This window comes from Peromyscus maniculatus, chromosome 3 (genome assembly GCF_049852395.1).
Source record: "Peromyscus maniculatus bairdii isolate BWxNUB_F1_BW_parent chromosome 3, HU_Pman_BW_mat_3.1, whole genome shotgun sequence".
Taxonomy (NCBI): Eukaryota; Metazoa; Chordata; class Mammalia; order Rodentia; family Cricetidae; genus Peromyscus; species Peromyscus maniculatus.
The window spans coordinates 146,572,948-146,701,215 of NC_134854.1; the positions used below are offsets into that span (position 1 = coordinate 146,572,948).

At 44.3% G+C, this 128,268-nt stretch overlaps 3 protein-coding genes and 3 long non-coding RNA genes across 17 annotated transcripts; 2 read left to right on the forward strand and 4 right to left on the reverse strand.

The window, feature by feature from the left end:
* The first annotated feature begins 14,780 nt into the window (after window positions 1-14,780).
* Window positions 14,781-40,737, forward strand: LOC102910086 (scavenger receptor cysteine-rich type 1 protein M130-like). 3 transcript variants are annotated; one of them, XM_076567928.1, is made up of 18 exons: window positions 14,781-14,960; window positions 15,995-16,078; window positions 17,032-17,352; window positions 19,106-19,429; window positions 21,563-21,883; window positions 22,619-22,939; window positions 25,760-26,074; window positions 26,174-26,488; window positions 27,124-27,219; window positions 27,303-27,617; window positions 30,585-30,905; window positions 33,775-34,086; window positions 34,444-34,473; window positions 34,747-34,776; window positions 34,952-35,059; window positions 36,531-36,620; window positions 37,636-37,772; window positions 40,527-40,737. In XM_076567928.1, the coding sequence occupies exons 1-17, from the start codon at window positions 14,930-14,932 to the stop codon at window positions 37,761-37,763; spliced, it is 3,462 nt and encodes a 1,153-aa protein (XP_076424043.1). In that variant the 5' UTR covers window positions 14,781-14,929; the 3' UTR covers window positions 37,764-37,772; window positions 40,527-40,737. The 3 variants fall into 3 exon arrangements, with proteins under 3 accessions (XP_076424043.1, XP_076424045.1, XP_076424044.1); XM_076567930.1 differs by having other exon boundaries at window positions 37,719-37,772; XM_076567929.1 differs by lacking the exon at window positions 34,747-34,776.
* On the reverse strand, window positions 27,611-35,059 carry LOC143272521 (uncharacterized). The gene is made up of 4 exons (XR_013050160.1): window positions 34,923-35,059; window positions 31,246-32,498; window positions 28,847-30,959; window positions 27,611-27,792 (listed from the first exon to the last, which is right to left on the reverse strand). It is a non-coding gene; the product is annotated as an uncharacterized LOC143272521 (long non-coding RNA).
* A 14,868-nt stretch (window positions 40,738-55,605) lies between the features above and the next one.
* Window positions 55,606-63,272, reverse strand: LOC102919334 (uncharacterized). Its single transcript, XM_006992044.4, has 3 exons — window positions 63,079-63,272; window positions 62,621-62,710; window positions 55,606-55,872 (listed from the first exon to the last, which is right to left on the reverse strand). Exons 1-3 carry the CDS (start codon window positions 63,212-63,214, stop codon window positions 55,742-55,744), a joined length of 357 nt encoding a protein of 118 aa, XP_006992106.1. The 5' UTR covers window positions 63,215-63,272; the 3' UTR covers window positions 55,606-55,741.
* A 5,761-nt stretch (window positions 63,273-69,033) lies between these two features.
* Window positions 69,034-71,748, reverse strand: LOC143272518 (uncharacterized). Its single transcript, XR_013050156.1, has 2 exons — window positions 71,472-71,748; window positions 69,034-69,273 (listed from the first exon to the last, which is right to left on the reverse strand). It is a non-coding gene; the product is annotated as an uncharacterized LOC143272518 (long non-coding RNA).
* Window positions 71,749-78,045: 6,297 nt separating this feature from the next.
* On the forward strand, window positions 78,046-81,950 carry LOC121828113 (uncharacterized). The gene is made up of 2 exons (XR_006070586.2): window positions 78,046-79,264; window positions 81,706-81,950. It is a non-coding gene; the product is annotated as an uncharacterized LOC121828113 (long non-coding RNA).
* A 9,997-nt stretch (window positions 81,951-91,947) lies between these two features.
* On the reverse strand, window positions 91,948-111,814 carry Pex5 (peroxisomal biogenesis factor 5). 10 transcript variants are annotated; one of them, XM_076567938.1, is made up of 17 exons: window positions 111,724-111,814; window positions 110,966-111,128; window positions 110,667-110,702; window positions 110,253-110,385; window positions 109,942-110,073; window positions 102,296-102,401; window positions 101,753-101,843; window positions 101,245-101,355; window positions 100,914-101,009; window positions 100,259-100,378; window positions 95,461-95,604; window positions 95,238-95,308; window positions 94,337-94,549; window positions 93,846-94,011; window positions 93,412-93,569; window positions 93,210-93,271; window positions 91,948-92,173 (listed from the first exon to the last, which is right to left on the reverse strand). In XM_076567938.1, exons 2-17 carry the CDS (start codon window positions 111,110-111,112, stop codon window positions 92,094-92,096), a joined length of 1,866 nt encoding a protein of 621 aa, XP_076424053.1. In that variant the 5' UTR covers window positions 111,113-111,128; window positions 111,724-111,814; the 3' UTR covers window positions 91,948-92,093. The 10 variants fall into 10 exon arrangements, with proteins under 10 accessions (XP_076424053.1, XP_076424054.1, XP_076424052.1 ...); XM_076567939.1 differs by lacking the exon at window positions 111,724-111,814 and adding an exon at window positions 111,480-111,635 and having other exon boundaries at window positions 100,259-100,354; XM_076567937.1 differs by lacking the exon at window positions 111,724-111,814 and adding an exon at window positions 111,480-111,634.
* Window positions 111,815-128,268: the final 16,454 nt, after the last annotated feature.

Consider the following 128,268-nt stretch of genomic DNA (forward strand, 5'->3'; position numbering starts at 1 on the left):
GTGGGGGCGGAAGGTAGTGGGTGCGGGAGGTAGTGGGTGCAGGAGATAGTAGATGCGTGATGTAGTGGGTGCAGGAGGTAGTGGGTGCAGGAGATAGTGGGTGCGGGAGGTAGTGGGTGCGGGAAGGTACTGGATGTGGGAGGTAGTGGGTGCGGGAGGTATTGGGTGCGGGAGGTAGAGGGTGCGGGAGGTAGTGGGTGCGGGAGGTAGTGGGTGCAGGAGGTAGTGGATGCAGGAGGTACAGGGTGCGGGATGTAGTGGGTGCAGGAGGTACTGGGTGCGGGAGTTAGAGGGTGCAGGAGTAGTGGGTCGGGAGGTAGTGCGTGCAGGAGGTAGTGGGTGCGGGAGGTAGTGGGTGCGGGAGGTAGAGGGTGCAGGGGTAGTGGGTGCGGGAGGTAGTGGGTGCAGGAGGTAGTGGGTGCGGGAGGTAGTGGGTGCAGGAGGTAGTGGGTGTGTGAGGTAGAGGGTGCGGGTGATACTGGGTGCGGGAGGTAGTGGGTGCAGGAAGTACTGGGTGCGGGAGGTAGTGGGTGAGGGAGGTACAGGGTTCGGGAAGTACTGGGTGCGGGAGGAAGTGTGTGCGTGAGGTAGTGGGTGCGGGAGGTACTGAGTGCGGGAGGTAGTGGGTGCGGGAGGTAGTGGGTGCGGGAGGTAGTGGGTGCGGGAGGTACAGGGTGCGGGAGGTAGTGGGTGCGGGAGGTAGTGGGTGCGGGACGTAGAGGGTGCGGGAGGTAGTGGGTGCGGGAGGTAGTGGGTGCGGGAGGTAGTGGGTGCGGGACGTAGAGGGTGCGGGAGGTAGTGGGTGCAGGAGGTACTGGGTGCGGGAGTTAGAGGGTGCAGGAGTAGTGGGTCGGGAGGTAGTGCGTGCAGGAGGTAGTGGGTGCGGGAGGTAGTGGGTGCGGGAGGTAGAGGGTGCGGGAGGTAGTGGGTGCAGGAGGTAGTGGGTGTGTGAGGTAGAGGGTGCGGGTGATACTGGGTGCGGGAGGTAGTGGGTGCAGGAAGTACTGGGTGCGGGAGGTAGTGGGTGCGGGAGGTATTGGGTGCGGGAGGTAGAGGGTGCGGGAGGTAGTGGGTGCGGGAGGTAGTGGGTGCAGGAGGTAAAGGGTGCGGGATGTAGTGGGTGCAGGAGGTACTGGGTGCGGGAGTTAGAGGGTGCAGGAGTAGTGGGTCGGGAGGTAGTGCGTGCAGGAGGTAGTGGGTGCGGGAGGTACTGGGTGCGGGAGGTAGAGGGTGCGGGAGGAGGTGGGTGCAGGAAGTACTGGGTGCGGGAGGTAGTGGGTGCGAGAGGTAGTGGGTGCGGGAGGTAGTGGGTGCGGGAGGTAGAGGGTGCGGGAGGTAGTGGATGCATGAGGTACAGGGTGCGGGATGTAGTGGGTGCAGGAGGTACTGGGTGCGGGAGGTAGAGGGTGTAGGGGTAGTGGGTCGGGAGGTCGTGAGTGCAGGAGGTAGTGGGTGCGGGAGGTAGTGGGTTCGGGAGGTAGAGCGTGCAGGAGTAGTGGGTGCGGGAGGTAGTGGGTGCGGGAGGTAGTGGGTGCGGGAGGTAGTGGGTGCAGGAGGTAGTGGGTGTGTGAGGTAGAAGGTGCGGGAGGTACTGGGTGCGGGAGGTAGTGGGTGCAGGAAGTACTGGGTGCGGGAGGTAGTGGGTGCGGGAGGTAGAGTTTGCGGAAGGTAGTGGGTGCAGGAAGTACTGGGTGCAGGAGGTAGTGGGTGTGGTAGGTAGTGGGTGCGGGAGGTACTGGGTGCGGGAGGTACTGGGTGCGGGAGGTAGTGGATGCGGGAGGTAGTGGGTGCGGTAGGTAGAGGGTGCGAGAGGTAGTGGGTGCAGGAGATAGTAGATGCGTGATGTAGAGGGTGCAGGAGGTAGTGGGTGCAGGAGGTAGTGGGTGCGGGAGGTAGTGGGTGCGGGAAGGTACTGGATGTGGGAGGTAGTGGGTGCGGGAGGTATTGGGTGCGGGAGGTAGAGGGTGCGGGAGGTAGTGGGTGCGGGAGGTAGTGGGTGCAGGAGGTAGTGGATGCAGGAGGTACAGGGTGCGGGATGTAGTGGGTGCAGGAGGTACTGGGTGCGGGAGTTAGAGGGTGCAGGAGTAGTGGGTGCGGGAGGTATTGGGTGCGGGAGGTAGTGGGTGCGAGAGGTAGAGGGTGCAGGGGTAGTGGGTGCGGGAGGTAGTGGGTGCAGGAGGTAGTGGGTGCAGGAGATAGTGGGTGCGGGAGGTAGTGGGTGCGGGAGGTACTGGATGTGGGAGGTAGTGGATGCGGGAGGTAGTGGGTGCGGGAGGAGGTGGGTGCAGGAAGTACTGGGTGCGGGAGGTAGTGGGTGCGGGAGGTAGTGGGTGCGGGAGGTAGTGGGTGCAGGAGGTAGTGGGTGCAGGAGGTAGTGGGTGCAGGAGGTAGTGGGTGCAGGAGGTAGTGGGTGCGGGAGGTACTGGATGCAGGAGGTACAGGGTGCGGGAAGTACTCGGTGCGGGAGGTAGTGGGTGCGTGAGGTACAGGGTGCGGGAGGTAGTGGGTGCAGGAAGTAGTGGGTGCAGGAGGTACAGGGTGCGGGAGGTACTGGGTGCGGGAGGTACTGAGTGCGGAAGGTAGAGGGTGCGGGAGGTAGAGGGTGCGGGAGGTAGTGTATGCATGAGGTACAGGGTGCGGGATGTAGTGGGTGCAGGAGGTACTGGATGCGGGAGGTAGAAGGTGCAGGGGTAGTGGGTCGGGAGGTCGTGGGTGCAGGAGGTAGTGGGTGCGGGAGGTAGTGCGTTCGGGAGGTAGAGGGTGCAGGGGTAGTGGGTGCAGGAAGTAGTGTGTGCGGGAGGTACTGGTTGCGGGAGGTAGAGGGTGCGGGAGGTAGTGGGTGCAGGAGGTACAGTGTGCGGGAGGTACTGGGTGCAGGAGGTACTGGGTGCGGGAGGTAGAGGGTGCAGGGGTAGTTCGTGCGGGAGGTAGTGGGTGCGGGAGGTAGTGGGTGCGGGAGGGAGTGGGTGCGGGAGGGAGTGGGTGCGGGAGGTACTGGGTGCGGGATGTACTGGGTGCGGGAGGTACAGGGTGCGGGAGGTAGAGGGTGCGGGATGTAGTGGGTGCAGGAATTAGTCGGTGCAGGGGTAGTGGGTGCAGGAGGTAGAGGGTGCAGGAGGTAGTGGGTGCAGGAGATAGTGGGTGCAGGATGTTGTGGGTGCGGGAGGTAGTGGGTGCGGGAGGTAGTGGGTGCGGGAGGTAGTGGGTGCGGGAGGTACAGGGTGCGGGAGGTAGAGGTTGCGGAATGTAGTGGGTGCAGGAATTAGTGGGTGCAGGAGGTAGAGGGTGCAGGGGTAGTGGGTGCAGGAGGTAGAGGGTGCAGGAGGTAGTGTGTGCAGGAAGTAGTGGGTGCAGGAGGTACAGGGTGCGGGAGGTAGTGGGTGCGGGAGGTACTGAGTGCGGGAGGTAGAGGGTGCAGGGGTAGTGGGTCGGGAGGGAGTGGGTGCAGGAGTTAGTGGGTGCGGGAGGTAGAGGGTGCAGGGGTAGTGGGTGCGGGAGGTAGTGGGTGCAGGAGGTAGTGGGTGCGGGAGGTAGTGGGTGCGGGAGGTAGTGGGTGCGGGAGGTAGAGGGTGCGGGAGGTAGTATATGCAGGAGGTAGTGGGTGCGGGAGGTACTGGGTGCGGGAGGTAGAGGGTGCGGGAGTTAGTGGATGCGGGAGGTACTGGGTGCGGGAGGTACTTGGTGCGGGAGGTAGTGGTGCAGGAGGTACTGGGTGCAGTGGTGCTGCTGTGGCTTCAGCTGGGAGGCTCATCCCCTGCTGCCTGACCTCCACAGGCAGGAGGCTGGGCATCCTACTGTCAGGCTCTCCCTTGATTATGGCTGCTTTCCCACAGCCTCCTTGGGCAGCCACGGTCACCTTGCTCCTACCTTTAAATGCTGCCCCTTGCAGAAGTTGACTTTTTCTTAAAATTTAAAGAAAAAGTCTTATGCTTTGTAATAGGTTTTCTGTATCCTGGTAATAGGTGTCTCCACTGACACAGTAAGCCAGATCAAGCCGAACTGAAAGAGTAGAACAGGTTTATGTGAACAAAGCAACTCCCAGGTGGGTTTTCCAGTTCCAGAGATTAGGGCCAGAGAAGCCACACTCCGGAAACTAAAGCAGGGAGATTACATAGCCTGTAGCCGGGGTTGGTGATGTGTCCACCACAAGCTGGGTTTGTGATATGGTCAAAAGCTGGAATGCTTAGGTGGGGACTTGGGCAGCTGGCAACAGGGGAGGAAGTTGCCATAGTCACTAGGGATGTGCAGCTGGGCTCTTTGGTGCCTTTTCCTTGTTGGAGATTCTCTGAGAGGGCGGGTTTGGAGAGAGAGAGAGAGAGAGAGAGAGAGAGAGAGAGAGAGAGAGAGAGAGAGAAATGGGGCTTTCCACATCATGCAGGGGCGAGCTGGAGGTTCCAACTGAACACTTTGCAATTTTTAGAACTGTTTTCCAGACTTAATTGCTTTTAAGGAGTAAGATGATCTCTGAAATGTCTCTTCCCCTCCTGCATTCTCTGTCCACACTGGTAATCTGCCTTCTTGAACAATTACAGCACCATCACGCTTTACTAAACCAAGATATGTGCCGTCTACTATGACGCTGCATTATTACTGCAGCTGGGTTGTCTGTCCACATCTCATTTCTGTTTTTAAAACTCAAAGCTACCCTCTATGATAGGCTCTAAATGGGTCCCTTGTCTAGTCAGCTCACTGTGTCCACATGCTTCCGCCATTCTGTAATTCTTTCCCTATTTACTGGATCTCCTTTTTCGATGACATGTTTTTATATCCAGCTCTTTTCTTCTTTTGATTTAAATCTTCAGTTCCTAAACTAAAAATAGATTTAGCTGGGCCATGAGCATATACTTGTAATCCCAGTGCTCAGGGAGCTGGGACAAGAGGGTGGGTGAGTTTGAGACCAGGCTGGGCTGCATAGCAAGAACCTGCCACAAATAAACAAACTGAAAATTGAATGTTTGCTGTGTGCAGGTTGGACCATGGAGTAACCTCATCGTTAAAGTCAACATGTAGCTCCGAAAACTCTTTGGAAACGTGTTGAAAGTCCATCACTTTAGAGGAGTCTCATGATAATTTGTAATGTCCGTAGTTTAAACATATCTGAGTTGTTTATTGTTGTTGTTGTTGTTTATTACTGTTATTATATCATTTATTTGTTCCTGGAATTGTTTAAAATGGGGTTCTATACCATTACTGAACTAGAATTTGTTTTGAATTCTGAGGAATATAGCAATATATTATGATATTATTTATGATCATCCAAGTTCCAAATAAGACATTCAACCCTTTGGTGGCAGAGGTCCTACATTTTACATTTCTCACAGTTGCTGGCATGAATTAACTAAACCATATTAACTAATCTGAAGAATGAATAGATTAATACATCCGTAAAGAAAATTTTGTTGTCTTCATACATATTTGGACATTATTTTAGAGCAAGATATATATATATATATATATATATATATATATGTGTGTGTGTGTGTGTGTGTGTGTGTGTGTGTGTGTGTGTATAATCTTTAAAATGAAAAATTGGAAATTAACATATTTCTTTTATTAATTAAAAATTTATTTAGAACTTAGTATTAATTATCAGCCTAAAAACTTATTGCTGTACTGAATGAGTGTTAGTTTTATATAAATTTTATTTTGATAACTTTATAAAACTTTTGGGGTTTATTTGTCTTTACATCCTGTGTGGTTCTCCTTAGGGACTTTCATGGTAAAGTCTTACCTTCCTCCATACCTATATCCTTTTTAAAAATTACATGCCTTTTTGCCTAACTTCTGAGGGTTTCATGGATTTTTAACTATTTATTTAATAAATAAATATCTGTCAAATTATTAATATATATTGAACTTACACGTTAGTATTTGTGAACTATTTATATTTTGGTTTCAGAATTGGTATATTAGATTTTTCCTGTAATATTTTATAATTCAGATAGTTTTATATTTATATCAAATTGCCATGTCAGCATAAACACATAAAAAGTAATATTTGAATTATATTTAAAACAACATATCAATTACATTTTAAGTATACTTAAATATTAATATAATTTAATGTTTTAAATAAATAAATTCAGTTTTAAGTGAGTTTTGATACTTGAAAGTAATTCCACTTAAAATGATTAATAGTATGTTTTCATAGAGATAAAATAATATGTTCATGCTATAACCCCAGCATTCTGGATTTGGAGGCAGGAGGATCAGGAATTCAAGGTCATCCACCCTTGACTCTATAGACCGTCCAAGGCCAGCCTGGACTATATGCCCCATCTCAAAGAAAACACAAAAGCAAGGCTGGGGTGGTGGCTCAGCACATAAGAGTGCTTACTGCACAAGCGTGTGGACCTGAGTTCACATCCCCAGCACCCACTACATGGCCACTGCACCCATGAGCTCCCTGCAGCTATGGCAACCTGCAGAAGGTCAGTCAACAAGATCAATCAACATTCCAACAGACAGCACTTATTAGACTCAGTGGGTTACAGAGAGAGAAAGAGACAGAGATAGAGCGAGAGACAGAGAGAGTGGGAGAGAAGAGAGGAAGGAAGGAAGGGAGAAAAGGAGGAGGATGTGAAGAGGGAGGGGCTCTGTTGGGGGTTCTTCGCAGCATTGGTAGGGGGAGTTAGGAGTGGATATGATCCAGATACATTGTTTACATTTGTCAAAGGATAAATAAAGAGAAATTTTAAGAAACAATGATTCTCCTTGTCTTAAATTTCTAATTTGGAAGAAGCTAACGGTTAACATTGCTGTAAGACACATCCCACTTCCGAGAAACACCGACGACTTTCAGTTTACTCAAAGCTTCCTCTTTGCTCAGATTCTCACTGTCTCTAATCCTGGAAACTGCAGGGATTAGTTAAGAGTTCAACAACTTGCCCTCTACACCATTCCTGTTAGAATAGTTCTGAAGCCAGCAAAGAGGAGTCACATCTAAAACAAATATTGATGGGTTAGAAAACGAGAAATAGTCATTTCTCATCAAGACTGCAGTATAATTGGAGTTAGTAAGAATGACAAACTGCTGAACAGTGATGGGGAAGTTGTGTGATGGAGAGCTCTGCTCCTCTCTTTCTTGGGCAGTGATCAATACTGGGCAAAACAACACAAATAAGCAGATAGAAACCACACTAAATAATGAACCGGGTCCCTGCCTGTGCCTTCAGCCTACAATTCTGCTCTCATCTCCATTGTCACTACTATGTCATTTACACATAGTTCTTGGGAAGTGTATTTAAAAATCAATAGCAGAACTCTTCTTACCAAATTCACAAATCCTAAAGATTTTTCTGTCTTGATTTTACTCAATATATCAAAATCATCCAACACATTGACTATTGTCTTTCTTTTGTTTCTGTTTACTTTCTTGAATTTGGGGCTGGATCCTTCTGGATCTTATATATCTGGCTATTCTCTCCCAGAAGAGTGTCTGTAAACTCCAGTGATGCCCTATAGGCTCTTGGGGATATGGTCATGGATGCCTACAGTATGCTTACACTAAATATGTCTCCATCCTGACAGGCAGACTTATGGCTCTCTGAACCCTAGCCAGGTCTATGTCACACAGGAAACTCCTTTGAACTGGGAAGTGTCTCTGTGATGACTAGCAACCCTTTCTAAGAAAACCCTGAGGAGGAGGAGGGCTGAGTTCAAAAGTCCAGGTATGCTGATCAAGCTTGACACAAAGGAAGGCAGCATAGTAAAATATGCAAAATGCCAGAAGCAGAGTATTAGTTACATATTGTAGAGAGACAAGGCAGGTGCCTCCACAGTAGGGGAATTGCTGGGACACTCTCACTCAACAGATGGGCGGGAGCAAAAGAGAGAAACTTGCTTTTTGATTCCTGTAAGATGACTCAGACTTCCAACTCTCACATGACCAATTTTCTCATTTTGTTTTTTGAGATGGGGTCTCTCTATGTAACTTCAACCCATCCCAGAACTCACTAATTAGACCAGGCTGGCCTTGAACTCACAGAGATTTTCTGGCCTCTGCCTCCTGAGTGCTGAGATTAACGGCGTACACCACCACACCCGGCTAATACATACCCAATTTAAACTCCATTTCTTTTTCATTTCCAGTTTGCCCCCACTCTAAGGTCCCTTATCATAGTTAAAAACAACTCAGTTGTTCATTCTAAATTCTTGACTTCTCTTCATCTCTAATGATGAATGACCATTAATTGGTGCCTTTTATACTATCAAGATATATTTTAAATTATCTACATATTCTGTTTTTATATTTCAAGTACATATAATTGAATCAGTTATAATTTGGGGGTGCAACATATTGGTCATTATTGACACATGCATATATTTTATTTATTTAATAATTCATTTCATATAACAAACATTGGTGAAGCTATCTTTTAAGTGTATCCCCTCATCTCTACCACATTTCATTTGTCACTAAACTCTATATATGAGTGGCTAATTGGTGGTAATATGTCTACATTTGAACATTTGCACTTTCCCACACTGCAGCCACAGTCACTATTGAAAGAACTTTGAGCATATCATATCATGTTTATTTTCAGTATCTTCATTGTCACCCTATGTTCTTAATTTATTCATTTTTATTTTATGTGCATTGGTGTTTTGCCATGGGTGTCAGATCCCCTGGAACTGGAATTACAGACAGTTATGAGCTGCCATGTGGGTGCTGGAAATCGAACTCGGGTCCTCTGGAAGAGCAGTTAGTGCTATTAACCACTGAACCATCTTTCCAGCTCTATATTTTATTTTTTTCATCTGCAAATAATTGTTGGAAAGTGAGGTCTCCTATCTTGAAGCAGGCATTGATAATGGAGAGATAATCAAGCCAGCAAATGAAATCCAAGCAAATCATATGGTAGAACAATTCCTGGAACTGGTACTTGACAAAGACTTTGTCATGAGGCACATGGACAAAGCAGAAGTCTAATTACTAGAATCAGGCAAAAACCATCAATGAGTTCGGGAATCAAGCCAATTCTCTTTCAGGAAGCAGACGATAACCAACAATTTATATGTAAGAAGCATATGTTACATAGGTGAACATCCACACTTACAGATTCTAGGTAAATAGCTGAATGTGCAAATGCACAGCCTAAATTTATCAAAATGCTAGAATAGGGAAATAACCTGAGATAAAAAGTCAATATTGAATTAACTATGGCTGAAGACATTGCTGAGGGGTGTTTTCCATGAGGAAATTAGATACAGGGATGAAAAAAATTTCAAAAATGATCAAGAAATAAGAGTTGACAAAGTTTCTTCCTTTTCTCACATGGTCTTCATTTACCATGGTCTCCTATTCCTTGATCCAGCTAGGATCTCCCGTTCTCTTTCCCTTGACCCTCGCCGTTCATTGCTCCCACTCATGTCCAGGCTGTTCATGTAGATCTCATCCATTTCTCCGTGTCTTTCTTGGGGTCCCGTTTTCCAGGTAGCCTCACTGGTGATGTGAGTAGCAGTCCAGTCATCCTTGTTCCACATCTAGCATCCTCCTATGAGTGAGTACATACCATATCTGTCTTTCTGAATCTGGGTTACCTCACTCAGGATGATTTTTTTCTAGATCCATCCATTTGCCTGCAAACCTCATGATGTCATTGTTTTTCTCTGCTGAGTAGTATTCCATTGTGTATATGTGCCACAATTTATTTATCCATTCTTCAGTTGAAGGGTATCTAGGTTGTTTCCAGGTTTTGGCTATTACAAACAATGCTGATATGAACATAGCTGAGCAAAGGAAGAAACAAAGTGCTAAAGAGGCCCACAGAAATCCACAAAGATACCCCCACAAAAGACTGCTGGCAATGGTGGAGAGATAGCCAGGACTGACCTACTCTGGTGATGGGATGGCCAAACACCCTAATAGTTGTGCCAGAAACCCCATCCAAGGACTGAGGAATCTGGATGCAGACATCCACAGCTAGGCCCTGGGTGGAGCGCTGGGACTCTAATTAGCAAGAAAGAGGAGGGTTTATATGAGCGAGAATTGTTGAAACCAAGGTTGGACAAAGCACAGGGACAAATAGCCAAACGAATGGAAACACATGAACTATGAACCAAAGGCTGAGGGGCCCCCAACTGGATCAGGCCCTCTGAATAGGTGAGACAGTCGATTGGCTTGATCTGTTTGGGAAGCATCTAGGCAGTGGTACCAGGTCCTGGGCTCGTTGCATGAGTTAGCTGTTTGAAACCTGGGACTTATGCAGGGACGCTTGGCTCAATCTGGGAGGAGAGGACTGGACCTGCCTGAACTGAGTCTATCAGGTCGATCCCAGTCCTGGGGGAGGCCTTGATCTGAAGGAGGTGGGAATGGGGGTAGGCTGGGGGGAAGGGGAGGGGGACAGGAAGGGAGAGAACAAGGGAATCTGTGGCTATTATGTAGAACTGAATAGTTTTGTAAAATTAAATTAAATTAAATTTAAAAAAAAAGTTGACAAAGTTGAAACAATGACACTCTAACATTCTACCACACAGGATAACCAGGTCTACACAACCATTCTCCCTGGACTGCAACAGAACAGAACAATAGAGAGCTCGAGGGACTGTTCATCTAGAATTGACAGAGCCTGAAAGAGAAAAGAGAAGAGAGAAATCACTGAGCTGGAGAGGGAACAATCCCATCACTCGAGAACCTGAGGTACAGGCACCCCGAGTCTGTTTGACTTTTAAAAATTATATCAGCCTCTATTAAATTTCTCTGATGAATTTCTGACTTGCTTGTGATTTCTTGAAGCTCACTGAGCTTTGCATAAGCAGTTAGTTTTGAATTGTCAGGCTGATCATTTATCCTCAAAGCTTTTGTGTTGGTCACTGTCATCTTATTCTGTTTTCTTAGGGACATTCTGGGTTTTGGTTTTTGTTTTTTGGTTTTGGGGTTCTTGGGTTTTGTTTTGTTTTTTGATGTTCTTGATCTTTGTGGTCATACAAGGACATTTGAACATGAAATGTGTAAGTATATATTCCATTCTGCACAACTTGGCTTTTTCTGTAACCATGCATCTACAGAAAGCCTGTCTCAAAACCAAAGCAGACTGTGACCACTACATTCAGCAGAGCACTATGGCAGGCCGTAGCTCAGGACATTCCAGCTGACATATTTGTATAGAGTTACTGGGAGCCTCACCTGCATTCTTTATTTGTAATTGACCCCTGGTAGGCCTACCCATATTTGCAATATTTTCTGACAAATCAGAACAAGTCAGCTAAGAAGTACTTCAGAATGCTGAGAGAGCCACTATAGAAATGATGGATTGAGGGACATCTCTAGATAGCTACACATGGCTTGTGGAATGATTCAAACAGAATCATTCATCTTGCTAGCTGAAGGAGCATCAAAGCTTACATCCAAAGTTAAGAGATATTTATGGTGGTGGCTTGCCTCTGTTTAGATTCAGGGCAGATTTCTGTTGATCTAGGAGACGCCAGAGCACTCCTACCCTGCCATTCTGCTGAAGTCACTCTTCTCTGATTATTTCTTTCTTCCTTTTCCTTGAATTTAAATTTTTTTGACTTTTTTCATATATTTACAAATGGCATATGTACATGGGCTCATGTGTGTGTAGGTGTACATGTACATGGGTTCCTAGTCATGTGGACACCTGAGACTGATGCTGGGTGTCTTCCTCAATCACTCTCCACCTTGGGGCAGTCTCTTGACCTCGCTGCTTTGACTAGTCTGGATAACAGTTTACCTGGGGGTTTCACTGTGTCTGCTTACTGTGCTGTGATGACAGGTAGGGAGTTAATGTGTCAAGAAAAAGAAAACCTTACCAAACATTCAGTGAAATTTATCCTCTGCTGACTCAACTTCAACAATACTAGTTCAAATGGATAAAGTTTGTTACATGGTTTGGCCAGTGTTCAAGGCAAGTGAGACACTTTGGTTTGGCCATTTGAGGCCAACTTTGACAGTGGTAATAATGAGAAAAAGCCTTACTAGGCATGCATTGAGTGTTCAGAACCTGTTTCTCAACCAAGTACCTCACTATGTCAGCCGTAGACCCAAGGATAAGTGAACTACCTCTGAATTTGAAAGGCTCTGTTGGAAGATATTGACAAGAATCTCTGTGGTTTGACTTATGTCTTACAGCTGTTCCTGTGTTTTTTCAGATTAACATATAGACAGTATGAGGTATCCTAGATAACACAAGCCCATCTTTCCATGGCTAGTATAGAAGCAAGGATCCATTGTTACCCTTTACCATTTGGACTAGTTGTATGCTTGTTACTTTAAAAATAACACATTATTAAGCCTTTGAACACTGCCTGAATCGGCCACTGGGTGCTAGTGAGTAGTTGTGATTTCAGTGGAACAAAGGTTTCTGTACTTATGATAATGCTGCTAAATTCTAGGGCTGTGGAAAACTCTACTGATATGACTAAATACTATTCATTGGCCCAGAATCCTTGGGTTGACATAAATTGACAAGTCCCTGGTGGATTGCCAACTGTGAGAAATCCTGATATGAACAGTGTGAAACGGGGTATGGTTTCAGCAGAATAGACAAGCAGAGGAGGCAATAATGAAAGCTATATAAACTGCTTGTGGACATGTAGCTTGGGCCATTCTTTGGAGGTGAATGTACTCATTATAAGGAGGTGGTGTGTTTGACCAAGGTGAGTGCATGGCTGTGGAGATCATGGCAGAAAGCTGAAAGGAAACTAGGTCAGTATGAGACCAAAAAAGATTGCTTCTCTCAGGAGTCAAGGTACTGACTGATTTGAGGAGGGGATCCTCATGGACACCCATAATCTCCATTAATTTTATTAAATTCTATCAGATTTCCCTCTGAATATAGCAACATAAGGTATGTTTTATCAGTGAATAAGAAGAATGCCCAGGAAATTAAATAAATAGGATTGCAAAATGTAGTAGAATTCTAATATCAAAGGAAGGGGGGATGTTTTGTATCCAACATGTATGTTAGGAGAGAGTGTCTGTGGGTGACAGCTTTAGTGTCTGAGTAAAGTCATCTCTGACATGGAAGGAGAAGTGTTTTCAAGGATAATGCCTTTGGCTAGGGTAATGTTACATAAGGAATTATCATCACCCAGTAGTGACATCTGATACCACTGTGATGCCATCCAGAATATGGGATTAGGTTATCACTTACAAGGGGGAACCAACTTAAATTGATATGGGGCTCTAAATCATAAGCCAACAAAAGCCTCAAACCAGTTGTAATTGTCACCAGAATGGGGTATAGGTATAACTGAATGTTTGGAATAGTTTGTATTCAAATTGGATGCACATCAATGTTCTGGAGAGCAATCTGTGGTCAATCGGTCTCAGAGGAGTGTGGCCTCTGTGTGGTCATCAGCTCTTTGGGATCAGATATAAGATTGAAAATGTGTCAAGAGCATGGTAAGGCCTAAGACAAATGGAAAGTGTTCTAGAGACTTATTTGTTATACTGATATTTGAAAAGGAGTGGGAAGAGATGGATCCAACTCACCACTATGTAGAAACTATCATGAGATATGAAAGTTCCAGCCTGGGCTAGTCTTAGTAAAATGTGTGAGTTGGGTTACTTCCAATGCCTTAGCTCAGCAGGGAATGGATGTCATGGCAAGGCTTCTTTTTTTTTGGATTTAGTATGTGTGGAGATTTGTATGGTTATCATTCATGTTTGTAAGTCTTTAACATGAGACTTCTAGAAGATTTTACCATGAAGGCAGCTTTTAGGCAGTGGCTCAGTGATTTACAGTAATGGAGAAGTTAGGATAGACCTAACATCTATAACTGACCAGCGTCTCCAGTGCCAATAATGACGGTCTTGAGGGTTGCAAAGCATGCAACTTCTTTGGTCTTGTCCTTTACTGGGGACATTTTGGGGGAAAGTTAGAAGTCAACAGCTTCTACTAATTTAAATTTGTCAACAAAATTAATGAATGTAAAGCTGGGCATGGTGGCATGAGCCTGCAATCCCAGCACTGGAGAAGCTGAGGCAGGAATACTGCCTCAAGTTTAAGGTCAGCCTGGGATACCTAGTGAGTCCCAGGCCAGTCTGAGTGCTGCACTGCAAGTCCTTGACTCTTTCTTTACAGAGCCATTGCTATTCATGACCAATCTATTGGTGTGGAAGTGCAAAGGCCGCCTGTTGTACTACATTCTCATGATCACCCAACAGACATGTTCTGTTCTGGAAATAACGTCAAAAGTGCAAATATGACAAAACACCATGATTTGTGTGTTTTCGTGTTTTCACATAGTTAACTATGTCACCATTACTATTTCTTGTATGTGTTTAATATATTAGTCAAAAACAAAATTTAAGGACTGGAGAAATAGATCAAGAGTAGACACTTGTCTAGTATCTGCAAAGCTCCATGTTAGAACCCCAGAATTGAAAAAAGGTAATAAAATAAACTTCAAAAATTATAAGTAGGGTCTGGAAAGATGGCTTAATGCTAAGAATACTTCTAAGAATACTTGCTGCTCTTATAGAGGACTAAGTTCTGTTTCCAGTACCCACATGGTAGTTTCTATAACTCCAGGTCTAGGGGCTCCAAAGTCCTCTCCCAGACCAGACTTTGTGGGTACCTGTACACATGTGGTACATATATATATAAGCAGGTAAACATATATAGCATAAGTAAGAATTAATTGATCAATTAGTTAAAATATTCAGTCAACGAGAGTATGAATAAATACACTCCTTAGTTTTTGTAAATCTATGGAAAGTGTTAAAATTTCCTTTGGTTGTTTTACGTCCCAAAGTGGGAGGGGGAAGAGGGCGAAGGCAAAAAGGACTTCTCCTTTGGGCTTGACTCCTCCCTCATTCTGGAGCCTTTCTGTTCTTAAGAACAAGATGATTATTTTCATCCGTGGTCACTCACGTTCTACGGAGAACACTTCTATGCAATAGCACAAGGAGACAAAAGAGCCATCGAAATCATTAAGCTTTGGAAGAGGCAAACTCAGAATGGTTCTTCTTAAAGATGCTGGATCTCCTGGTAAATGTATCTCATTTATATTTATTCTTAAGTGGAGTTTAGAGATGTTCTGACAGCCAGTGAATGTGATTGGCACCGGACAGCAAGGGAATATAAAGGGGCATCCTATGGAAGTGCTTCTCAGCCATAGATCCCAAACTGAAATAGTAAAGATGGAAGCGTTGTTTTTACTGATTTCATAAAATTGATGAGGTGAAAAGTCAAGTCAGGGCCTGAAGTAAGCAGAACTACCCTGAGTATAAAAACAGGAGTTGTCCGGAGAGAGAAAGTGTGGGAATCGATAATGATTAGAACTTGATTTCTGACTTTGGAGAACTTTGCAAGTTTAGAGAACCAACTCAGTGCAAAATTCTGCTTCTTGATGTGCATGGGCCAGCTAAAATCATTCCTCAGTTTTATATGAGTGCTGAAGTGTGGTCACTATGGAGCAGAGAGCTGCAACAGGACTAAGCATGTTTGATGCTATGTGTGGAGAAGAGAGGTTAACTTTTGGGTATTTGGGATGCAAAGTAGACTGTCACACTGTTGAGAATGCTATTTAGCAAATACTGTTGGTGGAACAGTCATGACATTAGAAATATCATCCGTTCTCTCAGGAAACTTACTGTCTAACTGTGTGGACCAGGTAGACACGGAGGTGGAGGTGTGAATCATTGATGCTGAGAAGGTAGAGGGACAGAAGTTCAGAACCCTGTCCTGCGATGTACAGAGAGCATGTTCCACATCCAGTTTCATGGATGCCTCTTTTAGCCATGCAGCTTTAAGATCTGCCTTTAAAATTTGCTTCTACACCCACTGCTCTCGCAAATCCCCACTCCTGGGCTGCACATTAGCAAATGTATTTTCAAAGCTGTTCCACTGACACTGTGTTCTGGGTCTCTATCTTTCCTGTTTGCCTTCCATTTGGAAGAAAGGGTTTTTGGATATTTTTTAATATTATTATTGGTTTGGTCTTTGTCAGACCCCAAAGCAGGAACTTCTTCTTCTCCAAAGTCTCTCATTAGTAAGCTTCAGCTCTGTGCTTTGTCTCACAGGTTATAGAGGACTTGTCCACTTAGGTTGCTTCATCATGGCCACAGTTTCCCTTCTCGGCGCCTCTCCTGTCACCGAATCTCCTGGTGAGTAGTTCATCAAGTTTACTCATGGCCTTCGCCCACTCTCGTGTGAATCGTCACACAAAAATCACAATTCCCTGTGTGTTTTTAGCATCTAAAAACCCATGCTCCACAGAGTTGAAGAGCAAGATATTAAAAGCACACAATAATATCCCAGGCAGGAGACACTGAATTCTTAGCATGGTCTTCCTGCACACAGAACAGTCCCTATTACCAAAACGATTGAAAGCAGTGTGTGGCTGATGAAAATGGAAGAGGAAAAGAAAGCGCAGAGTTATTGGGACAAAAAGGAATTCTGGAAACACGTTAATAAATCCAAAACCTAAATTTTACATTTAAAAAATGTATTGCAGGAAGCCAGGCTGGTAGGACCACTGGGTTCCTCAGTTGAACCAAAATAACAGAAGAAAAATCTGAGAAAAGGAGGGAGGGAAAGGTTCATTTTGTCACAGAATATAAAAGGGAAACTATTCTCTCGATTTCTGTTTTAAAGGACTGGTTTTAGTTGATTTCAGCTGCTCTGCAAAATTTTACATAAACGTGTGAAATGGATATTTCGTTCCCTTTGGCTTGTCTTTCCATCCCCACATCGTCACCATCAACTTCATTTCTATTGTGTTTACGATAGGCAGAAACAAATGCAGCTCATCCTGTAACCCTGTGCATCTTGTTTGAGAAGGCAGACATCGCCACTGTTAAGGGGACCCAGACGTACAATTAAAATCCCATATGTTACTGTGCTGTTAGCTCTCCCAGTTTTGCCATTGTCCTGACTGAAGCCTGTGGTACTAATAATTCTATCGGGATACTATGAGATAGCATTCTCCTCTTGTACCACAGTGGGGTCAGGACGGGTCTCAACTCCGACGCTAAGTCACGCGTAAGTAAGCTAAACACAGATCCTGCTCTCTGAGCTCCTGTTGAGCATCGTTTGCCGTGTTCAACTGTTACTGCAGGAGGCATGAAAAAGGAACTGAGACTAACCGGTGGGGAAAACAACTGCAGCGGCAGAGTGGAACTGAAGATCCAGGAGAAGTGGGGAACAGTGTGCGGGAACGGCTGGAGCACGAAGGAGGTGTCCGTGGTTTGCCGGCAGCTGGGATGCCCAACTTTTATCCAAGCCCTTGGATGGGCTAACTCCAGTGCAGGCTCTGGACACATCTGGATGGATAAGGTTTCCTGTACAGGGAATGAGTCAGCTCTTTGGGACTGCAGACATGAGGGCTGGGGAAAACATAACTGTACCCATGAGCAAGATGTTGGAGTGACCTGCTCAGGTAAGGCTTACCTACGCCAAAGCAAACGCCAAGCACATATTTCTGACTCAAGTCACAGTGTCTCTTGGGGAAAAAAAAATGCTGAGTTGAATTCTAACACAATCATTCACTGATGCTGTGATTTCATGCAAATTATTTTAATCTTTCTAAGCTTCTGATAACTCAATAATAAGGCACTTGCAGAGCTCATTGACACTGATATATAGCAAGTGCTGAAAAGGTCAGTTTCTTCACGGACCCCCATATTTCATTACCATGTTGACTCAGCCATCTTCATCTCTTCCTCCACCTCCTCATTTATTTAATTACTCATCTTTATGATGGGAAACGAAAGTAGCATTTACAACAAATTACAAAACCCTAAGAAATCTTCCGAGGCTCTTACCTGTATAGAGAGCTGATATTCAGCTATGGCTTCAATGTAGCACCCTCTGCTCTCCTTTCTTACATAAGGAAGAGTGACCTTAAACTTGCTTTTCAAAGTTTATAAGCTTAAAGGTGCAACCAGAACCTAGTAAGAGAAAAGGAACCAAGAGCCGCTCAAAGAGCCGCTCAAGGACCCGCTATTTGTGAGATCCTTCACCCTGACTCCTGCTTTAGTCTGCAGAGTCCACCTCTTGGGCGATGGTGGAACACTAGTCAACAGAAAACTGGTGCCAGGCCACCCCCCAGCCTCTGGGCTACTCACATCTTGGCTTCACAGTCTTTCTAGGTGATCGGTGTTATGTCCAGCTACTGAGTCTCAGGTCACTGATCCATGATGGGCTAATGATGATAACATGTAGTGTTTAAATGTGCAAGAACTGAAGAACATGGCATGTGATGTGCTTATGTATACTTTGATTGTGACTTCTTATTCTTATTAATTATTATTATTAATTGCCCACAGTGAGAACAAGCCTTGATAAGTTGAGGTCTTTGGTTGGAGCTTATAGCTCATAAAATTTAATTTCTTGTTCAAGAAAGTGCTTCTAAACATTCTGTTCAACTGCACCTTCTCCAGTGTCTCCAGAGTTCAACCAAAGTCTCCCTTCTTTATGTATTTTACACCTTATAGAAACTCATAGCATGACAAACACATTTCATTGCAAAAAAACAAAAACAAAACCTCTTTATGCTGAAAATGATACTAAATGTCTTGGGGAGAACACAAACTTTAATTCAGAAAATGGGAATTAATTATTTTTCCATAATTTTTAAGAACTTGATAACACGTAATGTTTTGCAAACTGTTGTGTTTATTTAGGCATTTTAATCTTCCTTTTCGTATTTTTCAATTTCAAATTCAGCATCAATTGTTCATTCTCAGAACTCTTTTACTATGGAGAGGTTAAGATATGGAATCTCCGTGTTCAGTAAATGATCATTTTCTCATTTTCAACAACTGGATTAGAAGGCCAATTTCCTTTTTTCTGCTTGTGTGTGTGTGTGTGTGTGTGTGTGTGTGTGTGTGTGTGTGTGTGTGTGTGTGTTTGTCTGTGTGTGTGTAAATAATGAATCATATTGATCTTTTCTGTACCAAAGAGTATTTTGATCTCTACCACAATTTCCTTGGAAAGTAGATGTAGAGGAAAATCCTTATTGTTCATTGGATTTTAGCAGGTCAAAATTCTCCAGTATGTGGAAATGGGAAGTACCTAAAAGCCAAACACTATTTTTTAAGAATTGCATCAAATTTGAAGTATCCAGGAAACCCTAAAAGATGAATTGCTTATGAATGGACTTCACTTCCTAACCCCGGTCTTTTCTCTAGACGGATCCAATTTGGAGATGAAACTGGTGAACAACAGGGCCCAGCGATGTCTAGGAAGGGTAGAGGTGAAGTTCCAGGGAAAGTGGGGAACAGTGTGTGACGACAACTTCAGCAAAGACCATGCCTCTGTGATCTGCAAACAGCTCGGATGTGGAAGTGCCATTAGTTTCTCTGGCTCAGATAAATTTGGAGCTGGTTTTGGACCAATCTGGCTTGACGATCTGGCGTGCAGTGGGAATGAGTCGGCTCTCTGGGACTGCAAACATGGAGCGTGGGGAAAGCATAACTGTGACCATGCTGAGGATGTTGGAGTGATCTGCTTAGGTAAGGACAACTCCAGCCTTTCTGTTCTCTGTGACAGACAGAAGGAAAAGGTACTGGGATTGTGAGCCCGAGTCCTTGAGAACATAATAAAGTCCAGTCAGCCTCCATAACCTCATGACTGTCTCATTTGGGGTCCCAGCTCTAACACTGGTGGGTTCAGTAACTGAAATCAGAAAACGGAAGTAATTGTAGGGGGCCAGAGAGGCGCTGAAGAGATGGCTTGGTGATTAAGAGAGTCCTTACTGCTCCTGCAATGAACTGGGGTACAGTTCTCAGCATCCATATGGTGACTCACAACTGCCTGTCACTCTAGTCCACAAGGTACGGTCCCTTTCCCTGGTCTCCAAGGGTACTGCACACACATGGTGCATATACATATGTCCAGGCATACACATATACATCTAAAAATTTCAAAATAAATAAACAAGCAATTAAAATAGTTACAGGAAAATAATAAATAATGAAATTTAGTCTCATTATAAGGAGAGTGTTTAGGAAAATCTTGATGGGGTTGAAGACAAGGTGAAAGAGGACAGGGGTCTAAGGAGCCAGCAGTGGATTTTGTGAATCTTTGTACATGGGAATATTATATGCTGAGCACATTTTCCCTCATAATCTCTTATCTTTTCCTTGTCTTTCTCCCTCCTGTTAGTACTCTGTCCTTTTAGACTGTTTAGTTCTACTTTCTTGTCATTTATAGATAAGTAGGTAGAAGATAGGTAGATGATAGATAGATAGATAGATAGATAGATAGATAGATAGATAGATAGATAGATAGATAGATAATAGATAGACAGATAGATGATAGATAAATAATAGATAGATAGATAGATAGATAGATAGATAGATAGATAGATAGATAGATAGATAACAGATGATAGCTAGATGGTAGAGAGAGAAATAATATAAATATAGAAATATCACAAATACATCATTTTATACATCTATGTAAAAATCTATGAACCACAACTGAAATAACATTCACTATTTGTCTTTCTAGATTGGTTTAAAACAAACCACCCTCCTCCTCATCTTCTGTCATCAACTTTTTAGCCACCTTTCAATCTGCTCCTTCCCAAACCATTAGCTCAAATCCATAGAATTCAATAATAAAAACATAAGTGCCAATACATCAATACCTCACAAAGGCTTGGGCTATCTCAAGTAAGTACAGCCTCTGCCTGGTGATGGTAATACTCCACATAGAGACCCAGGCTGTCGGCTGTGTTTACCATAGGATAGTCTTTAGAATTAAGGATGGTTCTTTAAGGGGTATTGATTGTTGGAAATGAGAGGAGCAGCTCAGGCCCTTCCCACTCCACTCTGCACTTAAACTTAGAAATATCCGATTAGTTACTTTTCTACTGCTGTGGTGAAACATCATGATCAAGGCAACTTAGAGAAGGGATGGTTTATTTGGGCTTAAGGGTCCAGAGGGCTAGGAGTCTGTCACCATCACAGTGGGGAAACATGACAAGGGGCGGACCTGGAGGCTGGAACAGCAAGCTCAGCACTCATACCTTAAAATGCAAGCATAAAGCAGAGGGAGACTGCAGAGTGTGTTGCTTTCAAAACCCCAAAACCTTCCCCCAGTGGTGCACTTCCTCCAGAAAGGCCACACCTCCTAAGCCTCCCAAACAGTGCCACTGACTTGGGACCAAGTGCTCAAACATCTGAGCTGGGGGGAAACAGTCTCATTCAGACCGCCACAGGTACTCACAAAAGAGCCAGGTGCACAGCACAAGCAGGCTAATGTAGATGTAGACAGACTGTGTGGATAACAGTGAAAGCAGATGCCGAATATTTATACAAACTGGAGTACAAGGTGAAAAACCTGAACACAGGCAGATGTATTTTAACAAGACAGAGTAAACAATTCTACCATCAGGTGTGGTGACCAAATGGGTAAAAACTGCCTCGGAACAGATCTCTGAGACGCTTCCCGAAGTAAGTACTGTGTGCTAAAGTCCTTACCCCATCCATGCACTTCTTCTATCTGCAGTGACTCACAATGGTGCTATGGAGTGGCTGCCTCTGTCCATGTCTGCCCCTTTCTCTAACTCAGCTAGAGCTCTTTCTAGTCACATTACCCTTACCTCCCTTCCACTAACTTGTTGTCTGTTGTTATTGTAGAGGGAGCAGACCTGAGCCTGAGAGTGGAGGATGGAATGTCCAAATGCTCAGGAAGATTGGAAGTGAAATTCCAAGGAGAATGGGGGACCGTGTGTGATGATAGTTGGGATAGTCAAGATGCTTCTGTGGTGTGTAAGCAACTGGGATGTCCAACTGCTATCACTGCCATTGGTCGAGTTAATGCCAGTGAAGGTACTGGACCTATTTGGCTTGACAGTATTTCCTGCAAAGGAGATGAATCAGCTCTTTGGGAGTGTAAACATCAGGAATGGGGAAAGCATTACTGTCAACACAGAGAAGACGCTGGTGTGACTTGCTCTGGTAAGTTAGAACAAAAAGCAAATCAAAGAGGGAAGAGCCTGCATTCATTAGAAATAGGAATAAGTGTGAGTTGTGAGTAGTGAACATAATTAATTCAGTGTTGGGAATTGTTCCACAGCTGTGAAGACTCTGACACATTCTTCATAGGAGGGATGCTTGCCTCGATTCTCTGTATTACTATGAGTAATTAATACACATAGAACCACACCTTAAATTCTAAATCTATGTGGAGCACAAAGAGTGAGCATTTTAAATGACTATGATGAGCATGTGTGTGTGTGTGTGTGTGTGTGTGTGTGTGTGTGTTTAGCATTTTTAGTCTTTAGAACTACGTACCATTTATAATAGAATTCACAGTTTACATTTGTTTATTAAAGCTTCAAGAAATAGGTAGGCCAAAATTGAGTATGACGGTACACGCCTATAATCCTAACCACTCAGGAGAGAGGCTAGGGCAGAGGATGGCAAATTCAAATACCTTTCGGGCAACTTAATGAGACTCCATCTCAAAACTTAAACCAAAAGTATAAAAGAGCATCAGGCATACAGTCCTCATCTAGTTTATGTAAGGACCAAAGTTTAATCCTCAGTAATGCCAAGAAATAAACAAGCAAACAATAGGAGGTAGGTAAGCCATAGTTTCTAGTGTCTTGGTATCTGGGAAGGAGAGGATGGTGTTTCAGGACATAGTGTCTCCCCAGGTTCCTTCAGCCTGTGCTCATATTTCTTCTGCAGATGGGTCAGATCTGGAACTGAGACTTGTAGGTGGAGGCAGTCGCTGTGCTGGGATTGTGGAGGTAGAGATTCAGAAACTGGTAGGAAAGATGTGTAGCCGAGCCTGGACAATGAGAGATGCTGATGTGGTCTGTAGACATCTTGGATGTGGATCTGCACTACAGATACAGTCTATAATCTACTCCAAAAGTAAGGCGACAGATATGTGGCTCTTCCCTGGCACTTGTAGTGGAAATGAAACCTCTTTTTGGCAATGCAAAAACTGGCAGTGGGGCGGCCTTTCCTGCGACCACTTCGAAGAAGCCCAAGTTACCTGCTCAGGTAAGACTTTCAATTCCTCTGTTAAGAAGCAGCTTAATTCCAAAGATGCTACAGCTATCGTGTCCATGACTTACTTTGTTTGTTTGTTTTGTGTTTGTTTTTTCGAGACAGGGTTTCTGTGTGTAGTCCTGGCTGTCCTGGAACTAGCTCTATAGATCAGGTTGGCCTCAAACTCCCAGAGATCCACCAGCGTCTGCCTCCCATGTGCTGGGATTAAAGGCATGAGTTATGGCTTACTTTTTATGCTTTTTTTCAACCTTATGAATCAAGATGTGCAGGTGCATTGCTTGTACTAATCACAGAATTGGGATTTATTTTAAAAATAAACATGACTGCACTATTTTTCTGAAAGGAGTAATGTATTTGACACACACTGTTACGTGTCTGCATTATGCATATGGGATGTACTGACAGACTATGAATTATCCTTCAACTGAAAATGTAGTGGGGGGATCTGGGGGGAAGGCTTAGTAGGTAAAGCACTTACCACACACTCATAAGGACCCAAGTTCAGATTGACAGCACACATAAAAAGCTGGATGCCACAGTGCACACTTGTAACCTCAGCACTTGAGGCTCATAGCAAACTCTTCTCAAAGTTAGCCAGAGAAGGCTCCCCAAACTTGACAGGCTTCTAGTCTAGCTGCCTCAATCTGCTGTCAAAAGGTACATATACAAATGCTGACGGGCCCTGACGTGGCCTCTGCCTGCCTGTCCATTGTTGCTCTCTGACTTAAGGCTGAATGAAACCTTGAGGCCGATGAAAGCAGAAGATTGGAGGCCGCTTTGCGGGCAGGCTTGCTGCTTCTGTTCTGGAGGACCAATTTCATATTCCACTTTGGCCGCATTTTATGACCACCTCAGCTGAGGGACAAGACACTCAGGTGTTTCAAATGGCAGTTATTTATCCTTCTTTGTGTATATTTACCATATACTTTGTTACTGCACAAAAGGAGGAAGTCCTAACTAGTTCTTACACTTGTTCTTCATTTTTTTTTGAGAAAGCATAAATGCTGATTTAGTTATTTGGCAGATGAAAACTTAACTTTTTAATCAAAAGAACCAAATCCATGCACAAAGTATTATTTAATGACTCTTACTGAAAAATCAATGCAGTCATGTGTTTGTCAGGAAGACAAAAAAAAAAGCTAGAATTCCAATATTTTGACCATCGATACAGAATAAGTGATCTAAAGGAAACAACTGTGATGTGGATGAATGCATGTTAACAGAATCACAAACTCAACGTTGAATAAAATGGAGTCCTCCAGGTAACTTGTTTGGGTGCAAGAGTTTCCCTTTGGACTTAGATTCAAATGTTTTAGAATTGGGGAATGGAAAGGTTGTGTACAGAAAGGATTTGTCACAAGCCAATAACACGTTTTCATCAAGAAAGAAAACACTTTGGGTTTGGTTTTGCTTTTCTCTGGTCGTGTTTTATTTCATTTGAAATGGCTACACATGAATAATCCAGAAGCTACAAGAAACCTAGTTTGGCTTGATCTCAGACTGTCCTGACTTAAAGATTAAAGGCTGCCCAAGAGGACCAGGTACAATTATAGCTGGTGATGTCTTCTCAACTCAACAAGAAGTTACAGACTTTCCAACTCAAAAATCAATGATTACAAGGATGACCCTAGCAATAGTGAAGAGGGTAACTGAACTGGCTTACACCAGTGATCAGATTGGAGAACATCCTAACTGTCATCATAGAGCCTTCATCCAGTAACTGATGGAAGCAGATGCAGAGATCCACAGCCAAGCACCAGGTCGAGCTCTAGGAGTCCAGTCGAAAAGAGAGAAGAGGGATTCTATGAGCAAGAGGCATCAAGATCATGATGGGGAAACTTACAGAGAAAACCAAACCAAACTAGTGAGAACTTGTGACCTTTAGACCAACAGCTGGGGAGCCTCCATGGGACTGGACTAGGCCCTCTGCATAAGCGAGACAATTGTGTAGCTTGATCTGCTTAAGAGGTCCCCTGGCAGTAGGATCAGGATCCATCCCTGGTGCATGAGTTGGCTTTTTAGAGCCCACTACCTGTTGGAGGAACACCTTGCACAGCCTTGATGCAAGAGGAGAGGCTTGGACCTGCCTCACCTGAATGCACCAGGCACTACTGACTACCCGTGGGTGGCCTTACCTTGTCTGAGGAGGGAATGGAGGGTGGGTTGAGGGAGGGGAGGCTGGGTTCCTGATCTGAGTTCCATTTCTTGGTACTTGGCATCTCTTTTGTTAACATTTTAAAGCCCAGCTACACTAGGTGACATACAGATTTGTTTTCTTTCTTGGTCCTGGAAGCACAGGTCTGGGAGCGTCACGTGGCGCTGCCCTACCTGCTGGCCAGGGATGAGACAGTGTTGTGTAGTGAGAGGCAGAGCAGACAGTCTGTCTATGAAGTGTGTGATAAAGTCCTGTCAGAAAGGAGTAAGAAGAGGACAGGAAAGTCACAGACAGCAAGAGCAGTGGGTTCTCTTAAACGTTTGGTGTTCGTTCAGTGTTCAAAATGAAACTATGTCAAAAATCCGGGCGGGCTGACCGACAGCCAGGGAACAAACTGCGTGTTATGAATAAATGCAAGTGACGTACTAGAAGAAAAGAACAGTTCTGATCTTAGTTTTCCTCCAAAACCAAAGCTCTAGAATTTTCTTAGGAGGACAGGTGAGAAATGTGAGATCCTTGATTTGCTATGCTCAGTCTAGACAGAAAATCCAGGAGCTGTGGTGTGGAAAATCGCTGGGAACATGCCAGGCACCTAGTCCCACCTTGAGTGAAAATGTGGAGATTGTGCCACTCACAGAAACACTACTATTTTTCAGGTCACAGGGAACCCAGACTGGTTGGAGGGGAAATTCCGTGCTCCGGTCGTGTGGAAGTGAAACACGGCGATGTGTGGGGCTCTGTCTGCGATTTTGACTTGTCTCTGGAAGCTGCCAGTGTGGTGTGCAGGGAATTACAGTGTGGAACAGTCGTCTCCATCCTAGGGGGGGCACATTTTGGAGAAGGAAGTGGACAGATCTGGACTGAAGAATTCCAGTGTAGTGGGGATGAGTCTCATCTTTCACTGTGCTCAGTGGCACCCCCTCTAGAAGGAACTTGCAGCCACAGCAGGGATGTCAGCCTTGTCTGCTCACGTAAGTTACAGAAACATGTCTTCAATTTACTCCTGTGTTATGAAGAAGAGAAGTTTAGGAAGTCACAAATGTCTTTTCCAAACCCCCGTCTCCTTTCAGGATACACAGAAATCCGCCTGGCAGATGGCAAGTCCTCTTGTGAGGGTAGAGTAGAGATCAAGGTGCTCGGAGCCTGGGGACCCCTCTGCAACTCTCACTGGGACCTCGAGGATGCCCATGTCTTATGTCAGCAGCTCAAATGTGGAGTTGCTCTTTCTACTCCAGGAGGAGCACATTTTGGGAAAGGAACTGGTCAGGTCTGGAGGCACCAGTTCCACTGCACTGGGACTGAGCAGCATATAGGAGATTGCCCCGTGACTGCTCTGGGTGCACCAACCTGTTCTGAAGGACAAGTGGCTTCTGTAATATGCTCAGGTGAGAGAATGAAGGGCAGAGCCAATGATGAGCCTCTCCACAGTGATGTGCTTTAGAGCCAGATGGGCCAGAGGGGGGTGAAGCAAAAGAAAAGAAAACAGTCTATCTGGGGGTTCATAGGACATGTGCTAGAATAGTAACTTTATTTGTCTTATTAGAAAATAAGCGAACTTGATTTTCATCAACCCCATTGCTGTCCAGGGCTTACATCAGTGGTTCTCAACCTTCCTAATGCTGCAACCTTTTAATGCAGTTCCTCAGATTATGGTCACCCCCAACCATAGCATTATTTCTTTGCTACTTCATAGCTATAACTTTGCTAATGTTACAAATCATAACGTAAATACCTGATGTGCAGGATATCTGATATGTGACCCCTGTAAAAGGGTTATTCGGTCCCCCAGAGGGGTCACAACCCACAGGTTGAGAAGCACTGGCTTCCTGTCTCTTAAGCTTTCTCAAAGCACCTACTTCACTTCCAGGTGGCCCATCCATCTCCCCTTTTCTCTGTGGCCATCCTCCTTCCTCTTTCTAAAGCTATGTTTGTCCTCAAACCATCTGTAGGACTCTCCATGTGACCCTCATTCATCACCATGACCTTTTGCCTTACATGCCTGAAAATTTTGGTGTTTCAGGAAACCAGTCCCAGATTCTGCAGCCATGTAGTTCATCGTCTTCAGTCCAGACAACAAGCTCTACCATTCCAAATGAAAGTGATGTTCCCTGCATAGGTAAGAATTTGTGGCCGATCTATGAAAATGATCTGAATCCTTTACAAAATGAGCTTTACTGTTGTCTTCTTTTCTCTTTCCAGCAAGCGGTCAACTTCGTTTAGTAGGTGGAGGCGGTCGCTGTGCTGGGAGAGTAGAGGTCTATCATGATGGCTCCTGGGGCACCATCTGTGATGACAGTTGGGATCTGATTGATGCCAGTGTGGTGTGCAAGCAGCTGGACTGTGGTGTGGCTATTAATGCCACAGGTTCTGCCTACTTTAAGGAAGGAACAGGGAATATCTGGCTAGATGAGATCAACTGCAGTGGCAAAGAATCTCACATTTGGCAATGCCGCTCACATGGCTGGGGGCGCCATAACTGCAGGCACAAGGAGGATGCTGGTGTCATCTGCTCGGGTAAGTTCTGCACGTAGCTCCAGGTCACAACTGCATTTTAAATGACTAAGGAGCAAATGGTAGTGAAGATCAACCTGAAATATGTCCTCAATAGTCTGTTCAGTTATTTCCCAAGTCAAGAGCCCTAAAGCATTTGCTTGATGTGTTGTTACAACCTCATGTGTCAACTAGTATCCTGTAAAGAGTGAAATACAGAAACGAGTCTGAGTATCACAAAAATGCTAGCAGTGAAATGCTTTTATAAATACATGTGGTATCAATGACTCACTTGATAGTTACAATATTAATAAGGCAGACTAGAAAGAACAGAAAGAACACTAATATAATATTTTCAAAGAAAAGAGATAATTACCATATTTAAATAAATCTTAAAAGCAGATAAATGAATTTTATTTGCTAACAGGGCAAATATTACCCTAAAGAACTCTCACTTTGTACACATAACAAGCTTCAGAGACTTTCACGAACCAGAAAAATGCCCCCAGTTGCAGTGTGTTGAGGAAGACAGTAAAGTAATAAAATGAAACAATTCTACATCAGAAGCAACTGATCCCTATTTAATGACAGAAACCTGCTAGAGGGCATCTGTTGCAAAGTAGTGTGTCAAAAAGGAAATATTTCCTCTTAAGATAAAGTACACAAAATGTTGGTTTTATCACCTGCATCCATTAAATGTTCAGTATCAAAGACATTGCCTCAAGCCCCATACCAACACTAAGAGTTTGAGATGATGCATGCGCCTAAGACCTGACTTGAACACAGAATGGAACATATAAGCACTGAGACTTCACAGCATATTCCTAAAATACATAGTTTATGTGTCAATTAAAAACAAACAAGAATTGAATAAGACTTCTCAGGTTAAAATTACAGTCATTTAGGGAGAAAAAAAATCCGAATTCTCTCATTGAAAAGAGCTCAAAGGAGGCTTTGAGTCTCACAAGCATCTCAGAGCTCTGGTAGTCTTCAAAAGAGAACTCTAAGTACAAAACTCCAGATTAAAAAGCCAGATGGTATATAGGAACTAATACTTTATTTTACTAAGTGTAGCTGAAGTTATCCTGTTCCTGCCTGGCTCCTGCAGCCCTCAGACCCAAGCAAACACACAGAGGTTTATATTATTTACAAACTGTATGGCCTAACGGCTCAAGCTTCTTGCTAGCTGTTCTTATATCTTAAATTAACCCATTTCTATTCATCTATAAATTGCCATGTGGCTTGTAGCTTACTGGTATCTTGAAATGTTGCTTCTCATCACGGCGGCTGGCAGCGTCTCTCTGCCTCAGCCTTCCACTTCCCAGGCTTCTCCTCTCTCTTTGTCCTGCCTGTACTTCCTGCCTGGCTACTGGCCAACCAGTGTTTTATTTATCAATCAATCATCCACAGCACTTCCCCTTTTTCTTCTTTTTTTCAAAAAGGAAGGTTTTAACTTTAACATAGTAAAATTACATATAACAAAACAATTATCAAGCAAGAATTACAGTTACAATATCTAGTCTATATATAATATCTAGTCTATTTGTATTTGGCAAAATTAAAGAGGATATCCTATCTATTCTTTATTTGTGAGTCTAACGTTTCATATCTAACTTATCTTTTATCATAACTAAGGAAATTATAACTATCTAATCTTCAACTACATCAAAGACCTCAGAAGGATATTATCTGAGAAATGGGAGAAGGACTCAAGCAACTTATGGAAGTCTTGTCAGCTGGCAGCCTGGACAGTCATCCAAAGTACTTCTGTAAAGTTGGGGCATCTGTCTTCCACCCACAGGCCTAGAGTCTCTCAGTCACTTCTCTCTGTGTCCTGTAGAATGTCTGGCAGTTTCCTCTGCAAAGCAGGAATCTGAAGGACCATTTTGCCAAGCAAAGTTCAGTGATCACCTTCCTATGGGTCCTGCATGTCCAGTCAATACATTTTTTTCAAGCAGTGCAGGCAAGAACAGTTTCTTGCCCAAATAGCTATTTTTGCCAAGAATAAGATAAAGTCCATATGGAGTGTCATCGATGCCTAAACTTCTATCTGAAGTAAATCGGTGCTGCCAGGAGCAGACATGTCTCACTGTCCAGAAATTCTAAATTTTTAAAACATTTTAAATGCCATATTCTGTAGGTCTTTGAAGTGTTTGAAGATTACCTACCTATCTGAAATACATCTACGTATACCTAGAAAACTTAACTAACATGCTACAAGTTAGACTATCATAGTAGACTAATTATTAATCTGTATTCCTTAATTATCCATTACATTCTAAATGAGTTACTTAAACATGATACCTCAAATGAGAGTAGAAATATATATACAGTACAACACAATTAACTTCAAGTTTGTATCAGTAAACTCAAATCTACAGCAATGTAAACCATTTCAAACAAGTTGTTGCTCTTTAAAAGTAGGTTCAACAATCTACCCTTTTATCCTGTCATATCTATACTATCCCCTTTTCTTCTTTAGAAAGAGATTGCATTTATAAAAATATTGGGTTTTTCTCTGTCCCACACCAAAGGGCTCTTCTGATAAGGGACTGAAGAATCTCTCAGCCTTTTTTATTTTTTTACTTACAAACTGTATAGCCTAATGGCTCAGGCTTCTTGCTAGCTGTTCTTATATCTTAAATTAACCCATTTCTATTCATCTATAAGTTGCCAAGTGGCTCATGGCTTACCGGTATCTTAACATGTTGCTTCTCATCACAGCGGCTGGCCATGTCTCTCTGCCTCAGCCTTCCACTTCCCAGAACTCTCTTCTCTCTTTGTCCTGTCTATACTTCCTGCCTGGCTACTGGCCAACCAGCGTTTTATTTATCAATCAATCACAGCAACTAAGATCTACTGCTTTATCCAGAGGCTACTAATGAATTACTGGAGTTGACACATTATATCTGATACAGCTTTTCTTTCATCAGAAAAAGAGGTATTTTCTTCAGAGAAGTTGTGAAACCATCAAATCTTCTTTTCCCCCAGAGTTCATGTCTCTGAGGCTGGCCAATGAAGTTCCTAGCGAGACCTGCGCAGGTCACCTGGAAGTCTTTTACAATGGTACATGGGGAAGTGTCAGCAACAGCAATATGTCTCCAAGCACTGTCGGAGTGGTGTGCCGTCAGCTGGGCTGTGCAGACAAGGGGACCATGAAACCCACATCTTCAGACAAGACACCATCCAAGCTCATGTGGACAGATAATGTGCAGTGTCCGGAAGGAGTTGACACCTTGTGGCAGTGCCCCTCATCTCCGTGGAAACAGAGACAGGCCAGCCCTTCTGAGGAGTCCTGGATCATCTGTGACAGTGAGTATCCATTGTCAACAGGAAGTTTCCATTCTGCTACTCCACTGTCAGCTTCTGAGAAAACATGAAATTTGATATCCCTGTTCACACCCTGGATTGACTTTTTAAGTCTCATTAAATAAGAATGGCTAACTTCCAGACAGTAGTTAGGATTGGAATAGTTGGTTTTATGTGACTGTTACATTGTACATGTATATATAGACACACATACAAGATCAGTAAACATTATTCCAGACGTTATCAGTAATCATTATTCCAGACATTCACATTTCTGCATTTGAAAGTTCTATTTGAATGCTTTCTCTTTAAAAGAAAAAAAAAAAACACCCTCGGCAAGTACCTCAGAAAGTCTTGGGTCTTTTCCTAGAGCAGTGACCCACATCTTCATTCCTGAAAGTCTGTGCCCTGTGTCATCCTGCCTGGATCAGGCTGCTTTAGTTTCCCATTGACTTTAATCACAGGACATGGCAGCACCAAGAGATGCCCAAACGGGTCTCCTGCACTCCAGACATAACCTTTTTCAGTACCTGCCAGCACTGTGAAAACTAGCTAGAGGGTATGGAGCGTTTAGATCAATACCAGCTTGATTTCTCCATGTCCGTGACTTAAGTATGTAACATCTTCAGCAATAGGGTCCCACCATGAAATTCTGGAGAGTAACCAAGAGTAATGTCAATAATCTATAATGTAGGAGATCTATAGGACCCCACTGGCCAACCAATCAAAAAGAGATAACTCATTCTTGGTACTGGGGTTTTACTTGTTAGCTTGTGGTCTCTAGAAGGGGCATTAGCTCCTCATTATAGTGTGACTCCGCTTACACTCATTATATATGTATGTGTGTGTGTGTGTGTGTGTGTGTGTGTGTGTGTGTGTGTGTTTTTTTTTTTTTTTTTTTTTTTTTTTTTTTTTTTTTTTTTTTTTTGAAAGATTTTATTTTTTATTATGTATACAGCATATATGACAGCAGGCCAGAAGAGGGCACCAGATCTCATTACAGATGGTTGTGAGCCACCATGTGGTTGCTGGGAATTGAACTCAGGACCTCTGGAAGAGCAGTCAGTGTTCTTAGCCTCTGAGCCATCTCTCCAGCCCCGTGTGTGTGTTTTAGAAAGCTTCCACAACTTTTCCAAAAGGATGTTAGTATCAGTTATGCTTCCCCACTCTTCCTCTACCCTGCCCTCCCATCTGCCCCCACATTTAACCATTCTTTTTCCATATCCCTTTTCTCCTTCTGTATCACTGCATTCTACCTCCCCTCCCATGAAATATCTTCCCCTCCCCCATAGTCCCATTCTAGTTTCCTGACCTCCATGAGTGTTTCAAATGAAACACACATGTCTAAAGATTCAAAGCTAGCATCCACATATGAGACCAAACATGTGGCATTTGTCTGTCTGGGTCTGGCTTACCTCACACAGGATGATTGTTTCCAGCTTCATCAATTTACCTGAAAATTCCATTTTTTCATAACAGCTGAAGAATGTTCCCTTGTGTAAATGTACCACATTTTCAGTTTCCATTCATCAGTTGGTGGGCATATAGGTTGTTTCCATTTCCTAGTTATTGTGACTAGAGTAGCACTAAGTATCTCTGTAATAAGATATAGGGGTCCTGAGGGTATATGACCAAAAGCGGAATAGTTATATCATCTGGTAGATCTATTTCCAGCTTTTTGAGGAACTGCCACACTGATTTCCTCAGTGACTGCTCAGTGTGCTCCCCCACCAGCAGTGAGTAAATGTCCCCTTTCCCCAAATCCACACCAGCATTTTTGTCATTTGTTTTGTTTTTTATTTTAGCTCTTCTGACTAGGGTAAGATGAAATATTAATGTAGTCTTTATTTACATTTTTCTGATAGCTCAGAGTGTTAAATACTTCTCAGCTATTTGCATTTCATCTTTTGAGAACCTTCTGTTTGGTTCCTTGCCCTGTTTTTCAAGTAGCTTGTTTTCTTGACATTTAGTTTCCTGAGTTCTTTCTGTATTCTAGATACCAGTCCCCTGTCAGAACTTATAGCTAGAAAAGATTGCTTCCTATGTTGTAGGCTGCATTTTCACCATAATAATGGTGTCCTTTGCTGTGCAGAAGCTTTCTGCTTCATGTGGTCGCATTTGCCAAGCATTTGATGGGATATATCCAGTTTGATGAAAGGACATATACTTTTATTTAAAAAGTTATGAGCATATAATTTTTAATTCATAGTTTTATATGTTTTATTAATTCTTTGAAAGTTTCATACATGTGTACAATACATTTTTTATCGTATTCACCCCTCTACTCCTCCTCCAACTCCTCTCAGATTCAACATTCTAGCTCTCCTTCTGACTTCCTGCCCTTATTCTTTCTTTCTTTTTTTCTATAACCCTTGAGTCCAATCTGCTGCCCATATACTCATGGGTATAGGACCATCTACTGAAGCGTCGTCAACCTACCAGGAATCACATCCATTAAGAAAACTGACTCACCAGCCTCCAAGAGCAACCAAGTGTCACTAGTTCCTCAGTTGGAGGAACTATTCCCTCCCTTCTCCATGCTAGAATGTTGATCGGCTTGATCTTCTGCAGACAGCCACAGCTGCTGTGAATGCAATGGTCCTCCCATGTCCATAAAATATTGCTTTGCCTCAGTCTTTCCCAAACTCTGGTCCTTACAATCTTTCCGACTCTTCTCCCAAGGATGGTCCCTGAGCCTTAAAAGTGAGGAGTGTAATATAGATGTTTCATTTATGACTGTTAGTCTCTGAACTTTTGACAGTATACATTAAATAGTTTTTAAAGCAATCAAATCTCTGTTCTCCTATAGCCTTTTAGATGCTTTCATCTTTTCAGGAATAGCCCAGATGTCTCTGATTTTTTTTTTTTTCAGACAAAATAAGACTACAGGGAGGACATACAGACTGTTCTGGACGTGTGGAGATCTGGCACAAAGGTTCCTGGGGGACAGTGTGTGATGACTCCTGGGATCTTAATGATGCTCAGGTTGTATGTCAGCAGTTGGACTGTGGTCAAGCTGTGGAGGCACTAAAAGAAGCAGCATTTGGTCCAGGAACTGGGCCGATATGGCTCAATGAAGTGAAGTGCAGAGGCAATGAGTCTTCCCTGTGGGATTGTCCTGCCAGACCATGGAGTCACAGTGACTGTGGGCACAAGGAAGACGCTTCTGTGAAGTGCCTCCTAGGTGAGTGTCAACAACCTGGATTGAGCAGGACTCTTTGGTTGCCAAGACGATCCAGGCATTAAAATACGATGCATTCATGCTTGATCTGGCAACACAGGGGTCTGATAGGTAGACAATCACAGTGTTTCTATTTAGAGGAAAGTTGAAAACATTTACTGTTACACAGTGGCCATCACACAGAACAGACATACAACCAATATATCTTTGTGCAAGAGACAAGGGACTGGGACCCCAAGCTTTGGTTTAGAAAATGCAGTTCACTTGCTTAAGAGGCAGTGAAGGCTCATACAAGAAAATATTGATGTTTGCTTTATCTGTGGCCCCCAGAATTGAGTCTCTTTCTCTTTTCTCCTGCAGAAACGCCTTCAAAATCAAAGCATGGCACAGGTATATCATGGAATTTATAAGCATGGGTCGGTATTATTTAGAATCCCTCTTGTTTAGAAGACCTTGGGTCAGAAGGAGTTCTGAGGGCTGGAGTTTTACTTCAGGGCTCCTGTATGTGACCAACGAAAGAGAAAGCGACTGAGAGACCCAAGCTTTAGACTGGAAAATGCAGTTCACTTGCTTAAGAGGCAGTGAAGGCTCATACAAGGAAATATTGATGTTCGCTTTATCTGTGGCCCCCAGAATTGAGTCTCTTTCTCTTTTCTCCTGCAGAAACGCCTTCAAAATCAAAGCATGGCACAGGTATATCATGGAATTTATAAGCATGGGTCGGTATTATTTAGAATCCCTCTTGTTTAGAAGACCTTGGGTCAGAAGGAGTTCTGAGGGCTGGAGTTTTGCTCCAGGACTCCTGTATGTGACCAACGAAAGAGCAGCTGAGGACTTACCGTCTTTCATAATATTTCCCTTTGCTCAGGCCACCCGGTCCTCACTGCGCTCTTGATCTGTGGGGCCGTTCTGCTGATCCTTCTCATCGCATTCCTCATGTGGGCTCTGAAGCGAAGACAGACACAGCGGCTTACAGGTCTGAGCCAAATTATGACCTCTCTAACTTATCCAAAGAATTAAGGAGTTCTTGGGCTGATTATCACTAAATAAACAAATTACTCAAGTGTCAAGTGACCATAAAGCAGGGAGTTATAAGAGGCTTGAAGAGTTCCTCAGAATATAAGGAACAGAATTTCCTCAGAAGAAAAAAAAAAAAAGCTCTGTCTACCATAATGTGTTCTACGTTCGGTATATTTAATTGGAGTAGTTCATTAATGGAACTGGTAGTTTAGAATTAATATACAATTTATGAAGGTTTGTTCATATTTGATTTTCTCTAATCATAATAACCTTAATGTAAAATTGCATTATTCTTTTAAGCAATGTGCTAGGATCTAAAAGTGAAGAAAAGGATAATAAAATAACGTTTTCGTTTAATGGACTTCAGGTTTAGTAGACTATAGATATATGGCAGTGTAGCATTTTATTAATACCAATGAGAAACAAGGTGACACAGAGAAGAGAGAGATTATCTGAAATTAAAAAAGGAGGGTGGAAGGCTTCTAAGAAGGCTTTGAGAGGGTTTTAATGATGGTGCAGATAACTGGGCAAGACACATTCCAGGAAGAGGGCGCGCGCAAGTGCAGGGAAGTATAAAGGACTACACAGCTGTCGTCCAGTGAAGTGAGGATCGAAGAGAGAAGCAGCTTGCCAGGCTAGTGTAGAGGGAAGGAGCAACTTTTGAAAGCCTTGCATCTGAGGCTACAAGGATGCCTGGTCATTAGCCTAGCATGGGAGGGAAGGGAAGTGGTCAAGCTGTGCTTGAGAAGGACCTTTCAGCAAGAGCCTGCATGAGGTATGTTACAGCTGCATAGTTTGGTCCCCTGTGGGACTCCTGACAGCAGGAACAGGGGCTGTCTCTGACTCTTTTGCTGACTTTTGGGACCCTACTTCTCCTTCTGGCTTGACTTTCCCATTCTTAATATATGAGGAGGTGCTTGGCCTTACTGAAACTTGATAGGCCATGTTTTGTTGATACTCGTGGGACACCAGCCCTTTCCTGGATGGAGACAAAGGCAAAGGTGGTGATTGGGGAGTGGGAGGGAGGTAATAGAGGAAAGGGACAGGGAGGAGAAGGCGGGGGGTGGAGCTACAGCCGGGATGTAAAATAAACAGGTGAATTTAAAAAAAGAAAGAAAGACAGCATGCATGAAGATTGGAGTGGGATCATATCCTTGACAGGAATAGCTGAGGTGAAAAATAAAAGGGTCTTTGCAGTGAGAACAGAAGGAGAGGATACACTTTCAGTCACTCACAGAGGAGTGTTGGCTTCCTTGGTAGGAAAATGGGTTGTTACATCGCTGGAGAGGATTGTCTGTCTCTTACAAGCAGGCTGGTTGAAAACAACGCATAGGTAGAGATTGAGACTGTTCAAACTGCTGGTGAAAGGCTCAGATGAAGGAGGCTTGGTTTCCCACTGATCCGTAACCCAGAACCTCTGTTGTCAGTTTCCTCAAGAGGAGAGATTTTGGTACATCGAGTTCAATACCAGGAGATGAAGTCGAGGGCCGACGATCTGGACCTGCTGAAGTCCTCAGGTCAGTGGATTGTGTAAGGGTCTAAAGCTTGGAGCTTCAAACAAAGGGCCTGCAATCGAGGCTGAGCATCGATTAATAATTGAAAAAGTTCTAAAACTCCGTCATGGAAAGTTTGTAGTGCGTGGAAAGAAGAAATGAGGGACAGAGAGATGGCTCAGCCGTTAATGCCTGGGCTCACACTCAAAACGTTTAGAAAGGCAGCAATGAGCTGAAAATCATTTTTAGAGATCATAAATTGCAGCCACAAGGAAGTGTCTAGCCTCAGAGGCTGATCGCCGAAACGGGTGCACCGACCCAGCGGCATTGGACCTCATTTTCCTGAATCAGAACTCCATTTTCTAAAAGACGGTTACGGTGACAATTTTAATTTTCTTTGTTTTCTCTTTTTAAAAATAATTTGGCTGTGTATACTTAAGGCCTACAACATGGCGTTATAGTAAACACAGAGGTGCTATAAAAGTTACTAAACCGAAGCAAGTGAGCATTTCTACCTTCTCACGTATATATCCTGCCCACAGCACGGTGTTATCGCTACTGCGCATGTGCTGCACGGAGCGCCTACATCCGCTCACCCAGCTCATCTTCTTTCATCCTCTCACCTGCGTCTTTACCGTCAAAGTTTTATCCACTCCCACTCCCTGTCATATCCGTCCTTCAGTTTGATTTTTATTATATTTTTCTGAAAGTCTAAAAGTTGAAGCTTTCCATACCCATCCAGTGGGACTCCGTTTTCCCTCCCCCTCCCCACCTGCATTATCTTTCTTTCTAGAGGAAACCCTAGCATTCACTGTCCTGGCTCCACGAAGGAGCCCTCTGAGAGGGACTCACCTCCATTCTATGGTCCTTTGCTGCTGCTCTGTCAGACACTTATTTAAGGAACAGGAACTGCGCTGGGCCCTTAGCTCACACCTTTTGCCTGCCTAGTTGTGGGAAGTTTTTAGATGCTTAAAGAACTTCTCAGATACTTGAGGCCAGGGCTGACATATATTCCCAGTAATTACCTTCTTCCTTCCAGAAAATTCCAATGATTCATATCATTTTAATGCTGATGGACTAACGTCTCTGTCTAAATATCTTCCTGTTCCTGGAACAAAAAAGAGAGCCATGCAGAGGCACACTGAGAAGGAAAATGATAATTTATAATCCACTGAGGTAAGTGAATCAAAACAGTCACACTCCTTTTGAGACAGGCAACTCCTCTTGTACTAGAGAGAAAAGATTGCATATACAAATATGTTTCCAGATGAATATACATATGTGTATGTTTTTATAAATATGTATCTATGTTCAGACATAGATTAACGCTTTGTAAATATGACTCAACTATTGCTAAGATGTGTGTGTGTGTGTGTGTGTGTGTGTGTCTGTCTGTCTGTCTGTCTGCTTATCAAGAACAATGATTCATCTATAAGGCTAAGGAGAAACAGGGTAAATAAATATTTTGAAACATTACAGAGATCCTGTCAGGCAGCTAAAATATTTGTATAATTCATACAATGATAAAAATTGTACAAGACACTACAGATGGAAGAAAATTCATCTAGAAAGTTTAGGGAGATTATAAGAAGGTCAAACCTTAATCGTGGTTGAAACATGAACCATCCAGGAAAGGGTATAATATATACAAACTGTGGAGGCATAGGTGGTAGCCACGCCTTGAGGAAACAGGCTTCCACTCAAATCATACATTACACACATTTATATTGATGCTTAAGCAAGGCATGTTTGGATTCACATTTTACAGTGATCTTCCATGAAGAGAGTTCAACCAAAATTATAAAAACTTAAGAAGTGAGAAGGCAAGAAAGTTTGTTAAGTTACACATTTTTTAGAAGATGGTGAAATGAGTTTGTAGGTACATTTTTCTGTTTTTTTTAATTTAGTAATTAAAGAATAGAGTTTTATAGAAATATTATATATGATCTATGAGAAATATCAATGGAGACACAGAGCAGAAGATAGAACTCTTGGAATGTCTATGAATGTAAAGTGTTGGGCTGGGGTGTAGCTTAGGGGTAGAGCACTTATCTAGTGTTTATCAGGTCCTGCGTTCAATCACCAACATTGTAGTGACAAGAAAGACAAATATTTATGCTCTGATGTGATAATGTCCACAAAATATAAGGAATTAATTATATGCACATATATATGCGCACATATACATGAAGTTCTTAAAGTTTCTGCATTGCATGAACAGTGATTAGTGTTAATGTATATCTATATACATTATACATATATATATACATATACACACGCACATATGTGTGTGCATAATGTCTACGGAACACTTGGGCAAAGCTACAAAAAGGCGTTTTGCACAAGATGAATTGAAATAAAACTTTAAAGGCACTGGAGAGAATGCTCAGGAGGTAATGTGCCTGCCACACAGCAATCAGATCTCTAGAACCCACATAAAAAAGCGAGTGGTGGTAGTGCACGCCTCTAAGCCCAGCACTAAAGGAGACAGGTGGATCCCTGAAGCCCATTGGCTAACCAGCCTAGCCAAATCAACGAACTGAAGGTTCAGTGTGAGACCATGCCTCAAAAAACGTGAAGATGGAGATGCAGTTTTGGGTTTACACATGTATGTGTACCCACATGCACCCACCCAGACTAGCAAGTGCTCACACAACTAATAAAACATAAACAAATAAACAGAATAAATAGACAATTTTTAATGTTCAAATCCATTGGTACTCTAGAGAATTCAAATTGTAGTTTGTAATGAGATATAAATCAGACAAAGAAACGTTTAAAGCAACATCAGCACTTATTACTGATGAGAATTAAGAGAAAGGGGCAATCTGAATCACTGCTGCTAGAAGAGGCCAGTGGCCTCTAGAGAACACAACCTACTGACCCTGCTAAGATGACGGTAAAATACCGAAGAGCTTCGTAAGGCCTTTGACTCAGCCTGTGTACCTGTGAGGATTCTGTCCATACAAATAAAGACGCTACTGTAGGACCTTTGTCAGGGGCTGTCTGTGTCACATCGTTGTTTGTTACTAATGGCCAAAAAATAAATGTCAACTGACATCTTCAGTGGTTGGAAACCCTCTGGTTTAACTCTAAGAAGGCCAATCCCTCACAAATGATAACATGATTATGCTCACCTGACCATGTTATTCACAACATTTAGTAAAATGTTTTTTATCAATGACTGAATACATTTCTGTGTAGGTAGAAATAATTACAATTCTAACTACGTTGTAGATTCTGGGGATTCTGAAAAACTTCTGACTTACAAACTCAAGTACATTAGCATTCCCTGAGGTCCCAGGTCCTTAAGCATTAACCACTGTGTAACATCTACTGCAGGATCACAAGGGGGTGGCTTTTTGGAAGTGGTATCTTTTTCTTTTCTTGGTTTTTTGTTTTGAATTGTTTTGGGTTTTTGAGGCAGGGTCTTACACTGTAGCCCAGGCTAGCTTCACACTCACTACGTAGATCAGGTTGGCTTCAAACTCAGTGCAATCCTCTTGTCTCGGCCTTGTGAATTCTAGACTCATGGGTGAACACCACTGTGCCTGATTTTTTGAATGTCATTTCTTGATCTTACTGTGACAGCATGGAACAAAAGTGCTTTTCACACACACTAAAGCTAAAAAAATCTTTGCATTTAATTCTCTGCTCAGCAAAGATAGCATGTTTTTGACTGGGCAGTGGTGGCGCACACCTTTAATCCCAGCACTCGGGAGGCAGAGCCAGGCAGATCTCTGAGAGTTCGAGGCCAGCCTGGTCTACAGAACAAGATCCAGGACAGGCACCAAAGCTACACAGAGAAACCCTGTCTCAAAAAAAAAGATAGTATGTTTTCTCATACAAATGAGTTTGGATATATGTGGTATGATATGATGCTTTCTTCTATGTACAGACAGATATGACCCTTTTCTACTTATGGGTTAGGTTGTCGTTTAAGAGACCTTGACATGACAGCCCGCTATATGGAGCAAGAGCCCAGTCTACACCCAGATGGCCACAGCTGCATCTTCATACCAACCATCCTCTATTTCCTGCTATCTGCCAAATTCACAGAACCCCTATTTGTGAATGTGACCACTTAATAGAGATGGGGAATTTTGAGGGGATTAAATAAACAATGTTGTCACTGATTTAACTTCGCCTGCTTGTTTCTTTGTTTTGTTTGCTTGCTTGAGATAAGGTCTCACTATGAAGCCCTGGCTAGCCTGGAGCTGGCTAAATAGACCAGGCTGGCCTAGAACTCACAGAGATCTGCTTGCCTTTGTCTCCCAAGTACTGGAATCAAAAACTTGTACCTCCACATCTAGTTTAACCTTTTTGTCTTGACTTTTATAAATTTCTGGTTGGAGATTTCTGACTTTTTTAGAGTTTTGTGAATATGATACAATGTCTTTTTATGCAGCATGCTAATTTTAAAATATTATACACTTCCTTCTAGTTGAGTTTAAGTAATAACTTCCTATAACCAAATTTAAAAAGTCCATTTGGCTTTGGATTTTTTTATTAGAGGGATATAGTCAGCGAATCCATACAGAAGCTGCGACTGTCTGTGTGGAGTCTTTGAGAAGAAAGAAAATGGAGGAAATAAGAGGGACATGAGAGCACGAGTGGGAGCCAGTTGAGAAGAGGTTTCAGAAAGAGTGGAAGTCAGGGATTAGTGCGGTCACGATGTATCATATCCAAGTATGATAAGTCTAAAAATGTCATTAGTGAAAAATGGAAGGCAGGTTGTACTGTGGTCAGTTCTTTTTGTTGCTATTATTCTGCTCACTGATAAGAAATGTATAAAGGTACTTGGTGAGGGAAAAAAAGTCAGTGGTTTAGTTCCTCAGGCCTCAGGAAAGCATCATGGAAGCTAAAACCATGCATAAGCTATGGGGTTTCTATATAAATATAACTACTGTAAAGTAAGCTCATATGTTACAAAAATTATGATAATATTCATATGAGTGTAATGACAAATGTTAACATAAAGACAATAATATTTAAATCAATTCAATACTAAGCTTAGCATCTACAAGCTGTTGACTATAGTCTTTTATGCGATTTTTTTAAATAATTATAATTAAAATTACAAACATATATTTATCATGGAAATATGATTCTTTGAAATAGCAACATGGAGTAGGATACCAAGATCAGGTTAATTAGTATACATTACTTTGCATGCATCTTTCTGTCCTGAGAACATGTTAAAACCTACTTCTCATCCATTTTCAAGGCACAATAAGCCATTAAAAATCTCAGCCACATGTTAAAAAATATAGCTCTTGAATTTATTCCTTTTACCTAACTGAAATTTTGTGACTTTTTGCTTGAAATCCCGTTCTAGATAGTTTTTATGTCAACTTGACACAAGCTAATGTCATCAAAGAGGAAGGAACTTCAATTAAGAAAATGCCTCTGCCAGGGGAGGATTTGCCCTGGAGGAGGTGGGAATGGGGGGTAGTCTGGGGGTAAGGGGAGGGGGTGGGAAGAGGGAGAATAGGGGAACCCGTGGCTGATCTGTAGAACTGAATGGTATTGTAAAATAAAATAAAATAAAATAAAATAAAATAAAATAAAATAAGGAAAAACTACATACAATAACTGTATACAAATATATACAGGCAATAATTTAAAAAAAGAAAAAAAGAGAAAATGACTCCATAAGATCCAGCTTTTTCCTAATTAGTGATTGAAAAGGGGCAGATTCCTAATTAGTGATTGATGGAAGAGGGCCCAGCCCATTATTGATGGAGCTGTCCCTGGGCTGGTGGTTCTGGATTCTATAAAGAAGCAGGCTGAGCAAGCCATGAGATGCAAGCTGGTAAGCTGCACCCGTCCATGGCCTCCGTAACAGCTCCTGCCTCCAGGCTTCTGCCCTGTTTCAGTTCCTGACCTGACTTCCTTCAGTGATGAACAATGATGTGGAAACATAAGCCAAATCAACCCTTTTCTCCCCAACTTGCTTTTGGTCATGATGTTTCATCACAGCACTAGTAACCCTAACTAGGACACGTCCCAACACATCTTAAAGACACTGGTAACCGTGTTTGATACAGCGTCATTCCTTGCCAAGTTTATTTCATGTACTATATAATATCTTCTAGAGTCATCCATGTTGCAAGTGAAAAGATTCCATTCCTTTTGAAGACTGAATTGTATTGCACTGTGAATAGATAAGACATTTTCTTAAATCCAGTCAGGTGACAAGGAATGTTTAGGTTCCCTTCTGGATCTTGGTTGTTATGAGTAACATTGCAGGGACCAGAGGTGCAAAGCTATCTCTCTGTCATACTAAACCAGAAGAGGAATTGTGAGATCCAACAGCCATTCCGAGGTTCAGAGGAAGCCCTGTACATTTTCTTGTAAAGGCTACACAAATTCACTCTCTTGGGAACAGATCCTTTTCCCATACCTTCTCCAACACTTATTTTTATTTGGCTTGTTTGCTTTTGTTTTTTACTTTAAATATTTTTTATTTTTGAAATTAAAATATAATTACGTCATTTCCCCCTCCCTATCCTCTTTCCAATCCTTCCTATGTGGCTTTCCTTTCTCTCTCTCACATTCATGGCCTCTGTTTCTTTAATTGTTGTTACCTGTGCACGTGTGTGTGTGTGTGTGTGTGTGTGTGTGTGTGTGTGTGTTCCTAAATACATAAATACAACCTGCTCAGTCCAGATAAAGTTACCTGTTTGCATTTGCATTTGATTTCAGGTATTGGATATCAATTTGGTATTAGATAACCATTTACAGGACTTTTCCTGGGGCAAGACTATTTCTCTAGCTCTCAGTATTCCTTAGCTGCTTGTAGGTCATTGTCTAGGTAGGGTTGAGGCCCCATGAGATTTCCCCTGCTCGAGTTCTCATGTCTATTGGTGTCTCTTTGTTCAGATCTTGTTGAGGCAGCCATGCCAATGAGACTTCATGTGTGTAGCTTCTCAAAATACAGCTAACAAGTGACCATGTGGTGCCCAGTCCCAACTGATGTGTCTACATCACACAACTCCTGTACCTGTGACTCAGAGATTAGAGCAGAAGAGGGAGCAGGAAGACTGTGGGAAGAAGGGCATCGGGAAGTTTGCAATGAGGATTTGTCTTCTGCCTACATTTCCAGCTACTTTTGCTGTGTAAAGTCTTTAATCTTCCCATATTTTTAGACTTCTTTTTTTTTTTTCATGAAAAGCAACATGAGGTTCTTTTGTAAAGATATTGCATTGACTCTGAAAGTCACTTTGGGTAATGGAGATATTTAAACAATGTGAACTCTTCCCAGCACCCATGTGGGATGACCCACACATGCCTATAATTCCAGTTCTAAGAGATCTTGCCTCCTTGAGAAACTGCATGCACATATGTGCATACATACATACACACACATAATAAAGTAAATCATTTTTAAACATTCATTTTCAAAGAATCTCATGGAAGCCGTAAACATGGAACATTCAGTGGCATGGTTACCTGGGCCCATCCTAATGCTGTCAAAACTTTCATATATAAATCAAGCTGCTGAGCAATTCCTCTGATCACTTTAACACAGGCCGATGTCACAGGTTTGCTAATGAACCAAATCTGGTGACTCAATGTGTGTCTTACAAAATTACTTTTCCGGCAAGAAATTTATGGGACAAAATTCAAAACTAAAATGGGGAAGATACATTGAAAGTTCAAGGCAGTACATACTTCCTTTTGGATTATAAGATTTATTTTTTTCCTGGAAGATTCTTGAACATCCTCTGACGTCCATATTCTAATTCTGTGTCTTTGTTTTCTCACTTTCAATGAATAGGTCTGTTTTGACTCATGAGTGTACTTCTGGGACTCCAGAGTTATTTAATAATTTGGGATGAATCCCATGTTGAAAATACCTCAAGACTTATATAATACCTCATTTATATTAGTAAGGATTTGCTCTGATTTTGCTGTCCACATGAGAGATGGAGAATGTGGTTGAAATATGTGTAACAACAGATCATACAGTAAGAATGAACATAGGAAGAAATATTTTAGAAATTGAAAAATTCATGGAGTTTGTAAAAGCAGAAATACCACAAGAAAGTTTCAATTTCAAAAGCAGAAAGAATGGTTGGTGGTCAACAAAGAAAAGATGGTGGTGTGGAGATGAAAAGTTCTGCAAGGACACAGAGTCAGGAAAATGATGAGATGCTCAGTGATTATCCCTGAGTAGTTGGGATGGCAGACAATGCTTTGCACGTAAACACTGTGTCTTTTAATTTTTTTCCTTTATTTTTATATATACATATGGGTGTTTCATCTGCATGTATGATGAACCAGCCTGCCTCCATCTTAAGCTTAAAAGCCATTTTATAGTAAAGACAAATGAGGCTTATTACTGTTTATGGATTAAACTTCTGTTTCTCAAGGATTAGGCTATGCTGTCTGTAACCTTAACTACCAATGGCTCTGTATTGCATATTCCAGGAAACAGCAACCATGCCTTTGTTTCAAAAAGTTATAGCCATCTTGCAACCCTGCCTTTGTTTCAAAAGAGTTGTTATGACTACCTGTTGTTATGACTCTCTTGCTATGACCACCTTTGGTCATAGTCTTTGGTCTTGTCTTTGTTTTAGAAGGTCTTTATGACTAACTAGTTATGCTTAAGTTCTGCTCCTGTAAACCCACCTATTTTCTCCCATTTGGAAACCCTCTATCCCTGAGCTATAACAATCTTGTCTTTCTCACATCTAATGGTGACCCTTCAAACCCCACCTTAAGTAGAGGCAATCTGTATATGTGAATTAAAATTTTTAATTAAGGCTGGGCGGTGGTGGTGCACGCCTTTAATCCCAGCACTTGGGAGGCAGAGCCAGACGGATCTCTGTAAGTTCGAGGCCAGCCTGGACTACCAAGTGAGTTCCAGGAAAAGGCGCAAAGCTACACAGAGAAACCCTGTCTCGGAAAAAAAAATTTAATTAAAAATTAAAAATTTAAATTAATTTCTTGCTTTAATTAATTTGGTCATGATGGTGTGGGTCAGTGGTCTTTCTCCTCCCATCTTTGGGATCAATAGTATTTCTGTGCACCACATGTGTTTCTGATGTCCATGCAGGTCATTGTATCCTCTGGGACTGAAGTGATGAACAGTTGTGAGCCACCATGTGGTGCTGGGAATTGAACTAGGGCCCTCTGAAAGAGCAGCCAGTGCTCTTGTGCCTTTTAATGAACAGAACATGGACATTTACAAAGACTAGTTGATACATGTAGGGTTATATAATAAATTCTTAAAAGCAACTTAATAAGAGCAGCTAAACCCCAAAGGGGGTGAAATAGACACTCGGGGGTTGGGAGCACCCACTTCTCAAATCTAAACAGTGAGGATGGATGAAGTTGTTCCTGTTAAGAGTCAACTGGGCACACATCTGAAATCAGCAGTGACTTTAAACTTATAGCACACAAACAGTGGGAAACGGGATAGGACAGACTGTGGGACGGGAGGAGGTTCTGCTGCCTGAACAGGGTCGAGGTTTTGGAAAGCACGCCACTATTTCTCTTGGCATCATCTCTGTATCACACCTAGGGCAGCATTAAGGGAAACCAACTTTGCGTTTACTGCTGTGAATGAGGACAAGCGAATTTTTACAAACTCAGAGCAGATGTTCTGAGGGCTTTCAAGGGCTCCTTTTGGAGAAAGGCTTTCCACAGCTTGAGAGGTATGATTTAGTTTTATCTAATAAGGCTAAATTTCATGCGTGAGTCCCTCAAGGGCATGCAAGCTCCATGAAAGATAATTGTTTTTAACTTTGAGCACATTGTCAGCTTTTTATCCAATTAGAAAAAGTACAAGAAAGCTAGACTGAATTCAATGAAATTGTATTAACTGTAGAGATTCCCACATGCTGCCACTCACACCTTGGTTAGTTCCCTGCCCCTTAAACTGCACTACTGCTTTGTTTCCTGAGATTATCAGTCCTGGACTGTGTTGGTGACAGATCTTGCTTAATTTATCTCCTTATAGCTCATCTGGCCTCTGACCATTCCTATAGATGGTTTCCCAAAATGTCCTAGGGTAAGTTGGGCAAATCAATGGCTTCTTGGGATTAAACAATGAGGTTAGATGTAACTAAGTAATCTTTTATTGGTAATAAAATGTAAGAGGAAAAGAATATTAACTGAAGAGTTTTAGATGATTATAGAAAGGGGAAGTAGAGTGAAAATTTCCCATTCTACCTTTGTTTTTCCGTATTTAGTTCTGTAGGGAAAGTTCCCTAGGGCTTTGGGTATTTTTCTAAGTACACTACATATGGGCATGGTAGTGATTATAGAACTGTCGGCTCTATTTCTGATGTAATAGAAAATGTAGCAATCAAATATGATGATGCAACAGAGTCAATAAAACAAAACATTTAGGATACTCATTCTTACAGTGTCTGGGGTGAATTACATGTCCACCAAAGCAGCCAAGTCTAGCATGGTGGCTTGATGCTCCCTGACCCTCCCCTGCACAGCTAAGGCAAGGCTGGCCTGGCCTCACAGCCTCTTCTCCGTGCTTCCTTTGGGGCTTCTGCTTTCACTGCCTTGAATTAAGCACATTCCGTCTAACTTTAACTTCTTCTAAGCTATAAAATACAAATAAAAGTGCAATTAACATAGTTCTCTTACAATTAGTAGATTTCCCAGAGGCTGTGTTATTTCCAAATATCCCATACGTATTTACCCATGCAAATTCCCCTAAAAATTGTGTAAAGAAAAAGAAAAACCCCTCTATGAATCCCTAAGAATTAACCTTCCCACTTGTTTCCAAAGTCATCTTTATGAAACATGAATTTTCTCCATCAGGTCCAGCTTCCTCGGAGTCTCCACGTCCCCCTTGGAACGCAATCTCGCTCACTTTGCCGGAGGTGCTGCCTCTGCCTATCCACCCACTCTTCTCCCACACACGTAGCACAAGGTTTCCTGGACTTGGAGCTGGGAAGCTCAGGATAGCGTTAAGTCTCTTTCCAAGAAGCCAAGTCCCCTGGATGGTACCAGCCATCAGCCCTTTTCTTTTCCCAGCACGAGATTCCTGCCAGAAATCAAAGTATTCTAAAGAGACATGTGTGTCCCTCCTTTGGCCCTCAGACTGCTGAAACAATGGATCTAAAGAAACTGAAATTTCCACAGGCATCTCATACTGGAAGGAGAAAAAGGCTGGTATCCTGGCACTGGCAAAGAAAGAACTTGTGTGCCAGCAAGAGATCTCACCATTCTGACACCCATCAGAGCCACCTGATAGCCTGGAGCTGAAGCCATGGCTGTAGAAGGAAGCAAGCTGAGAAAGCCATTCAGAACAAGCCAGTGAGCAGCTTTTCCCCATGGCCTCTGCTTCAGTTTCACCCCTCCATGTTCCTGTCTCCAGCTCATTTTCTGATTTCCTTCCATGTTAGTTTGTGACTGGGAGTTGTAAGATGAAATAAACCCTTCCCTCCCCAGTTCACTTTTCATCATTGTGTTTATTATAGTAACAGATGTTGTGTTTTAAAGATGGCCAGAGACCTACCTTGATGGATTGGAGTCGTGGGGCCTCACAGTGAGGGAGGGAGAGACATGCCATGCAGGCAGCACTCATGTGAAGAGTTTTATTAGTGGTATGGGAAGAGAGAGGGGAGAGGGAGTGCAGAGGGGCCTCATGGGAGAGAGAGAGAGAGAGAGAGAGAGAGAGAGAGAGAGAGAGAGAGAGAAGAAAGAGTGGGTGGGGGCTATGAAGGGAAGAAGAAAGAGAAGGCAGGCAGGACCACACCTTTTGAAGGGACATAATGATACAGGCTATGTAGGATGACCTTGCAGGAACCTGAGTGACCCATGGTATTGCCTGATTGTTGGCCAGCTTTCCAAGGGGGTGGGCCTGAATGCTAATTTTCTTCCCTTTTGTTTATTATAAAAAGGTGAGTTATGGGTAACAAGTGGGGTAGAAATGAGGGTACGGAATTCTCGAGACTACTTCCTGCTGACTTGGGATGAAGTGGGGAGGAAGAAGTTGGGAGTCGGGGTCACACACAGCAGGAGGTGTGAGTAAATAAGCATTTGGTTAGCTGTCATCATGGAGACCTCAGGCATCTGATCCTTGCTGAGTTGAGAAGGCAGGTTGCTACGAGAAAAAATAGATTGTTATCATCAGCCCCATGAGTGGTGCTAGCCATGGGAAGAGTGGTAACTGCCAGAAAGAATGGAATGGAGGAGTTCCCTGGTTGTACAGATGAGGCAAGGGTGTGTAGATGTAACCAATCGTCTTATTAAATAAGAAACACAGAACCAATGCAAAGAAGAAAGCCAAGAGGTCAGAGCTAAGAGCTAAAACCTTACCCTTCCTCCTGCAGTGGTCCTACCTCTCCGAACCAGAGCTATTTCCTGTGTGTCTGTATTTTTATAGTGTTTCTGGTCTGCCTTCTCATTGGTTGTAAACCCAACCACATGACCGCCTCGTCACGGCCTGTCTGTATAGACCTCCAGGTTTTCTATGATTGGTATTGAGATTAAAGGCATGTGTATCCAATACTGGCTGTATCCCTGAACACACAGAGACTTACCTAGCTCTGCCTACCAAGTGCTGGGATTACAAGCGTACGCCACCACTGCCCTGCTTTCCTATGGCTTGCTAATAGCTCTGACCCCCAGGAAACTTTATTTATTAATATACAAATAACATTTTAATACAAATAAAATATCACCATAAGGGTGAATAAGCAAGACATGAGAGCAGATATGCCCTTCATTGGGACATCTTGGAAAACCAGGTTCCAGTTGCCAGGCAGGTGCCCACTTGAGCCTGGAGAAGTGGTACCAGCAATGAGGTCCCAGGAGCTTGGGGGATGGTATGCCAAATTGAGGGATGATGTGTTAATCAGGAGTACCTGAGCCATCACATCTGCTGTTTCTCTGGAGGTGAGAAATGCCTCTATCCATCCTGTAAAAGTTCAGCAAGCTAGAAGATATTAGAGTTTTTATGAGCAGGTATGTGGGTGAAGTTAACCTGCCAGTATTTGCCCAGTTGAAATCCTCAGAGCTGGTACAGGGACTGGTATATCTGGAAGACCCCTGCAGGTTTGACCTTGGCATGAGTCTGGCAGGAGTGGTGGACCTGTGCAGGAACCTGCAGGTGTCTGTGAAACAACTAGAATAGATTTATATCTTGGTGCCATAGCAAAGGGCTAGAAATTCACAATGAAGTCTGTGAATGAGGCACATCTACCTGTACTTTTAACAGGAAACTTATTAATGAGCTACCAAGGTGTTTGTAGCCTTGGGGTTGGGGGAAGAGTTGTAAACCTGGCAAATATATTAATACCCTGATCAACAAACACCATCAGACCTGAGAAGAGTAAGTAAAGAGCAGAGGTGAGACAGCTTTCCTATCTTTACATAAATAAACTTTAAAGATAAACTAATTCACCAATAAATATCGGTGGCTGACCACTGAGGGCAGCCACTGCAAAAGCCTCATGTAGGTTAGTGTAACCACAAGACTTGTAGAATGTGGAAGTTCTAAGGTTTTTGTTCTCTCATCACTGCTGAGACTCACTGTGGAAGCCGCACCCAACTACCATTTTTTCTGAATTTTTTACCCAACCTTATAAACTTGCCAGAACTCAACTTCATTTTTCAAAAGTAAGTGTTTTATTGAGATGTTACAAACTGTTACACAGTAAGCCATTCAAAATCTCAGCAATTGTCTAAGGCTTTCCATTGCCCATTTATATTTTAAGATTGAAGTCATGGACTAAAGAAATATCAATTAGCTGGGCAGTGGTGGCTCACACCTTTAATCCCAGCACTTGGGAGGCAGAGCTAGGCAGATCTCTGTGAATTCTAGGCCAGCCTGGTGTTAGTTATTTTTGCAGCGCTGTGCTCTTACCCTGCAAGGAAATGTCACAAAACACGACAGAATCCGCTAATAAGAGTTTTATTAAAGATAAAGGGGACAGAGAGTGTGCAAGCCTGTGGAAGAGACACATGTGTGGAGAAGAAGAAGGAACTGGGAACATGGCACCAGCTTATAAAGGCTGGGCGTGCACAGGTCTACGTAACTACTCTACACATATGCGTAGATCACATGGCTACACTGCGCACCTACATAAACATGCAAAGTCACGGATCCTGGTCACGCGAGACGCCTTGACCCGGAAATGGCTATCTTGACCTGGAACTGGCAAGACGGAAGTGTCCACCAGGCATATGCAAACACACCCGACCGTGGGGGCGTGTTGTGAACCCTTTACCTGGTCTACAAGGTTCCAGGACAGGCTACAAAGCTATGCAGAGAAACCCTGTCTTGAAAAAAACAAAAACAAAAAAAAAGTATTAATTAAATCCTAGTTACTTCTGCAGTATGCAGCCAATAGTATAGAACATAATACCTACTGGCATTTTTATGTGAAGATAAACTTCCTAGCTATCATGCTAAGTATGAGCAAATATATCATTATTATTTCTAGCAGAACAATTTATTCTCAGGCTTATTAATTCATAGGCAACTGATATTCAACTTGCAAATATCAGATTTTTTCATCAAGATATACATGACACAAATCTATAGCCCTGGAAAAGGTTAGTTAAACTGAGAATGGATAAAGAATCCAGGGAAAGAAGAGGTAATAAATAGAACAGAACATGTATTTAGCTTGGAATAATATATCTAAGTTACTTTCTGACTTTTGAGAAACAGCATGGTTGTGTAAAATGTTAAAATTAGAAGTAGTGGCATGAAAGGTACATGGGAACACTCAGTACTATCAATTACATCAAAAATCTAAACATTTTGTCTCAAAACATCAAATCTAAAAATAAAATTTTATTTGAAAACAAGAAAGTAATAGCAAGGACCTAAACTGTATCATTTTGTGAGATTACTCAAGCTTTCCTCTAGCCTGAGCATCAAACCTTATTAGCAGTGTTAGAGGAAAGTCCTTGTATGAGATATGTCTCTGTTGCTGTGATAAAACACCATGACCAAGGCAATTCACGGAAGGAAGGGTTTATTTGGACTTTGTGTACCAGAGAATCCATTCTGTCAGGGAGGTTGGCAGTAGGCAGGCATGGTGCTCAGAACAAAAAACTGATAGCGCCTGTCCTCAAGCACATCAGGAAGCAGAGAGAGTTGGGAGTGGTGTAAGGCTTTACGGAAATCATATTGATGTCCATGATCCCTGCTGCCACTGGAGGCCGTGTGGATGTCCACAGTCTATGCTGCCACTGGAGACCACGCTGAGGTTCCCGTCACATGCTGACGCCAGAGGCCATGTGGATGTTCATGGTCCATGTTGTTGCCAGAAACCAAGTGGAAGTCCGTGATCCATACTCCTGCTGGCTGTAAAAGGCAAGGAAGCCTCTTTTGCAGTGGTATCAAGGAATGCAGACACACAGTTGAGAAAAAGAAACACAGAAGACTTTCCTGACAGCCCCCTACCTCACCCCACCCCCAAAGAGTAAAATCCTAGACAGGAAGCCCTAAAAGAGAACGCTTAGAAACTGTGATAAGGATGCTGAAGTGTAGCTCTCCACAACTGATGGCTTCCGATGGGACTGTGGGTGGGGGAAGAATCAGTTCTCTTTAAGGGGCTAGCCACCAGGAGTTAGAGCATGCTCCAGTGAAAATATGGGCAACACAAATTGGACTTTTCTTCTTCTTTTTTCCTTGGGGGGCAGATCAAAAGGTTGGGGGGCAGACCTGGGAGGACTGGGAAGTGAGTGTGATCACGGTGCACTATGTGAGATTCCTAAATAATCAATAAAAATATTATGTTGGGAAAAAAGTTTCAAAACCTGCCCCCCTCCAATAACTACTTCCATCAAGGCCACATCTCTTAAACCTCCCTAATCAGTGTCATCAGCTGGTGAGTAGATGTTCACATCTCTGCCTCCCATTCAAACTACTACGATCCTGTTCCCAAGTTCTTTGTATGTTCCACTTTACTTAAAGGTTGGTAACTATGAAGTAGGCACAGTTAGAATTCTCACTTTTAGTAACTGAAATAAATGTAAGGCTCAGGAAAATAATTTGGTGGAGGCCTCCAGGTTTATCAATGAAGAATCTAGACTCAAATGCAGACAATTTATCTTAGTTAGAATTTATGTTGCTGTGAAGAGACACCATGACCACAGCAACTCTTGTAAAGGAAAACCATTTAGTTGGGGTGGCTTACAGTCCATTATCATGGTGTGACATGGTGTTATGCAGGCAGACATGGTGCTGGAGCAGGAGCTGAGAGTCCTTACGTTTTGATTCAAAGGCAACAGGACATGGTATGAGAGCCTGGATGTGGCTTGAGCATATATGAAACCTTAAAGCCACCTTCACAGTGACACACTTCCTCCAACAAGGCCACATCCACTCCAACAAATCCGAACCTCTAACAGTGCCACTCCCTTTGGGGGCCATTTTCTTCCAAACCACTACATTGAATCATTAGCAAAACATGCTATATGCCATATTACAATCTAAACCAAGGATGACCACTGATGGATGAGATGTAATATAGACATGTGGCCTAGGAAACGCTATGTTGTACATATCTATTCATTCCCTTCCTTATTGATAAGATTATTTTAGTGCACCAAATTCTATCCTATTCTTACAAGAAGTAATCTTTTTGTCTCAGTATATGCATCCTATGTATACTTCACATTCATTACAACTGTCATCAAGTGATTGCTGTCCCCAGTGAACAGTTATGAGGTGGGCCACTTCCCAGCACATCCATGTTCTTTGCCTTTCCCTGGAGCAGATACACATGATTGCAACAGGATGAGCAGAAGATCCAGATGGCATGATGGCTATTCTCAGTTGTCAGCTCGACTATGTATGGAATTATCTAAAACCCAAAAATGGCTGGGCATACATGTGAGGAAATTTTGATTAATTCATTTGAAGTGGAAATACTTACTTCTCATCTGGATCTTTGAGTCAGAAAGACATAACTTTAATCCAAATCTTCTGAGGCGAGAAGACCCACTTCTCATCTGAACCATCCGCTGGCAGCCTGTATATAGGATCTGGAAGAAGGAAGCTTGCTCTCTTTGACTGCTTGCTCTTGATCTTGCTAGCAAGTCTATTCCTTTGCTGACATGAGAGCCTACTTCTTTGAGATTCCAGCATACACTGAAGACCAGCTGAGACATTCAACCTCACAGACTGAACAGCTATATATATATATATATATATATATATATATATATATATATATATATATATATATATATATATATATATACATATATATATACATATATATATATGTATATATATATATATACATATATATATATATATATTTCTATAAGTTCTACTCCTCTAGAGAACCTAACTAATACAGATGAGATAAAGGACGTATTGTCTAGCACTACCAGATAAGACTACAGTTTAAAAAGTGAAAAGTAGGCCCAGAGTTAAGTGGGTTTGGCTCAGCGGATAATTGGATCCCCAAACCCATCAAAGTTGAAGCATGGTGGAGCATGTAGATAAGCCCAGCACTCCTACCACAAGAAGGGAGGTAGAGACATGAAAAATTTTCATGTGCTAACTAGTCCAGCACATGCAAGTGTAAACAGGAAACCACCCTGTCTTAAAACATGGTGGGCACTAGAAAGATGACCCTGCTATGGGATGGTCTGTATGTCAAATTGCTCTGATTGGTCAATAAATAAAACACTGATTGGCCAGTGGCCAGGCAGGAAGTAGGTGGGACAAGGAGAGAGGAGAATTCTGGGAAGCAGAAGGCTGAGGCAGAGAGACACTGACAGCCACCGCCATGACCAGCAGCATGTGAAGACGCCAGTAAGCCACCAGCCACGTGGCAAGGTATAGATTTATAGAAATGGATTAATTTAAGCTATAAGAACAGTTAGCAAGAAGCCTGCCACGGCCATACAGTTTGTAAGCAATATAAGTCTCTGTGTTTACTTGGTTGGGTCTGAGCAGCTATGGGACTGGCAGGTGACAAAGATTTGTCCTGACTGTGGGCAAGGTAGGAAAACTCTAGCTACATGACCCAGCTATTAACAGCACTTGATGTTCTAGGAAAGGATCAAGGTTCAGTTCCCAGAACTCATATGAAATGGTTCACAACCACTATAACTCTAGTTCTAGGAGATCTTATGCCCTCTTCTGACCCTGTGGATAACTGCACACATGTGCTGCTCATACAGGTAAACAGGCACACACACACACACACACACACACACACACACACACACACACACGTGTGTGCGCACGCACGTGCGCGCAAATAAATAAATTTTAAGCTAAAGGGAAGCTAAGGACTGACACTTGAGGTTCTCCTCTGAACTCCTCCACACAAGAACATGCACATACACATACATTATTTTGAAAAGTGAAAAATACATGATTTTTGTTCCTGAGACTTTCTTCTGAATCTCTGGTTCAAAGGTTTAGGGCAATCTATTAGATTATTTTAAAAGTGTTAGGGAGAAAGTATAGATCACTCACAGAGGACCAAATTGGGGATGGGGGTAATAAGTTCACAGCCTCTGCTCTATAAGACATTCTGAGAATCCTGGCTAGAAAAGCAGGTTTTCTGAGTTGATCTCAGTTGTAGCCATTTTTCAGCCCAAATTCAAAGAAAGCTTTTTTTTTTTTCTATCCACCAGTGACGTCATTTAGTGTGACTATTCCTGCTAGAACTTCATTGGCTAACAGCCACAAAGCTACAACTTGCTTCCAGGAAAATTAAAAGCACAACATATAGCTGAATTACCCTTCATTTTAAAAAGCATGTTCTTGAGGTCGGGTGGTGGTGGCTCACACCTTTAATCCCAGCACTCGGGAGGCAGAGCCAGGCAGATCTCTGTGAGTTCAAGGCCATCCTGGTCTGAGCGAGATCCAGGACAGGCACCAAAATTGCACAGAGAAACCCTGTCTCAAAAAAAAAAAAAAAAAGTATGTTTGGGGCAAAGAAATAACACAAGTCCGTCCATAAGACTTCATCTCCACAGCAGACGTGTTCCTGGGAGTTTGATTTGCGGGGATGAAAAAACGGATAGAAGCTCGGCAAAGAGTTGATAATACTTTTTGAGATGCCCAAAATCTTTATTATCGTTTTTATTTTAGTACAAATAATGAGGATGTTAGAGGCATCTTCCTGAGACAGGACGTCAGGACACCTCACAGACGTCAAACAGATGTTTCACATGGATGACCCTCAAACTGATGTCACTGGGCAGACTTCCTGGGTCCTTTCTCCTACCATCTCCACCAGAACTGAGCTGTCTTCTCTCACTCCAGCTGCCTCTCTTCTGGGAGCTTCTCTCCCAGGGGCCTGGAGAAGGCATCCTGAAACACAAGGACATGTGACTCACTGCTGAGTGCAGCAGAATGACAGAGCCCATTTGGGGGAAGGAAAAAAAGAAAACAGTTTCATGGACTCTGTTTGCGAATGTTTCCAAACATCAGTGAATGGCTCAAAACATTTATATTCAAATAAAACCACATTCCCGGTATCATGCTGCCTGGTAAACATCACGAGAGACGACTGTCATAGACGGTTGTTATGGAACTGCACAACCAGAAGACAGGAAATGGAGAAGTTCACTTCAAAACATTCAACTAAGATGACTTTACCAGAGGTGGAGAGGGGGCCAAATAAAGTCCCAAGTCAGTTACTGATGGCTGGCAGGCTGAGTCTTTCTATGAGACCCTCTCCTGATTCCTCAAAGTTCCCATGTGGATAATTTCAGCCTTGGTAGCTTTTCCTCCAAGTCACAAGGGTAAGCTAAGATCCAGCAGTAACAATTCCCCAGCTGAATCACTCCCATCTTTCTGAAGAGAAAAGGAGAATCATAAAATTTGATACCTTAAGAGACAGAGCTTTTATTTTTCTGTTGCCATTCACTTTGTGTTTTTATAAGACAGAAAGAGAGAGAGGAGAGAGTGGAGAGTGCAGAAGGAGAAAAAGAATGAAAAAAATAATCCTGGAGTACATTCCCCTCATATCTGATACATAATTTATTGAAATTACATAATTTTTAAAAATCAAGGTAGAGTGAGTGGCACAGGCCTTTAATCCCAGCAATCAGAAGGCAGAGGCAGGTGGATCTCTATAGTTCAAGGGCAGCCTGGGCTACACAGTGAGGATCAGCCTCAAAGGAAGAGGGAGGAAGGAGGAGGAGGAGATTCTAAATTATTAAAGGCAGGGTCTAGGAGCACTTGCTGCTCTTCTGAAGGACCGAAGTTTCGTTCCTTCTTAATTAGGGTTTCTATTGCTGTGAAGAGACACCATGACCACAGCAAGTCTTATAAAGAAAACATTTAATCGGGGCTGGCTTACAGGTTCAGAGGTTTAGTCCATCACTGTTATGGTGGGAAGCTGCACGCAGACAGACATGGTGCTAGAGAAGTAGCGAAGAGTTCTACATCTGGATTGGCAGGCAACAGGAAGAGAGAGATACTGTGCCTGGCTCGAGCATTTGAAACTCAAAGCCGACCCCCACTCCCACCTCCCACCCACCACCCACCCCTGGTGACAACACTTCCTCCAACAAAGCCATACCTCTTAATAGTACGACTCCCTATGAGCCTATGGGGGCTATTTTCATTCAAACCACCACAAGTTCCCAGCACCCATATCAACAGCTCACAGCCACTTGTAACTACAGCTCCAACTGATGCCCTATTCTGGCCTCCATGAGCACCCAAGTAAATCCACGTGTACACATACATGCACATACAAATATAAATTAAGTAAATCCTAAGAATAAAGGCAGTGGCCATCAAGTACAATACGTCACACAAATGCAAATATTTTTGGTGTCTAAATTGATTCTTCAAACTTCATCACATGTACAGTCAGCTTTCAAAAAAAGGGAAAAGTTAAATTCAACTTTTGAAGTCTTAGCAAAGACAGCTATACCCACTTGACCTTCCTCTCTCTCATTTAGAGAAGGTCACTGTCTTAGTTTGGGTTACTATTGTGATAAAATACCATGATCAAAGTAACTTGGAGAAGGAATGGAGGAAAGGAAATAAAAATAATGTTGGTCAATTGAGAAAATATTAGGTAATATCAGTAAGCGTCAATTCTGTAAGAGCCCCTAACTACTAAAGCACTAGAACAGCTAAATTTAACAAGAGCCAGGAATAGCCAATCCAGAAATATTATGTGTTCCTCCATTGACATCAGATATATACACAAAAGGTACTGCCTCTTCCCCACACCCCTCAGCTCAGGAGTCAGATTATAGAGACACCAGGAAGAACAAATGATCCTGAAGAGAATTTCCACGCCCTTCACAGAAACTCTTGTATTCTTTGTTTGGGTCGTACTCATATCAGAAACGTGTGTGTGTCAGTGGGACACTGACTGCAGTAATGTCTCCTTAGTCATATGTGTCGCTAGGGGGCTAGGCTGTCTTCTACCTTGAACAATATCAGGTGCTGGGCTCCTCTGAACATCACCAGAACATGCAAAGCAGAGTTGGAATACAACCAAGAGGTTAAGCAACATCACCTAGAACAAGAGCGTTAACTTCCCTTCATGCAATAGTTCATTCCTTACCTCCTACACAAACCCAGATAACAAGAATTTAGATCAACTCAGTTTCCCAGTTTCCTCATTTCTTCTCCTCCTCCTCCTCCTTCTCTTCTTCTCCTTCTTCCTCTCTCTGTCTCTGTCTCTGTCTCTCTCTCTGTCTCTCTCTCTCTCTCTCTCTCTCTCTCATGTGTTTGTGTGTGTGTATATATGTGTGTGTGGTCTGCATATGTGAACACAGGCATACTCAAGTCACAACAAACATATAAAAGACAAAGGACATTTTAGTGGAGTTGGTTTTCTTCTACCTTTACATGGGCTCCGGGATGTCAGGCTTGTGGTTTTGAGTGCTTTTACCAGCAGATCCATCTCACCAGTCCCAGCTCTTCTTGTTTCTAATGACAACTTTTGTATTAGAAATTGCCCTAAGCTTCAAGTCAATTTCCCCAGAGACTGACAACCACAAGATCGCTCTGTCTCAGCACCCACTTTCCAAGGCACACAATGATCTTAATTCTTCTCAGCTCAGCCTTCCCTAAAGCACCCAGTGGAGACTCACTCACGAATGATTATCTATCCACACAGTCTCTGCCTACACCCAAGGCTTGTTGTCCAGGAGGACTGCGTGTACTTTTGCATGTATATCTTCCCAAGGTGTGCAAACTCAAAGCACAAAAATGTTACCACCACCAGAACACTGCCTAAGAACCCAAAATATGCCCAAAGCTCTGGGAGCTTCTTGTTCAATGGAGGAAGTAAAAGTTCCAGGCAGAAAAGTCAAAGGTCATCTTGGAGCAAAATTACTGGATATTTCTTTGTGGGACACTAGGAAAGACAGTAATTAAACAAAGAAGCAACAGAAAATGGTCTCCCAAAGTTACGTCTGGCTTCAGGAGATGGAAACAAGTTGTCTATAGGTCTCACTGTCTTCAGCCTGGAGATCTCTGAGAGTCTGAAGATTAATTAAATAACTGTAAATTTATTAAGATAAAATTCATGTTTAGTGATTGAAATGTAAATGCTATTGCTGAGCATTCTTGCTTATCATTACTAATAAATCACTAACAGAGAGTATACAGGCCTATGCTCTGATTTACTTTCGATTTCCTTTTGAATAGCAACAACAAAAAGGTTCAGATGAAGCCTGACAAGGTGGCTCATCCTGTAATTTCAGTTTCTGGATTTTTTTTCTCCTCTGGCATAAGAGAGAATTCCTTTGGCTCTGACAGTTAGCTGTGGTTATTCAGTCTCTCCTAGGCCCTCTCTCATGCTATCCAATGCTGATGTCATCAATCTTGCCCCACCATCTGCTTCTCCATCAAACACTGCATCAAAAAGATGAAAGCTTGGGCTGGAGAGATGGCTCAGAGGTTAAGAGCATTAGGTTATAGTTATATATATATTAGGTTATATATATTAGGTTTTAATAAGGTTAAAAACTGACTGTTCTTCCAGAGGTCCTGAGTTCAATTCCCAGCAACCACATGGTGGCTCACAACCATCTATAATGAGATCTGGTGCCCTCTTCTGGCATGTAGGCATACAAGCAGGCAAAACACTGTGCACATGATAAATAAATACATCTTCAAAAAAGAAAAAAAAAAAGATGAAGGCCGACTCATCATGGATTAGAACTCCCAAAATGGTAAGACAAAATATTTTCTTTGTATAAGCTGACTATATAGGTATTTTAAATAGCTAATAGAAATTTGACTAATATAGGGTCCATGATGTTTTGGGTAAATGAAGCCTATGGCAATCCCTTCCTTATGCATCTGTCTCCATGAAACCACATTCTATTCTATGGCTGCAGGAGATCATGGCATAAGACAACAGTAGAACCTGGAAAGGACATTTTGGAATGTTCGGGAACTGTTGTTGTATGACTGTCTTTAATATAGAGAGGGAAGCTATAGCCCTTTGTCCAGAATTTCCTGAGTCATAGAATGGCTGATCTTTCCCCCAGAAGACTGATTCCAGGCATGGTTCTCTAACAGATGATGCCATATGCCATTCACTCGCCGAGAAGCTCTCCTGGAAGCAGGAAATCAAGTTGGAATTTGGGGTAAATAAAAGCAATTGAGTGAAAGGGACCAGAAAATTCAGTGAAATTGTCCTCATAACTCAGAACTTTTCTGAGAATCTCAAGATATTTATTGCCATCTTGTCAATGTAAATAAGGAGGATGTCTCAGAATCCCTCTCCTAGCTGAGGTTTGATGTCACAGATGACCCTTATTAGCTCAGTCAATTTTAGACTAGGGCTCAAGGGCTACAGATCTCAGAGGTCCTGGGCTCCCTTGATACCCTCGCAAACAGGGATGGAACTTCTCCTAACCCATGTTCTCTCCCATAACTCCTTTCTCTGATGACATCAGAAAACATCTGGAAGAACAAGAAAGGTGCTTGATTATACATACCCATAACTAGGCAGAATGCCCATCTTAGAAAGCACCTATTGTAGAGAGCTGAAATAATGTATGGAAGTTAACTATTTCTGCACATCAAACTGTGAAGATATGTCAGGATGCTACTACTGACCTATGATCTGGTAAATACTTGCCACAAGAAATTATTTCTCAAGCTATAATACATAAGAAATGGAAAGGAGGAAAACATAATCAGAATATTTTTTCCTCAGTGATTTTATGGTTTCTTTTCTGACTCCCAAAATAAATACACAGATGATCCTGATGTTTATAAATTGCCCATAAGTAGGTGCTTTTACCTACATTCTAGAATTACCAAAGAGACCTTTATTCTATAACTACAGAGTTTTCTCATCTGAGAATCAAAAATATCATAGCTAACTTAGCAGCTCCAGTCCTTTTGGCACTAAGATTTTATGATCTTATAAGAAAGTGTGGCTGGAGGGATGGTTTGGTGGCCAAAGGCACTGGAGCTTTTGCAGAGGACCCAGATTTGATTCACAGCACTTAGTGAACAGCCCTCTGGCTCCTGTCCCAGGGATCAAATGCCTCTTCTGGCCTCTATGGGTACAGCACACAGACATACATGAAAACAAAACACCCAGATGAATAAAAATAAGTGTTTTTGAAAAGAGAATCTGGAGTAGTTCTCACCCCATCTAACCCACAAAATGACATAAAGTCCATATATGAGACAATGACATCGTAAAATAATGTCACCAAATGTCCACATTCTTAGCAACTCTTCAGATTCCTTACACTTTGGTTTTCATACAGTATTAGCACAAAGCGTAGGTGACTATCCAAAGAACTAACTTTCAAACCTGAGAGGCTCACTTATAATAGGTTAGCCTATGAATATCAGTACTAGGAAGAAGGAAAACGCAAGCATGGCCCACGGAGCCCAGGTTTAGTCACCCTTGGAGAGCACCAGCAAGTCTCAGAAATGCTTTTAAAGCTGAAGAGTAGGAGGGAGAGATTCACTCAGTCTCTGAGCTCTTGAAAGGAACAGCTGAACTTGCCTCATCACCTCTTGCTCAGTTCCAGAAGGCCCTAGGTGATCAGTGGACTTCTTTGCCTGCCATAAGGGAAATACTCTCATTGCAGAGCCGCCCGTTTGTCTCCTTAGAAATACTCACCTTGAGCTCTAGAGCAGCCAGGGACATTAGCAGAGGCAGGTAGAGACTGAACGGAAGTAGCCGAGGCCTTTGAACAAGTGACTGGGAATTAGTGACTTCATGGGAACTCTGAGGTAATTCGTTTAACCTAACCAAAAACATTATATATTCATTACAAGTTTATGTGTTCATTAATTCAATGGCACACTGGGGCTAGGTATTCCAGCTGTCCACACCTAACGTATTTTGGGTATGTTTGGGAATGTGAAATTTTCAAATAAATAGTAGTATTCTCTTAAATTTAGAAGCAAAAAAATTCAAATCCAATCATTTGTTCATATGGAAACTTATTTTCAACCTGTTTTGCTTATTTCCAAGCAAAATGATATGTTTTACAGACATTTCAACTTCATGTGAGAGAAACCTGGGCAGAGTATCTACAGAGCATATAAACAAGAACCACCAACATGGTTGTCATGGCAAAATTCAGAATCCAGTGTGTTCCCTTTCTGTGATATCACAAGAATCATGAAGTGGTAAGGAGGGCAGAGACCGTCTTCATGGAAGAAACAAATCCCATAATACAAACAATCGCAGGAACTGTGATCATTGAGTACATAACTTAGTAGTGAGTTGTATGTTTAGCCTGGGTGAAGCCCTGGGTTCAGTCTCCGGAAGGAAGAAATGTCACTGATATTTACATGAATTTGATCAACAGACCATCAAGACATCACCCAGTAAAAGACAGACCTTCATTCCATAGGCTTTCTAGCTGATGGTAAAACTTTACAAAGTTAATGAGAGTCCAGAAACAAGCCTCTGCTTTAGAAAACAAAAGATCATCCAGAGAAAGCCTCAGAGCCCTTAGACCAAAATTGGCAGAAGAAGGTATACCAAGAACATAGAAGCTGTTCTACCAAGGCCAGGATTTAGCAGACAATCCCCTTAATTAGCACATAGACTGTGGGGCTGATTAGTTCACAGATGTGAAGGACAGAGGATACATACTTGGCCTTCCCAGATGGTCTATCTTCAACTCATTATTGCCTTTATCTTTGTTGGAAGCATTGCGTAGAGAACATCGGCACCTGAGCAAGACTAAAACAGAACGCCTTAGGTCAGAGCCCAATAGAGACCCTCCCTCACAGTCCAGAGTCCTCAGGGTCCCCCACATCTTTGTACTGGGGTACACAAGTCATAAATCGGGGCTTGGGACACTTCCTCCTGCTCAACAAGTACCTAAGCCACAGATTTCATAGCGCAGCTCCGATCTGAGCCCACTAAGTTTTTCTATCATAAGGTTACAACTTCGATGACCTGTGAGCCATGGGCTGCGTGAGCTTGGAGCACAGAAAAAAAACAGTCATTCTCACTTCCGACAGCATGACAGGTGCCCACCCTGACCCATGTTCATATACACATTCTCTCCCTGAAGTTCCTCTGTTTTCTTAAGTCATGGTACTTACATTTCTTGATGTGTTGGTCTATCTCAAGCAAAAAAGGCATGACGAAAAGGAAAAATGCGAAGAGCATAACAAACACCGCATAGAGCCAAGGGACACCGTTCGGGAACACACTGAACCCTGCTTCTATCTCTGCCATTGGGACAGGAGGGAAGACATAGAATTCTCTGCCCCAGCTCCTTTACCTCCTCAGTCACCATGGCAATGACATCACAGCTTCAGTGACAATGGGCAAGTGAGGGTCTGAGTGGGCATTGGCCAAGCTTCATCCTATCTGGGACAAGAACAAGGATAGCTTTCTTCCTACTGTGGATTTTTTTCCTAATATTTTTGTGTGTGCATATGATGTGTGCATGTGTGTGTAGGTATGATCACCCTGTGTACATATGTGAGGTCAGAAATTGGCATCAGATGTCTTCCTCTTATTGCTCTCCACCTTTTTTGGAGACAGGATAAATGATAGTTGCCATATCATCTAGACTAGCAGGCTAGCAAGCTGTTTGCACACCCATGCAAACACACACACACACACACACACACACACACACACACACACACACACACACTAGCACTAAGATTTCAGACCTGTACCACACAGCTTTAACATGGATGTTAGAGATCTTAACTCTGGTCCTTAAGTTTGCACAGGAAGCCCTTTACCCACTGAGACACCTCCTCAGCCCCTATGTAGTTTTCTTTAGGGGACAAACACAAAATTGGCTGTCCAGACCAGTCAAGAAGGTAGCTTTCTATGTATTCAGAAAGTACAACGTATTACATTGCAATACCTATATTCATAAGGAGGAGCCAATATATTGCTTTAGATTTCTCAATTCTGGGATTAGTTTTAAGGGATTAACATTCAAATTTGAGAATCAAATCAAGAAGGAATATGTATTCCTCAAGAAAGATTTTCTGTTCTTTCCTAGAATCCCTGCCATCCCTTGCCTGGTGTTCATCAGAAACGTGTGTCTTATCCAAGGACAGGAATACCTCCCCCATTACATGGGTCAATGAGGAGAAAACACTTCATTTTCCAAGATGAGAGTGGTATCTCCCTTCTGAGCACAACAGGAATATCCTGGGTGCTTTGAGAACCCCCACAACATGCTCCCTGGTCCCAGCAGCATTTCCCAAAAGAAAGTGAAGAGAAGGCAAAAGGATGGGCTAACCCTACCTGGTATGGCACAAAGCCTTTCTCTGCGCCTTCATCCATTTCCTACTACCGTGGCCAAATGTCACAGAATGGGTAAAGATTTCCTCTGCTCACTGTCCTTGAGGCTGGGAAGTCCAGAGCTGGGGATATCCCTACTGGGGGCTTTGTGGATGTGCCATTCTATCAAAGAAGAGGTCAGGGGTGCATGCAAAAGAGATACAGGAGAGTTGACTGGCTTTATAACGACCCACTCAGGATGCCTACCCACTCTTGCCACAATGGTATTTGCCCACCAGTATGATCACCTCTTCTAGGACCCCCTTCTAGTGATGTAGGGGAAATGAGCTTCCAAAGCATTGCCTTTGGATTGACACATTGAAACCATAGCACTCAATAGTGGGACTTCCCTTGAATTAATGTCTCTACATTCCTAATCCATTACACAGTCCTAGCCAACATTCTCCTCCATATTTAGATCAACCCAGCTACCCTTTCTGGAAGTTTTTACAATAGAAGTTGTCTCATGCTTAAAGTCACTTTTCCCAGAGACTATCAACCTACTGGCACAGGGTAACTCTATCCTATAATGTCCTCCAAGTATGCCATTTTCCCAATGCTTGTTTAAACACAGTCTTCCCTACAGTGACCAGTGAATACCCATGGGAAGATAATGCTGTGTCTTCCATAGTCACATAGTCTTTGCCAGCTCCCAAGTCCTGTACACTCTATAGAGTATTTCATGGCAAATCTGTGCTGTCCATAGAATTCAGCACTGGCATGAATCAGTCATTCATGGAAGCTTCTGGAATATGGACTCTGTAGATCGTGGATTTTCTCCAGCTGTGATGGGTGGGATAAAGTTAGAAATCATTAGGAAGCACAAGTCCAAAATCCACAAATTTGCAGAAATTAGGTAGCACACTTTTAACCCATGGATCAAAGAAGTTAAACTAGGAAATATTTAGAGACTGATGAAACTGTGGCCAGAGCACGCCACGTGGGGTGCGATGAAAGCCACAGTGACCGCTGTGGTTTCCAGACAGAGGACCGTGCCTTTTCTAGAAGTTTTGCTTTGATGCATTTGTGTTCTCCCTCTGATAGGCCTAGATGTGATTCTTCTGATTATCTTGGTTGACGAGCACTCTGCGGCTCTTTCCAAATTAAGACCTCAAGATATTTGTTTTACTTCTATTAGCTTACTTACTTATTTATAGTATTAATACAAATATACTTATAAATATACTATTATTTCCTTACCTATTCTTATTAGCTCTTCTGTTATTTTTACTGCACATCTGTTTATTTTCTTCTGGGACCTGATAGGTAGCTTCTGCCTCTGTATCCTTTAGAACATCAGCAATATTTCTGCTTCTATTCTTTTCTCTTGCCTCCCTGGTAAAATGATATTCCGACTCAATAATTTGGTTTTTTATTATGTCTATGCCACTTCCCAATTTCTTTATTGCTTAGCATCTCAATGCTAAGCAATGTTCTTACTTCTGTGAAGAGTTGTGGGCACAGTCAGTAGTTGGGCTGGTGGCCACAGCCTTCAGTGGCTGTGGACAGTCAGTAGTTGGGATGGCGGCCACAGCCTTCGGTGGCTGTGGAACAAGCCATACGAGAAGCTGGAAAATGATTGCATTTCAGAACTTGTCCTGAATGCAGTTTGGATTTCTCCAGTGCAGCCTCCTCTCACTCCCCAACGCCTGCCATACCCATTGCAATCCAGTCTCCAGGTCAACCTATGCATCAGTCCACTCAGAGAAAATGTTCACTCCAATGGGGTTCATTTGTTGATTATTTACTCACATAATTGTTACTATTCTTCCAGGGTTCTTTTGAAGGCTAGGGTATCTCTGTTAGTTCTGTGTTCTTGCAGAAAAATGGAACTGGGGCATAGAAAACAAATGTTTCTACTTTATGCAGATGTATTTTGAAAACAGTAAAAAACAGTTGTCATTTTGGAACCAAACTTCATCAGATATTATCAATGAATTGTTTGATTTCAAATTCTAAAATTAAGTGTCCCTTTGTCTGTGATGGTTCAATGGTGATCATTCTAGCTAGAGAAACTCTGCAGATGGTATAGCCCTTCCAAAGCAATGTAAGATATGCATAACACACAACTTCAGACAAAGTGGAGATCAGCAAGGGCTTTCTGTTACCATCTACCAGATATCACCAGAGGTTCAGAGTCTTTTTCTGTCCATCAAACACCTATTTGTATTTGTAAACACGGTGGTTTGTATCATGAAGCAAAAATTTACTCTATGGAAATTTAAAATACAACACTTGCTTTGCATCCAAGAAAGCACCATGCATGGGTTATACGTAACAGAAGCAAAAGTTGATGTCACCTGTGTACTGTGTTTCAAAAGTTCAGCACATGACCAATTTGTTAACTGGGTCTATATTCCTAGCAGTAAAGAGTAAAAGTAAAAGTAAAGCAGTAAAGTAACTCAGTGCACAAGGTTCCTATCTGCACCCACAAAATCCAGAGTGACCTGTTTCTGTAACAAAACTCTATAAGGGTTCTAGGCTGAAATTTGGACATTGCCCTTGGAACCAGTACAAAACACAAAGTTAATCTAGGCCCCTAATAGGCAAAACACAGATCCTGTTTGGTGGGATCAGCTAATACCCAGGCTACGGCAAAAATGAGAATCAGGGAAACAAGAGTGGCCAAATAGAGACTGTAGGCAGCACAGAGTGTCTCTGATTCCCTGGCCATGAAGAAAAAAAAACTAGGATCTGACGTGGACAAAGTTCTGCTTTGCCTCTGTGGGAAGGAGTGCTTAACTGGCTTCCTCTCCTGTCGCATGTCTATTCCCGTGACAGGAAGATGTTTGTAGAAGACAGAAGTGACAACCTTTCAACAGATACAAAAAAAAAAAAAAAGTCAAGATGAGCAGGTGAGAGTCATGGGGAAGACGGAAGAGACCCCAAGAGAAACCCGTCCTGTGGAGGGGCCGAGAGAGAAGAGCTGTGGGACAGCGCGGTTTGGTGAAGGTTCTGCTGGTCACACCCTGCCCCGGCTCTAACCCTTTCTGCCTTTCCTTTAACACCAAAAGGGGCAAACTGTTGAGTAGGTGGCACGAGCTCTTAAGGGTGGTTTTGAAGGAGAAGATGGTAAACTGCTCACGTACTAAATGAAATGGAACAGAGAGAAGCTGGAAAGCATTGTGGGGAGGGACAAAAAATAAAGACAGAATTCAACAAAAACACACAGAAGTAATGGGAGAGCCATGAGAAATTATATAGCAAGTCTATGCACTAATTCAAGTCTACCCATTAATTCAACCACTCTCCTTGTTATTGGATGGCCTGGAGAGTTTGGCCATTCTGTCTGTGGAAGCTACTTCTACACCTATATGATATGCCGACTCTAATGACTTCTCCCAGGGAGTTCAGAGAGCCAGCCAGACTGATCTTACTCTGCCCAATATATGATCCCACCAACCACACCACAGATAGAAAAATAGCTGCCTTGTTTCCTTCCTTTCCCACTGATGGACACACACTGGAGTAGAATGTGGAGAGACAAGCAGAGGCTTTTCTACTCATCCATTGTCATTTGTCTTCCCTTTATTCCCCACCTAGAAAAGCACTTCATTTCTTCAGATAAGCCAATCCAAGATGGTGGAGAACAGCAATGGTGGAAATGGAGATCAGTTCACATATAATCGACCATTTGCCAATATTTTCCGAGATGTTGTACATGAGCATTTCCAAGGCGATGAGCCAAGAAGGCGTTCCCACCTTCATCACAGCTATAACATTTTGAACAAAACAAAAAAATATTCTGCATCCTTGTAGACTAGACTAGCAGTAGTCTGTGGTCCACTTCAAGCACTGCTCTAGCCCACCAAAGGAAGGGAAGTTTCTGATCTCCTCTTATGGCCAGAGGAAGTAAGAAAAAGTCACCTGAAATAGTTTTCTCAACTAAACCCTGTGTGCTTTCATTTTAAAACATCACAAGGCTGGAGGGGTGTCATTCCATAGTAGAGTGATTACATGGTTTGTGAGACCCTGAGTTCAGTCATCATTATCAAAAAAAAAAGTAAATTAATTCATCAACAAAATGAAATGAAATACTTGTGTTTCTTTTCTGAAGAGAAGGGGAAGGAGCAGATATGGGGGCAGGGCAGGAGGAAGGATGTGGGGAGAGACTGGGAGGAGAGGAGGGAGAGAGAGAAGGGACACTGTGATTGGGCTGGGAATAATTAATTGAATAATAAAAGCCCTGGTCTTGAGAATGTGTGAGACAAGCTTCACTGAGAGCTAGATGTTTCTGTTTACTATCCAAATGAGAACATCCACGGCACTGTGCCCCAGTAACTCAACCATTAAAAGAATCCATTGGGCTTAGAAGTAAATTGAAATATAATTGCTCCATGGCCCAAATTTTAAAATTAATAGCTTGGAAATGTCCTGCTTCCAACTAACTTCTGTATCTCTGCATTCTAATCATGTGTCTGAGTTTTTATATTTTGACTTATATCTCTCTTAGAAAGTTGTCTCTCCTCATGTAACCATATTTGAATCACTGAGATTCACTGAGAGAAAGGCCAAAATTACAGAAGAAACAATTGTTGTAATCATCACAGAACATTTCTAGACTCTTCCATCGTCTTCACTGTAAGATTGATCGTTGGGATGGAAATCTGATATCTCCCCCACCAGAATGTCTCTGAAGAGGAGGAAATACATGTATGTGTTGAGAGGCTGCTTTACCAATTCTATAAAATCAGTCTCTACTAGTCATGAGACGGTCGCAAAGATTTCTCAACTACACAGAGTGGTATGAGAAGGACACCGTATTTATTATGGGATAGTTTATGCAAAAAGAGGACACAATGCAGTGTTGGCAGATCTGGTCACCATTGTGGTGGTCTCTGAACCCTAGCCTGGAACATAACTCAGATGGTTTCAGGACAGCCACACTGGTTCATTCGATGACACCCCAGGGTCTCTTAGCTCAGTGAACAGACTTCCAGCCCCTTCTTCCTTATTCAGGATTCTCTCCTTCATCAGTTCTTCCTCTGAGCAATAGGAAAAACAAACAGGAACAGAAAGTTTAGAGTCTCGTTATGTTACAACCCAAAGACAATAGGAGCCTCCTGGAGACATCTGAACCATGGGCAAGCCACAAAGAGGAGGTCCTGAGAAAGTGAGCTCGGATTATTTTCTCAGTAATGTCTGTCCTAGAGGTTGGTGCCAACTCAGGAACTCTAAAAAGATGTTTCTCAGTCTGTCCATACAAACATGGACATAGAATCAGAGGAGAGAACTGGAAATACCTTGCTTTTCCATGCAAAATCTCACGAAACTAGTGACAGAAAAGTATGTGATCTGTTCCCAACTAGTCTATGAGGACAGCTAACGAATCTCGACTTTCCAGCAAACCACAGAGATAACCCTAACTTTCTATTGAGGTCCTTGAATGGATGCACGTTAAGATATGGGCTTTAAATATCTCCACAAAGCTCATCTGCCGAAGGCTTGTTTCCCCAGCACAGCAGTGTGCCCAGGGGAGGTGAATGGGTCATGCGTGCTCTGATTTCATCAACGGATTAACCCATTTATGGATTCTTAACAACTGGAAGAGAGGGTGGATTATAAATGTAAGACCTAAAGGCTCAGTGTCCTGTGCTGCCGCTTGGGTCCCATTGCCATGGAGTAGCCCTGGGATGTCCAGCTTATCCACTTCACAGACAGGACACTCATAGAGACTTGCAGGCCCAGCAGACACTTGACTTCTATAAATAACCTCATCTCCTCTAAGAAAAGAACAGGGTGAGAAATGTAGAAAAGTGATGAGCTTTTTCATGGGATGCAAAATAGGGTCATTCTGCATCTAACACTGACTTTTTGTTTTATAACCATGAGAAACTTGTCGCCTACTTCCATTTACTCTATCTTGTAGAGGTATTTGGCTATGTAAATCCTGTAGTATCTTCAAGTACTGACAATCCCAGATTTTGTACCTGAAAGCATTCTGGATAATTGTTATTAGACAAATCAGCTTCAACATTTGAATGTATTATTTTCTTTGAATAAAGTGTGCACCAGATCCCAATATCTTTCACAAAATATTTTGTCATTGCCAGCCACCTTTTAATATTACACTTTTTCCTCCAACCTGACACATTGGTTTGAAAAATACTGTCACATTATTTAGATACAAATACTTATCTGAACCTGCTAGATCAGCTATGGCTATGGACCACAAGGCTGTCACAGAGGTATCACAATAAAAATCAGAGCATAAACAGTTGGATGAAAGGTCATTTTTCTTCTATCATAAGAAAAAACTCTGTGCCATCCTTCTCCTAGGACTCCTAGGTGTAGCTTTCCAAAGTGTTCCCTTTAGCGCCCTTCCACACGCAGCCACGCCTGTTTCAAGAGCCATTTCCCCACACTTCCTAGCACATATCCAGACCAACTTTGATATACCGCTCAGTGAACTGTCACAGCTTAGCCCCTGAGTCATCAAACAAGGAACATTTTAAGGACAGGACATGAGCATAGTTCACACATGTAAATGCTAGATAAGGCTCAGGACAGAAATTCAGCCTTGAAATGTTTTCTTCTAGAAAACAGAGGACTTGATATCTTCTGGAGATCACAGAGATCTCTTGACATCTTCAGCACGTGGACACAGCTCTGAGGTAGGACTTAGAACGCTACGTGCAGATACCGTGCACACTCTGAGAATCTTCCCACATGATTGAGGAGACTGAAGTCCACACTCGAGAGGTGAGGGACCTCCTCTTGACTCCAACTGCTTCTCCTCCCTGTCTCATGGCCACCATGGTTTTCCTCGCCTGCAGCTGCATAGAGATAATATTCACATGTAGCCATGACTAAAAAAGAATGTTCAATGAGGAAACTCACACCCTGAAATGCCTTCACATAGACTCTCCCCTGAGCTCTCTAGTCTGCTTTCAGACCATCAGATCCCCACTTTCTTCATGCCTTCTAGACAACTCTAAAATTCCTGCCCAATCATACCCTCATTCATAATCTTATATTCTACTCCTGGCCCTAATTATACTTTTACCATGACACTATGTTTCTTGACACTTCTAACCCAAAATCACTGAGTTTTAGAGTTTAAAGAACAAATGTCACCATCCAGAAATTTTGGGAAGACAGGATAGATCCTATCCCACATCCACTGGTTCTTCCCACCCACTGCCTACAGCTCTCAGCATCCCAGGATCCTGCTGTTCTCTACCTTGGATCATTCTTCTCTTTCTGCACTGATGAATCGCCAGAATAATGAGAAAAAGGAAAACGCAGTGTCCCATAATGAAACCAAGGACACTGACCACAAAAACGACCCCGGGATTAGGATTTGAGTGGATCCCTGAAAAGAACATGTCTTGAGTATGAGAAGGACATGGGCTGCTTTGCCCCTTTCTGGTGCTTGGAGGGTACCTCTGGGCAGTGAAGTCACTGCTTCAGGCACAATGGGAGATTGTGAGAGCCAGGCAGGAGCTAGCTGGCCTCTACCCTAGGGGACTGTCTTAGTTAGGGTTTCTATTGCTGTGAAGAAACATCACGACCATGGCAACTCTTTTTAATTTTATTATTATTATTATTATTATTATTATTATTATTATTATTAAGAAATTTTCTATTCATTTTACATACCAACTACAGATCCCCCTCTCCTCCCTCCTCCCACCCCCCAGACTTCCCCACCAACCCATCCCCCATTCCCACCTCCTCTAAGGCAAAGTCTCCCGTGGAGAGTCAGCAGAGCCTGGTACATTCAGTTGAAGCAGGTCCAAGCCCCTCCTCCCTGCACCAAGGCTGAATGAACAAGGTGTCCCACCATAGGCACTGGGCTCCAAAAAGCCGGGTCATGCACCAGGGACGGATCCCAATCCCACTGCCTGGGGGCCCCCTAAGCAGTTCAAACTGAACAACTGTCTCACCTATCCAGAGGGCCTAGTCCAGCACCATGGGGGCTCCACAGCTATTGGTCCACAGTTCGTGCGTTTCCACGAGTTTGGCTGGCCGTCTCTGTACGTTTCCCCACCATGATTTCGATATCCCTTCCATGGCCACTCTTATAAAGGAAAGCATTCAATTGGGGCAGCTTACAGTTTCAGAGGTTTAGTCCATTATCATCCTGGTGAGACACGGTGGCATGCAGGCAGACATGAGGCTAGAGAAGGAGCTGAGAGCTCTACATCTTCATCTGCAGGCAGCAGGAAGTGAACTGAGTGTCACACCAAGCATAGCTTGAGCAAAGGAGACCGCACAGCCCACACCCACACTTCCTCCAGCAAGGCCACACCCACTCCAACAAAGCCACACCTCCTAATAGTGCCACTCCCTGTGGGGGCCATTTCTTTCAAACCACCACACTTAGTGTTGGCTTTTGCTTTTGCTTTTTGAGACAGAATATCACTAAGCTGGCATGGGCAGGCCTTGCATTTATGATCCTCCTGCCTCAGCCTCCTGAGTAGTTTAGATTATAGGCCTGCAGCACTGGGGCTAACTCAGCTTATTTTATTGAATTGATAAATGGTGTGGGTTTAAAAAAAAAAAAACAGATAACAACTGATTGAAAATTAAGGAAGGTAAATTCTGGAGGGGAAAAAAATCCTCAAAGCACAGAATCGCAAAAGTCTGATGTATCACAACTCACAGTGCAAGCTGAGGACGCAGAACGGGGTAAGGCTGACAGACTCGACACACTGGGAGCTCCACAGCCAAGGATGGCAGGAGCTGCAGACCCAGGGAGGAGGGCTGAGCTGCCCCAGAAGCCAACAGGCACAAGCCGTTCCACAGCTCACAGTAGAAGCAATGAGCCTGAGACTGAAACCCGATATGAACCAGGGTTAAGTCTCACCACAGCTGTGCAGGGAGCTTCACAACTCACCAGAAGCTGTCGACCCAGGCAGGAGGCCCACGCTGACATGCATGCCAGCATAAATGTTGACATACACACAGACATACATGCAGGCAGGAACACTCAGACACATACCAACTCATGTGTGCTGAGAACTTTAACATGCTCTAACACAAGCTTAGAAAAAGTTCCCTGGGAGGAAAAACCCCTTTTTAACCTAATAAGAAACTCATTTACTCGAGAGACCAATGTCTCTCGACGTTGGTCATCATATGGTTAATACTGTGTACATTTTGAGAGTCTACCAACACCTCTGAAAGCAAAGCCTGGGAAAGGACAGCTGCATTGGCTTGTAGCCAAGCCTCCATGAACCTGAGGTTCCAAGACAAGTAATGAGAGAGTGAAGATCAGAACTGCTTCTTCTCGGAAGGTGCAGTCTCCCAGAAAGGAGGGGCAGGGATGCTGACTGGAAGGGCTTGAAAAGGGGTGGATAGGGTGGAGGGAGGTGGGGAACCCTGCAACAGCATCCGGGCCCAATGCCACACGGAGAGGAGCAGGTCTCCAGGCACAGAGGCGGGGTTTGCACCTCAAGAGCTCGAACATGGGCGTTCTAGTTCCGCTGAACCACACACCCAGCAGGAACCAGATTTCTCACGGGGTCAGGAAGCAATAAGATTGCTCGCCATGAAGACATTCACAGGAATGTTGCTCTTCCAAGCAGCTGGTTCACTAGGATGTCACAGAAGAGTTCGAGAGGGATCTTGAGAGGCCCTTTTGACGTCTCTGAGAAGGCTGTGCATACTTCTGTGCTCTCTCAATGCTAATATCCTCCCATCCATGATCACCTACACTTGTATCAGTGTCTTACTGCAGCAGTGGAATTAGAGGGCCAGCTTCCCAGGAGGTGAGAAGGCAGCAACCCGGGCTGAAAGACAGCGTTCTGTAGACAGCCGGGGCTAGAGGAAAACTACAGCTAAGCAGAAATGGGTGTGGGTCCACAGGGCAGCAAAAGAAGACAAAAACTCAATGTCAGGCTCAGACTGGAGGTGAGAAGTCATGTGGATGTAATCGTAGATTCTAATTGGGAGGTTTTCTCCGGACGCAGCAAGGTTCTCATGTCGGTCTTCATCACATGTACACATGTCATCGCCGCCATGACCACCTTCACCATCCAATCCCGCCGTGTGTACTCCTGTCTGAAAATGGGCAGCTTATTTATGAAGACTGAATAGTTTCAGCTGGCTCCCGGAAGACGGCCATGTCAAAGTGTGGGGCTATATAAGCCTTCTCCTGTTGCCGGAGCCGTATTAAGGGCTGGTAGGGTTTCCCACACTGAGGAAGCTGAAGCTTGGGACCAAAGTGTCCAAGCATGGATGCTGCTTCCTTTGGGGACTTTCTTCTCTCCTCTTCACTGTCCTAGTGTATGCTCAAGGTAAGCAGAGCTACCCCTCTGAGCTGCCTGGTGGAAGCATGTTCTTTGGGGATGCATCTGATGGATGGTCAGTCCTGGTGAGCAAACATTTGCATCCTAGGTTTTTGCTTATCTCTAACAGGCCTGGTTAGCATATTATTTATCTCTGACATATTTCAGAACCAGCACTCCCTTAGCTAAATTCTACTTTGTGTGACTTAATGTCTCCTAAGTAAATCTATTAGCAAATCCTTTATAACAACAATTTTGTTAGTTTGGGTTTCTTCTACATCAGTATGTCGGGGCTTGTATCTCACTCTTTACTATTTGTTTTCTGTCCATTCTCTTTTTAATTCTTCTGTTTCCCCTTTGACATCTTTCTTGCAGCTTTCCAGAACATTTTTCAGCAATCTGGACCGGCAAGATGGCTCAGCAGGTAAAGATACTTGACTTCCTTTAGAAGAATGTATAATGTCTTAGTTAGGGTTCTATCAACTGTGATAAAACTCTGTGACCAAAAACAACTTGGGGAAGAAAAGGTTTATTTCGGTTTACATTTCTATTCATCAACCAGGAAGTCAGGGCAGGAACCTGGAGGCAAAGGATGATGCAGAGGCCATGGAGGGATGCTGTTTACTGGCTTGCTCCTCAAGAATAGCTCAGCCTGCTTTCATATAGAACCCAGGACCACCAGCTCAGGGATGGCACCACCCGCAATGGGCTAGGTCTTCCCACATCAATCACTAATGAAGAAAATGTACCATAGGCTTACCCATGGGCTAGTCTGGTAGGAACATTTTATCAATTAAGGTTCTCTCTTTCCAAATGACTCTAGTTTGTGTCAAGCTGACATAAAACCAGACAGCACACAGAAGTTTTCCTTTTGAGGTCATTTATGAAATAATTGCTTAAATATTCCCCTACATATATTGAGAACCATACCAAGTAACATTACATTTTGGTTTCAACTGGCAAACATAGTTCTTTAAATTCAAGAGAACCAGGGTACCCTGTTCCACGGGCTTCTGTGCTGACCCATGCCATTTCTCTCCTCACTGTAGATGCTCCCAATGTCCTTTTGCTCCATCTCTGTGGTGCTCTGAAAGAAAATGCCCCCCAAAGGAAGGGCACTTTTAGAAGGTGTGGCCTTTTGGAGTAGGAGTGGTCTTATTGGAGGAAGTGTGTCATTGTGGAAGTGGCTTTGAGGTCTCATACATGTTCAAGACACCACCCAGTGTTTCAGACCACTTCCTGTTGCTTGCCAGTCAAGATGGAGGATACTTGGCTATTTCTCCAGCACTGTGTCTGCCTGCACACCACCAGGTTGCACCATGATGATAATGAACCGTCATTAAATGTTTTTCCTTTGTAAGAGTTGCCATGGTCATGATGTCTCTTCACAGTAATAGAGACCCTAAGACAATCCCCTCTCATTTGAATAACTTCATTCAGCCCTCTGTCAGGGCAGGTTGTTAACCACAGCTCTGCCATTTCCCCTCATCAGAAAGTGTCTCTATTTATTCTGTATATCAAAAGGATAGCTTCCCTCTAATCTGAATTAGCATGTCTACTCTTTTAACACTCAGTGAATGTTTGTGCTGCCTACTTCTGGTCTCCATGGTTTCCAGTGAGTTTTTCTACCTCAGTTAAAGAATATTTTTCTTCCTCTTCCATCTTCAGAAGTTAGTTAGTTAGTTAGTTACTATTTTTGGCCCACACAGTTTCTCCTCTCCTTCTCTAACTATTTGGTGACCCTCCCTTCCCTCATTTTGTTAATAAATGTCCAACTCCTACAGCCTGAGAAGTATACATGGTGACCAGAGTTTTGGAATCTAAGTGACCCCATCAGGTGGACCACCTTGACCAGCAAGGGCACTCACAGAGTGTGAGGAAAATGTAGAAGGTGATGGAGCAGGCAAGGAGTGAGCAAAGGCTGTGAGGCCAAGTGCCAAATGTAGGGCTGTGCCTGCAGCTTGTCCTGCTAACACTCCTGTTGGAAGTTTTCTACGTATAAGGAGCATGCAAACATCCAAAAAGAGTACGCGCTCAGAGCTTAATAAGTCATGGATCCTTAAAGCACAAAGCAAGCAAATCAGAGGGCGCTGTAGTGAAACAGACACCCAATTGCTATAGGGGATGGTGTGTGTGGATGTGCTTGGGACTGTCCTCGTCTGGTGGCTCTTTCCAACATGGATACAAAGGCCTAGTGCCTCCATTTGCACAGCTGTGAAGTGCTTAAAAATATCCAGAGACTCTACTACTTGGGGCTCAAAATTTTGGTTCCCAGCCTGTCCTGGACCGTTCGTGCATTGTGTGTGTATTGTTTTCTTCTCACGCTGGACACCAAACACCTGACGAAGGAGCAACATTAGAGAGAGGTTTGCTGTGGCTCGCAGTTTGGAGGAATACAGTCTACCGAGGTGGGGAAGGTAACGCAGAAGGAATAGCTTGGTCAGTAGTGCCGACCAGGAAGTAGAGAAGGGAAATGCTCATGCTAAGCCAGCCTTTGCCTTTTCACTTCTTATTAAGTCTGGGACCCTGTCCTGTGAAGTAGTATTGCTCACACTCAGGATGAATCCGGTCACCTCAGTTACAGCTTTCTGAGAACATCCACTCTAAGCACGGATTGCTGCAGATCCAAGGCTCCTGGTACCAATTGTACTGGGGATAAAAGAAAATATGAACATAATTCACTTAGATTATGTCATTTATGATGCTTCCAAGATTTCTGTATTCATGGATGACTAAAGGAGTGCCTTGTTTTTTGTACTTTCTGTGTATATTTCTACTCTGGCTATCTAAGGAGGCTGAGCCTGTCTTGGGATGAGAACATCTGGCTGGGCAAAGTTCAGTGAAGTGGCAAGGAGTCGCTATGCTATGCTGTTCTGTGCTGTGCTGTGCTATGCTGTGCTATGCTATGCTATGCTATCCTATCCTATCCTATGCTACACTACGCTATGCTATGCTATGCTATGCTATGCCATGCCATGCCATGCCATGCCATGCCATGCCATGCTATGCTATGCTACGCTATGCTGTGCTGTGCTGTGCTATGCTATGCTATGCTATGCCATGCCATGCCATGCCATGCCATGCCATGCCATGCTATGTAGTCCTGTGCTATGCTATACTATGCTGTGCTATGCTATGCTATGCTATGCTATGCTATGCTATGCTATGCTGTGCTGTGCTGTGCTGTGCTATGCTATGCTATGCTATGCTATGCTACACTATGTAGTCCTGTGCTACTTTCATGGTGAGACAATCAGGGTGAAGAGGGTGTGAGAATGAAATGATCTGGTTAGTGGAGACATCGGCCCTAGGGATTGAAGTTCTGTAAGTGACAATTACTCATTGGCATCTCAAAAATATGTATTAGGTTTGATCATGTGCCCCAGAAAATCCCTGTCATCTGGAACTACAGATTGTGGCCTCATTTGGAAACAGCATCTTGATAGCTGTAAAAAGTGAGGTCATAATAGATAAGGGTAAACTATCGTCCAATGAATCACAGTCTTACAAGGGGAGGAGAGTTAGAGAGAGGAACACCGTGTGAAGGCAAGTTCTGCACAAAGGAAGATGCCGTGTGAAGATGGAGGCAGACACAGAATAATGTTTCCATAAGCCAAAACTAGCCCAGAATTGCTGGACAGCACTGGGAATGCTGGAAGCTGGAAAGAGGCACGAAGTATCCTTCTGTAGACATCAGGAGGGAATGTGGCATACTGACACCATGATTCAGGACTGTGTGAGGCTGTGTGGGATGTGGGGGCAGGGGATACACACTTGTAAGTTTACAACTGCTGCTTTGTGGACACATGTGGAAGCCAGAGTAAGATGCCAAGGCTATCGTTCTCTGTCCTATGGACTTGAGACAGGCTCTGTCACTGAACCAGAAGCTCACCAATTCCAGCCAGGCTGCCTGTCCAGCAAACTTTCAGAATCTCTGTCCCTGCCTCCCAATGCTCGGGCCAAAGGCATGAGCAGCTGTGCCAGCTCCTTATGTGGGTTCTGGGGATTAGAAATCCGGTCTTCACGCTTGCAGTGTGAACACTCTCATCCACTGAGCCATCTCCTCAGGCCCCTTAGCCTCTTTAACTGTGAGAGAAAACACTTCTGCTGTGGTAGCTCTCTGTGATTTGCTTTGGCAAGCTTGATGTATGAGAGAGGTGCAAAGACATCCCTTCAAAAATGCTTGTTTGGAGCAGACACATTTCAGTACTAGGTGAAATGGGAGCCTGCCCTACTGGGTGTGACTGGATACTTGAGATGAATGACTTAAGGAGAGATTTGTTTGGTTTCGCGAATTCTGGAGCTTCAGCTCATAACCAGCTGGTCTCATTGTGTTTGCACTTGTGGAGAGGCATGAAGAGCATGGGGGATGTGCCTCAGGAAGCTGTTTGTCTCATGGTTACCAAGGAAACACAGACAGAGAAGGGGCCAGGAACAAATTTAGCCTTCTAAGGCCCAGTGACCTGTTTCCTTCAAGGAGGCTACCAGGCTCTCACAATCTCCCATTGTGCCTGAAGCTGTGACTTCATCACCCTGAATACCCACAGGCATCATCAGTAGAGACAGGATCCTCCTTGTCATCCCCATATTCAAAATATGTTCCTTCCAGAAGTCCATTCAAACCCTGGGCCTGGGATCTTCTTTGTGACAAGTATCCTGGGTTTCAGCCTGGGACCTTGCTTCCTCTTTTGTCTCCTCCTCTTGCTGATTCATCAATGCAGAAAGAAGCCAAAGTGCCGAGGTAACTCTAGGAAACACCAGGAGCCTGGAATGCCAAAAGCTGTGGGCAGGGGCTTGGAGGTGCCAATACTTGGGATGTTGAATCTACATCCTGTCCTCACTGTATTCTCTGGATGATGACACCTGTTCTCTAAACTCTCAGACCACGTGACTTTGGATTTGAAGTGCCAAGGCGACATGGTGTCATTTATGATGGCAGTAAGGCCAGTGAGGTCACAGAGCCAAGAACTAAGGTAGATGAGGACTGAACTGTGGCTAAAACTAAACCAGGGATTTGGGGATACTCATGAACCACGAAGGTGGAGGGGATCTGGTTATCTGAGAGATGCTCCCCCAGAGACTTCAGGGGAGGATCTATGTAAAGATGTTTCAGAATATTGATTTTTCTCACTCAACTTTGGTCTCAGTCATGAGCACATGTGAATGTTACCCATGGGGGCCATGAGAGTAGGAAGAGAGAGAGCAGGGATCAGATGGAGGTCCCTCCCTCGCCCTCCTTGACGTAGCCTGATGTCTGTAATCACCACCTAAGGGGGTTTCAACATTGAGGTGTGTGGTGTCTACATAGCACACTCCTGAGTCCCACTTCGAAACCTCGGCTATCTCCATGTTCTGAAGATGCCAACGCCATGAGACCCAGGAGGCGCTGCATCTTTATTTTATGAAAGGAAGAATATCGAGGCTGAAATTCTACTCTGGCCCTTATCTCCTCTGCATATATGCATGTGACACTGTTCATGTCGATCTTTAGACTGTTCCTTCCCTGGCAGATGGCTCTGTCACCAGCTGCCACTGTACACCAAACAATGTGGTGACAAAGTTGCTTGAGAGACCACCTATGCAGTGCAGAAGAGAGTCTGCCCTCCGGGACAGATGTCAAGGAAGGACAGGCTTTGTATAGAAGAAAAATCAAGGGAATGGGGCTTTGAGAAACTGTGGTCTTGGTCATCGGAGAGAGGTCTGACCTTGGGGGACCACCCAGAAAGAAACAGAATGATAGTTTGCCTATTTTAGACTCTGCTTTTTTGCTCTGACACTTCTGTGACAGCCTTGTGAACCCTGTCCACAGCTGTTCTAACAATCTCAGATATATATTAAGATTTAAATATTGTGACAGTATTTCCCAAACTGCAACATCTGCTTTAACAAAAAAAAAGTGTTGAAAACCTAAAAGGTAACAGACAATGGCAAAATATTCTTTTGCTGAAACATTTTGTTTGAAGAGAGTAATGTAATAAAATTTTTAAGTTGATACAATCAACAATTACCCAGAACACTCTCAAGTTCAGGCTCTGGGGCTGTCTGTGTTTGAAGGGACTGTAGAGTTTGCACAGCCTCATGAAGTAGGTAATCCAGAACTTTCTCAAGGCCACAAAAGAAGACTGTTACCTTCAGGATGACTCTAACCCGGTTCCTAGGAACAGATCTATCCCATCCCCTTGCTTCTCACCTAGGAAACTTGTCTATTCTAAGTGGACCTAGAATACACTTACAGAAACGAAGGGCTTACCTGGCCTACAGTTCTTCCAAGGCTTTATTCTGTGGAGTGCATGATCTGGGTATGCCCAAGATTGCTGTCCAGGGAATGGGACTTAGTGGCAGCATGGCATTTTTGTGTTGAAAATCTGAACTGTTTTGAACAAGAGACTCTCTTTTTTAGTCCTGTCTTGGGCTTCCATATGCCAAAGACAGGTTAAAGGGAGGTCGGCCTCTAGAAGTACTTGTTCCTGTTACCTATTATTTATTCCTAGTCCTGCTCCTGGAGAGATATATTTGAGCTCTTCAGTGTCAATCCTTCCTTTAAAAACAAGATTTGGGCATATTCATCACTTCCTGTTTCAGCCAAGATTCCCTTCCCACATTATCTTTGTTGCTTCTGGGCGATTTGAGAGAGGATGTAAAAACATTGGAGTTTGTGGTTTCCTGTTACAACAGTCACATGGGTTATGACAAGGTGTTTGGGGCTCATTCAGATGAAAGAAAAATAGAGAAATGCAGTTTAAAAGACACCACTGACACTGACCTGCTCAAATTTTGATACTCTAGAGTTACAATATATTAGGAATGCTCTGAGAAGTGTGGGTTTTCGTGAAGCAGGCTTTGGAGTTGGAGAATCACCCCCTAGTTCTGTTAAGATCCAAAGTAGGCCTAGTTACATAATGTACAGGCCCCTAATCGAAGAGGGAAATGGGGATCCCTGTTCTGAACTCATTACAATTTTCAGGGTAGATCTGGAATATGCCCTGGGACCTGGGACCCCTTTAAACAGTTTTTCTTTCCTGTGCATTTCATGTTCTCTAGACACCAGCCTGGTGACCTAGGCATACTGCTTTGCCTTGCCCATGAATTTCATGGCTCCGTGAGACTATCTGACAGCTTGGTCTTATTAAATATAACGCAGCCCTAAACTGGCTATCTCTGGTTGTTTTTCACACTGCTCAGAGGACCATCAGGGAAAGGTGAAACTCCTGGAGGAGGGAATGGAGGACTCCAGAATTCATATTGCTGACTTCAGAGACTCGACGCTCTCGATGGATGAATCGGTGTGCCTGTACTAAAACAAGCTACACGATGGTCCAGGCTAGAGGTCCAGAGACGGCCACGGTGGTATCCAGATAAGGCCATGGTGCACTGTGGCCCCTTTGTTACATAAGTTCTCCAATAATAAACACTTTGGTCCTACTCAACAGGTCTCTGTAATTGAAGCTCTTTGTGAACAGCTAAGGATGTGATTTCATAGATTTCATAGATGGTAATGCAGCCACCAGGGCTCATCTTTGTCTTCGCTTCTGAAGCCCTGGTGAGTGGCCTGTGCTCAGACACAGGGAGATGTTGGGTCCAGATGAGTTCCAAGTCTCTCAAACATGCCAAACATGTGCTGTGCTCTCATATATTACATCTTTTATTGGATATTTTCCAGTAACTTGAATTTAATAGACGAAGACATGACAGAACACAGCCTGGGGCAGGATGTAACTGTTAGCATGCCTAACCTTGCTATCCCGCTGGCCCCGCCCCTCCCGGCCCAGAATGAATCTCTCTGTGCCCTTCTCCTCTCGCTCTGTGGCCCGCACGCGGAGCACAGTCTCTCTAGAGCCTTTCCTCATTTTTCCCCCTTTTACAAGTTTTGAAAAGACTTTCCGGTCAGTCTTCTTCAAACTGACTTTCCAGCCATGGATGTACAGAGGTGACCAGAGGGGAGGCCAATTAAGGCCCTCCTCCCACAGGGGCAAAGTAGAATTCTGCCCTACTCCTGATCTTACGCTTTGTTCATAGGTTAAAAAAAAAAAATTATGCTTTCTCCAGTCACTGATTGCCCAATATTTCTCCTATGTGAGGTAGGTATCTCATCCTCTGGCTGACCCCACTAAACAGGGTCTGTGCATTCATTCTGCCTGTTGGAGTCCAGCCTGGACTTGGCTCCAGCAGGGACTGCCAAGCTTTCTGCAGAACAACAGGGCAGTTTTCGCACATAAACCGTAGGGTTTGCAGTTCAGAACAGGAACCTGTCCACAGCCAACTTACTCCTAGACTATAATCCAAACTCTAGTAATTAGGCATTGGGCTGGCCTGCCGCGGCACAGTACACGGTGTCCACACTAACTGCCACAATTAGGCACGGCCTGGCTGTAACACAGTACACGGTGTCCATGCTAACTGCCACAGTTAGGCACGGCCTGGCTGTAACACAGTACACAGTGTCCACGCTAACTGCCACAGATGCTCGCTTTTTCCTGAATACAAAGGCAACCGCTGCCACTTCTTTGGGTGTAGCCAACTTTTCCTTCCTCTTAGAAACCACAGCAGTTGAGTGAGAACGGCTGTGTCGACGAACAGGAAAGCGCCCTGCCTCTTGGGTGCTGCCCAATAAGCATAGTGGAGAGGAGGCCTTGCTGGTCGGCACTTGGCAGGGGAGTATACCATGTAATCCTAAATTTCTCCGAAAGACTTAGTGTCTGCAGAATTTCCTAAGCTGGCAGGCTCACTGCTGACCCGCCACAGAGGTAAAGGGGCACTGGATGTAGGAAATCTCAATTGCATGTATCTATAATTACATTTCATATAACAACTCAAAAATTATTACAATTGGGTGTGGTAGTGCACACCTTTAACCCTAACACTGGGAGGCAAAGACAGGTGGATCTCCACGAGTTCGAGGCCAGAGTGCTCTACATAGTAAGTTTCAGGCCTGTCAATGCTACATAATGAGACCCTGTATCAAAAAAGCAAACAAACAAAAAGATGACTTCAGGTATTGCGTTCTCAAATATGTCTTCCTAACTGGGATAGTTTGTTTTCTAAGCCAGTTTCCTATTCCCACCAAAACGGTAAACTCACTAGAGCCAAAATCAACTGTGAAGAGATCGTCAGGAGCATCCCTGTGAGGGAGGAACTGACTGCATCCCTGTGAGCACCTTCTTGAAGTTGACCGGAGCCTCAGTGGACCTCGATGCATGGCAGACAGTAGGGCAGGGACTGGTGAAGGGCTTTGGCCTAGCAAGAGACTGCAAAGAATAAAAGCAAAGGGGTAGACAGGGTAGACAGGGTCAAGATCTTTATCTTCTAATTCATTTCATCATCTGTTCTGTACTTCCAAAGTAGCTGCCCACAATCTAGGCTACTTGCTGTGTTCATACTCACGGCAAGGAAGTCCACGCATTACCAGTGTGTTAAAGCGAACACTTTAAAAGTTGGACAGATATCACTGAAGACAAATGGTTGGAATGTCAGTCGACTAGGAAGATGAAGAGAAAGAATTAGAAGACAACATCACAGAAGTGTGGAAGTGTGGAAGGGTGTCACAGCAGTGTGTGCTTATCAAACCTAGGGAGACCAGCAAACAAAAGGCACGAGAAATTGGTGCTCAGCTGACCTCTTTTGTCTGTTTCGTTCCGTCTGGGACGCCAGTACTTGGAATGGTTCTGCTCACATTCACAGTGAGTCAAACCTCTCTAGAGACACCTCCACAGACATGCCCAGAAATGTGTCTCCTAGGTGACTCCAAACCCCGTCAGGTTGACGATGAAGATCAACCGTCGCCTTCAACTAGCTAGAGATCCATCAGGTCTGTGGACCCTTAAAACAAAACAAGCTTGTTTTCAGTTTCCTACAGCTTTCCTTTTCCTTTCTCTATTCATAGTGTCTTTATCTTTGCTCTATGCTATTATTTCTGTCTCTGTGCTAGTTGGCTCTTCAATTCCTAGTCACCCCAAACCTGCAGTTACACTGTTGATTTGAGATTCCATGGGGGAGGTGCCCTAATATACACATGAATAGTTAAAATCCTCTCAACTCTGCTTCCATTGCGTCCCATGGCTTCGGGATGCTGTGGTTCCATCTGCATTGATCTCTAAATAGTTCCTAATTTAACATCCAATTTATTAGGTTCATTGTTTCTGGGTGTGTTATTTAGTTTCCACAGCTCAGACCTCTGTTACTGACTCCTAACTTGTGGCAGATGCCTAAAACTGTGGACAGTCCTGAACTCTGCAGAAACTGCATTTCTTTTCAAAGTTGCTGGGCCAGGCAGTGTGCCTGTGGTTGATCTACACAGCTGTTTTGTGCTTCTTTCTCTGTGGTCAGAAGACTTTGCTTGGTACTAGCATTGGTTCCTGGGTTCAGTATGACTTCTTGCACCTAGTCTAGAGGTAGAGCAATGGCCTTTGTTTATATCTGGGAAGCAAGACTTAAGTTTGTTTGGTTCTCTGCCCATCCCAGAAGTGATGACATCTGCCTGTGCCCTGAGCTGAAGGGCCATGTTCCTCATCTGGTGACTTAGGAGTTGGACAAGCTCCAAATGCACATCTTCCTCTTTTCTCATCCCTCCAGCTGGATTCACAAGACAGTCAAGTAATCCTAATGCCCACATGGGTGGTCCACAGAGAAACCAGCCCCTATGATGGCATTCTAATGAAATCCTACAGATACAGAATTACTTATCAGTTTAGAAATGCCGAGGACTTGAGACCCTGGGGACTTCACATCCACTCACAATCTCATCTTCATGGGCCTCTCCAGGGAGCTTACTACAGAGACCTAGAGTCAAGAAGTGATCAGAAACTGCTCAGGGAACAGGCACACAGAGCCCTGTCTTCTCCTAAACCTTAGTCCTGGGGGTGGTGGGGGAACAACATTCATAAAATGCCGGTACACAAATACCCTTAGCAATTTTATTTCATACAATGGAATACTACCCAGAAATGAAAAGAAATAACTACTGATACATACAAGAATCTAGGCAGGCCTCAAGATTATTGTATTAACAAAAAAGGTCTGCTTTGAAAGATTACATATGATGCAATTTCATTTATATAAAATTTTTGAGACAGCAACACTGTGGAGGTGGAGAATAAGTTTTTAGTTGGAGGAGATAAGAGGGTTGGGGCAGAATATGGAAATAAAGAATAGTATTCATTCTATGCTGCTTAGATTCAGATGATTGACTAAAACAATCTAAATGGGAGAGAAAACAAACCAATAGTGATTGTATGCATGCATATGCAAGCACACAGAGACACAAAGGCTATTTAAAGCAAGTGAAAATGGTATTAGGTCTACAGTTTAGTTAACAGTGACAGGCCAGTGCTAACTCCCTCATTTGATTACGTCACAGCTATATTCAATGTAGCTCTGTGGAAGAAAGAGCATACATTCATAAAGCACTCTTTGTACCATTTTTTCACTACCCTGTGAGCCTATAATTGAAATTAAAAGTTCTCTTGCAAAAGTCACAGACTTTCAGACCTGGTAACTCAAGAGCTGACTATTTTCATCAATAAGACTGATGCTTGATGACATACAGAATAGTATATACTACCCAGCCCCAGAGAGCTAAGAACACAGTTATGGAAACACATCTTCCCTAAAGCCAGGGATGAACACCGAAAGACTATGTACAGCACAGAAACTTAGCCCAGAGCATCTCTTGATGTCAGACATTAAAGGGATACAAACAGGAAAAGAAATCAAATTACTCCCATTTACTGATGATATATATATATATGAGATCCCAAAAGTTCACCAGAAAATTTCTAGGAATGGCCAACAAAATCAACTTAGAAAAACCAGTAGTCAAAAAAAGAAAAAGAAAGAAAGAAGAAAGAAAGAAAGAAAGAAAGAAAGAAAGAAAGAAAGAAAGAAAGAAAGAAAGAAAGACAAGAAAGAAAAAGCCAGTAGCTTTTCTATATACCAACAAGCTGAGAAAGTTATCATTGAACAAACTCCCATTCACAATAACCTCAAAAAGTATGACTTGTTCACACACTATGCCCAGCTACACACCTGAGACTGTGTTCTTAACCAGAACTTCATACCAGAAGAGTCTTTGGGAGATGAAGCAGAAATCGGGCTCTAATAACAACAGCACCAAGTCTCTTAGCTGATCTTAAGGTCCTTTGGTGACATCTGCTGTTGATCTAGGGTAGGCCGTTCCAAACAGGACCTCTGCACGGATGTGCTCTCCTTCCTCTTATTGCAACATGGTTGTTTTCTGTTCCACTGGTGCCTAATTCTCGAAGAAACTGAGATGATTCTCATTTCACACTAAAATGTGACTCAAATTTGCTAATGAAGATGAGGAATAAGAAGTGAATAATGATGATTGTGATTGAGGGTGGCGGTGGGGTGGTGGGGGGGGTGGTATCGATGATGATGATGATGATGATGATGATGATGATGATGATGATGATTGCTGGTGATGGTAGTAGTGGTGATTGAAAGGACCAGGCAGATGCCATAACAGGCTGCTCAGTCTTCTCTCAGAGATCAGGCCTCAATTTCAGTTTCCTGAGACTTGAGCAGCAGTTTCTAGGAGGGCCATGAACAAAAGACATAGTCCTGGCAGTAGCTCCCTTGCTGCCTGTAATCTGACCGCTCAAGGTTCAGCCAGTTGTTTACTGTCTGGGACCCCTCACCAACTTAGAGCTACATGCATGGGTCAAGGACAGAGCTTGGGCCCCTGAGTCAGCCCCCACAATCAGTACGTGCTAGGCCAGCCAGCTTCCATGGCAGCTCACAGACAAAGCCTGGGCCTTGTTCCGGCCTGCCCAAAAATGGTGACTGTAACCCCCAACTAACCCCAGCCAATTAAAAGTTACTAACATGATTGCCACTCGCATAAACCAATCCTGAGTCTGTTCCTATGTAGTCTGAGACCCCAAGCCTCCTTTGCTTTAAAAACCCTGCCCCATTGCTACGCAGGGTCTCTCCTGCTCTGCTGCTGCGTTAGACAGAGAGTCCAGAGTTAACTCATAACAATACAAAGGCTCTTTGCTTTTGCATTGGATTCGGTCTCTTGGTGGTCTTTAGGGGACTCTGGGTACAACAGTGATGATGATGATGGTGTTAATGATGGTGAGGATGATGATGCCACCACCACTAAAATGTGCCACGGTGGCTCCCACGCCAAAGAGTGTTGGTGCTCACTTCCTTTTGAGTGTTGAAAGTTGTCTGACTCACTTGTAACACAATCCAAACAACTTAGGACACTTTCTGATTCATCAAAAGTACCCAGGTGTTGTGCTGTATTCTTGTGATCCCAGCACTCAAGGGAATTGAGGCAAGAGTCTCATGAGTTCAAAACTAGTCTGGGATGACTAGCAAACCTCAAAAAAAAATCACATTGTGTAGTAGGAATGATTGATAGTTTTAACGCTGCCTACTAGATGCTTCAAGGTGTTAGTGGCAAAAGTTTTTTGAAGAGTGAAACCTGTGTGGTCAAACATTGAAGAGAAGTAGGTACTCTTCCTCTTGAAGTGATGTTATTTTCTAGAATTTTAAGATTATTTGTTATTATTCGGCAATTTTACACATGTATAATCTAGGTGCCCTTATCCATCCCAATCATAGTGACTCTTCCTTCCCAATAAGCCCCTCCCCTGTTCTCATGTCCTTTATTGTTTGTTTGAGGTTTGGGGGGCCCAGTGAGTTCAGTTAGGGTTGCTCTCCTGGACCACACTTATTTCCTGACACTTGAGCACTTGCCAGAGGCTCCACCCCTGAGGGAAATGACTCCCCTCCCCCAGCAAACATTAACTTCTAAGAGCTCCGAGTGGGGTCTTATAAGCCCCTCCCCCACATGCATATTTTTATCAAGTTACAAAGAAATGTCAACTTAAGACAAAGTTTACTTGTGACATTTTCTAGCTATTCAGGAAGGATTGGGAATTCTTATTTCCAGTTTGGGAATTTAGTTCCCAGATGGCTTGGCACACTTCAGCTAAAGTATAGGTCAGAACAGGCCAAACGCTGCGAGCCACCAGAAATACCAGCTGTTTAGGTGTTTTATCCTGAGACGATGCATGAGTTGTGGGATTGTCTATGATTTCACTTTCTTTTTCTTTTTTTTTTTTAAATGCAAGACTGCCTACAATGTCTAGTGTCCAAGATAATTTTTAAATTAAAAATTTAATTGTAAAAATTTCCAGAATAAGCCGGGCGGTGGTGGCGCACGCCTTTAATCCCAGCACTCGGGAGGCAGAGGCAGGCGGATCTTTGTGAGTTCGAGGCCAGCCTGGGCTACCAAGTGAGCTCCAGGAAAGGCGCAAAGCTACACAGAGAAACCCTGTCTCAAAAAACCAAAAAAAAAAAAAAAAAAAAAAAAAAAAAAAAAAAAAATTTCCAGAATAAAAACCGATTTCAGCCGGGCGGTGGTGGCGCACGCCTTTAATCCCAGCACTCGGGAGGCAGAGGCAGGTGGATCTCTGTGAGTTCGAGGCCAACCTGGTCTCCAAAGCGAGTTCCAGGAAAGGCGCAAAGCTACACAGAGAAACCCTGTCTCGAAAAACCAAAAAAAAAAAAAAAAACCGATTTCATGTGAAAATGCTTTGAAACTTTCGAAAATATATGTAATAGGGCTGGAAGATGCTATGCAGGCCACTCAGAGAGTAAAAAAGGTAGTATCTCTGCAGCCATTCCTGAATGCTTCAGTACCAGCCTGCTAGGCAGGATGTGCACACTGGTGCAATAATCGTGGCATGGAGATTATAGGGATAACCAACAGCTTTGGGGTTTTTTACGGTTTTGTTGTTTTTTGCTGTTTGCTTTCTTGTTTGTTTTTTGTTTGTTTGTTTGTTTGGGAGTGGGTTTTGTAGTTTTGTTTGTTTGTTTGCTTTTTGAGGCAGAGTTTCACTGTGTAAGAGCCTTGGCTGTCCTGGAACTTGCTCTGTAGACCAGGCTGGCCTCGAACTCACAAAGATCCACCTGCCTCTGTCTCCCAAGTGCTGGGATCAGAGGTGTGCGCCACCACCGCCTGGTGTTTTGGATTGTTTTTGAGGCCTGTTCTACAAGAAGGAATTCAGGCTGGTCAAAAGCCCACAAGTCTGGAGGTCATAGGGTCTTATAAGGATCCATTACTGTTGCTTTGCTAAATGGACATGCTGTCAAACACCTCCTGAATATTTATGCTTATGCCCATAGATTGGTGCTGCCCTCAACCTTGGCTGGAGAAGCTTCTCTCTGCAGTGGTCAGAGGTAAGGCAGAGACTCAGAACTGATCAAAGCGCTGAGGATAAGTAGCTATCGAGGTGGCCAGCCCTCAATGGACCGTCTGTATCAATCTCTACCCATAAGGCTCAGGTAACCTCTGGAAGATGGGCAGGTAACTTCTAATATACCATCTTACCTGGAACCCTCTGACTGCATTTTCTGAATAGCTGGATAGGTAAGTGGGTGGGAGAATTTGGAAGGAGCTGGGAGTAGGGAAGAGTGTGATCAAAATCTATGTATGAAATTCTCAAAAATACGTTAAAAATTAAGCATGTTATTGTTTAGGGATAAATTTATGTGTGATAAAAACTAGTATTAGAGAGGCAGGTGGATCTCTTTGAGTTCAAGGCCAGCCTGGGCTACCAAGTGAATTCCAGGAAAGGCGCAAAGCTACACAGAGAAACCCTGTCTCGAAAAAAACAAAAACAAAAAACAAAAAAAAAAAAAATAGTATTAGAAAGCAGTCCACCTGGATGCCTGTGTCTCTGTAAAACCGGCAGTGGTCAAGACAGTGGCTGGCCACTCACTCCAAACACATCCTTCTGTCTGTGTCCCCACCCTGCTGTCTTGTGTACCCAGCATCAGGCCCTCACTACCTGCACATACTCTGTGGCCAGCTACAGCCTTGGTCCCCAGAGCCACCGCTTGCATGCACAGAGCTCTTGCCAGGAACCTCAATAGCATGTCATCTGGAGCTCTGAGGCTGCCCTGCGCACATGCACCTCACTGGCTGTGGAATTCTCTCTCTGGGACTGGGGTTCTCCCTTCTGCTCAGAAAGTGAGTGAGTGTGGCTCAAACTGAGGCTTTGCTCTGAGGAAAAATAAGCCCTTACATGTGCTCTTGACTCAAGGCACATTCCCTTGGGGGAACAAGATTCAGTGACCAGGAAGTTCAGCCATCCTCCCCAAACAGGGAAGAACGGAATCATCGCCTCCACAATTCAGCATTTCTTGATTCTTTAACACACTTCCAGTGCACACTGCTCACTCAGCAGGCGTGGAGCAAACGTGTGTGTGTGTGTGTGTGTGTGTGTGTGTGTGTGTGTGTGTGTGTGTGTGTCCGTGTCCACAACTGTGCAGGCAGCAGTCAGACACCATATCATGCCACTGTGCCGCATCAGCGCCAGTGCTCAGGAGTGAATGAGGAGACAAAATAAGTTTCCATGGTAATCCTGAAAAGACGATGAGACTCAATTAAAAAAAAAAAAAATTTAAGGCCTAAATCCCAGAAGACCTCCATGAGCCATGGAGCAGGCCAGTCCTGCAGAACTAGGGGGCTAACAGGTTCTTGTGGGGTAACAAGAGAGGGGCAGATCTACTCTGTTTCCTCCTAAGATTTCCAAGAACACAAAAGATTTTTGGAAGGAAACTAATTTGAACTTACTGAGTCCACAGTGCCTGGAAATATCCTCATGCAGGGGACAAAAGCATAGTATATAAAGTGTCTGAGACCTGGGGTGGAGATGTAGGCTGGACCAGCATTATATAGTAGTCATACCCACAGGTGTAGATGAGGGCTCCTCAAAATGATGGACAAAGACGGAGTCCTGAGGACAACCACTAGCCAATGAGCAGGCAGGTAAAGGGACACATAAAGGAGAGCCGGGTGGAGACCTGGAAGAAAAAGTGGCCACCCATGCAGGTCCACTGGCCACAGCCATATAGAATTCACAATGCACACTGCAGTCCACCACACACATGGGCTATGGTGATGGCATCCCCACCCCAGAACCATGCAGACCTGCACAACCAGGCGGGGTATAGCATCTGGTTAAATTCCAGCTAGGTTAAGAGCAGAAGGAAATCCACAGCTCTAAAGACAAAAAGACTCAAGATTACACAGCACCATACAATTCCCTTCGTAACAGCAGCACAAATGTTTAAAAAAAAAAAAGGAAAAGGGGGGAAGGAAAGGAGGGAGGGAGGGAGGGAGGGAGGGAAGGAGGGAGGGAGGGAGGGAGGGAGGGAGGGAGGGAGGGAGGGAGGGAAAAAAGTGAATGTTAAAACACTTTTGAGCCATGGTAGGTTGCTGACACTCAATAATATCCATTCTGGAGGGATGGATAAGTAATCAGTACGCCAGTGCAAATCTAGAAGACAGAGAACATCAATCTACCAAACACTGACCAGCCTCCCATCACCCCAACTTCAGCCAGCAGCAGAATCCTGCCCACATCAGCTCAATTTATTCTTCATACAAATATTTTACAGTTTTATTTTTAAATCATTTACACATATGCATACAAAGAAAAATAAATTTCAAGATGGAACCTTGGGGACCATGGCAGCTTAAAAAAAACATCTCCGATCATTAGCTCCTGAAGACAGGGCAAGAGGCTCAGCGGTCACTTGTGGGGCCTGTGTGTCCCCACGCAGGACAGTGGAGAAGGATCCAGCTGCTCCCTCTGTGTCCCTTGATCTTCGCCTTGTGGAGGTAATGTGGGGGAGGGGATTTTTCAGTGCTGTCCCCTACAAACGTTTCAGGAAGGCTTATGGTAACTCTGACCCCTCCCTTTGTTGGGAATTTGGCAAGAATACAACATCTGAGGCAGTTTGCTACAAGAGTTTGTTCAGTTCCTACTTCTCAAGGAGAAGAGGGGACTGCAGTACTGACCACACCCCCTACTGTCCCACCTCAGACTCTGGGCTCACTCCACCAATGAGCCTCCCTCCCTCGTAGCCTGCAGTGATGAGCCCGGCCCTGAGGACACCAGTGACCACAGGAGCATCCACTGGTCAGTGTCCATCCACAGAGAATCCCAGCTCACTCCCACGAGCGACAGAACCGTGAGCACCTGTCCCAAGCTCGGCTCTGTGGAGCCGCATCAACGCTGCAGTTAACAGGCCAACTGCGAACATCCATCTCACACAGCAGCACACAACTGCTTAGGAGAACCTCTTACACACAACTGCCTGAAGAAGCTGGACTGCCACCAATTCCCAGTAGGAGTAGGGTAAGGAAAGACTTACAAATGTGGTAGACCCTATCATAAATTATGGCAGCTGATGACAACAATTTCCCCATGTCATTGGGTCCTACCCAAAAAGCAGCACCAAGAAAGGGCATGATGAGCAGAAAGAGATCTGTAGCTGGATATACAGCCCTTGAATTACCAAGGGACAGAGACAGCTCATTCCCTACAATTATGTAGGACCTAGGACACAGACTATGCACCCCTACATCGAGGAGGCAGCTCCTGAGAGGTCGTACCGCTTGTGGTCATCAGCCCAACCCCCTGGTAGGCCCATTGAAGGAGAGGGAGTCACACCCAGAGCGAGAGCCCCTCTAGGCAGACACTCACAGGGCAGCCCATCCCACTGTCACTGGGGCAGGCCAAACATGGCTAGGAGGGCACCCAGATCCCGAGCGTCAGCTGCCCCATAGGCATCACTCTGGCCTAACATAGACAACGCCAATCGCAGGGTACTCCAGATGTTCTCGGACATGGCGCCCCCCTCACCCCGAGGGCCCCGGCTCTTCCTCTGCATGTTCAGGGCCTCCAGAAAGTGTTCCACAGCCTCACTGTAGGGAAGAGGAATGAGAACTAGTGAGCAGAAGCACAGTGGATGAGGCAGATGGGACATGGGGAGGGAGGGTCAGAACATTAGAAAGCAAAGCCAAGAAGACAAGGTTCATCTGCTCACAAAGGAATCCATACTCACCGGTGAGCCCCAAGGTTGATGCAGCTGATGCCTAGGTTATATCGAGACCGGATATAGCCAGGCTGTAGCTCAAGCGCTCTGCGGTATGCAGCCACGGCTTCTTCACTCTGGTTCCCGTTGGCCAGGGTGGCCCCAAGTTTGTTCCACAGCAAATAGTCCTGGGACAGAGAGAGAGGCCTGGGACATGAGCCCGGCCTGGATCAACTTCTGCCCATCCTGTCACCTGCTTCACTACTGTTGGGTTAATGTCGGTTACTAACCCACTCTCTTGCCCTCAGCAGCTCCCAGTGTGCTCACCGGGTCACCCCATGCAAACCCCTGTCCCATGTCCATACACTTCTGCTCTCCCCTGAACCCCCTTTCATTTCCCAGTCTTCCCAAGGCTTTCATGAAATCTCCCATGTGCAAATGCCTCTTCTTTCCCGGAGGCTCACATTGGGGCGAACACTGAGGGCGGCCGTGAAACAGTCCACAGCCTTCTCGTACTCCCCACTCAGGTTGAAGAGAACTCCTAGGCCACACTGCACATCAGGGTCAATGGAGGTAGGGTCCAGACGCACAGCCGCCAGGAAGAGTTCTTTCACTTCAAGGAACAGGGAGCTAGGTAAGGAGAAGAAAAAGCAGACAGGTAGGTAGATGGGTCTATCTGTACTCCTAGCCTCCACACAATCCCTTCAAAAGTCAACCACATTCCCAGGACTCATCAATGTGTCAGTCATCTCATTTACCCCAATTCCACCTCACCATCTGCCTTGATTCATCACAGCACTGCACGGCGGAATGCTGACCTCCTTCGAGCTGACCCTGAGTAACCCCTACATTCCTAGACCGTTGGATCTCAGCATCCCGAAACTCCCCAAATCAAGGTCATGTTCCTACTCGGCCTCACATCACCCTCCTCATCCCAGGAACCCCATGCACTCACTCAGACAGCAGAGATCCCAAGACACGCTTGCTGGGCCCCAGTCCTGCCCCGCTCGCCCCCTCTTCCCCAGGAGCCACCAGGTGGGCATAGGCTGGTGAGTAGCGCAGCCAGTCTCGCAGGGTCTCACAGGCCTGTCGCTGCAGGGATTCGTTGGTGAAGCTCACAGCCAGAGCCATCAGCGCCGTCCGGTTGTCTGGCTTTAGCTCCAGACACCTGACGGGACAAAGACGAGCAGACTGAAAATCTGCCAATGACACCAGCAGCCCTCGGCACCAGGGGTCCACGGCCAAGCTTTGAAACGCACGTCTGCCTCTCAGCCTAATATAGACAAGGCTCCTCTGGCCTTTGAGGGAATATTAAATGTAATGAATATCATGAGTGTAATTAATGAATATCATGAGTGTAATTAATATCTTGAATGTAATTCAAGTCACTGAATTGTGAACTTAAAAATGGTTACAGCTGAAAATATTATGTTCATTTAAAAAAAATAAGGTGGAATGTAATCACCATACATTATATGTGTGTATGAAATTGAGGAGAGCGATGTTCTAAAATAGAAAGAGGTGATGGTGTCATGGGCCTATGAGGATGCTGGACTAAAGTCTATCAAATTGTGCAAAGAGGCAAACTGTATACTATATGAATTATTTGTCAATAAAGATTTTATAAAATGTAAATAAATAAATAATAAATAAATGTCCTAATCTAAGTTGACCAGAATCAAGCCTCTTCCACCCATTTTTCTAGCCATTACTGAGTCATGTTGACTCAGAACAATATGGCAGGTTCAATTGTATGCTAGCGGTCAGAAAAGACAAGGAGCTGGTTCTGGTGCCTCTTAGGCTAAAGGTTACTTGCAGAAGCCTATATCTACCTGCCATCACAGCAGCGCACTTACCTCCGCAGGGCACTGATAGCCAGGAGCTCTTGCTCATTCTCAGCCTGGGTGGTACCCAGATACTGCCAAGCCTAGAGAGAAGTTGACAATTCCATCACTGACTTTGCGTCCTCTCCTCCACTGGCTTCCCCCACTCACCATCTCACCTGCGCCCCGGAGGAGACCACACCCCATCTGCATGCCTCTTTGGGCCTCCCCCAGACCTGGACGCAGCCCCACTCACTTCCATGTGCTTAGGATCCTGCTGCACGGCAGCCTCAAAAAGCAACACAGCATTGGGCAGATCTCCCTCCTCAAGTCGATGCATCCCCTCTTCAAAAGGCTGAGGGTGGTCACGCAGGGGGTTCTCTTCCTCAAACTGGTACCCCTGGAAGGAGAGGAATGGAGTGGAGGAACTCCTAAGAGGGAATCCAGACAGCCAGGGCAGCCGGGCTGGGACAAGAACGGCCACCGTGGTGGGGAAGGTGAAGGCGGCGTCCTTCCACACAGGTGTAGCAAAGTCTCAGAACTATGAAGACCATCCATGACAAAACAAAGGTGGGCATCAGCTCGGCTGCCGTCCGTCTCCCATTTACAGTAGCTAAGAAGAGGGATGAGGCGGTAAGTGTCCATGCCGGGATTATAAACTTATTTGAGGAAGTCTTCCCATGCCTACATTTCCATATCCGAACCTTCTCTCCCCTGGACAGAGCATGCCTCTCAGCAGCAGCTGTTGATCGCAGTGAGAGTTCTCTTCAGTGTCCTACTCCTAGTGTGATGCGGATGAGGTGGGTGTGACGGGAGTCAGAGGCTCCGCCTTCAAGGCAAGGCTTGCCCAACTTAGGGGACCGCACAAACTGGCTGGGTACATCAGAAGTGCTTCACTGATTCCCCATAACTGAGTTTGTTTGTTTCTTTGTTTGATTTTGAGGCAGGGTCTTGCTATGTAGCCTCGGCTGGCCTCAAACTCACAGCTATCTTCTTGCCTCGTCTTCCAAGTGCTGGCATTACAGATATAAGTCACCATTTCAGGCTTCTAGATTTTAAATACAACTTGGACCCCAAAATCTGGCTGGCAGGGAATGCTTCTACAAGACACTGCTCTCTTCCATCTGGGGCGTTCTCAACTGAGAAAGTTATGGTGCCATCTAAAAAGCTTTGCCAACTGGCATTTGATATGAAGTAGGAAAATAACAAGGCAGGGTCAAAGTCATGGTGAGCCACAAGGCTTTGGACAAGTAAAATATTCCTTTGGGGGAAATAAACAGTTACCATCACAAAAAAGAACGAAGACCATATGTGGCTCACCAGACAGAGTTTGGTAAAAAAACACCGTTTCAAACACAGCACAGACATGGAGAACTTAGCAGTAAACTGTACAAAATAAAGGCAAGGTCTCCTGTGTGGTTATCACTGTGAAACAAAGAATCAGACGTACTACATTCTAAACCACGGGTCATCGGCCACCAAGGACAATTAACAACTGCAGCCTTCTCAGTGAATGACCAGACAACAAATACTTCACACCTTGCAGATCCTACTGCAACTACCCAACTCTACCACAGGAGGGCAGAATCAGCCAGGTGCAGTATGTAAGCAACGAGCATGGCTAAGTCACCACCAAATTTTACTCATGGACACTGAAATTTAGATTTAAATTTTTAGGTATTACAAAATGTATTACTCTTTCGACTTCTTCCAGCCATTTAAAAACACTAAAGCAATTCTCAGCTACTGAAGCATTTACAAATGAGTGGCAAACCCATTTATTCCACAGGCCACTCACACTCTAGACCATCTGAATTCAATAGAATATTCTACACTCAACCTTAACTGCTGCCCATCATCAATCCATCCATCCTTTAAGCCACTCTGTGGGAAACAGAGATTGTTACCACATATAACTTCCTAATGAAAGTAATTGATGCCTCAAAGCTACTGACAGCCTTACTGAAGGTCTTAAAACACTGTTCACTAGCGGTGGCTGTAGCGACTTCCTTAAAGTACAATGCCTGTGTGTAGCAGTCAGCAGTGATGAATGTTCTCACATGTCTTTAGGAGACAATGGGACAAACGGATGCCATCATTTTTCAAACATGAGTTTCCTCTCGACCCCGTTACCTTCATTGTTAAGGTCTCATCAATTACTCAAAGAGGAATTAACTGTTAGTCCCCTGTGCGTAGATGGAAAAAGAATACTCTGAAAGAACGCTTCACAGCCTACAGAAAGCTGAGCACTGCTTCGCATTCTGAAAGCTCTAGCCCAGCCAGACATAGTGTCTGACCCCTGCCTTGGGCTGTTCTAAAACCGCACAGGATCACACTGTGGAGAGAGCACTGCTTCAGAGAGTCTCTACATCCCAGAAACTCTCTTAGGAACAGTGTACAGCGTCCTTTTAAGCTACAGTTGTATGTAGCCTCTGGAAAATCTAAGGGTTATCAATAAAAATGTTTAATTATAAACAAGTATAAAGAGGGATGAGGAGACAGCTCAGTGGACAACACACTTGCAGGCAAGCGGGAGGACCAGAGCTTGGATCCTCAACTTCCACAATAAAAACCAGGCAGGCATGGCGGTCCACTCAGAGAGGGGATCCACAGGGCAAGCTGGCCAGCTAGAAGAGAGCTGTGTCAGTGAGCTCTGGGTCCAGTGAGAGACTCTGCCCCAGACAGGAAAGTGGGAAGCAATAAGGAAGACACCCATGTTAACATCTGGCCTCAGCACACACGTACTCCAGAGACACATGCAAAAAAAATAAGTAACAAATAAAAAGCACAAAAAGGCCCATGAGTTTATTTGACAATGAACTCACACCCACACTGTTCAAGTATTCCGTATAATTCAGTACAACTTAGCTTAGGGACAGACAGAACTTCACTTTTCACTAATAGTGAATAAGAAGGTGGAGCACTGTTGTGAAGCATTAGTACAAGGATTTTGAAGCCTAGTTTTGCAATATTTCAAGGTATCACTAACTTAAATAGGGTTCATGGATCTAATAACTTAATTATAGGTTTTTTTTTTTTGTAAGATGTTGAGATTTTGAAACACAATCTCACTAACCCCAAGTTAGCCTAATTTATAGTCCTCCTGCCTCAGCCTCTCAAGTACTAGGATTACAGGTGTGTACCATCATACCTGGTTCCCTCATTATATTTTCAGGCTTTTAATTTAAAGGCATATTTGGCCCAGCATGTCATAAATATGGGAAAAATAAGTGCTAAATTAAGCTTTCAGCTTAAAAAGTTATTCTGCAGCCAGGTAGTGGTGGCGCACGCCTTTAATCCCAGCACTCAGGAGGCAGAGCCAGGAGTTCAAGGCCAGCCTGGTCTACAGAGCGAGATCCAGGATAGGCAGCAAAGCTACACAGTGAAACCCTGTCTCAAAAAACAAAAAAAAAAAACAAAAAAGTTATTCTGCATAGCATATCATACCGAATAAATACCGAAGTAATAAACACTAAGAGGAAATATTACCCATATGAAAGTAGGACTTATGTCTTCATCTATCAAATGTATGGAAATGTCAATTATAAGTTAACAATATATCAAATGATTAATGGGACAGTAAGGTTATTCTGTAAGAGGAATGTATACTGTGGCAAAGTAACAAGGAGAGGTCCCTAGAAGTAAGCGGCCCCTCAATGTACCACACAAACCACTCTTGGGCAAGCCCAGAACAGATGGGTCAGCACAGTCCCATTTCTCGGCAGTCAGTTTTTCTGAGGCTCTTGAGCCCTAAAGTCCCCTGGATGTCTCCCACTTTGCACAGCTCCCTACGTCAACATCACCTCCACCACCCAGCTTCACATCTCAGGATCTGGGTCTTCCTCCTCCACATCTGTGGTGAGAAAGAGGTGTTACTCAGTTCCTATTCTGTCTCTGTGAAAACCAAGCAATCCTTTTCCTTCCCTCTCATGCCTCAACTCAGAGACTCAATCATCAGCCACGTCCCCAGTGATCCTGCAACTCACAAGCAGGTGAATTCACAGCGAGACTACTGAAGAATCACAAACATCTAAGCCAAAAGCACACACGACATGCAAAATCCAAACATCTTCACCACAGACTACTGGGAAATTTTCCTACTGTTTAAATGATTCAATGTAATTCTTTGAAATCCTGAATCAGGACAAGAGCCTGATTCCTACAGGAAGAGATCAGAACTTCAATGAGAGCTGAGGGTGTAGCTCAGTGGGAGAGCTGGTCGTTCCTAGCACACACCACCCCTGGTTTGATCCCCAATATTTGGGGGATGGGGGATGGCAGGTGTCTGAACTCATGCACTAAAAAAATACATGTCACAGTGTGGACAGAGGAATGATCCATCGACTACCACTGTCCAGCAAAAGGGTCAGCAACAGATAAATTGTCCCAGTGTGCTGTGGGATGTTCTGTATGGCAAATGTGTTGCTCTGATTGGTCAATAAATAAAACACTAATTGGCCAGTGGCCAGGCAGGAAGTATAGGTGGGACTAACAGAGAGGAGAAAAGAAAGAACAGGAAGGCAGAAGGAGTCACTGCCAGCCACCGCCAGGACAAGCAGCATGTGAAGATGCCAGTAATCCACGAGCCACGTGGCAAGGTATAGATTTATGGAAAAAGATTAATCTAAGCTATAAGAACAGTTAGCAAGAAGCCTGCCACGGCCATACAGTTTGTAAGCAATGTAAGTCTCTGTGTTTACTTGGTTGGGTCTGAGTGGCTATGGGACTGGCGGGTGACAAAGATTTGTCCTGACTGTGGGCAAGGCAGGAAAACTCTAGTTACACCAGTGCAACCTCCAAAGAGGAGCTAGCTACTCCTCTGTTCTTAGTGCATCGTGTGTGAGCCTCCCTCGTGGGCATTCTGTCACTGAGTGATTTGCAAAGGTATTCTTACTAACCTTGTAGTCTCAAGAACATAATACACATTCAGTTACTGGATAGCAGGAGCCAAGGTGTCAATCAGACTTCTTCTCATAGAAAGAGGCTCAAACACAATAACAGCTGCCGCGTGGAAACTCTTCAAATTCTAGAACCTGGAAAGCCAGGGCTCCTACCTTGTCATAGGAAGCAGATGTGAGGTCATCATAGTCAGAAAGCCAGGGGTGTGCCTCAGCATCCCGTTTTGCCATCTCCTCCAACTCTGCCTGCAACTTGTCCCAGAAATCGACATCAGACTGTAAGGAAGGGAAGGCAGATAGAGAAAGGAGGTGCTTCGTGACCACCCCCAACTCTCCACTCTACTGAGATGTAGTCGCTAGGGCAATAGGTCTTAAATTTCAATGTATTCAGCAATCATCAGAGAAGCTTTTATAAAATGCAAATTCCCTGATCCTACCCCCAGATTCTGTTGCAGGAATCTGGAATGATGTCCAAGAATTTGTTTTTTGTTGTTTGGGTTTTTCGAGACAGGGTTTCTCTGTGTAGCTTTGCGCCTTTCCTGGAACCCACTCTGTAGCCCAGGCTGGCCTCAAACTCAGAGATCTGCCTACCTCTGCCTCCTGAGTGCCGGGGTTAAAGGTGTGCGCCACCACACCCAGCTAGACTCTGCATTTTTTAAAAAGCACTCATCCCACACCTACGCAGTTCCGACACAGATGACCCAGTACACTATGAAACAATGCCCATCGCCTCTGACACTAATAAAGCCATACTCTCCATGGAGGGAAGGCATGGTCCTGGAGCGCTTGTGTCCACACCAGCGGCTCTCACCTCTATAGCTGATTTGGCTCGTTCAAATTCCACATCAAGGGCAGACGTGCTGTTTCCTGGTCTTGTGAACTGATCAACCCAGGCCTCTGAGGTGTCCTGTGACAAAGGAGGATCAGTGCCACCTCCACCAACTTCCTTCCCATTAACACAGAGTGACGGAAAACCCACTAACCACCACCAGCCTGGACGCTCTCAGACTCTTTCCCCACCCACTCACGGTCTAGATGCCTGCCACAAGGCAAACTGTCTATAAGATCCCTTCCCACTGCACACTGATCCGGCCTCAGGCAGCAGTCTGAGGTGGGCTGGGGAGCGAGCGACAATGTCCTACCTGCTGCTGCATAAACTCTGCTGCCCACTGTTCTGCCTGAGCTCGGCCCGACCCTGCAGCGGACTCCAGGGACACCTGCCCCTCGCCAATCTGCCGCACGAATTTCAGGAACTGGGGCACAGAGACACACATAGGCACCTTGGGACAGGACTTCTAGGTGCACACTCTCAACTATGCCCAAGGAGACCCTGCACTCGCCCCTCCCTGAACATCTCTAGCTGCATCAAGATAACACTAAAGACCCTGAAAAAAAAAAACAACAACAGAGATCAAACACAGGGGGCTTTCTGCCTCTGCAGAGTTGAGAAGACACAGAAAAGACAAAGGGTTAGTGATAAAGGAGTGAGGGAAATAGTGGGAAGATGCAGCCAGATCCAAAGTCTTCGTTCTCCAGAGGGGAGACAGTTCTAAAATCTCTTCCCCTCTTTACAGCACAGAGGGGTGAGGGAAAGAAGGCTTCTGCCCTCAGGCGCAGCTCTGCTGAGCACAGCGGCAGGAGGCTACTCACCTCAGAGTTGGCCAGTTTGGGGTCATCCACCTTGGACACAAAGTCACTGGCTGTGTGCTGCAGGTCCTCCTCGGGATGATATTCATCGTACCTGTGGCGAGGAAGAAAGATCAAGTCATCCACCCCACTGCCCATGCTCCTTCCGAATCCTGGCTCACAGCAAACAGAATTCTTGGAAGAAGAACAATAATGCTATCCCACTACCTTAAGGAGCTACAAGCTCCAAGTTAGGATAAAGAAGGCTATCTCAGTGGAAGTGGGAAAGTCTTTTTACTTTTTCCCTTCCCAAAACAGCTCTGCAGGGAGGGAGAAGAGAAGAGCATGCTCAAGGGAACACGGTCCATCAAGACACTTACAACTTCCGAATGGAACAGTTAGGATCACTTATTTCACCAATAAGTGAAATACCAATAACACTAGTTAATAAATGAAGTAGAAAAGAACAAACTGCAAGCTGGTGAGAATGTGGATGGAGGAGGATGGAAAACTGCCCAAACTATACTCTCTTCATGGCAACCCAAGGAAGACGCTGGACTTATTTACCATCGATCGGCGGTAGATGTTCCTTCCGGCTCTCCCAACCACAGCTTCTCCTCAGACTGCTCCAGATACTCCTCAGCCCATCGGGCAGGGGACACAGACAAGGGGTCTGCAAAGAAAGAGCAGCTGTGGAACTCATCAAGGCTTCAGTGTAAGGTCAGAGAAAGAGAAGGTAATACAGACTCACTGACCCACTTAACCAAACCAAACCGAACCCTGTGGACTCCTGAGAGTCCTTCCTCCACCCTAACAGCCTCTTCAGTGGCTGAGCTATTCCCAGGGGGCTGAAGGGAAGTTGATGGAGAGCTGGGAACAGGAGACCTCCTAAGGAGGATCAGGAAAGAATTCAGCACTCCCAAGGCTGAACCAGAAGGCTGGAAAGTTGAAGGCTAGAGAAAGAGCCTATCTTTAAAGGAAGGTCGGTGGAGGGATGACTCAGGGTTCAATTCCCAAACCCACATGGTAGTTCACAACCGACTGTAATTTTAGTTCCAGGAGACCCCGTGTCCTCTTCTGACCTTAAGGGAACCAAGCACACAGTAGTGCACAGACACACGTAGGGAAAAAAAATACACATAAAATAAAATTAAAGGTTTTTTAAAAATCTTTATTAGTGTATACCAGTTGTACAAAGTTGGGGCTTCAATATGCCATTTCCACACATCCATATAATGAGTTTTGATCATATTAACTCCCTCTTCCTTTTGGGGGGGAATAGAGGTATTGGGATGTCTCTCTATATAGTCCTGGTTGTCCTGGAGCTCACTACGTAGACCAGGCTGGCCTCAAATTCACAGAGATCCACCTGCCTATGGCTAGGATAAAAGTCAGGGCCACCATGCCCCCCCCCCCGCCCCCCCCCCGCCCCCCACACACACACCCTTTACTTTCCAACCCCCTCCTCTTTCTTCCTTTTCCCTTCCTCATCCTTCCAAATCCTTTTCCCTGAAGTCCACAGTCCTCAGTAAGAGGTAGGGAGCATCCGGGCTTCCTTACGGGAACTACATATGAAGTATAAATAAAGTATGTGCCAAACCTGGGCACACCACAACACTCACAGCTACCCCCCTGCCCACGGAAGTCAAGGGTGCTTGCATCCTCATAGGATGCCTCAGGCCCCTACACCCATGGATAAACACTGTTCTGGCTCTTGTCACTGTGTTCTCGCTGTTTGAGGTTTTTTAAGATAGGGTCTCACTATGTAGCCCAAGCTGACCTTAAACTCAAGATCTTCTGTGGCAGCTGGGGTAATAGGCAAGAGCCATTTGATTCATTTAAGAGGCCATGTTTTTCAGTCAAACTCTCAAGTTATCTTAGAAACTCCAGGGACAAAGGGCACCATGAACATGGGAACAAACACTGGGTGAGGGCGCTGAACTGTTTCTCAACTCCTTGGACTCTGGCCTACCAAGCAGCGAGCAGATTAGTGTTGCCGAGGTAGCAGAGAAGGCAGCAGCCTACGTTCGGCCTGCAACTCTGTGTCTCCCATCTTTACATCCCAGTTGCTGACACGGTAATCCAATCCCCAACTGGAAGACCTGACTGCCCTGTTTTAACCCTGAGAAGGCTTCTCACACCCTTAGTATTGACGTACATTCCACTTTACCTAAGACTTGGCCTGAATAATTTCAACAAAGCAATCTCAAAAGCTGAGAAAATAATGTCAAAATCTTAAAGAAAAAAAAGAACCAAAGGTCTCAGAATATACACACCTAATTGTGAGGAAGTCATGCAAAATTAGCATAATAAAAAGTACAGTTGGCAAGTGTTTGGGTTTACAGATCCAGTGTTTTAATTTCAAAGGTCCTCAACAACTACAGGCCAGATCTCAGGTCCTGTAGGTAACATTTTTTCTTCCCTTACTATAACTAGACTGTGGCTTACATGTGAAGATTGAAAAACAAATGTTTAATATCAAAACAGGTTTCAGTAACACCTCCCTGCTCCTTAGTCCTGGTTGAAAAAGAACCACTCTTCCCTGCTCACTCTCCATTTCCTCCTTACTCTCACTCTAGTGATCCCGAGACCACAAAGTCACAAACCATTTCTGTGGACTAGGTATGCACATCAGTGTTCAATTCCTGCCTAGCATCTGAAAGGGCATGATTTCAATCCTCAGCACCTCACAACAGTAATAACAACAATGACCTACCACAGTTTGGCTCTGGGTCATACATACTGCTCTCAAGACCCTGAATTTCCCAGCACTGGGAACCTGTCCCAACAAAGGAATTCGATTTAAACAAAAAACCAAATGAACAACATTTGGCTCCACAGTCTTTTTGAGAAATCCTTACAGAAAACCAGATCCATCTGGACACAGCTGAAATTGAAGCAATAAAGGCCAAAGGGGAGAAAATTATTGTCTTAGGTCACATATAATAAGTAAGCAGAGTTAGAGCCAACGATCTAGACATCACTTTCATGTCTGCATCATACTTCTCACTGAGCACAACTGCTGCAAGTTGAAAGGTCAACCACTCTGAACCCCCTCCTCTGAGCAGTGAGAGCCCTGTGGGAAACAGTGTAGGTTCCAGAGTGAGCCTAGGGTCACCCACATTCAAACCTCAACTCCACACATCATTCACTGTGAATTTCAGAGTAGTTACTTTAACTTATCTATAAAACAGATAATAACAGACAGCTCAGAGGGGTTTCTGCAAAAATAAAACACAGTAACAAAAGGGGGCTGCTACCATGACTGTCTGGGGAGGGCAAACCTTAACATCATGGAGACTGTTGCTCCCTATATTCCATAGCTCCTCCTCCTCCTCTTTTCAGAGAAGAGCAGCTATCACCAACCACCTTCTGCCACTGCTTCCTACAATTCCTGTAACAGTACAACTTGTATTTCATAGCTGCTCTATGAACCTCACACACTGTGATGGCTATTCTTGGTTGTCATCTTGACTACATCTAGAACTAACTAAAACCCAAGACACTGGGTACACCTGTGAGGGACTTTTTCTTAATTAAATCATTTGAAGTGGGAAGACCTACTTTTAATCTAGATCTTTTGAGATGGGAAGATCTAACTTTAATCTGGGCCATACCTTCTACTGGCTGCCTGTATATTACGGCTGGAAGTCTAGTCTATTCCAGACATGGAAGAAGGAAGCTTGCTCTCTTTGTTTGCTCTCCTTCTCACAGGCAAGCCCATTCCTTTACTGGCATTAGAACCTCCATCTTTGGAATTGTGGCATATACTGAAGACCAGCTGAGACATCTAACCTCATGAACTAAACAACTACTGGACTCTTGGACCTCCTGTTGATAGACATTGTTGGACTAGATGGACCACAGCCTGTAAGCCACTCTACTAAATCTCCTTTCTATACACACAACAAATTGTGTGTGTGTGTGTGTGTGTGTGTGTGTGTGCGTGTGTGTGTGTGTGTGTGTGTGTATTCTGTAGCCACTCTACTAAATCCCTTTTCTATATGTGTGTATGTATATGTGTGTGTGTGTATTCTATAGCCACTCTAATAAATCCCCTTTCTATATATGTGTGTGTGTGTGTGTGTGTGTGTGTGTGTGTGTGTGTGTATTCTGTAAGTTTCTGTTCCTCTAGAGAACCCTGAGTAATACACACAGTATGTCAACTGAGTCTGTCTAATTCAGAATACCTGTAGGCTGAGTTTTATCTCCAGATCTGAGTAAGCCCAAGGTGCAGACTGGCCAGAAAACACAATGGAGGCTTCTTCAGTAGTATGACAGACCAAAAAAGGGGGATGGGTCTTGTATGGTGATGGACTAGCTCTTGACTGAGATGGTGCTTATGCAAATCTACCCATCTGATGAAGTTGTATAAAACTATTCACACACAGACAGTAGCATGCAAACCTGAAGAAAACCAATGAGCTCTACAGACTGTACCAGAGTGGATCTCCTGATCACCATTGGGAGAATCTGAGGTAGTAACACAGAACTTTCTTGTATGTCTTCTTTTTATTTATTTATTCACAATTACCAATAAGACTATAAAATTTTCCATATAAAAAACAACCAAAATAAGATGACCTTCAAGGTTCCTTTTGAATAATTCTAGAATATTAAACATAGGAATTTAAAAGATAAAGAGAAGCTACAAAGCATGCTTATAATTCCAGAACTTGGGATACAGAGGCAGAACTATGAGTTCAAAGACAACTTAGGCTACATAGTAACACCTTTTCTCAAAAAAAAAAAAAAAAAAAAAAAACGAGCCATGTGTAAGGGCAAGTGCCAATGATCCCAACAGGCGGCAGAGACAGTCACAAATTCGAGCCAGGCTGGCATACAAAATCAAGTTGGAGGGACACCAGGGCTAGAGTGAGATTATTGTCTCACAAACACCAAAAAAATAATTAATAAGACCTTAAAAAGTATAGTATTTTGTCTTAAATCTACCTATCCATAAAACAATAGTTAACTTATATACCTGATATATCAGCTACAAACACTGAGAAAGATGTTTTAAAACATGGATTTTGGGGCTACAGAGATGGCTCAGTGGTTAGAGGCACTGGCTTACTTAAGGATTCTTCCAGATGACCTGGGTTCGATTTCCAGGCCCCATTTGGCAGCTAACAACAGTCTCAAACTCCAGTGCTGGGGGATTAGACACCCTTTTCTGGTTTCTGCAGGTAATGCATATATATGATGCACCATTCAGGCAAAAGACAGACAACCATTCAGGCAAAAGACAGAAAATAATAATCAATCTTTGAAATAAATAAAATATGAATTCCTGGAAAATCAATTTGTTTTAGCGTTTGCTCCCAAATCTCCATTCATTCATTCATTCATTCACTATTAAAGGCCTACTACAACAGGACGATCTTACAGAGACCAATTCCATACATCACAGTCCCAGGTACCCACATCCGGGCTCTCTCTGTGAAGCAGGCATAGTTGCAAATGAATGTGCAAAACAGATGAGCTCTCCAAAGACAACCAGACAGGTGGGGCAAGTCTGACACGTTTCTCTAAGGCTGCTCGCACTGGTGAGTTCGGGGAGATTTCACGGGCAGGAAGCAATTAATCATAATAAAATCGGGCTCACACTGTGCTTGCTGCACAAACGGTTTGGTGTTTTGTTTTGTTTGGTGTTGTCTGTTAGTTTTAAATTATGAAAAATGACTAATGTCCACCCATTCCAACAGAATTCTCTCTATACTAAGATGTATGCCTTAAGGTTAAGGTTTGTGTGGACACCTGAAAGGTTCTGTCCAGCAGAGGGTCATTGAATAGCTCAGATTTGGGCTTGAGGCAATTCCACAGGGAAGACTTGAGAGTATTCTAAAATTGAGGTTTTAGAATAATAGTTCGAAAGGCATGGCACCTGGGTACAAACAGGCATGAGTTTGGATATCATGTCTCCTCCTGACACTTTGTAAGAGGTTTCCAAATCTCAGCCCAGCAGAGAGTGCTTAGAACTAATAGCAAACCCTAGAACACTGTCTGCCGATCTTACTTTAGGAAAGAGAATCTGGGTGAAATGACCTAACAGCTTAGACTAGTTGTTGGGTTCTGGGGCATTTCTCCTGTGTGAGGAGGAATCCCTACCTTCAGGAGTGTAAGGAGCAGTCAGAGGAGAAGCCCACTAAGTCCCATTAGCTCAAAAACCATCAGGACATTAGCTCAAAAACCATTCAGGACACTGTGACCGCCTGAGAGGCTAGAATCTTTGTAACTTTCTCCATTCGTATCTCTTCTCATCCTTGGATTTCTCAATGTAGAAAAGGCAAACAATGCTTCTCTCAGTGAGCAATCAGGAAGAGGAAGGCTGAATGAAGACTCTGTCCTTCCCCTTTGCCCTAATCTGATAGGCGTGGGGGAGAAAAACCAATCCGCAAGGAGGCAGTGAGCAGACGATGCCCCAAAGACACCTATCAGGCTACGACTAAGTGTGCAGCCAAGAGAGAAAGAGCATAAAATACAGGCCTGGCAGGACAGAAGGACAGCTCGGTCCACAGTCAAACCCCAACAACACCCTAGGGAGAAACCTAAACACTGCCTTGTCAAACTGCCTGCCTTCCAAACACTTGTGCTCAGCCACAGATTGGTGCTGCCCCCAACCCTGGCCAGAGAAGCTTCTCTCTGCAGTGGTCAGCAAGGAAGGCAGAGACTCAGAACCGACACAGTGCTGAGTGAGAATAAGTGACTAGGGATCACTCAGCCCTCGGTGGGACATCTATCCTAATCCCCCTCGCCAAGGGACCATCTCAGAACAGGGTGGGAAGGAGGCAGGAAGCAGAGGTGGAGTGGGGTGCTGGGAAGCACCGTCCTCAGGACATGACAGGCCCATGGCACCCACGGACTCATTTCAGCTGTGGTCACCTGCACAAGATCAAGTCAACAAGACCAGGTGACATCTGACCGGCAGCGTTATTAACAAAAAGAAAAAAGAGCAAAGGACACGAAAGGGAAGCAGGACGTGTTTGGGGTATCTAGTGGGAGTAGAGGGGGAGTCGAGAGTTCTTCCAGAGAGTTGGGGTTATATATGATCAAGATGTACTGTTTACGTTTACGAAAATGCCTAAGAATAAATAAAAGCTATTCTATTAAAAAAAAAAAAAAAAAAGCCAAACCTACCTCAAAAACTCAGTATTCCTATTTGTAAAGTGGTTCTAAAAACAATAGTTAGAACTTGGGTTCTCCTGGAGTTTAAATCAACAGCATATTCAATGCACCTAACACAGAGCTCAGAACGCAGTAAGTATACAGAAGCTAATGTTATTTTATCATCACAGATGATCTTCACCCTCAAAGACCATTCGCTCCTCACTATCCACAAAAGAATGGTTCCTGAAACTCGTACAGACACAAAATTCTGCAGATTCAAGTCTCTTATATGAAATCATGTATTTGCATATATCCCACACACATCCTCCCATTATTTCAACATCTCTAGATGACTTATAATACCCAATGTAATATAAATGCTATGTATATAGTAATTACACAGATTAGGAAATAATGAATACACACACACACAATGGCCAGGCACCATAGTTTATACCTGGAATCCCAGCACTCAAGAGGCTAAGATAGGAAGATCTCAGTTACATAGGGATTTAGAGGATAGCCTGGTCTACAAGAGACCCTGTCTAAAAACTCAAAAAGTATGTATATTTTTAGTACAGACATAATGTTTTCCAAACATTTTCCATCCACAATTTGTTCAATCTACAGATGAGAAACCTACAGATATACAAACGGCCTAGCTATACTTCAGCTTCTGAACCCCACAATCCTACTTTCCCAGACCTCAATTCTACTCAAGATGGCTGAACACCAGACTTCTAGGTATTACAGTGCCGATTTCTCTCTTTGGGGCCATCCATCTAATCTCTAGCTCCTCTGCACTAGACTGAAGCAGTCAGGTTTCTGATAAGGAGGCAGACCTAAGCTCTCACTCATGTTCTCATGCCCCCCCTCCCCCTCTCTCATTTTTTTTTCATTCAAACTCAGTTTTCTCTTTAATATGTTTTGATCCCCTACCGTTGCTACAAGAAGTCACATCTAACGTCCTACAGAAATGAATCAAGAAGCCAGAAAACTCATTACAGCCAAAATCACCTTAGACCCTAAGAGGAATTAAGACTTCAGTACCGAACTTTCCAACACTCCGTAACAGCTAGTACAGATTTTCCCACAAGCCTCACCTGTAACTTCGGCAATGAATTCTTGGGACCAGTCAGTCTCATTATAATCCTGTGCTACGTCCACAGCATCCCCAGCAGCAAGAAACTCCTGGGCCCAGTTCTCAGACAAGGCCAAGTCTGCTACACCAGGGGCTGAAAAGAGACAAGAGATAACTAAGAAAAAAGAGAACAAGTACCCCTCACTCCTCCACCATCACTCCTGGATGCCACCTCCTTTGTCTCCTCAGTCCGCTGAGGCCAGCAAAACCAAAGAAGGGAGCCCTCTGGCCTCGGTGCACAGAACACACGGGTCTCACGGGCCCTCAACCCACCTCTCTGAGGAGCCTGGCGAAAGTTTGACTGTTCAATCTCCTGCATCTCTGCCAGGAGATCATCCATCTTGAAGGTCTGAGGTGCACGGGACACAAGGGGTGCATTCTGATCCTGTAGGAATTCTGCCACCAACTATTACAGAGAGATGGTGAGATGAACCATTAGGATGGGGGGCCTCAGCAAAGGGGCAGGGCCGACTGGATGGGTACTGATTTCAGACAGAAAGAAAAACAGAAACTGGAAACAATAAAGAAAAAAAATTCATCTGTAAATTTGGAAACCAAAAAGAGTAGAAGAAATCTCATTTGGTGAAGAGAGTTCAAAGTGAAGTATGAGTGGACTGTTTAAAGGTTAAAAAAAAAAAAAAATACCATGGACCAGAAAGAGAGAGAAAAGAAACTTGTTTTATTTACCTCATCTTCAGAACCTACTCCCAAAGGCTTGGAAACCTACAAAAGGAAGAAAAGAGGCAAAATGCAGTGAGGAAGGCCACGGAGTAGAGCCCAACTCTTATCTCCTGCTTAGGTGACCTGAGGCAAGTCAGGAGCCTTCACAAAGCCCCGGCGTCTTTGTCTATTAAATAGTTGTCTGTGTAAAGATGCACGCGCCAGTGCCGCTGAGCCGGAACTGCTACCTATTTCTTGTAACAACAGAGACAGCAGCTGGTGGGCTGATGAAATGGGCCCCCACACACACACCCCAGGACACTCACCGTCTCCGCGGCTGTGGCTCCTGGGGGCCAGGGGCCAGGCCTCAGTCCCTCCTGCCGAAGGGCCTTGTCCTGGGTGAAGTGGGTGGCCAGCTTCATGAGCGGGTTGGCACCCCCACATTCGCCCTCCACCAGCTCCCGCATTGCCATGGTGACCACCAGCTCCCTGATGGACAGACGGAAGATGACAACTGTGGTCCCAGAGCCAGACTTTCCCAACGCACGCCTCCGGCCCCTCTCTAGAGCAGGTGGGCCCACGACGGTCCCACACCGGGCCAGGCCTCCGGGGCCGGCCGCCCTGCCGCTGGCCACCCCCACCCCCCGGCTGTGTCCCGAGTCCAAAAGGGAGTCTGTATCCTCCTGCTCTCGGCTTGGGGTTTCGGCCCGGGGGGGTTCCTCCGCAGCTGTCACGGCTGCATCTCAGACACCACCCGCCGACAGCAGCCCGACGCAGGGGCCTGGACCCCCGGGGAGCACGGGTAACGCGTCATCAACCCGACTAGACGGGGACTCTGACCGGACACGGGAGAGCGGGAGCGCCGCCGACGGTACACCGGGACCCACACGCCAAGTCCGGGGTGCGCGGCGGGACTCGATCCCGGCCCGCGTCGCCTGAGCCCCTCCCGCGCCGTACCGGTCCCGGCCCAGCGCCCCAGGCCCCCCGGTCCCGCTGGCCCAGCCCCGCCCCCGCCCCGCAAGGCCGCCGCAGCAGCGGAGTCTCGCGGGCCCCGGCCCCGCGCCCCCTAGGCTCCAAGGCTCACCGCCGCGGGCCGCACCGTAGGACCCGCCGGGGCACCCGGGGTGGGCTGGGGGAGGGGAGGGGGCGGGAGCCAGGGGGCGGGGCCCGGCCTTAAAGGGGCCGGGGCCGGCGCGCTGCGGCCCAGCTCAACGGAAGCGGGCGAGGGGGCGGGGCCTCAAGCGGCGCGGCGTGATGGGCGGGGCCGAGAGCCTTAAAGGGGAAGACCTGGACAGTCGGTTTGGCAAGCTCTCCAGCCGTCCCCGGAACGCCAGGCTTTATTTTGTGGAAAATTCAGAGGAATGGAGCTAGGAGAGGCTTCTCGGGACTTTGGAGGAAAACCAAGGGGGGCAAGATCCAAGGCTCAGCTCTCTTTCCTGGGTCTCCTCTTTCTCTAAATCGCCCAAACAACCTGGGAGATTCCGGGGGTCAAATCTGCGACCTGCTTCGTCCTTCTAGACCTGACCCCTTTCCAAGGTGCCCCTTCAGGACAGCGCCACAGCCCCCAAGGAGACAGAGGCTTGCCCCCAGTTCCTCTCCCATGCCTGGGTAACGAGGGAAATAGCGCCGGATGATGACAAATCCTGGTGACTAAAATAGGGTCCTACGCATTCTGAGACCTCAAACCGGCGATGCATGGGGACGGCGCAGTGAGTCACTCCTCCCTCCTCCTTCCAGCATCCACTACTGGTCAAGGTCATGATGGCCTGATTCTCGCAGCTCCAAGTTGGGGAAACGTGTCAAGAAACGCCTCTGATCAGGGAATATGAACCTAAGCCTCAGGGTCCGCCATCTGCCAGAGAGCTGGCTTGGATGCCAAACCTCCAGGTCACTGGGAAACCAGCCTTGGTATCTCACCTAGGTCCAAGACCAAGGGACGCCTTGACGTCGTGGGGAAGGGGAAGGGTTCAGAGTGTTGGTAGGTGGGCGAGTCGGATGAGATTAGTGTTAGGAAGGCAGGACTGTCCCAGCCCGGAATGCGGGAGCGGAAGCAGGTAGTCAGCAGGTGGCGCCCTGGGGCAGGCTTGATCTTTGCCGCAAAGGTAGCCTTGCTTGGGAAATACAGGCTGTGTCAATTCATCCCGAGGAAGATAGAAATTTCCCTTATAAACTACAATGGGAACAAGGATATTGTGCAATGTTTCTGTCGTTAGTACATTGTCCATATCTTTCAGAGGTCCTTACCCCAGTCTCCTACTGACCACAAATCCCAGCTCTTGGGTGTCCACTGTTGCCAGGCTACCGTTGTAAAGAAAAGAAACCTAGGAACTAATAAAATAAACCACACCAAGGAGAAAAGGATGCCCTCTTGGAAGATGAACATTTTAAACAGGAGGCTCCCTGGAGAAAGCAGTGTTTACGGAAAGCATGTGATGTTTTGAATTTCAGAACATCAGGGAAGCAGGAAAGCATCTCCCGATAGCACTCAAAGCACACAACACACTCAACCTTCTGCTCTGCTAGGAGTTTAGTAACTGATTAGCAGTAATTCACTAAGCCAAGCTCTTGGGAGAATGACTGTAATAATAACTGAAGCTTATGAAATGCATGCTAAACCCCGTGTGTTACACTAAACACTTGGTGAACATTAGCACTTTTAATCATCATAATCTTCATAATACTCCTATGAAAAAGATATTACTAACCCTGTTATACAAATAAGACTCGCCTGAAAATCAAATACGTAAGAAGTCAGAATCCACACAAGCAGATCTGGCAAGATAGCCTAGTGGGTAGAGGCATTTGCACACAGGCCTGATGGCCTATGCTTAATCCCCTGGTCTCACAAAGTGGCAGAGAGAAATGATTACCCCTGAGAGTTGCCCTCTGACCTCTACTCACACACACACACAAACATCACATTTTAATCAATGCAAGCATAACTCCAGGCACTGAACTGTACACAATCCTGCCTCCCAGACTTGGAGAGGTCTTCCTTGTAGACCCTAGAGAACTTTGATATAAGCCAAAGACTTCTTCACAGAGCCTGGCCCACAGTCCCAGTGGTGTTGGGAAAAGACTAAGTAAGTTATGTAGGTGATTAATATTTTGGTATTTAGCTATTAAGGTACTAAATGTGAAATGAAATCCCCTCCATCAAAGTTCAACTTTAAAATCATATTTTATCCATAAAAAATTAATTTTTATAAAATAAAGGTAAATATTCCTTAATATTTAGCTGATTCAACAGGCTGAAACCTCTAATTTTCAGACACATGTTTACCACATGCCAGGCGTGATTACAAGCACTTTTTAAATATCGATTTGTGTGCTCCACTTAATGACTATTAATATTAAGCGGCCCCCATTTAACAGGTGAGGAAGTTGAGACTCAGAAATGCTGGGACTTGCCCAGGATTGTGATATGAGTTTTAGAAGCTGGGATTTGAACCCAAGCCAGTGCCGTCAAACTTTGTAAAGAGCCCAACAATGAAGACATTTGGATCCAGGCAGTCTGTCCCTGCTCCTCTGTCGTTTCACAATGGAGCCGTGGGACAAGCATGGATGGCTGTGTTCCATTCAAGGTTCTTATGAGCTCTGCAGCTACAGTTTTATATCATTTTTATGGCATACCATTCTTTTGACTTTGAAGTAAAAGTGTTTCAAAATGTCAAAAATAAATAAATGCACTCTTAGCTTTTAGACTCTGCAGAAACAGGGAGCAGGCCAGGCCCTGCTTTGCTGACCTCTGACCTAGAGATTCCAGTTCCAGAGTCCATATTCTTTTTTTTTTTTTTTTCCAACTGGTGCTTTGCCTGTATATGTCTGTATGAGGGTGTTGGATCCTGGAGTTACAGACAGTTGTGAGCTGCCATGTTAGTTCTGGGAATTGAACCCTGGTCCTCTGCAAGAGCAGTCAGTGATCTCAACTGCTGAACCATCTCTCCAGCCCCTTTTAAATATGTGGCCCAGGATGGCCTCAAACTCATGATCCTCCTGCCTCTGCCTCCTTCAGCAAATCGTACTGGCATGAGCCACCACAACCGGCATCCATAGTCTTAAAGAGGAGGATATACTGTCCTTTCCTTTTTTGTTTGGTTTATTTTTGTCTATGTAACAGGGTCTCACTGTGCAGCCCAAGCCAGCCTCAAACTTGCTGCCGTCCTCCTGCCTCAGCACCCTGTGTGCTAGGATCATGGACATGAGCGGCTGTGTCTAGTTTTAGTGGGGGACAACACATTATGATCCTCCTCATGTAGCCCAGGCTGGCCTTGAATTCCTGGTGCTGTTTCTACCTTCTGAGTGCTAGAATTGCACACACGTGACACCGTGTCTAGCCCATTACCCTCTTTTTCAGAGATGAGCTCTGTCCCTGCCATGGACCCCCAGGCCAATTCCCTAACCAATAATGAAATCTAACTCATGTCACGACTTTGCCTAGTTTGTGACCTTTAAGTGCCAATAATTCACACAATTTCACTTGGATAAACAAATTTCGTATGTTTTCAAGTCCACATTCTTTTCTGTTGGAGGGGGATGCTTTGGCTTCTTGTTCTTCTTGTTTTGTTTTATTTTCTTTTGTTTTCTTTTGTTTTCTTTTGTTTTGTTTTGTTTTGGTCAAGATAAGAACCCAGCCAGGTGGCACACACCTTTGATCTCAGCACTCAGGAGGCAGAGGCAGGCAGCTCTCTGCGAGTTTGAGGCCAGCCTGGTCTACAGAGTGAGTTCCAGGACAGCTAGGGCTATTTAGAAATAACCTGTCTCCAAAAATAAAAAATAAATAAATTTGAGGCTCCAACCCAGGGCCTTGCCATGCTCCAGTAGTGCTCTACCAGTTACTACCCCCAGCTCTGTTTCTTCAGTATTTTAATTAGATAGATGCAAAGAAATACAAGTAGTCTCCATACTCCAGAAATTGCAAACCAAGTTTCAGTCTTCACACAGACACATTTGGAAAGATGTGTTGGTTACCATTGCCCATCACTCCTTTCAGCCTCAGTGGTCCTCACTGACAGAGGCGATGAGGCAACAGAAGAAAGGTGTGTGTGTGGAAGATGCAGCCATCTCCAAAGCCAGGCCCCCCGGAACACACCTGGGAAATCACAGTCTGCTTTACTTGCTCCAAGTAGCAATAAGTAGAAAGTCCAAGGCATGGCCAGCACTACCCACCTAGGTTTGGACTCACAGTACCTTCCTCCACCACCCCCCACCCCACCCCACCCCACCCCACCCCCACCCCCCGTCAGTCCACCAGGGAATTTCCCCAGAGAAGAACGGAGTGCACACACCCTTTACCCCTGTATCTTAGTCCATCCCACCTGCTGTAATAAAACACCTAGCCTGGGTGACTTATAGACAAGCTCAAAGCACCAGCAGGTTCAGTGTCTGATGCGGCTCTTGCCTCCTCATCACACTGTGCCTCTGCATCCCACAGAAATAAGAGGCTAACTATGTCTCTGGAATCTCTTTCCACAAGTCCTAATCCCAATCATGATGGGGAGTTGTTGTTCGAGTGCTAAATGGTCTTATAATAAAAAATCCAGAGCCAGATATCAGGCTGAAAGCTGAAAGATCAGAGAAGCAGAGCTAGCCACAGCCACCACCTATTTATTACCTCACCAACTCCCCGAATCCTCTGACTGAAATCCTCTGAGTCTTCACCAAAAAGGGTCTTAGCTGAACTGCCTTAGTTCCTGTTTCCTCAGGCCTTATATACCTTTCTCCGCCCTGCCGTCACTTCCTGGGATTAAAGGCATGTGTGCTTCCCAGTACTGGGACTAAAGTTGTGTGCCACCACTGCCTGGCTCTGTTTCCAGTGTAGCCTTGAACTCACAGAGATCCAGATCTCTGCCTCCCAAGGGTGTTTGCCAGCCAGGTGATGGTGGTACACTCCTTTAATTCCAGCACTCGGGAGACAGAGACAGGCAGATCTCTGTGAGTTTGAGGCCAGCCTGGTCTACAGAGCGAGATCCAGGACAGGCACCAAAGCTACACAGCAAAACCCTGTGGAGGGGGGGGTGCAGGGGGGGAGGGGGGAGATTAGTTGAAGTAGAAGGCTTATATAAGACCCAGAGTATTGTAGCACACTGCAAAAATGTTCAGGTATCAATCAAAACTCCCTCACCATATCAAGAATCCAGAACATCTCAAGCTGGACTATATCAACATAAACACTCAGTTCCAAGATGATGAACTGAGCCAGGCAGCTCTCTGTGAGTTCAAGGCCAGCCTGGTCTACAGAGGGAGATCCAAGACAGGCTCCAAAACTACACAGAGAAACCCTGTCTTGAAAAATAAAAAAAAAAAAAATGTTTCATTGAGCAATTATAAACCTATGCGAAGCAAACAGAACACAGAGTCAGGCTGAGAATAACCCGAAGTGTAGAGCACTTGCCTAGTAAGTGTGAGGCCCCAAGTTCATTTCCAACACCAACAATTACAGAGCCCCAACAAAGAGATAGAAGATACATATTTAAAATACTGCTACCAAACCATGTTTAGGTACTACACCACTCAAAAAGGCCAATGACTCAAGTACAGGTTGTTGGGCCAAGGAAAAAGACTTACTTAAAAAGCCATCAAATCAAAGATGGGAGGTAAGACCAACACAAACTCTCGGAGAACTAAGGTGTGTTCCCTGAGTTACAGGGAGAGAAAGAGGAGCTGGAACCATAGGCAAGAAAGAGACCTTTAGACATGCTCCACTGACCAGGTGTAGACAAGGCTCCACTGCCCTGGACTAGGATGCTTTCTTAGCTGTCTTTATCCTGATGTCATCAGCCCTGGAGGGGAACAAGGCTTTAGTAGGTTTAGGTCAAGTTAATTCTACAGCTCCGGAGAAGACTTTTCTGAAGTGGTTAATATGACTATGTGCAGAGTTGAGCAGAAATCTGGCTCAAAGTTAAGACAGCAAAGGAGGACACTGATAAAATACGGAGGCAGCAGTACCAAGCTTGATTCACCTGTCTTCGTCATCCGTGAGTCATCTGTATTCCCATGTGAACAGCGCTTTCAGCAGAAGTGGCCTCTGGGTCCCTGAAGAGTAACCTAGACCATCATTATCATCATACTCACATGTCTCAGAGGTTATGGACCACAAAGCCAGTGGGAGAATAACAATATATTGATCAGGTGTATAACCTTCAAAATTAGCTATCAACTAAAAAAAAAAAAAAAGAAAGAAAGAAAGAAAGCTAAAGAGTTCATTTAGGTGTTCTCATGGTTACAAAACCAAATGAAAAGTTTAGAACTGAAATGTACAATAGTCAACATTAAAGGGCTCAGCAAAAGGATGCATGGGACAGAGGAAAAAAAATCCATCACCTGGGTGGTGGGACATTAGAAATTACTCAAGCCGAACAACACAGGAGAAATAGACTGGAGAAAAACCAAATAAACAGAGCCAGCACCTGTGAGGCTCATAACAAAAGATGCAGCACCTGCTCTTCAGAGTACTGGGGGAGGGGGCAGCTGAGGGGGGGCAGCTGAGAGGGGGAGGGGCAGCTGAGAGGGGGAGGAGCAGCTGAGAAGGGGAGGGGCAGCTGAGAGGGGGAGGGGCAGCTGAGAGGGGAGGGGCAGCTGAGAGGGGGAGGGACAGCTGAGGGGGGAGGGGCAGCTGAGAGGGGAAGAGAGCTGAGGGGGGAGGGGCAGCTGAGAGGGGGGAGGGGCAGCTGAGAGGGCTCTCCAAGCAGCAACCAGTTTGACCAGAGCTCTAGATCTACAGATAGAGAAAAAGTGGAGCAAAATCCAAACAGAATAAACCTGAGGAGATCCACACCAAGACACAGGTCATCAAAGTTTCAAAAACTAAAAACAAGAGAAAATTTTAAAGCAGCCAAAGAAAAACAAGGAAACAAAAATGAAGACATTCTCAATGAGGAAAGATCAGGAGAATGTGTCCCCAGCAGATGTAGATGAATGGCTAAATAAAGTTCTATAAACGGAATGAAAACAAAAGAGGGAGCCTTGGAATAGAATGAAAGAAGAAAGAACGACGTAAGCAAACCATGGCTAAACACACAGCCTTGAGTCTTCTAAAATACACTTGACTGTGTTTTTGTGGGCTGAGCTTCGGTAAAGAGAATTTGATTCACAATCCTCCAGTTATAGTCAATGAGTTGCAGTAACTGCTCTGACTTTCATCTAATTTTCTCATCCACCACCCAGGAGTGGAACCCTCACCTGACACACAGGGGACAACTGGAGGGGTGGAAAGATGTTGATCATCACATGCCTGAGCAATTGTAAGTGAAAACAATGAGAGATCCCCATACATCTATCAGGATGGCCATCATTCAAAATCTGCCACTATCAAACACTGGCACGGATGGAGGTCAAGAGGTCAATCAGTGATCGGTCAACACCGGTCAGAAAGCAAGATGGGGTAGCCACTTTGGAAAAGTTTGGCTACTCCATAAAAAAACTAAACATATTCTTACTATACAAACCAAAAAGAATGTTCTTTTGTAGTTAACCAGTTGAGTTGAAACCTTACATACATGCAAAACACTACAAAGCTTTCTTCACAATCACCAAAGTTCAAAGGCAACCATGAGGCCCGAGATGAATAGACAGGGTATGGTTCATTCATCCACACAATGGGAAACTCTTCTATCTGAGGAAGAAATGAGCTATCACACCGTGAAGGATGAGGAAGAGACTTCAGCACTAATCTACGTGGTTCTAAACCTATGGTGTAGTGGGTAGCCATTCCAGCTTGGATCTGGAAGTTCCAATCCCCATTGAGACTCTGGCAACTGTCACGCCTACGAGGCGGGGCCAGGGGAGGCGCCGGGGGATGGGCCAGCGCTCTCTCTGTGCACTCTCTCTGTGCCGGGATGCTGAACGGTGAAGGTGGACTGTGCAGAGCTCCGGAGAACACCGCTGGATTGCGATACACCTTCCCCAGACCCTGTGACCTACCTATTACTTAATTTGTGAGTTACGCCATTAAATAAATATCCTTTTAACTACGTAGAGTGGCCAAAATAATTTCTCCAATACTATGGCACTCTGAAAAAGCAAAACTGAGTACAGGACAAGACCAGTGGTTGTCGGGGTGACGACAGAAAGGAGGGATGAAGAGGAGAAGCAGAGGATTGAGGGAGCTAACTGCACCTCACTGTAATGTAAGTGTGCCTCACTGTACGCTCATCAAGACCTGCAGAGTGGAGAAAACGAAAAAAGAAGTCGGTGAAAATGACCAGCATTGGGTTCAGCATCATTTTTAACAAATGCACCCCTCTGATGAGGGAAATGGAAAGTATAAGGGACTAGAGTTGGGGGACCCCTGCTTTTTTAGCTCCGTTTTTCTGTGAACCTAAAATTGCTCTGAAAATCCTCTATATTCAGAAATATTATCAGACACCAACCACTGCCCCTGAGAAAAGTGGCTGTCCTATTGCCTGATGCTACAGCGTTGGCCAGCTGAGTACCCTTCTGCCCATGGTATTTCTCTCCAGTAACAGGAAAAAGCACATCCTTCTGGCCACACACATACTGCCTGATGGAAGCGATGGGCAAAGTGTATTATGTGTCAGAAGCAGCGAGTGTTGGTACCTATAATACAGGAACTCCCCTACAAAGGCTACGAAGGGCAGCATTAGTATAGTGCATCACGATGTGTTTATGTGACGTCATAATCCTAGGAATGGGTTCAGGAACATGACTCTTCCTCCTAAGATCCTTATTCTGCAGAGCAGGTGCCCTTTTCTGCCACAGTACTGTAGAGGGACAGTAGCTGGCACTCAGGCAATAATAGTGCCCCACATGGTGCTCCCTAAAGCACTTTGCATGTGTTCTCAACTAGTCTTAACATGCTTCAGTGTGTGTGGAAACAAGCAGGATTGCCTGATGAGTTACGCGGGACTCTTTCCAAGTTGCCGGACAACAAACCAGCTTGAAGGGCAGGACAAGGCCCCCAAACACACCTGCTCTCAGCGGGACAGGCCACTCCAGGACTCAACTTCCAAAGCAACCAATTGGTTTTCACCTTTTCCCCAAGTGCGCAAAGTTGAATCCAGTCTCAAAATACCCCCAAATTCTCTGGGTGCTTTTTTCCCCCTAAATATTGCTATAAACTATTAGCACCTAGCCTGTCGAGGATCCAAATCACCAGGTCATTTGTGCCTAATTCATAAAAGCCAGAGAGCTGTGGGAAGACTCTCTATAACACACACACACACACACACACACACACACACACACACACACACACACACACACCACAAGATGCTGAGGATATAAGGAAACTAGCTTTTTTGTTTTTACAGGATCCTGGGAGTAAATTCAAGGCCTACACTTGCAAAGCAACTTCTTATCATCACAGTGCTGAGGAGGGAAAGACAGGTGGTTCCCCGGAACTTGCTGGCTAGCTACTCTAGCCAATTCCAGGCCAGTGAGAGACCCTGTCACGAAAAAAACAAAAAAAAAAAGATGGACATCATCTGAGAAATAATACCTGAGGCTGGCCTCTGGCCTCCATATGTGCCCACACATGCACCTGCACCTGCACCAGCACCTGCACACACACACACACACACACACACACACACACACACACACATACACACACACACACACACACACACACACACACACACACACACACGGATAATATAGTCAGTAAATATTTGTAGAACAGTAATAAAGGAATGACTTTATTACTATTGGATTTTGAGCGGTGATAATTATGTTCTGAGTTCAGAGAAAGAAAGCACAAAACACGTGAGGTCAAGTCCAAACTTCGGTTTATTGTTGTTAAACCTAAGTCAGAGAACACAGTTTTAGTCTGGGGGACAAGCTTGCTGATGCAATTCCACTTGTAAGCCCACAGCTTGGCACAGCTCCCCAGGGAATGCTGAGGTCCGTGGAGCCGACACAGCCACCCAGAACCTCGTACCTGCTCTGCAAGTTGGAGGTGTAAGAAAGTTCTCACCTGATTTGAAAACCATGGCTGGCTGAATGTCAGCCTCACCAGACATCAGATAACTCTCCTGTGGGATGTGGAGGCCAGTAGCACCATGCCTCCTAATGTACAAGAGCAACCATGCATTGTCTTTGTCCCTTTATCCACTGATCTTGGGCATCCGTGAAGCCTGCTGTCAACCAAGGGTGTGGCGTCTTCTATAAAAACAGATCTGCTCCCCGTCATGACACTACTCCCAGCAATAGCCACTCCTCCTTTAGGACTTGGCCTGGAACAAGATGTACAGCATAGCTTTTCCTCCCCGAAGGTCCAAGACTGTGTTAAAACTTCAGATCTATTAAATTAACTTGAAGGTTCCTCTGTACCTTCTGCTTCCTAGTTAATCCTCATCTCATGGATGCTCAGCCTTGTTACCCACTGTAACTCACAGAAAGCCATGCAGAAAGACTGAATAACATGATAGACACACGTCAGTAATATCCTGGCGACACTTTTCAAAAGCGCAGCCAGGCATGGTGGCTCACAGCCACTGTCAGCACTCAGGAAACTGAAGCAGGAGGATTGCCACAAATTCTAGGCCAGCCCAGACTACAGAATGAGTGGTAGGCCAACCTAGAGCTACAGAGTGAGACCCTGGAGAAAAAGGGTGGGGGGCAGAAAGTAGACAAATTTTAATATACATAGCTTTTAACATATATTTTGCATATTTGTGTTAAAACAATACATAGGGCCACTGAGATGGCTCAGCAGGGAAAATACTTTCTACTAAGCCTGATGACCTCAGTCCAGTCCCTGGAACCCAAGTATGAAAGAAGAAAACCAACTCCTGCCGGGCGGTGGTGGCGCACGCCTTTAATCCCAGCACTCGGGAGGCAGAGCCAGGCGGATCTCTGTGAGTTCGAGGCCAGCCTGGGCTACCAAGTGAGCTCCAGGAAAGGCGCAAAGCTACACAGAGAAACCCTGTCTCGAAAATCCAAAAAAAAAAAAAAAAAAAGAAAGAAAACCAACTCCTGGAAGTTGACCTCCAACGTCCACATGAGTGCTGTGGAGTGTACACACATGTGTGCACACACAAATTTAACAATGACTGAAAGTATAATAATATGTCAAAAGTAATACCCAGCTTTATCATATGGGTCACTCACCTGTTTTTTAATTTAGTATATTAAGTGTGTAAAATAATGTACAGTTACATTATTTTACATGTGCACAATGCACCTTACATCATCGTACATGTATACAATGTACTTCGATCGTTCATTCCATCCAGCTCTCCTGTCCACCTCTCCCCTCCTTCTGGTCCCCTTCCTCTCCTCCAATAGTCCTCTTCCCTCATATCTTTTTTCTTTTCACTCATGATTATAAGAAAGAGGCAATTTAGGTCAGAAAGTAAAACAGCTCTTGATGCTATATACAAAATACACATTTAAAATAGACCCATTCTGAAATGGCAAAAATAATAAGAGTAGGTAAAAGAAAGCACAATCAAACAAAAAGAAAGAATTACCAGATAAACATAAAACAAAATAAATTCAGGTCCAAAAGCACTACATGAGGGGGGAAAAAAACCCATTTCCTAATGCTAACATGTACAATTCGCAGTGAAGACAATACTTTTTATAAACATCCAGACAGCAAAGCAGGCTGAAATTCACTCACAGTCCAGAGATTGTCTTCCATCAAGGTCTGAGGTGGGTGGATAAAAAGTAGGGCTAGGACTACTCACAACAGCTAAACTGGGAAACAACTGAGGTGTCCAGCGCAGCAGAGGAGTAGGTAGAAAGTGTGGCAAAGGACACCATCAAAGTATTTCAGCCACAAACCAGAACGAAGTTCGGCTGTTTGCAGGAAAGTGGGTGTGGCTGCGGAGAGTCGCGTTAAAGCAAACGAAGCCAGTCTGAGAAAAGACGTGGTATGTTTTCTCTCATCAGTGGTCCTTATTTTATATAGTGTGTGTGTTTGTGAGTTTGTGTGTTTATATAAAAAGAAATTAGAAGTGAAAATGTCTATGGACAAGCAGGAGTGGAGCAGAATAATGGAGGTAAAGGGACCATGGCAGAAAATGCTCTGTATACGTGAATCTTTTGTATTTTATATTTTATTTATTTGTGTGTATGTGTGTTTTACCTACATGTATGTCTGTGCATGCCTGGTGCCCACAGACACCAGAAGAGAGCATGAGGTCCCCTGGAACTGGAGTTACAGGCGGCTGTGAGGCACCATGTGGGTGCTGGGAATCAAACCTGGGTCCTCTGGAAGAGCAACGAGTGCTCTTAAGTCCTGAGCTGTCTCTCCAGTCCCGGATGTTTTTAAATAAATAAATAATCATGTGTAATCAGTTTGTAAAGTGTTTGCCACACAAGCATGAGTACTTAACTTTAGATCAGCAGTACTCATGCAAAAAGTGGGGTGTGTCACTGTCCACCTGCAGCCCCAGAACTAGGGAGGCAGATCAGGAAGATTCCTGGCACTTGCTGGTCAACCAGGAGCCAAACTGGTGAGCTCTGGCCTCCACACTCATGTGCACCCACATATGTGTACACATATACATGCACCCAAATGCAAACATACACATACACATGAAGACTGAGGCATGCATACAACACACATACCAAATATAAATAAATAAATGAATGAATGAATGAATGAATAAATAAATAAATAAATAAATAAATAAATAAATAAATAAATAAATAAATAGAGGCAGGCGCATTGGCAAGCCACAGAGGCAGCCAGGCGCAACCGCGGGCGGCGGCGGAGACACAGTTGCAATAAAGACCAGAAACTGAGCTATTACCCGCTGAAGAGTTAGTGAAAACAAGCTCTTAATCAAAAGCTTGGAACAGGGACGCCTTTAATCCCAACACCCGGGGAAGGAGCCATCTCTGAGGGACAAGACCAGAACGGATCTGGACAATCTGTCTAAGGCCAACCAGGGCCCAACTGCTGATCCTGCAAAACCCAACAACTTGGAGGTGTTGGTGAGACTACCCTGCTCAGCTAAAATCCATCCGGGAGAGGATTCAAAATCCTACAGCTTGCAGTCTGAGGAAACAAGATCAGCTGAGGAGTTGACAAAAGAGCAAAACGTGACCTGAGAACACAAAAGAAGGCGCCACCCAGCCACCGAACCAGATCACCAGAATCATAAGCCTACACTTCACCGACTGGGAACAGGTAAGCTCCCATCTCCAGACCGGCACATCAGGTCTCTAGCCCCTAGGCCCTACACATCGGAGTCCCAGCGACCAGACAGCTACCTTTCCCTGCTCCCCCACCAAATATATATATATATATATATATATATATATATATATATATATTACACAAATAAATAAATAGAGCCTCATTTACAGAGGAAACAGTGATAAAGAAGGCCCATGTAATCCTAGAACTCAGAAGGCTGAGGTAGGAGGATTTTGTACCTCAAACCAGCTTGGACTACATAGTAAGATTTTGTCTCAAAAAAAAAAAATTAAGCACACTTGGTTTTAAAATTGGTGTATAGTAAAACTAAATAGATGTATCCAAAGCATGGTCCTTGGACAAAATTAAGAAAATAATAAACCGCTGGGAGGTGGTGGCACAGAACTTGGGAGACAGAGGCAGGTGAGTTCAAGGCCAGCCTGGTCTACAGAGTGAGTTCCAGGACAGCCAGGGCTACACAGAGAAACCCTGTCTCAAAACAAAAAAACAAAAAACAAAACAAAAAAAAAAAAAAAAAACCTGACAAGAGGAAAGGGTTGTAACATGAAAAGGAAAAATCATCACAGAAATTTTTTAAAAGCCTCTTTTTCTTAAATATGAGACTATGTACTTAGCTCAACTCTATTGTCCAGGGTCTAGGAACCTAGGAAATGCACTCTGACATTATTGGCAAGTGTTTCAGGACCAACATCTCCCAGGCAGACAAGAGAAGGGTTGAACAAAGAGAATCCAGATACCCTGTCTTCAGGCCATAGGTCACCAGACCATGAGGGGTCACATGTAAAACACTGCATGCAGAAACTCGCAAGGTTGAGCTGGGTGTTATCCCTGCATGAGGACTGTCTGTCTCCACAGAAAGCAGACTGGAATGGGTATTTGCTGACTAAAGGGATCGACTGTTAGCAAGACAGCTGGCTGGTTGCTCAACACCCACCTCCGCACCATGGCCAAGCAGCAGAACTACAGTTCCCAGGCTCCTCTGCTGGTAAAATGCCCGTGGTGTTAGTATTAGCTAGTGAACCATCAGAAGAATGAATGGTACATGCTACTCCCAGGCCTTGCTTTTGAAGCCCTCCCAGGGGCCATCCTCTGACTCTGGCCCTTCTTAATTTGATGCAGCCATTCTTGCACAGCAGCCTTTGGAAGCCTCGTATTGAGAGCAACAAAGGCACCAGATGGAGACCTGGGTCCCTAATTCAAAATTGATCACCCCACATACAATGGTGTCCCGAGAAGCTTGCCACTGTCTAAACCCACGTTTCCTCATGTCCACAGTCCCTTGTCTGAAACTCTTGGGCCAAGTGTAATTTAGTATTCAGGAATTGGGAAACTTCAATAAGGAAACACAGTATATATATTATATCTCAGTGCATATTAGTTACAGATCATCCCCCAGAGAGGTTTGCAGCAGCACCCTAAAACCAATGCTAATATTTCTTCAGCAACATGTATGATCATTACTCTGAGGTTGGTCTGACCATTACAAACAGCCTGAAGAGCAGTTCAGGGAAGGCATTGCCACACATGAATTTTGGCATCAAAATCGATGTTTCTTAAGTGTTTGCTTGAAACATATCTGGCTTTGGTTTTCAGAGCTCTGTGGACCTCAAAGTTGGCTACATGTAGTATAGACAGCCAAAGCCCACAGTCAACCTAGAAGAATGGAGGGAAAACCGGTCTCGGTGTTGGGATATGCTGCTGACTATGAAACTAAACTCCTCCAAGAGCATTCTCAGAGGCTGGTGTGGGTGAATGGTCACCAGCCCGCTAGCTTGTGAGTGGCCCCAGAGGCGAGGAGACGTAGCTCAGCTCTATGCCAACATACACGGGCGGGCTCTCCGGCAGCTGCCCTCCTGGTTCCTAGGATCAGGAACCAGTGCTGTAGCATTTCCTCTGAGTTGGAACATCCCTTCTGAAAGGAGGAGAGAAGAGAAGCCCTCACATCTCACCAGGATCTGGAAGCTCAGACAGTTCATTCACAAGGCTGGGCCCCACATTAGCTGGGCTGATTGAAATGCTGGGGAGTCGTGCCGGGACCTCAGGGACACGGCCCTCGTGAGTCCTCACCCATGCCGGTGTGGGCTTTGAGTCAACCTAAAGCAACTCCTAATAAACTCACTCCTAAAATTAAGTCCCATGAACTCCTGGTTCACCAACGAAGACTCCAGTGAAGTTGTTTCTTCTGTCTGTGGCTGGCGCTCTATCTGGGGTGACTAGACATTTGTTCACATCTCCCCAGAAAAAGCCAGACAATCAACAGTGACCATAGAACTGAACTCCAATGAAAGGATTATCCCAACGAGAGCTTGGTGTAGCTTTTAATCTTCCACTTTCCAATCGCTTTTTCTGGGGAGACAGAAAAGAAATGTCTATTTACTCCAAATAAGGAGGAAGCAAACAGATCACAGATTCCACCCAGCCCTGCTGGATGAATAATGCGTGTCTAGGGGTCACAGGAGCAAGGGTAAAGTATCACGGGCAGCTGCACCGCTGAGGAGTCCCGGCCAGTCAGTGTTGTACCTCTCACATAGTTTAGATTATTACTGCTGTAGTGCTGATCCTCTCTCCTTTCCAGTGGAGACCATTAACACCTCCATCAGTTAGACAGGTGCTGCATGTCGGCAGTCCCGGAGTTTAGGAGGTGGAAGCAAGAGGATCAAGAGTTCAAGGCCATTCCCCTATACCTTATACATAGTAAGTTAAAGCCCCTATGCTACATGAGAACTTATCTCAAGAAAAAAAAATACACACACACACACACACACACACACACACACACACACATTATCATAGACCTGGCTATGTGTGTATAACTCTGTTTATGTCATTGACAAGGTCACCTGTTGGTCACCACAACTCTTGGCTTCATGACAGCAATGGTCACGGACTGGCTAGAGGACACAGACACACACTTGCTCTGCCATGGACTCTACAGCAGCTCTGAGGGACCATCTCAAAATGATGTGCTGGACCCCAGATGTGTCTCTGAATCAGCTCTTCTCAATTTCTGAGATTTCCTTGGATCCCTTATATTTTTCTCATGCAATATCTAACACAAGCTTACACACACACACACACACACACACACACACACATGTACAAATGTAATAAATGTTTAAAAGATCTTTTTATTTCATTAAATGTTATATAGTCTTAGCTACTTTTCTATTTGCTATGATAAAGCATGACCAAGGAAGGTTACAATGTGGCTACAGTCACAGAGGGTTAGAGTCCATGATGGCAGCAGGAACAGCTGAAAGCTCACATTCTAATCCATAAGCAGGAGGTATACACACACTGGGAATGGTGTAAGTCTTTTGAAACCTCAAAGCCACCCCTTGTGACACACTTCTTCCAACAAGGCCACATCTTCTAATCTTTCCCAAACAGGTTCATCAACTTAGGACTAACTACTCAAAAATATGAGCCTATGAGGGCCAATCTCATTCAAACCACCATAGCTACAATACTGTGTGTTACCTTGAATAGCATCAA

Bases quoted from the DNA above. Each gene is read 5' to 3' on its own strand.
- LOC102910086 (XM_076567928.1), top strand. From the start codon at position 14,930: ATGGTTCTTCTTAAAGATGCTGGATCTCCTG. The intron at 17,353-19,105 runs GTAAGGCTTACC...TCTTTTCTCTAG, and splicing joins TGTTGGAGTGACCTGCTCAG to ACGGATCCAATTTGGAGATG. The intron at 34,087-34,443 runs GTGAGTGTCAAC...TTTCTCCTGCAG, and splicing joins TTCTGTGAAGTGCCTCCTAG to AAACGCCTTCAAAATCAAAG.
- LOC102919334 (XM_006992044.4), bottom strand. From the start codon at position 63,214: ATGGCAGAGATAGAAGCAGGGTTCAGTGTGTTCCCGAACGGTGTCCCT. The intron at 62,711-63,078 runs GTAAGTACCATG...GTTCTGTTTTAG, and splicing joins AGACCAACACATCAAGAAAT to TCTTGCTCAGGTGCCGATGT. The intron at 55,873-62,620 runs GTATGTATCCTC...CTTGTGTTTCAG, and splicing joins AGACCATCTGGGAAGGCCAA to GATGCCTTCTCCAGGCCCCT.
- Pex5 (XM_076567936.1), bottom strand. From the start codon at position 111,112: ATGGCAATGCGGGAGCTGGTGGAGGGCGAATGTGGGGGTGCCAACCCG. The intron at 110,386-110,666 runs GTAAATAAAACA...TCTCTGTAATAG, and splicing joins GAGTAGGTTCTGAAGATGAG to TTGGTGGCAGAATTCCTACA. The intron at 100,379-100,913 runs GTGAGAGCCGCT...CCTTCCTTACAG, and splicing joins GAGCCAAATCAGCTATAGAG to TCTGATGTCGATTTCTGGGA.